Consider the following 143027-nt stretch of genomic DNA (forward strand, 5'->3'; position numbering starts at 1 on the left):
CTATAGGAGAATTGATCCAAGTGATAATATTGTACATTGGTACAGACAAGAGACCTATTTAAGGGCTTATTCTCACTTCATACAGCCTGTTCCAAGCATGATTATATGGCCAGACAGTACAAACCCAAAGATAGAGCCTCCGGAAGTCAAAAAAATGCCTGGCAGGCCAAGAAGGTGCAGAAGAAAGGAGATAGGAGAAGTTAGAAGGGCTGGAAAGTTGACAAAAAGAGGGATAACCATGACATGCTCTGGTTGCAAGTCTAGTACACATAACATAAGAAGTTGTCCTTCAAGGCCTCCAACTACATCAGCAACAACTTCTGCCCCTTCTAGGAGGAAATACTCAGTGCCACCAATTGCATCAGCAACTTCCAAGAGCAAATACTCAAGGCCACCAACTGCCGATGCAACTTCCAAGAGGAAATACTCAAGGCCACCAAAAGCAGTAGGATCAACAAGAGCAGCAAATGCAGGAGCAACTGCTCCACCAATTGCTCCAGGAACTTCCAAAAGGAAATACACAAAGCCACCAGTCCCTCCAAGGCCTAAAGCAACTACAAAGGTAACTGTAATATACATTACTTTTCTTACAATTAATTAGTCAAATATTAATTTATTATCTGTTAGGTTAATGCTTCCCAGCAGTTATCAACTGGAAGTACAAGAAAAAGTAGTGTTCATGACACTCAAGATGCATCTACAAGCATGGGAGGGGGCAGGACTAAGTACAAGAGGCCAAGGGTTGTTGGACAGGGTATATTTGTGTCTGAGTCTGGATACAAATGTGTTAATGTAAGTGTTTCTCAATCATCTAAGTCATTGTTATTATTTTTAGCCACTTTATGACACTAACCAATTTAAATTGTAGCAAGGAATTCCTAGCAGTAGGTTGGTGTCCACACTTAAGGCAATGAATTCAGCCTTGGTCACAGGTGATATTGGATACAAACCCAGCAAAGGATTGAAGTGGAAAGGAACAAAAGCAGTTACACAAAGACAACTCCAAGTGCAAAGTGCTAATCATAGAATCCAAACAAGATCAAAGGCTCTTGGAGTTCAAACAAGATCAAGAAAAGGAAAATCTCCAATGAAGTAGTCTGATATTTCTATGTTTAAGCTAGCTATTTTTTGGTGAAATTTGGATATGTAAGCAAACAATGTAGCTTGGTAGTTTTTGTTGACAGTTAGTGCTACTGTCCAGTTATTTTGCATATGATAATGACCTTGATTTCTGACCAGATTTTGATGTGAAATGGTACTGGTTACTGGTTTATATTGTCCATATTTTGCATTGAATGTTAGTTGGTGTTTTGTTTAGGTTTGCATTGAAATGGTCAATGCTTATTGTCCAGATTTGCATTGAATGGTAGTTGCTATTTTTTGTCCAGATTTTCCATTGAATGTTAGTGTTTTGTCCAGGGTTGCATTGAAATGGTCAATGTTTATTTTCCAGATTTTTCATCCCAGATTTTGATAGTGTCCATATGGTATAAATGTTGTTGGTTAGCATGTTGAATAGGCTAACCATTACTAACCAGATGGTATAACGTATTGCTTCACAAAGTCATCATAATCATATTCAATATGCTAACCAAAATTAGATTACATTGTTAATCATCTAAATAGAACTTCACTTCAACCTAATTAGTACTACAACCATTGTTAATCATCTAAGTACAACTTCACTTCAACCTAATTAGTACTACTACCAGAACCAAGATAAAACATCAAATTACATAGGACACTAATACATAGACACATCTTCAATGTTTTTGACCACTTCAACTCTTGCTCATATTTGTTTTTCTTCTTCAACAAACCCCAAATAAGAACATTAGCTTGCTCCAAAAATGGTGGTTCATACCAATCCAAAAATTTGCAAGAACTTCAACCTTTCACCTATAAAAAGTGAACGAAAATTAGTGACAAACCCGGTAAAATTAGATGTAAATCAGTGACTAAATTAAACAAACCCAGCAAAATCATACTAAAATTGAGATACTAAAAACATAAATTACATACCTTGTAATTTTGACAACCCCAAAATCTCCTTCCCGGATTGTCATCGGACCGTGAAATCCTCACCATCGCCGGAAATCCACATCTACAAACTCTAGTCATGAGTACAATTGAGAGAGAAACTTACAATTAAGAGAGAAAATTTAACAATTAGAAAAGAAGGAGAACAAAAAGCTTGAAATTCAAGTTGTGGTGTATTTTAATGGGGGAGGGGTTAAATAAGAAGAAGGGGCTGATGTTTAGCCGTTGGAAGTGAAAGAAATGTAAAGGGAAATGTGAAAATTGGATTTGTTACCGTTTTTATGCTGATGTGGAACCTCTCACGCGCCTTTTGGCGTGTGACTACACTCACTATGCCATGTGGCAGCTCGGGGATTAATTAAAACCCATTTTGCCAAGTCTAGGAGTGTTTTGAAGTGCAGCAATAGTTTGGGGACGAAAGTTGCAATTCGTGCCAAGTTCGGGGGCATTTTAGTTACTTTAGCCATTTATAAAATATGTTCTTTTGGCGTAAACAGTTAACTCGACTTTAAGGAATAAAATTATTAGAATATGCCATCGACTGATTGCCTGCTCAATTTATCATCTTTTTATCTAAATGTCGTGTTCCATCTAGAAGAGGGAGTAGTCGATTGATATCTAAGGCAAACTCAAATGAAGCTTAGTCTTTAATTGTAGCAGCTTAGGTCTCAGCAATCAGTCATACAAATACAAATAGATGTTAGTCACACCAAACATATAAACAAAACATCGGAGAATGAAAATGAGATGGCAAAGATGATATAAAAAGGTTAAAAGCCATTTTTTGACTTTCACAAGAGATAGAGATATTCTGTGATTTTCGGCTCAAGCAAGATTGGGGCGCAAACAGTGAACGATACGCAGACTCCATAAGCGGTGTCGTTGAGTTTCGAAGTGAAACTCTTCGGCTCCGGTTGTACATGCGAAACAAAGAAAATAACAGAAGATTAGAGTAACGATATGGTTCTTTTATAAAATAAGTAAACGAAGTAAAATAACACTATCGTTCAATTCACAACCCATAAATTCAAGAAAGCCATTACAAACATATACATGAACGAGGACCTTAAAGACATGAACAATTAATCAAATTTTCACACCAAAATAAACAAAGAAACATGCTCTATGTGAAGTTGCAAATGCATGAGTAACCTTAGGAATTCGTTAAACTTTCGGTGAATTTAACATTTATACATTGCTCTCATGTTTGCCAGTACCCAAACAGAATGCCCATAAAACTGAAAAGATAACATTTTTAACTGATACTCATCAGGAATTTAACTGGAGCCATGTGTTTAAGGGGCGTTATCCTAGCTTTGTCTCTAGTGGTCTAAAAACGAACATTGCTATAATCCAAGGTATATAATCCTGGGGTTTGCTAGTTCTGATTATATTTACTGCTTGCTTTGGGAAGATTGACTTCATCAGGCAACCAATAATGATTATCCCATTTGATATTCAAACCGAAGCATGGTCTCTTAACAAAGAAGCAATTAACTTTTCTTTTTCTAACGTAGAGAAAAACTTAGTCTCTGTAACCAGTGACTATTTTCTTTTTAAGAGAGGGTAGACTCAATTTAACAAATGGTGAAGGATAGACAAATACAGCTTATACAGATAGTTGAAAGAGGGGATCATGCAAAGTTCAAGTTAAGACACCCTTTCATTCTCTCTTAAACAACACTGGATTTATACTTATTCCTTTTCTCTTTTCCAAAACCAGTTTTATCTTTTGCACACAGAAACTGAAAATAGTTCAGTTCAATACTCATGCTTTACACACACATAGCATAGATCTTATTTATCATATGCACAACAACAAACATATTCCTCCAACAGTGAAATAGAGTCAAACACAGAGGTATACTTCACAAGTTTGAGTCACATATTAACATACTAGGACTGCCAGATATCCATATACATTTTACAGGACGTTTTAGACTGCTGAAACCTAAAAGAACACCTGATCACCTTGAATCAACTAGATCAAATTCTGGTTTTAAAAGCTAATATAATGCTGAAAATGCATAGGTTGAACTTTTTAGACTCAAAACTATTTTTCGCAATATGAAATCTTAAGACTAGCTGAAGTAAGGATAAGAACTTAACCAAAATAGAACTTTGAGAAGACATATATTAATATTCTGTCAAGTAACAAATACTACAACAAACCTCTCATTCAAACTAAAAGAAAAGGCCAATTACTTCTTTAGTTCCTAGGCAAAAAGAGGAAGAAAAAACTGTGAATCATGATTAAAGAGACATCACTATTGCAGATTTGAAATTAGTATGAACTTGACTAGACCTTTCATTGATCATTCACCATTTTTTACGATTAAAGTATTTCAAAGGAACGAGACTGCGAAGGGAAGGCAGGGATACTACTGAAAGCAATTAAACAAATTCCTATATCCATTCTTGCATTTCATAAAATAAGAAATGGCCAAGGTTTTGGAAACATGAGTTTTACATGAAACTTGACATGGAGCTTAATGCAAAATCATATGAAAAATTAAACAAGCGGGCAGTAATCTCACCTATATTAAACTTCAAACGGAGACTTAACAAAAAATGGAAATGAACAGGGAACATAGAAATTTAAGTTGATGTTCAAAGGAAAACAAAATTATGCTTTTCTAACAAAACATACAGAATGAAAGGAAGCAAGAAAGCAACAGGGATGAAGATGCCCACTTCAACATAATCATATGAAATTTGACAATGGCAATTAAACATGGCAGAGAGTCACTTCATGCTTGCACCAACAAAAACCAAGAAAAATCACAAACATTCAAACCCAGAAAAATCAAATAACTTGACAGAACCGGGGAATAGAAACTACTGAAAGAAAAGAGAAATTACCTTGTGCGGGTGCAGTGAAATGGGACGTCGAGGCCTCGAATCTACTCACTCGTTCTGACAGATCCGAACATTGAGCCAAATAAATTCGATTGAAAGTATTGAGGGCTTTAAGGAATTAAATTTTTCGTATTTCTTTTTGTGGTGAATCGAATGAGACACTAAAAAATAACGAGAGCAAAGATTGGTATCACCAGTGGTCTCCCCTCAGCTGAGGACTTAAAACCCTATTTTATAGTAGACGAAAACTAGGGTTTCGTCACTCGTTTTGGGCGGGATTTTGAGTGAAAGCCGTTTGAATTTGAACAAAGCTGTTCATTTGTGATCTTTTTCAGTGAACTTCTGAGAATTTTACGTTAAAGCCAAAGATTTCATAGAAACGGAGAGGCACAGTCTGAGTTGGAGAGAAAGAAGCTGGCTTTCGTTCAAAAATAGAAGGGGGGAGCAGAATGTATTGCACGAAAATGGAATGCTTTAAAACTTGCCATTGTTGAGGCAAGTGGGGCTTTGTTGAAAGAGGAAAGGAGTGAAAAGGACGAGCTGCGGCTGTTCTTTTGTTTTCTTTCATTAGGTTTAGGATGGTGGATTAAAATGAATGGGCCGGGTCGGGTGGAAGGCGGGCGTGGGCTGGATAGAGTAAGTGGGTAGTGTGGGCCGGTCTGATGAAATTTTAAAAAACGTGGGCTGCTTCGTTTGGGCCATTTATTTGGCTGAAATTCCTCTTCCATATAAATTCATTGGGTTTCTAATTTAAAAATAAAGTACTAATATTATAACGCCACCATGTATGTAGATACTAATAAAATATGGATTTATAATTAATTTAACAAGTCGAATCTTGATATGAAATAACCACAATCTATTAAAATGGTGATGAAATAATACTATTGTCGTTGATAATAAAATAGTCAAGATGACAATAAAGAGAATAATAGTATTAATAGTAGTAGCGTTAAAATAGTGATGAAAAATAAAGTATTTAGCTCGTTAATAAATTTAGAAACCCAAGGGAATAAATAGGAATAAAGGGGGGACGGAATTGGGTGTCAACACATGCATTCTACTAAATTATTATCACAAAGTAATATTCCTCTTTTTTCTGCGGATTCTCTAAATGTATTACAAGGCTCTCCATTTACAGTTAGCAAATCTTGATATGATTTAGGTCCTCTTACATTCATTAGGAGCAATGATATTTGGCACAAATATCACATTTCGTGTCATTTTTACATCCTATTCTTATGACTTTTATCGCTTAATCTATGATGAAATCATCGTATCTGGGCTTATGTTGTTATATTTCATATGTATAGGCATGATGAAGACAAGCGATGGAAAACCGGGCTAAAAGTGGTTGATTTTGGAGCATATGATGATTATACAAGGTGACTAGGCGAAGACCACAAGTGACAAACTAAAAGAAAAGAAAAACTGAACTGAAGGATGCATATGTGCCAGACCCGTAGCACGGGTCCAGCACGTGAAGTTCAAGCTGCGGGAAAGTGAAGGCCTGCGCTGCACGCGCGTCGCGGACTGGGCACATTTACAATCTAAAAATCACTGAAGGGTCCGTACTGAGCCCGCGAAGCGGAGCCAGCACGGATGGGCTCAACCTGTCCGAATTTAATTAGGATTTTGTCTATTCTTGAGTCATTAAATTCCTAGACTATAAATACGTAGTTTAAGGGTTGAGAATGGTATGGGAGATACTTGGAGACAATTGTAAGCCGTCATTAACCCTTCCTTCCCTGTTTTTACTTTTATCTTCATAAACCCTAAGCTAATCATGAATTATTTTGTCTATGATCAAATCATGAGTAGCTAATCTCTTAATTCTAGGGTTGTGGCATACGACTTGAAAGTTGGTTTGATGACAATTATTATCTATTGATTTTTCATATTTTGGGTTGCTTATTTATTCTTGATCTTAATTGTTTGATTATCTGGCCAATAGTTAGACACTATAGTGGCGTGTGAATTGAACTAGAGATAGGGAATTTGCATGCGTAATAAGAATAAATAGGGCTTGTTCGATATAATCATTTCGCTAATGAGGATAGGAATATACCCTTTAGCCTTGCTTAGTTGAATACGGAGAAGTAAATGCGTTCTTGTTACCTCTGACGACCATAGGATATAGGTGTTATAGTAGCATCTACAGGCTTGTGAGCAACTCGGAAGATACTCATAAAGTTATAATTAACCCGTCAACTATTAACCCAGGAAATAAGATAGGTGGAATTGTTTGAAAATCAACTGGATTGTCGAAAGCCATACCCTGGAACTTTCTCTCATCTGATAAACCTTACAATTTTTATCGAAATACTCAGTCACGAAAACACCCATCACAAATTGTTTACTTTTCAGTTTTAGTTTAGTACAACAAACATCTTGATTTTCACTTTCTTGAATAGTTTCATTCGAATTTGAATTAGCTTAACAGTAGAATCTAAGTCTCTATGGGATCGATATCTGAACTTAACAGTCTATATTACTTGTACGACCACGTATACTTGCGTGTGCTTTTGGGAGCAACAAGCAATCTAAGGTAATATCTTTCTCCTTCAGTTGGATGACACATCACAACGCGACCAATCGCATTTTCTTGTTGACGATGAGCCCACATTTTGTATGATGCTGACCATACAAAATATTCTGGAAACTCTTGGTATAATAAATTTAAATTGATAGCATATTTATGAAGTGGTGATGAATATAATATCCTGCAAGCCTATATCATGGTCTAGTAGTTTGGTCATAGATGGTTGGATTCTTTCTTGCTAATTGGAATCTGGAGATCAAGTCCAAGCGCATGCATTCAACTTATCAACTTTTTCCACATGTTATTTTCTTTATCCTTTTGGTTCTTTTGTTTAAATTAAAAGTTTGAAGTGAAAACTAAATGTGGCATAGTTTGTCAAAAGTTTATTGCTTATGCCTTCACTTCCCTACGACCACTTGCCGTCTCCTCTGCACTCAGATCATTGGCGTCTAATTGATTCGCAATCAAACACTCTTATATACACTCTATTTCTTTCTCCTCCCCCCTCTCTTCTCTCCTTCGAGCCATTTTCTAAGAAATTCAACTGAATGAGGCAATGGTTTGTTTTGCATATCTGACGTCAATAACTCTTTTCCAGACACTCTTTTTTTCCCTTAGACATAATACAGCTTGGATGGTTGCTTTGAGTTGATACAACTAATGTGTGAATAACATCCAGACCTCTGCTCGGGTTTTTCAGATCTCAACTCAAATCTTTTGCTTGATTTCTGAAATTTTGCCAAAACTGATTTGCAAAAGAGCAATAGCCGTATCTATTCGGTACAATACTGAACCCACCAGGGACTATTTCGTTTGACCAGCAGTATCTATTTTATCTGGCTGAAATTTTTGTTGTTGAACCAAATTGTAGATGGCAACTGAACAACTGAATGAACTGTCACACTGATTATCAAGTTCCTTTCTTATTGAACTACAACAATTTTTCTGATAATGGATTCTTTTTAATATTTCGTTCTCAACATTGTTAACTCAGGTGACCATTGCAGACCATCCACATCTTCCAGGAAAACATGCTTCCGTACATCCTTGCCAACACGGGGCTGTGATGAAGAAAATTATCGATGTTCTGATGTCGAGAGGAGATGAACCCGAAGTTGACAAGTACACCCTAATTTCTCTTCTATTATCGTTGCGTTTTTCATTAAGCAGTATGCATAATCACACACGTATAATACCCATATGATTTGGTTATGTGGGGATACTTAAACTCGTAGATATATGCATGTTATGAATAAAGCATGCATATTAGCATTTACTTCTGTTAATATGTTGCTTGCATGTTAGCATTTAATTCTATTAATATGTTGCTTGCATGCTTGAATAAAGCATGCATGTTAGCATTTAATTCTGTTGGTATGTTGCATTAAAAAGAGCTATACTATGTAGCTACGAACCAGATGGAGGGTCTGTTGATTTTGGCATCTATTTTTGCAAGAAAGTTGATGTTTTGACACTCAAATGTTTAGGCATTCACTGGTGTTTCCCCTGATAGTTGGTTAGCTACCTAGCATATTGTTCTAGAAATTCTTCTTCATATCTGTCCACCATGGAAGGTTCCTGTAGCTGCAGGAGAATATTTTAGCAATGGTTGACAAGGTAGCAGAAATCATATATATGAAATTTCATGTGATAAAAAACAGAGTACTCTCTTTTAAAAGAAATCTTTAGCCCTTTTGTCCCGAAAAAAAAATTAGTGCACTATGATGATGATTTCTAGTTTCAGTTTGACATGACTGAGACATTATTCAACCCTACCCTCCTCCATCTAGCTTTTATCAATGACCTCAAGTTTTTTATTGCAAATGGAGGAGTATACTAGTGATATCATTAGAATGCTTGGAAACAAGAATTCTTATTGATACTTTTATAGTTTTGGAAAGCAATATAGTTCTTGTTTTTTTTTAAACTGGTACTATTAGCAATATAATAGTCTCTAGGAAACAAGAACTAGAGCAGTATAGTTCTTGTTTCCATGAGACTATTAGTTATCTACATTGATTCATTGCATATAAGAGAATCTCAATCAATCTTCCAACTTGCCTCAATTTGAAACAATTGATGCAGCTATATGAATTCTCTATATCTTTTCCGTTCTATTCAAGTCAATTTCATCCCAATTCTAATTTTTTGACAAATCAGGATTTCTCTAAATCTTATAGTTTTCCAGATATGGTTAATTGATTTCATCTCAACTAGTTTGTATTGCCTACATGGGTCCTTTGTTTTAACTGTGTTACGCTTTTGTTATGTCTTTGTTGATTCTAAGAGATTTTAGGTCCTTTTAGATAACTTATTTCCATGAAACTTTTAATCTTTCTCATTGCTTTTTATGAGCTTCAATCGAACTAATCTAAGCTGATCTCTCATTTTATTCTCTATGTTTGCTACTTGCAACATCTGTCAGATGTAATTATTTCAAATCCTGTCATATTTTATATGATCATACATCCAATTTAATATTCGTATTCCTGCAACAGTCATCTTATGGACCTGTTGGCCTTAAAGGTAAGCCAAGCAGTTTTCCTGGGAGTAAAATGTGCTCTTTTAGACTGAAGAGTTGAGACATATTTGGCCCAACAACTGATATGCACGATCTTCCTAAATTTGGATCTCCTTCTAGTTTCTCTACTTGCATCAGGTTTTTGTCTCCTCTTGAATGTTAATCTCAAGCACCATCTGCAGGTACCTTTTCCTCTTCTTGAAGTTTGTGGCTTCGGTTATTCCAACAATTGAATATGATTACACCATGGACTTTGATCTTGGTAGCAGTAGCACCTGATTTGCTGTCAACTTTCTTTGGTTAGTGTGTTATGTGAATTTCTTAAGCTTACCGTTGTTAATCGCGCGTGTTCGGAACGGTAGGAAAGCAGAACCAGAAACTGGAACAAACCAGTAAGTAAAAAACGAAAACAGAAACTGTGTGGAAAAATTAAGAAATATCTGAGACCACAGAATTCACTGTGTGTCCTTAAGGAATTTAACCCGCTCACTGTACCCGAGGTTACGAATTATTTCCTCCCAGGATAAAACGGATATACCTGTCGCAGGAGTGGCGGTACCTCAAACGCCTACGACTTCGCCGAACTCAAATTTGGCAATGAAACACACTAAGACTCGATAGTTTATTTCTGGAGAAAGAATGCAGAATTTGCATTAAGGAAAATATTTTTTTCAGTAGTCGAAAATTGAGGCATTGCCTCAGTTTATATAGCCTTGAACATGTCTGTTCAAAATAGGCTTGGTGGCTGTTCGGAAAGGCCATGCCTTTTCCGAAAAAAATAAGAACGTTGGGGAATTTTTTTTTTTTAATTTTATTCCGCGAAAATTTAATTATTTACTAATTAATATTTTACGGCGGAAATAACAAAATAATTTCAGAAAATGAAGATTGAATTTAAATAAATTTGGTCCAAAAAGATTATCAGATCATTTGACCAAATCCAAATCCAAATCCGATCATTTGACCAAATCCAAATCCGAGCCGAGCGACGACGACGGCGCGAGGGGAGTCCCTCTTCTCAACCCTTTAAGAGCTAGAGGAAGTGTTTTCTAATATAAGCACATAACTTTCTCTTTCTACCACCAATGTGGTACAAAGCTCCTTTTTCAAAGGAACTTTGCTTTGAACTTCATTTTCCTTCCATTATCTTTTTCCCTCCAGTTCTCATTCACACCAACTTAGCTAGCTTCAATCATTAACTATCTTTAACAATCCCCCACATGAATGGGGAATGGCTATATGATGGAAAAACATGCATGACAAAAAACTGTGTGATTCGTAAGCAAGGATTAATCGCATCTGGATAAGTAGATTTCTCTTTGAACTTTCCGTAGTGAACATATGTCGGATATACTCGGTCAATCGGTAGATTTGATATCTTTGAACCGTCGAGCTTTGGTGTATACCTAGACAACCACATGTCACACAATTAACCCTTTAACCATCTTTGGTTCTCATTGTTTTGTTCGTTTCAGCCATGAACACTGCCTGGTTCATAAGTGCGTAGAGAATTGGCCTTACAGAATTCTCCTTGAAGCGGCTTACACTTCACACTTACATAGGTGATTTCCAAATGTGTCATCCCGTAGATACACTATTTGATATACCCCGTATCAAACTTAGAAACCATTAAAAAGCCGTAATGCTTTATCCTGGTACTGAACATTGTCTCATCACGAGAATGGACCAAAAAGTTATTGTGACAATGTTGAACCGTCATTAATGACTTTGTTTGATCTCTTTGAACCTAGATCTTGGGATCTCCAGTCTTCTAGGTAGAGTTACCGCCACGATGACTTGTCCTCGGCCAAAGTCCCATTCCCCTCGATGATCTTTCAACCACCTCTCTAGTTAGGCCTTTAGTTAGTGGATCCGACACATTATCTCTTGACTTAACATAGTCAATTGTGATAATTCCACTAGAGAGTAGTTGTCTAACAGTATTATGTCTTCGTCGTATGTGACGAGACTTTCCGTTGTACATAACGCTCCCGGCTCTTCATATTTCCGCTTGGCTATCGCAATGTATGCATATAGGAGCCAACGGTTTGGGCCAAAATGGAATATCTTCTAAGAAATTCCGGAGCCATTCAGATTCTTCACCGGCTTTGTCTAAAGCTATGAACTCAGATTCCATTGTAGAGCGGGCGATACATGTCTGTTTGGATGACTTCCAAGACACTGCTCCTCCACCTATGGTAAAAACATATCCACTTGTGGATTTAGTTTCAGTTGAACCGGTGATCCAATTTGCATCACTGGATCCTTCAATAACTGCAGGATACCTATTATAATGCAAAGCAAAGTTTTGAGTATGTTTCAAATACCCCAAAACTCGTTTCATTGCCAGCCAATGATTTTGGTCGGGATTACTAGTGTAGCGACTTAGTTTACTTATAGCACACGCAATATCAGGTCGCGTACAATTCATGATATACATCAAACTTCCCAACACTCTGGCATAATCCAATTGAGAGTGACTTTCACCTTTATTCTTTGCAAGAGCAAGGTTCATATCAATTGGCGTCTTTGCAACTTTAAAGTCCAAATACTTGAACTTTTCAAGTACCTTTTCAATATAATGAGATTGAGACAATGCTAGACCTTAAGGAGTCTTATAGATTTTAATTCCCAGAATTAAATCGGCAACTCCTAAGTCTTTCATATCAAACTTGCTAGCAAGCATGCGCTTAGTAGCATTTATGTTAGCAATGTCGTTACTCATTATCAACATATCATCCACGTACAAACAAACAATGACGACGTGGTTCGGAGTGTTCTTAATGTAGACACATTTATCACACTCATTTATCTTGAATCCATTTGACAGCATCGTATGGTCAAATTTTGCATGCCACTGTTTGGGTGCTTGTTTTAGTCCGTAAAGAGACTTAACAAGTCGACACACCTTCTTCTCTTTCCCTGGAACTACAAACCTTCAAGTTGTTCCATGTAAATTTCTTTCTCTAACTCTCCATTTAGGAAGGTTGTTTTCACATCCATTTGATGGATTTCAAGACCGTACACGGCGGCTAACGCTACTAACACCCGAATAGATGTAATCCTCGTTACCGGCGAGTATGTATCAAAGTAATCAAGACCTTCTCGTTGTCTAAAACCTTTAACAACTAGTCTTGCCTTATATTTATCAATACTACCATCAGCTCTCATTTTCCGCTTAAAAATCCATTTGGAACCTAAAGGTTTATTCCCTGGAGGAAGATCAACCAATTCCCAAGTATGGTTGTCCAATATGGATTCTATCTCACTATTGATTGCCTCTTTCCAAAATTGAGCTTCCGATGAAGACATAGCTTCATTGTAAGTTCGAGGCTCATCTTCCAACAAAAATGTTAGAAACTCTGGTCCAAAGGAAGTAGACGTCCTTTGACGTTTACTGCGTCTTGGATTTTCCTCATCAGGAATATTTTCCTTTGTTTCTTCCCGAGGTCATTTAGATTATTTGCTAGACGACTCACATTCCTTTTTATACAGATATATGGTTTCAAAGAAGTCAGCATTATCTGATTCAATTACCGTATTCACGTGAATGTCGGGATTTTCAGATTTGTGAACCAGAAACCGATATGCCTTACTATTTGTGGCATATCCTATGAAAACACAATCAACGGTTTTAGGTCCTATTTTTACCCTTTTGGGTTTAGGAACTTGCACCTTGGCCAAACACCCCCACACTTTGAAGTATTCCAAATTGGGTTTCCTTTCTTTCCACTTTTCGTATGGAATCGATTTTGTTTTGCTATGGGGCACTCGATTGAGTATTCGGCTAGCTGTTAGAATAGCTTCCCCCACAAGTTCTGGGGTAACCCAGAACTTATTAACAGGGCATTCATCATTTCTTTTAGTGTTCTATTTTTCCTTTCTGCAATTCCGTTTGATTGTGGCGAGTAAGGGGCAGTCGTTTGATGAATAATACCATATTCCAAACATATTTGTTCAAAAGGAGATTCATATTCACCGCCCCTATCACTCCTTATCATTTTAATCTTTTTGTTAAGTTGAGTCTCAACTTCAGTTTTGTACTGCCTGAACGCTTCAATTTCTTCATCTTTACTATTAAGTAAATAAACGTAGCAATACCGCGTACTATCGTCAATAAAAGTTATGAAGTACTTCTTTCCACCGCGAGATGGGATTGACTTCATGTCACAAATATCTGTATGAATTAAGTCTAAAGGACTTGAATTCCTTTCAACTGACTTATAAGGATGTTTAACATACTTAGATTCAACACAGATTTGACATTTTGATTGATTGCATTCAAACTTAGGCAATACTTCCAAACTAATCATTTTTCGCAAGGTTTTATAATTGACATGTCCTAAACGTGAATGCCATAAATCATTTGACTCAATCAAGTAAGACGAAGCAGAAACTTTATTATTATTAGCAACAACCATTACATTCAGTTTGAAAAGGCCCTCTGTGAGGTAACTTTTTCCTATGTACATCTCGTTCTTACTTATTACAACCTTGTCAGAAACATAAACACACTTAAAACCGTTCTTCACTAGAAGTCCGGTAGATACTAGATTTTTCCTAATTTCAGGAACATGACAGACATTGTTGAGAGTCACCACCTTGCCAGAGGTCATCTTCAGCAGTATCTTTCCATAACCTTCAATCTTGGCCGTTGCAGAATTTCCCATATATATGGTCTCGTCGGGCCCGGCGGGAGCATATGAAGCAAAGGCTTCTCTAATAGCACAAATGTGGCGAGTGGCGCCAGAGTCAATCCACCACTCCTTCGGATTTCCCACTAGGTTGCACTCAGACAACATAGTCGTTTGTTTCAACCATATTAGCCTGACCCTTCTTCTTTTCCTTCTTCGGAGCACGACAGTCTGTAGCTTTGTGTCCGATTTTTCCACAATTGTGGCAGTTTCCCTTGAATTTCTTCTTGTTGGGATAGTTCCTTGGTCCCGATGCCTTTTTCCTCTTTTTCAGATTAGTTGAGGCAGTTTCAACAATATGTGCTCCCCCTATGGTTGATCTCCCATTTGCCTTCTTCTCCGCTGCCTTGTTATCTTCCTCGATTCTCAACCGGACGATGAGATCTTCCAGTGTCATCTCCTTTCGCTTGTGTTTCAAGTAATTTTTAAAGTCCTTCCATGAAGGAGGCAACTTCTCTATCACTGCCGCAACTTGAAACGCCCCACTAATCACCAAACCTACACCAAACAATATGTAAGTAATAGTGTACTGAATACTTTCGACAAAGGTATTAACTAGATTTATACCTTCAGCGAGGAGATCGTGGATGATAACCTGCAACTCTTGAATTTGAGTAACAACAGACTTGCCATCTACCATTTTGTAGTCCAGAAACTTGGCAGCGATAAACTTCTTTAATCCAGCATCTTCTGTTTTATATTTCTTTTCCAACGCATCCCATAGCTCTTTTGATGTTCCCACATTGCTATAGACGTTGTAAAGATCATCCTCCAGTCCGCTAAAAATATAATTCTTGCACAAAAAATCTGAGTGCTTCCATGCCTCAGTTACAACAAAACGTTCATTCTCAGGTGTTGATTCTGGCAGAACCGGAACGTCCTCCTTAATAAACTTTTGAAGGCTTAAAGTGTCACGACCCAGCCCCGTGGGCCGCGACTGGTGCCCTACTTGGGCACCCAAACGGACATACAAACTAAATCATCATAGCAAAGCTTAACACGGATTTCATATTCATCTTTTTTAAACAGAGTTGGGAACAAATATTATCTTGCGCGATTGCGCGTACAAAACATCATATCAGAATCAAAAGAAGTGGCGGAATGTACATCGCCGAACATATGCACATATCTCAAAAAGCCGGCAAGGCTATCAAATATGTCAAAAACCGACAAGGCTGTCAATTGGCACAACGGCCCAAAACACAGATATCAATGCACGCCGACAAGGCTGCCATAACGAATAGCATCATACAAACACATCGGAACAGAAGTAGGCACACACACCCACAACTACGTCTACAGACCTCTAAACAGACAAACCGAATCATATGGCGGGACAGGACCCCGCCGTACCCCTGAACAAATATATATACATACTCGGCGAACAAATATATATACCAACATATATGCTCTGAAATGAGAAGAGCACTCCAAACAGCAGAAGGGGATGTCCTAAACTGGTGAATCACCAAACTGTGCGTCTGTACCTGCGGGCATGAAATGCAGCCCCCCGAAGAAAGGGGGGTCAGTACGAAATATGTACTGAGTATGCAAAGCAGAATATACAGAAAACAAACCTGAGACATAAACGAAACAGAAGTGCCGAACATAAGTGCAAATCCAATCATATCAAAATGTTTAGTTTCAAACATGTAAGTCATGCATAGGGTACAAAATATGGTCGCCCGCCCGTCGATGGCGCCATAACACAGCATAACACTAGAAAGTTTCAAATCTCCGTAACCCCGTCACGTATCACATCACTGCATAACGCCATACACAGCATGGCACCAAATATAAGTGGAACCCGACCCTCTTTTGCAAGTAGCTCGGTGAACCATAAACACAGCATAACTCCGGAGTATAACAAAGTGCGCACGACAACAGAACCGGCCCGGGACTCGGCGAAAGGAATAACAGAATGCACGAATAGAATCGTGAGTAGTCATATGCATAAAATCATTTTCATAAATTCAAACATAAGCAAAATGGTCATATTTGAAAATCGAAATAATGGTTATACTAATCTTTCAAAAGTTCCCGAATTACATAAAGGGAAGTCACGGGACCCACGGACGGGAATTTACCCAAGTCGGGCCCGCTTACGGAAAACATACTCATTATACATAATGCAAACTCTTATAAAAATATTGGAGCAATCCGAGCATTCATACGAAAGATATGACATTCCAAATTTACGAATTCTTTAAAGTGAAAACCCTTTGGGTGCAAAGTTCGGAGAACAATTATTTCGAATACATAAAGATTCATATTTCATCAAATCATGCATAAGAATGCCAAAGAACATATACGGATCATAACATGCTCGGATGTCGGATTTGGAATTTCCTTAAGGCTCTAATTTAGCCTATGAAAAACTAAGACATGCCAAAAAGAAAGGAAGTTGCCTTACATACCTCGTACGCACTCCAAGATGGCCAATCTAAAGTAAATATCCAATCTACGCCTCGGGCTCCCCAAGGTCTACAAATACGCCAAAGAATACCAAACATTAGCTAAGGGCACTTAAGCCATTCTTTCCAACTAATCATTAAATTCTACAGAAAATTCGACAGCACTTCCCCTGTAAATAGGCCATCCCGAGAATTTATCTCGCTTAAAATCAACAACAACAACCACAATAACCAACCTAGTAACATTGATAATCAATTCGAAAGGCAAAACAACATTAATAGCTCTCTTTTACATCTTTCAACAACCTTCCAAACATTCGATTCAACGGCTTACTTTCAAGCCACGATATCGTTCGTACATTCGATTATTAACCCGAATCCTTTCCCACAATATTAGAGGACTTCTAAACCATTCACATAATTTTTCCAATGATCCCAATTTTTTTTTTTTTTCTCCAAGCTGGCCGAAACCAGTCCTTAACCGAGCAGCCCCTTTTTTTCATTTTTCCTCATTTTCAAGTCATGTTTTGTATCAACAATTCACAATATAACGATATACTTTCTCATAAAATGTACAAATTACGTCAAACGCACAACAAGCCTCAAAACAGCCCGCATAATCACAACATCAATTTCGGGCATTAAACTCTCATTTCCAACATAAAAGTCACCACAATAACCATTACGACGCTAAGCGATATTAATTCATTCTTTGACAAACATTTGGGACCATATATACGGCCACACCCACCTTTGTACATATAGATGGTTCTAATTTATTTCTTCACTCTACAACAATCAAATACGCTACAAACAATTAATTCATCAATTCAATCACAACACCCATTTACACAATCACACCCACATTACACGGCTAACACACCCATCACACAACCCAACTCCAACATTCCATATTTCATGATTTTCACCCATATTAACATACTACAATATGCATAAAACCTTTATAACACAAAAACAAGATTAGAACTCACCTTTCTTCTTCAATCCCCCAATAGGCTAGGGTTTGCAAATGGGCAAAATAAATGGTTGGATGACCCAAACGATACTTCCACGCCACTTAGGGACCTCAATATAGTGGGTTTGAACCAAAGAATTAATTTTTAGAAGGCTTGAAGTGGAGTTGGTTTTTCTCCACCCTTGGCCGTGAGCTTCATGGTGAAGCTCTTCAACTTGGCTTTATTTCTTTCTAAGTGTTAAGTGAGGAAAGATGAATTAGAAGTCTTCTTTTAAGGCTCCACAAAATATCTCTATGTCCTTGGCCCACACAATGTGTTGGACCAATTAAAATTGGCCACACAATGTGTGGGACCTTTTTGTGGACCACACGGCTACAAGGCCATTTTTGGGCAAGATTTTTAATTCCAATTTTATAAATTGTGGTCCCAATTTTCCCTAAGTGTTCAATGCCAACAATTTCATATATAACTTATGTCTCAAAATAAAATCAAATGGTCAAAAGTCCCGACTTCAAATCCCGGAATAGTCTTGGCCTTAAATTATCATAGTTAATTCGGGTTGTCCCAATGTATAAAAATACGGGACGTAACATAAAGTAGTTAAATAGAAGAACATCTTTTGTTGCCATCGTTTGAAATCAATCCCGGTGAATTTTCCGGGCTTCTCTGCCGGAGCCGGTGTTGGTGCATTACGACTGGAGGACGCAGCATTGCTCGTAGAACCAACCACGGGGGCTGGTATGGCAGTAGCATTCAAATTTGGAGTTTGGTCTCCCATTTCTGTCGCAGGAAACAACAGAAAAATTTAATAAACAGTGAATCAGTTTAAATTCAAAAAAATAAAAAAAATCTTCGAACTGAATCTATTTTGACAGCAACAAATATAATACACAACGGTGAAGATTTTATTTCTTCAAACCGAATCAAGTTTACACAAAACAGATTTAAAAACTTCAAACAGAATGTAGAAAACTGTATGTTGTATACTTGATGAAGTTTTTATATCTTCGAATCAAGTATCCAAATGAGTAGAAAGTTCTGAAAACTTTAATCTCAACCGGAGTAGAAAATCAGAAGATTTTAGTCTCCAAACAACATACAAGTTCGTTACATGCAAACAACAAAGATACAGGTTCGTTTTATTTTGCACTGTTTTATGTTAAAGAAAACCCCTTGTTTTTTTCCTATAACGTTCTGTAATCGTTAAACAACAACAAATGAACACAGAAATAATTCATAAATTCCTTAAGCTTGTTAATCCCGCATGTTCGGAACTGTAGGAAACCAGAACCAGAAACTGGAACAAACCAGTAAGTAGAAAACGAAAACAGAAACTGTGTGGAAAAATTAAGAAATATCCGAGACCGCAGAATTCACGAGGTTACGGATTATTTCCTCCCAGGATAAAACGGATATACCTGTCGCAGGAGTGGCGGTACCTCAAACGCCTACGACTTCGCCGAACTCAAATTTGGCAACGAAACACACTAAGACTCGATAGTTTATTTCTGGAGAAAGAATGCAGAATTTGCAATGCAAGGAAAATATTTTTTTCAGTAGTCGAAAATTGAGGCATTGCCTCAGTTTATATAGCCTTGAACATGCCTGTTCAAAATAGGCTTGGTGGCTGTTCGGAAATCCGAAGCCGAAGCTGAGCCGAGCGACGACGACGGCGGCGCGAGGGGAGTCCCTCTTCACAACCCTTTAAGAGCTAGAGGAAGTGCTTTCTAATATAAGCACATAACTTTTCCTTTCTACCACCAATGTGGTACAAAGCTCCTTTTTCAAAGGAACTTTGCTTTGAACTTCATTTTCCTTCCATTATCTTTTTCCCTCCATTTCTCATTCACACCAACTTAGCTAGCTTCAATCATTAACTAGCTTTAACAACCGTATGCTCTCGCCATACACAGAAATAACCTTGTCCTCTCCGCTAGTTAATCTATGGACAACCTTTTACGGTTTTAACGAATTTAAGAATAAGAATAACTTATATGGTTTTTTTTTAAAATAGAGATCTCCAAGTTCGCAGGTGCATGAGTGATCATTTTCTCAGCTTACTCGTATGCATGTTTAGAGGCCTGGTTAGTTGGAAGGACCCCAACTCAAGTGGTCTAACGGAAATCACAGGCCTTGCCCTTATTTAGATTCCATAGAGTGAAAAGTCTGTTTAAAGTGGACTCTCCGGTTGAATTTTACAGGGAGGTTCTATCTCGTATTCTCTGGTGTTTCGTTTTCTTTCCTCGAGGGGATGCAGAAATAATGTTTTGTTTTTTCTTTTATTTAATTAACTAGCAAGATGATAATTATGGATGCTACTTCTATTTTTTTTTTTTCAGACAGATGCTGCGCATAACATGTCAAGCAGCCAAATATTCTGATGACAATGCATCTGTTCGTGTCACGAGCCTGTGACCAGCTACAGTTGTACATACTGTTAATAGACGATATTCTGGATATGTGGAGCATGCATGATGAATTGTTTATTAATGTCGTCTTCGAAAGTTAACTGAATGAAAACAACAAATAGGATCGTGCCGCCTTCTAAGTGATGGTCTGTGTCTTCTGTATTTTGTTTTTCTGTCTTCTGTATCTGTTGGTTCTATTTACTAAACAAAAACGTACCCTCTTCATGCTAGGAAATGTTAGTTTGGACTCGGACTTGCGTCAAATCTCCATAACTCTTCCTCTCATGTTTCAAAAGGAATGTGCACTGAAATGGTAATATACCTACAAAAGCTTGCTACTTTCCCACGTTTATGACAGCTGAATTACTATACTGAAGCACTCAAAAGTCTGTAGTGTCAAGTCGTTTTAAAAGGTAGTTACGCATAATTATCCATGATATGCGGAATTTTTAACTTGAATAAAGCAAATAAATTGATATGGAGTGTAAAAATATACTGATACTAGTAAATATGCCCGTGCTTTGCGTGGTCATTAGAGCAAATCAAAATGAGGCTAAATAATTATTGTTTTAATGTTCTTACCTCTACTTAACCATAACACTATAAATTCTTTTAATTATATACTCAAGCTTAACACCAAATGAAAAAAAAAAAAAAAAAAAAAAAGTTCAGCTCAACAAATTATGGTATCAAACACAATCATTAGTGAGTTAACAAAAGTTTCAATAACAAAGCCAAATACCATCGACTAAGTGCCAAATACCATCGACTAAGTGCTAGTTATTCTTACAGAGGCGGCCTTAGTAATATCTTCTCATAAAATCAATAGATTCTACCATACACTCATGAAAAAGAATCTGCATATATACTATCACAATAAAATGTTATTTACACCAGAGATCTAATAAACTAATACACGTGAACTTCTAAGACTGTACAGTAGTAGACTTCCCTTTAGAAAAACATTTAGTTTCTCCCATTCCACAAACCCCTTGCAATGCATACTCACACTCTTCCAAATGCTTTTCAGTTTCTTCAGAGACTGACATTCCTCCCAGCCGCAAAGTAGGTCTTTCGAGAGTTGAACATCCATCCAACTTGATCTAAAAGCATGTTGAATAGTTTTCACAACTGACTTGCAACTGTACAGAAGAGAAAAAACGGTATTTCCAAAAGTAAAGTTCTCACAACAGTATAACACTCATATCACATACAAAATTATCTTTTAAAGTTAATAGGGGAGCTCCACATCAATCTTCCACTCTTTACCTAATACTTCAAAAACAAACAATGAAAAAGATAGAGCAGCTTTTTATGGATATGGGTGGGAGTTCTTGAAGAGCTTTTGGCTGCTTCAAGTGAAGTGGCTTACCCTGTTTCAATTATGAAATATAACTATTGTATTTATATTGGACAGAGCTAAAATTACTCTGTTTAATGTCCTTGTATATTTAAATGAAAGTACAAGTTTAATTACGTGGATTTTGGGTGTGGGGAGTTTTGGTTTGAGTAAAGATTAAGTGGAGGTGTGCAGAAGCAAGAAAGGAACATTGTGTGAAATTAAGTGAAGAGTATTGCTTTATGAGTATGTCGTTATAGACTTATAGCTCAGAGTAAAAGACTACACAGTGTCTTACTATTTTCACTTTCACCCCGGGATATTAAAACTTAAACCTAAAAGGTTCATCCCACTTCAATCAAATAAAATAAAGTCGAAATGTAATGATCTTCTAAGTCACAATAGAAGGCGTGAAAATAGTGCAGGTTCATTCTTGAACTAATAATCACCATAAGAAAAAGAAAGTGAAAACTGGAAGCTAAAAAAGAGAGAAGCACAACATTTGAGCACAGAAAGTAGCACAAATGGTGTCAGCCAAATCTATAGTTTCAATTGTCCTCTAATAGTAGTATTTAGCAATAACATCAGAAAGCAACAGTAAAGAGTCAAACATAAAATGTTTCTTTGGACGAAACATCAAATAGCGTCCAATCAGAAGCTAGCAAGAGAGAGGAATGCTAAATTAGATGGACTAAGGAAGTGACTGTTGAGTTTTCTTTATAACACATATAGACCTCCGACATAGGGCTAGTCTAACACACATTACGCAAATTACAACCATACAGATATAACATGTACCTTAACCTATAGATATTTCCAATACTGTAAACAAAAGTAAGCAGAAAATCAGTTAGTAATTACATTTGGAATAGGCTATATTAGTCGTTGGATAGAAGTACAGTGTGTCTAATCTGGAGGTTTGTTATTACTCCGCAGGTAGAGTTTCTAAGTTAGGCAATCTAACTATATATGTTGTAAGTAAATAATTCAAAGTAACATAGTTTATAATGCAACTAATGTTAAAATACAACTACATGAATACCCGTGCTATGTATTTATAAAGCAAATTACGCAAAATGCTCTTAAGCCAAAACGTTCAATGAATTGAGCTCAATGGCCATAAAGCACCAACCAACACACGAGATGTAAGTTTCTTCATTTCTACAAGAATTTCATGTTGCGTTCCACTGTAATCTAAATAATATCACTACATAAAAAATAAAAGAGATGAGACTAATCAAAATGGATTTAAGTTTAACTTTATAGTTATTCATTATTTAAAAATCAACGTACCTGTATAATTGAACTCAACTATTTGGATTGATTGAATAAAAAAAATTCAAAGGCTCCAGTAGAGGTGAAATTTTTTCCGCATGGAATAGAAGTAATAGATTACTGAGGTCATTAAGTTTGAAAAGAAATATATAGACAAATACCAAACAGACTGCGGTTTTTTTTAAATCTCGAGCAACAGATTGATACAACTTTTTAATTCTAGTGAAAAAGAAATTCAGGGACAAATCCAAACTTTTATACATTTTTGTTTACGCTCCTGCAACAGATTGGAACAACTTTTCCTTTACCACTATTCCTTTTGGGTCTTTGCTTTTGCTAGATCAAATGGCGGTGTTGAAGGCCTGAAACTTTTGTCTCTCAGAATCAAACAGAAAAGTCCGACTGAAGTTGAAACTAAAACTAAATCCTCCAAGAGTAAGAACGAAATTTATGCATATTTCGTCGTTTAAGTTCAATTGAATAGCGCAAAGGGGCAACCAAATAGCAAAAATATGCAAATCTGATTGCTACAATTAACCTAAAGTCAAAGGAAAAACATAGACTATATAGAATGTGAAGATAAAAAGATAGAAAGAAAATTTTAAAAACACAAAGTCAAAGAAAGCCTACAAATCTGGGAAAATCAGGAAGCTGGAGAACAGATGCGTGAAAGGTAATCTTGATTTCTTAAAAATAGATATATCAAAGAAAACCTAAGAATCTAAAAAGAGAAAAAGGAGAATACCTTGGGCAACAGAAAGATAAAAGAGAAAGAAGAGAATGGAAGGAAGAAGGGGGTGAGCGAAAGCGTTGTAATGGAAGAAGAAGAGGTAGCGAAGCCATGTGTGGGAAAAATAAAGAGAAAACGACGCGGGTAAGTGACTTTTGATTTTCTATAACATAACTAAATAGGGAAAATAGGAGTTAAGCCAAAAATATGAGAAAAAAGAAAAAATGTGGATGAGAGGTGATATCCTGCTTTTATATATTTATATTGTATAGATTATAGGGTTTTTTTCTTTTTCTTTTTCTTTTTTGTTTTCAATGAGTTTAAGTTGAATCCTTCCTTAATATAACCATTTTGTTTATGCATAGTATGGGAATGTCCCAAGTCAACAATCTTTAGATATCCTACCAAAATCCAACTTTATAAGTTTTATTCAAATTTTCTCTCGTTCAATTCTTTTTGTTCCATACACCAATTCAAAAATAACGAAGAGTTATAATCCTTTTCCAATCATGTAGGTTGCGTTCAATAATGCCTGAAGAAGGTTACAAGCTAAAATCCGCTTTTATTAGGATTTATAGAACTCAAGGTGTGGAATTTGGCAAACCAAACTTACCGGAAGGATACTTTGGACGACAAAAGAGAAATATATTTGTATTTGTACTATATAGAATAGTGAGTTCCAAACTCACTTTTCGTCGTCCGTTTCCACAATTTAATAAAAAAAATTATGAGCCCCACCCATATATCTTAAACAATAATAATACTAAAAAAAAAAATTGTGGGCCCCATAATTTTAATATATATATATATCCATTCCAATTTTAAAAAAAAATTGTGGGCCCCCTAATTCTAATATATATATATATATAAAATAAAGTTTTAGATACGGAGCACAAACTATAATATTATATTAATCGTGTTTTGAACATAATATATGTATATATATTATATGCATAAAAATAGTACAAACTAATAATGTCAAAAAAAAAAAAAAACTGCACCCCATAAAGGGTGGACCTCATACTAAACAACATCAAGCAATATTAAAAAAAAAGACAAAAAAAAAGTGAAACTCATCATCTCCAAACTGCACCCCATAAAGGGTGGACCTCATACTAAACAACATCAAGCAATATTAAAAAAAAAAAAAAAAAAAGACAAAACAAAAGTGAAACCCATCATCTCCAAACTCACTGTAGAAAAAAAGTGCTCATATTAAACAACATCAAGCAATATTAAAAAAAAATACAAAAAAAAGTGGAACCCACCATCTCCAAACACACTGTAAAAAAAAAGTGAACCCCATATTAACAAAATCAAGCAATATCAAAAAAAAAAAGTGAACCCCATATTAAAAAAAAAACTAATGTAAAAAAAAAAAGTGCAGACTTTGTATTCGTAGTAAACACTAATATAATAAAATTTTAAATACGGAACACAAACTACAATGTTATACTAATCGTGTTTTGAACATAGTATCCCATATTGACAAAATCAAGCGATATATAAAAAAAAAAAAATTAGCCCAACCGGCGCTTCTTAATAGTAGAAATATAATAAAGTTTTAAATACGGAGCACAAACTACAATGTTATATTAATCGTGTTTTGAACATAGTATCCCATATTGACAACATCAAGCAATATATATATATATAAAAAAAAAAAAGGTGAATTCCATATTAAAAAAACAAACAATGTCAAAAAAAATTGCAAAAAAATTGTGGGTCCCATAATTCTAATATGAATATATATATATATATATATATATATATATATATATATATATATATATATATATATATATATATAATAAAGTTTTATATACGGAGCACAAACTACAATGTTATATTAATCGTGTTTTGAACATAGTATATGTATATAGATTATATGCATAAAAATAGTACAAACTAATAATATCAAAAAAAAACTGCACCCCATAAAGGGTGGATCTCATACTAAACAACATCAAGCAATATTAAAAAAATAAAAAAATAAAAAAAAAAAAAAAGTGGAACCCACCATCTCCAAACTCACTGTAAGACAAGTGAGGGATGGCTCAGTGGTTAAGCACCTCCACCCACGACCGGTAGGTCCTGGGTTCGAGTCACACTGGAGGGGAAGTGTGGAAACACTATAAATCCTCCTAAATGGGGTGGGGAAAAAAAAACTCACTGTAAAAAAAAAGTGGACCTCATATTAATAAAATCAAGCAATATAAAAAAAAGTGAACCTCATATTAAAAAAAAAACTAATGTAAAAAAAAAAGTGTAGACTTTGTATTCGTAGTAAACACTAATATACTAAAGTTTTAAATACGGAGTACAAACTACAAGGTTATATTAATCGTATATATATATATATATATATATATATATATATATATATATATATATATATATATATATATATATATATATATATATATATATGCATAAAAATAGTGCAAATTAATAATGTTAAAAAAAAAAGTGCGCTTCATATTAAAAAATCAAACAATATTCATGTAATTTTCAAAGTATCTCATTAAGTCAATAATGATTTATTCATTGCCACGTGCGTATCAATCCATTAGTTGGAGCAAATGAAATTACTTTCCTTCAAAAAGTTAAGTAGTCAAATATTTATATTTTAAAATAAGATAGAACTTAATTACTTTTTTTTTTTTTTAGTCTAATAAATGTGAAAAGAGATTAATGTCGTAAAAAAAATATATAAAAGGAGATCAAATAATGAATAAGGTAAATTAGTCAAATTATAATTCTAATCGACGTTTTCTTAAAAAACCATCCAAAAGACAACATGACAAGTAAAATGAGCTAAACCGAGAATATTTACCAAAAAATAAAAAATAGTATTTCTTCGTTTAAATAGAAAATCAATTTCTACTTTGTTTCGTTTTAAACATGTAAAATTAATTTAATAATTGGAATTAGACTAATCCAAATCAAAATTTGATAAAAAATAATAAGTATTTTACACCTTTAAATTAATCAAATTAAAATTGAAAGTATTAACTGATGCTTAAATATTGTTATTGTTTTATCTCAAAGAGAAAAAAATAGTTTCCTTTTAAACAAATCTTCTCCTTTAAAAAATATTAATAAATTTGCCGATTTTGTATTCGTAGCAAACATTAATATAATAAAATTTTAGATACGGAGCACAAACTACAATATTATATTAATCGTGTTTTGAACATAATATATACTATATATATATATATATATATATAATCACTATTCAAATACAATTACATATACATAGATGCATTATAATCTAAAGTGTTGGGCCCGTGCACAGCACGGGCATAGTCCGTCTAGTTGAAACATAATGAGTTTACGTTGATTATTAGACTTACATTTGCACTTGAAGGAGATGCATTATATCACATATACAAGCTATTTCAAAATTAGAGATACTTAGCAAAAGCGAAAGACCCCTAACATAATTCGAATGAAGGTTGACTGCTGAGCCCACTCTGACCTCGCGGGGTGTTTTTGACTGGTTTGCTATCCAGTTTCAGCTAAAGCAACACACTGAAGGTCAATACACAGTAACTTTCAAATGATTCTTGACCTGACGCAGTTTCCTCTTTCTGTTCTTGTTTCTGACAAGTGACAACTTTATGTTTTCTTACTTTTGGTCTTGTTAACTATTTAATTTGTGCTAGTTCGAAAACCAAAACTACACATTTGATTGTTAAAAGTTAAATATGCTAAGTCGAATAATATATGGGAAAATTAAAATTAAACAGTAAATTCATCACGAAAGAAAAACCTATTTTCTGATTTTATAATTATAATAGGCTCCCTGTAGAGTAATAATTATAGTAGAATAAGAAAAAGGAAGACCAAAACAAAGGAAATGAACATATTTTCAAAATTCCCAATAGCGATATATGTGTCTATCCATCACTTGAGCTTTTGGTCTCATCATGTACTAACCCCATTACTATATATTTTGCATGTAGTTCTTGTCTACTTATTTTCTGCCTTTCTGGAACATAGAGGAGTCGTCCTTAATTTGATTAAAGTATACAACAAAGCACATCAGAAGAATAACTTTTGTTTATCGATCAAATTGAAAGTTTTCGAGTAAGTTCAATCTAACTGTAAAAAAAATGGAATCGTAAGGTATTATGCTATTCCTTTATTTATTCTCATTCTCTTTTTTTTTTTTTTTTTTTTTTTTTTTGTTATTAGTCCAACCAAACTTTATTTCCATGTTTTTTTCCCTCATGGAAATATATATTCCTTTATTTTTGTTATTAATAAAATAGTCAATTGACCATAAGAGTTACAATTCTAAAATATTATCCATGCAGAAAGTACTTTGCCGAATGACTTCTCTGGCTCTCTAACTAGAAAATTAAATAAACATACTAAACAAGCTGAGCTACAATAAATCGACATCCTATACTAGAAAAGAAAACAGGAGTACAATACTTGAAACAAAATTCACTGCACGCGATACTTTATAGATTGGGCTCCTCTCCATTTATCTTCTCTCTATTTTCCCCAAATTCTACTTGAATTAGAGACACATAGCATGGATTATAATTAATGGTAAAGATTTAATTGACTAAAGCAAGATCCTAACTATGATTTACATAATTAATAACTTATCCATAAATATATTAAATTATTTTCTCTCTCTTAGCTTCCTATTTTACTTTTCCTACGCAGTAAAATATCTTTTCTCCTTTACCCGATTATTTTTCCCACTTAATTTTTTTCCCTACGCAGAAATAGACCCCATTATTCAGTTGGTGATATTTTCCATTTTTTTCAATTATAATGCTTACTAATTCACATAATATAGACCTCATTATTCAATTGGTAATTGCATATTTCTGAAAGAGTTGTTTATATTCCGGAAAATACCACCATTAAAGAGTTGTCGTAATTGAAAAAAAAAACGAAATATTAAAATAGGAAGAGAGAGAAAATATTTTAATATATTATGAATAAGTTATTAATTATATAAATCATGGTTAGAGAGTCTTACTTTAATCAATTAAATCTTAGCCATTAGTTGTAATCCATGCCATGTATCTCTAATCTATATAAAACTTGGAGGAAATGGAGAGAAGCCCAATCCATACTTTATCATCCCATTTCCCATGCTAACAAGACAGTTTTAAATTATTGATGTTCTAGTAGATATGGCTCAGAAGAGAGAATTAATAGTAATATCGTCCAATCTTTACACATGATAATTAACTTTAATCCATTGGTAAAAGTAGTAGAAGTAATAGTTTCAGCAGACACAGGTTTTTCTAATGAACTGAGATTGACAATCATAATAGTGTGATGCAACGGACCCTAGGATATAATTACATGCTAATATTATTTGGAAGCGCCACTGGCCCCACCTTAGTATAAGTGTAAACTGTGCATATCTAATTCGTCACCTTTTACTACCATCTTTCTCTATCGCCGTTGGATATCAACCTAATAGATACTTATTAAATAAACTAGATGGCCTATGCCCGCTGCGCATGGATCCAACACTTCGGATTATAGTGTATCTATGTATATATAGTTGTGTTTAGATAGTGATAATATATATATATATATATATATATATATATATATATATATATATATATATATACACACACACACTATGTTCCAAATACGATTAATATAACATTGTAGTTTGTGCTCCGCATCTAAAACTTTATTATATTCGTGTTTGTTACGAAAATTTATTAATACTTTTTAAAAGAGAAGACTTGTTTAAAAGAAAACTATTTTCCTCTCTTTGAGATAAAATAATAGCAATATTTAAGCATCAGTTGATACTTTCAATTTTAATTCGATTAATTTAAAGATATAAAATACTTATTATTTTTTATCAACTTTTGATTTGGATAATTTTAATTCAAATTATTAAATTAATTTTACATGTTTAAAACGAAACAAAGTAGAAATTGATTTCTATTTAAATGAAGAAATGCTATTTTTTAATTTTTGGTAAATATTCTCAGTTTAGCTCATTTTACTTGTCATGTTGTCTTTTGCATGGTTTTTTAAGGAAATGTGAATTAGAATTATTCATTTGATATTAATCTCTTTTCACATTTATTAAAGTAAGAATAAAAATAAAAAAGTAATTAAATTGTATTTTATTTTTTAAATATATATATTTTAAGTATATTTAGTTTAGTAAACATAACAAATAAATGACATGGCGGAATAGCAAATACAGCAATTAAATATTTTTAAGAAAAGTAATAATATGGGGTCCATGTTTTTTGTTGTGCAATAATTTCATTTGCTCCCACTAATGGGTTAATATGCATGTGGTAATGAATCCACTATTATTGACTTGATGGGGATACTTTGGGAATTACATGAATATGTTATATCCCGTGTTTTTGCGCATTTGAAAAAAAATTAAAATTTCGAAAATTAGTTTCGGGAATTACAAAACAAGAATTCTAACGAATTGGGCTCAACAAAAATTGAAAGGAAATTGAGGCCCAAGTTCAAGGGTGGCCGGCTATGTGCCTTAAGTCCAAGCCCACATGAATGGTCATGTGCTTAACCTAAAGTCTTCTTCTTCTTGGATTCTTAGTAAACTCAAGACGCTCTCCGACATGATATAATTGGTATAGCGAGAGAGCAACGTTGCGGCAAGATTGAAGTTAAAGGAAGAGGTAAGAATTGATTCCTTTAAGTTATGTTATGAAGACTTATTTATGTTGTAGTGTATGGAAATGGGTAGAATTTGTGGGGAAATGGAAGTTTGTTTGGTGGGTGTGTATGTATGTATATGGCCGAATATATGTGGGTGTGGGTAGTTAAGGATTCTATTCTTTTGTGTTATGGAATAAGCATATATGTTGAAACGATTGGAATTAGATGAGAATTTTAGAGTTGTGATGTGGGTGTGTGAAGCCGTGTGTGTGTGTGTGTGTGTGGTAACATGGTCGTGAGCCACGGTGTGGTGGAGGGAGGTTGGAGTGAAGTTTATTTAGTTGGTTAGTTGCGTTGTTATGGTATGTATGACGTAAATAAAAGTTTAACGATTTGAGTTAGCATGGAAATTGATTGTATGTTGTTGTGGGAAATTATGTGATTTTTATATGATCTTTATATAATTGCGAAAGTAAGATGTTAGAATGTGAGTTATTGTTATTGATATTGAATTATAAAGAAGACAATGTGACTTGGTGGTTTTATTAAAAATTGTGGAGATTTTGGATGGAATATGGAATTAGCGGGAATGCTTGAATCTATGAGCATTGCTTCGAATGTTATTGAATTATGTTTGAATGACTTTGAATTAGCAAATGAATATGGAAATGTTGATATTAGTTTGAAATTGTGGAGTTGGAATGGAAGTTGTTGAATTATGTAGAAAGGAAGAATAGTTATGTTATAATGTATTTTGTGATGATTGTTGATGTTGTTGGTATTGTGGTGTTGTTGTTGTTGATATTTTTGGCCGAGCAAATTCTCGGGATGTTGAATTTATAGGGGAGGTGCTGCCGAAATTTCGGTAGACAAATATGAATTTAAGTTGAATTCTTAGAAGCTATAACTCACAATTGGTAAATGTGACCAAATTGTAGATTTTGGCGAATTTGGGACTTGACTTTGGAGACGTATAGGAGGCGGAAAAGGTATGTAAAGCTACCCCTCATCTTCTTTTGGCATGTCTTAGTTATACTAAGTTGAGATTTGAGTCTCGGGGGTAATCCTATTCTTAGAAAACCGAGTTAGAATTTGGGTACTATTCATTCAATAGAATTGAATTACAATACTTATGTTTAGTTGGAAAAGTGATCGAACATTCGAAAGTCGCATAAACGTCACCCAATCTCTTTGAAACTTCCTTAGATGACTTCATCAAGTTGAATGTTCATGATTTACCTCCTCCACCTCAACTTGACCCGAGGCGGGCCCACTAGCCCGAGTCTTCTTTTGTTTGTTTTATTTAATCTATTTTGTATGATGTAAAGAGGGGATTTTTCGCTTATGAATTCAAGGCTTCGTTTGGTTTGCTCCATAAGTTGTTGAAAGCTCTTTAAAGTGAATGATGCTAAATTTTCAGAAAATGACTTATGAGGTATTTTTCGGAAGTTTGTGAATGTAGAAAGGCTCATATTTTTATATACTAATTCCGACAGACTCATTTCTTATCTTGAGCTTTCCGATCTCAAGGTATATATATGAGTATTTATTTGTCGAGTCTTGGAATTTAATTATGTATATGCATTTGGTTCCCGCACTACTCTGCTCGTACGTTCTGTTATATCTTTCGCCGAGTCCCGGGCCGGTTCTGTTGTCGTGCGCACTTTGATATACTCCGGTGTTATGCTGTGTTTATGGTTCACCGAGCCACTCGCCAGAGGGTCGGGTTCCACTTATATTTGGCGTTATGCTGTGTATGGCGTTATGCTGTGTTATGATGTGTGACGGGGAGACGGAGATTTGAAACCTTCTGGTGTTATGCTGTGTTATGGCGCCATTGACGGGCGGGCGACCATATTTCCTGTGCCCTATGCATGACTTATATTTTGATAGTACACATTTTGATATTTTAGGCTTGCACTTGTTTCCTGTACTTCTATTTCGTTTATGTCTCAGGTTTGTTCCTGTATCTTCTGCTTTGCATACTCAGTACATATTTCGTACTGACCCCCTTTCTTCGGGGGTTGCGTTTCATGCCCGCAGGTACAGACGCACAGTTTGGTGATCCACCAGTTTAGGATACCCTCTTCTGCTGTCGGAGTGCTCCTATCATCCCGGAGCCTGCTTTTTGGTATATATTCGTTCTTTGCATATGTATATATTTGTTCAGGGGTACGGCGGGGCCCTATCCCGCCATATGATCCGGTTGGTCTGTTTAGAGGTCTGTAGACATATATGTGGGTTGTGCCTACTTCTGTACAGGTGTGTTTGTATGATCCCACTCGCCATGGCAGCCTTGTTGGCGTGCATTTGTATATGTTTTGGGCCGTTGCGCCATTTGATAGCCTTGTAGGCTTCTGATATATATGTACATATATGGTTGTGTTTGAAATGTGTCTGAGACAGTTTGATATAATTTGAGGCAACGTGTGATATTTGTGCCCGTATGCGCTATCTGTATGTGATTCGGGTGGGGTGAGTGTGTTCGGGTGCCCAGTTCGGGCACTAGTCACGGCCTACGGGGTTGGGTCGTGACATAATATTATTTGATTTTTTAATATATGGGGTGCACGTTCCTTTTTCTTTTTTTTTATGTTGTTTTTTTTTTAATATGGGGTTCACTTTTTTTTATGACTTCGGAGAGGGTGGGGTTCACTTTTTTCATGAGTTTGGAGAGGGTGGGGTCCACCCTTCCCCTTTTTTTTTAAGAGTGACTGATGACGAAGCATGGGTAAACCGATGCTCATATATAGTAGAAAAATAGAAATATAATAAAGTATTTCTATCTACTTTTTAGAAGAGTTGGTAATATAAAGTATAAAGAGTCATTTTTTTGTCCTTAAATAAAAAAGTGGGTGGGACCACAAAGGATTGTTTTTCCCTTAAATAAAAAAGTAGGACCGAACACGGACGACGATCTTGCCTCTATAAACCGGCTCTTCTATATAGCAGTAATAGTAAAGTAATACATATAATTTTTTTTTATCAAATTTTGATTTGGATAATTCTAATTCAAATTATTATATTAATTTTACATGTTTAAAATGAAACAAAGTAGAAATTGTAAATATTTTTTGTTTAACTAATTTTACTTGTCATGTTATTTTTCACACGATTTTTTAATATTGCTTGATTTTGTTAATATGGGGTCCACTTTTTTTGTGTGGCCTTTTTTGTTTAACTCATTTTACTTGTCATGTTGTTTTTTACGCGATTTTTTAAGGAAACGTCAATTAGAATTATAATTTCACTAATTTACCTTATTAATTATTTGATCTCCATTTAATATTATTTTTTATTTTATGACATTAATCTCTTTTCACATTTATTAGAGCAAGGAAAAAATAAAAAAATAATTAAATTCTATCTTATTTTAATAAATAAGTATTTTAAATATGTTGCTGTACAATAATTTCATTTGCTCCCACTAATGGGTTGATACGCATGTGACAATGAATCCATCATTATTGATTTAATTGTTTGATTTTCTAAGCACTTTTGTATTTTAAGTATGTTGTTGTATAATAATTTCATTTGCTCTCTCTAATGGGTTAATACGCATGTGGCAATGAATCAATCATTATTCATTTAATTGTTTGATTTTCTAAGCATTTTTTTTCTTTTTAACATTGTTTGTTTTTTTAATATGGGATCCACTTTTTTTTTCCCGTGAGTTTGGATGTGGAGGATTCCACTTTTTTTTCTTCTCTTTATTTTTTTATTTTTTATTACTGGCTGTACAATAATTTCATTTGCTCCCACTAATAGGTTGATACGCATGTGGCAATAAATCCATCATTATTGATTTAATTGTTTGATTTTCTAAGCACTTTTGTATTTTAAGTATGTTGCTGTACAATAATTTCATTTGCTCCCTCTAATGGGTTGATACGCATGTGGCAATGAATCTATCATTATTGATTTAATTATTTGATTTTCTAAGCATTTTTTTTAACATTATTTGTTTTTTAATATGGGATTCACTTTTTTTTTTTAATATTACTTGATTTTGTTAATATGGGATCCACTTTTTTTTCTTCTCTTTATTTTTTTTAATTACTGGTTGGTGTTTAATATGGGGCAATAAATCTATCATTATTGATTTAATTGTTTGATTTTCTAAGCACTTTTGTATTTTAAGTGTGTTGCTGTACAATAATTTCATTTGCTCCCTCTAATGGGTTGATACGCATGTGGCAATGAATCCATCATTATTGATTTAATTGTTTGATTTTCTAAGCACTTTTTTTTAACATTGTTTGTTTTTTTAATATGAGATTTACTTTTTTTTTTTAAATATTGTTTGATTTTGTTAATATGGGATCCACTTTTTTTCTTCTCTTTTTATTTTATTTTTTATTATTGGTTGGTGTTTAATATAGGGCCCAAATTATTATTTTTTAATATTAGTTGTTGTTTAATATATATGGGGCATTTTTTTTAATTATTAGTTGTTGTTTAATAATAATATATATGGGCCCACATTTTTTTAATACGGACGACGAAAACGGACGACCAAAAATGATCCCACTCGTGCTTCTATATAGTTTAAATATTGCTTGATTTTGTTAATATGAGATCCACTTTTTTTCTTTCTCCTTTTTTATTTTTTATTACTGGTTGGTGTTTAATATGGGGTCCAATTGTTTTTTTTAATATTAGTTGTTGTTTAATATATATGGGGCATTTTTTTTAATTATTAGTTGTTGTTTAATAATAATATATATGGGCCCACAATTTTTTAATATGGACGACGAAAACGGACGACCAAAAATGATCCCACTCGTGCTTCTATATAGTTTAAATTCTTTTGTCTCAATTTATGTGATATTTTTTTTAATTTGTCCTAAAAAAATACTCTATCATTCTATAATTAGAAACAACTTAATTTTAAAATTCCTCTTTTAATCTTAATGAAATGATTTATAATTACACAAATATTTAAGGTTTGTTTTGTCAAAAATCTTTTAAAATTTGTGCCAAGTGCTACATGAATTGGGATGGAGTGTGAACGGAACATGTAATGCAGTTGATGTACTTTATTTTGTTATTTTCTTTCACGTTTTCTATTCAAACCTTTTTATCTTTTAATAAATAAATAAGCAGGGTCCCCACCCCAGGAATACTTATAATATATTTAAACCTTAGTGGGAAAATCAAAATTCGGTTTATAAAGTGGATGCATTCTCCCTCGTTGTTAACGGCATCACATCACATGGGACTGTAACGCCCACCGAGTCACTCTAAAGCATACATAAAAACAAATTCACATAGAAGCATGGATATGAAGAAGAAGGATAAGGGAGTTATAATGGCGAGTCCTTTCATCTCCAAACTAAATGATTCTTCCAAATACGACTTCGTTAAGGTCTTTGATCACTTGCTCTACTAATTCTACCAAGTTAAATTTCAAGCTTTTGTATATATCTTTTTTTTTTTGTTATATAACCGTGGTCGTGCTCTCTAGTTCAGCTTGTGCGCACCTCGATTAATTTCACTAGATACTTGACACCTCCCTCGACCTTTTTTTTTTTTTTTTTTTTTGAAGCTTTTTTATATCTTTTCTAGTAGAACTTTTGCTAATTAAGCTTTTTTCAGGTGAAGGTATGGCTAGGTGATAATGACGATCATTACTATGTTCTCTCCAGATTTTTGCTCAGCAGAATGTTAACTGTCACTAAGGTTCACTTGTAGTTCCTTTTTTTTTTTTTTAATTTCTTTTCCATGTAAATTAGTTATCTTTTGTTTTTTGAATTACTTAAATTTCTACGTTTGTTATACTCTGACAGAGTTTATTGAATCATGTTTTGCAATGATACTCCTTCTAAGGGAAGTAGTCCGCCATTCGGTTACATGTGTTCCCCCTTTTTTTTCTTTTTTTTTTTTTCAAAAAAATAAATAATAATCTTTTTTTCTATCTATGTACGACTTTTCGAGATGATAACTTGAAGTATTACGATTCGATGGTGAAAGGTTTCCACTATACTAGGATTCATCCTTTTCCTGAAGCCACACGTGTTTCGGCGGATGTTCGTTAGTGTAACTGGTTTGTCTTAGAAACATACATGCAAATATATTTCCACCACGACGTGCATTTCGTGTCATTACTCGTCGACGTGCTTCTATTCCTTCTTACAGCTGTGGTAATGGAAGAAAGAACAAGAAGAGGATATTAAAAACTACCAATTTTAATACGAGATAACCCATGTTGTTTATATCGATCTATTATGCGCCTCTACAACAACCATCAGGTAAACCTCATACAACAACTGTCCTAACTTTACCATACTTTTTTTTCATTTCTTTTACGACAATAACAAACACTTCTTTTTTAAATTATGGATCTACCTCCAAGAGTCAGTGCGTAATCTCAACACTCAATAAATATTACTGAATAATCTCAGCAAGTTCAATGCTAGCGCGACTAATTGATATTTATCTTTTTTGATGCAACAACTAGATCTTATTTGTAACAAGTGATCCATTAAACCAACAATATGTTGTGTATTATCGTCGATTTCTACATAAGCTAACAAGATGATATCTTGAGCAATTACATATCTAGGACCTTCGATACAAATAGATTACTTCGCTAAATACAATTTATTTCAAATTCGTTAAAATTTCATGTAACTAATTCTTGGATGCCCATTATAGTAGAATATTTACATGGGAGTTTCTCAAAATTTAAACACGTTTTGGGAGTTTCTCAAAATTTAAACACGTTTTACACGTGTGATACATGTTCTTTCTATTTCTTAAAGTAAAGCTCTTTGCATCACAATGCAATTTATGTTTGCTTGACATTTCATAAGTGGATACTTAATAAAGGCACTTAATCTTTTTATTTATTTTTGAATTTTCCGTTTGTATCTTTGGCGCGGGTAGAACAACTTGGTAGCTCGCAAGGCTCATAACCTAGAGGTCACGAGTTCAAATTCTGTCCCTGTCACACCCTGTTTCACCAAGCTACCTTAGAGTTTACTCTGTTAACTAGTTACTCATTCCTATTTTATAACAACTATAGCGTGCATTTTGGTTTCAATAAGATATCTCACTATTTCAAAATTCAAATTCGGGGGAACAAAAGAGGCATAAAAATCTTAGAAGGGAGACAATGAAATTATGTAATTGGATCTTCCAAAAGCAAAAGATTATCCGTTTTTTAGTTAACTTATTGAATGGAATAAAACAAATGATGAAAAACGACAAATCCCTTACTTTCACGTGAAAATTAAATTAAATAAAGAATACTGTAGTTTGTTATTCGACAAATCAATTTTTGAAACAGATATCATTAATGATGTAAATAATGAGTGTTACTATACATACATATGCATATAACGTATATATTGTTCTCCTATTGGCGGAAGTTTTCCTATTACTTTCTCTAAGTTGATTATCTACTCTGTTGGCGAATAGGTATGGCCATAGTAAGTTGATTAGATCATTTTGACTGTTAAGTACTCTGTCGCTTGTTAGTCTCCATGGTCGCTTGAATGCCTGCAATGAATGGCCTTCCCACCTAAACCTTTTTTCCTATAACTTTATATATTATGAAATTTAGATTTAATATGCACGTTTGCTTGTTTACAGATACCAACTCATGTGGCGGTTAAGATTGCCCTTGATCTTAAAAAGCTTCTTGTTGATAACAGCCTTCTTGATGTGTATGACATTGTAACTTATATTTTTCTTCTCAATTCAATGTTTTATTCAATTCATCTGTAAATTAATTGTTTACCATTTCTTGTGCAGCTCACAAGCAGATTTAGAGGCAAACTTGTTTAAGGTATCACTTGTTTTTTTTGTGTTTCCTTTGGTTCCCCTTCCTCTCGTTTTATGCTCAAATAACGTCTGTATGATATGCCTCTCATTTTGCTAGAATGTTTGATGCGGTCTTTTGCCTCTTTTATATGCCCGATAATATGGCGTTACGTTGCTATCAGTAATGATAAACAACACGATATAAAACCACTATCTTTCAACTTGATTCCCCCCCTCCTCTTCATGCTGGGTAATAAACAAATACTGCATACAAACATGTATAATATATGATTTCATTACCAGCTGAAAACACACCAGCAAAATCGTCTTCTCCATGGTTTAGAACTCCTGTGAACTTTAGCTAATAGTGACTCAAAAAGTGATTTCTTCTAATCCTATGCATTTTAAGTAACTTCTTGTTTCAGAAAAATTAATTTGTTGGCACTAACTTGAAAATGCAGTTAGAATGATTAAATCAGAAGAGAACTTCTGATGAGGATCAAGTTTAAGGTGAGGTATCTTTAATTAGGTATTTAATGGTCCTTTCAAATGATATAAAAATATCATGTTTGACACAAAAATGTCCGTGTCCCTAATAAAAAAAACTTCTGAAGTGTCATAGTTGTACATGATCTTACAATTTGACAAAGAAAATATGTTCTGCTGTCAGGGAACTACCAAGAAAATATGTTCTGCTGTCAGGGAACTACCTTTTTTGGGAGTATCAACATAGGGCTAGGAGGTCGTTTTATTCTTTCTCCCATGACAACCATTGCTATAAGAAATCATTGCGGAACTTATTGCCTCAACCGAAAAAAAAATTAACACGGACAGACATGTAAAAGAGATTTAGATCCAGTTTCTGCGTTTTCTTAATCATAATTGGATAAACATCTCATTTTAGTTCTTGTTTAATCTAACTAGGACAAATCAAATACAGAAGGTATTTCGATACAATTTCTGCATGTTCTTACTTATATATATAAACATCTCATTCTAGTTCATGTTCAAACTTCCTTGTCTTGCCTTCTGGTTTGAAGTTTTTAAAAGTTTGAGTGGAAGACCTACACTGAATTTCATTGAATCTTCTGCAGCTTATGAAGCGGAGAGGTTTCGGAGAAGAGTATATAAAACATTATAAAATGATGACAAGGTGAGTGCCTTTGGTAATTCTTGTTTATGGTACTACCTGCTTTGGAAAGTTGTTTAATCACATCCCCTTTTTGTATATTTCTTAGATTTCACTACCAGAGAGTTGCTCTTGTAATTCTTGTTTGTGGTACTGCCTGTGTTGGGAAGTCTACTATCGCTACCCAACTTGCACAACGGCTGAACTTGCCAAATGTCTTGCAGGTATCTTCCTTATAAATTTCTTGGTTTTGCTTTCATGTTTTTTGTTTGTACATTGAAGCATGTATTCTCCTGCTTGCTTATCCATTCATGTGCATTTTTGTCTGACAGACAGAAATGGTGCATGAATTGCTGCGCACATCAACAGAGTATGTACAATCTCTGCAGATTTAATTTTTCAGTTCTGATACAGTTTATCTGCAGTTATTTTACTGTCATGTCTGTTGACCTAAAGTTTTTTTTTTTTTTTTTTTTTTTTTTTTTGAGAATTCTGTGCCACTCGAATAGTTATGAACTTTGTAAATTTATGTCAGTGCACCTTTGGCGTTATCTCCAGTATGGGCACGTGATTTCAGCTCATCTGAGGAGCTGATAACTGAATTTTGCAGAGAATGCAGAATAATATGGAAAGGTAATTTGAGACCTATCAGTATAAATAGCTGCTTATCAGGGAATTTGATTTGTATCTCTCTATTTATGTAGGTTTGGCTGGCGATTTGAGAAAAGCAACGAAAGATGGTAAACCGATTATAATTGAGGTATCATAATGAGGTCCCATGCTTAATTTTTTTGAAGTGCCCTTTCTGTTTCTTTTTTGCTTTTTTTTTTTTTTTTTTTTTTTTTGAGGTAAAGATGGAACGCGACTAGCAGACAGTGAGTCCTCAAGATTAAAAGTCCAAGTTCTCAGAATTTAATCACTAAATAAGCACCTCCAGGCAGCTACATATCTGTAATTCGTATACCTTCAAACCCGAAGCTTCAGTATATCAAGAATCCAATGGAGCTACTCGGTGCCACTGCTGCAGAAATATTATAAGGCTCTAGAAAAACATGCTTGCTGACCTTGGCTGTTCAACGATGCAAACTCTTCAAGCTGCATAGACATGAATGTTTGAAACTAATATCATTAGAAGTGAAGCCTTTGTAGTTATTATTCTCTCTTTGGCAGAACGACAGTGGATAAAACCATAACGAGTCTCACACGTTGTAGAAAGGCATCACAGTGAGAGTTAGATGCAAAGTAATGACAGTTGTTGATTGCAGCTTGTATAATCAACTTATTCAACAATTAATAGCAAATATGAAGTTTCCTTTTGCCTCTACCTTCAATTTTCAAAAAATGCATACCATCAACATACTTAACAGTTAATAGTAATAAAGAAGTTTCCTTTTGCCTCTACCTTCAATTTTTTTAAAAAAGATACCATCAACTTGTTCTACAGTTGGTAGTGATAATGAAGTTTCCTTTTGCCTCTACCTCCAATTTTCAAAAACTGATTGAACATTAACGATTCATCTTTCGTGGTGTAACAATGGCAGGGAATGCATTTAGATCCAAGAATATTCCTGATGGAAGAAAAGCATAAGTTACTACCACTGCCTACTGCAGCCCGCAAAGAACCATACATTTCGAAGGTCAAAGACAACGAGGAAAGCATTCCCATTATTGGACTTGGCAGTCAGAGTGATGATATAGATCGCTATCCTGAGAATGTTAGTTCAGAAGGAGCATCTTCTAAGTTAGATAAGCTAACAGATTCTCTGAAGTCCATGGATATTGTCGAAAAAACTTCTGAAAACGCAGGTACGTCTTGCTGCAACTTTTCCACTTTCATTTTCTAAAATATCATGCACTCAAGTTCTCCTTTTTCCTTTCCCTTTTAAATTCTTGGCAGAACCGGAGCATCCTAACAAATCTTCTGACCATGCTGGTGAAGTAGTTATAGATTCAGGAGCAGACCAAAATCCTGCTCACGGAAAACAAACTTCGGGTGATAAACCAATATTTGTTCCTATAGTTCTAAGGATGGCTGACTTTGACCATAAGGTGGTCTAAATTCTATTAACTTATTTCTATTCTAGATATACATTTATGACCAAGTGAATTTATGTTTGCTTTGCAATTTTCATGGTATCCTCTTTCCCATCTGATTTCAATCATTCCCAGTGATTTTTTCCATCTATCCATATTCTCTTTCTTGTAAAGGCTACCCTTCTTGTTATTACTGCAATATGCAAGTGAATTAATTCCTTTAATATTATCTTATATTAAAATGTGTGACACAATGACGAGGACTTATCCTCTATATTCTATTTCCGCTGCTAAACTTATTGAGGACGTTTTTTCTTTCAACCAGGCATTCCTGGAGGAGTGGGTAGCTACTCGTACATTCAGGGAGAAGCATCCTACCCAGGTTTCAAATGCTCTTAAGCTCTCATAGTTATCATTGCTTACTGGTGATACATATGCATCTGCATATTTATTTCTCTTATCTAAGTACGTGACTTTCGATATAATTTGGTGTGATCTTGTCAGTCTTTGATACATCTCCTTCAAGAAGATTCAGTGGTATTATCGATCTCTGTTCAACTTTTATTGATGTTTTCTTTGTGAACGAATGAGCATATGATTTTGTAGATTGATCTTAACATGTGCTTAGGGGGCATGTCCCCTTGAGTTTCATTCAAAAGTATAGAACCCCCTTCCTGAAAGATAGAAAGACTAAGAAAACAAAAATAAAAAAGAAAGCAAAAAGAACAGCAAAGGTGGAAAATATACTTATAATGAAAATATGCACTCACACCGGACATAGTGTATTTGTATGCTTGTGAACATTTTCCCTTCGTTGTGCTTTCTTGTACTTTAGCTGTTAATTCACTTTTGGAACTTCTTTTCAGGATAAAGATAAAGTGATAACTAACTTGATGACTATTCAGGACTACCTGTGTTCCTTTACATCACAGGTATGATGCTTGTTTTCTATTTGCTTCCATTTGATGCTTTTAATAATGAAGATTGGATTGGTATTCACAAATTTCACCTTGTGGGGCTGTATTCTTTCTGAACAGGGTTTGACTGTTGTTGACGTATCAGCTGAAACATTTCCACAGACACTAGATTGGCTGCATAATTATCTTCTTCAGGTAATTTCCTGTGGTATTATTCTTTTCCAATGGTTTGTGATATCGGTTATATCACTGGTTCATTGCTGATTTGATTTGAAAAAGTTGGTATTGATTTGTATGAAAGCTTAAAAAGCTGAAAAGAGATAGATATATAATGCTAGTCAAACTCATTGCTTATTTTACGCCTGAGGCAGAGGAACTGTTTAGGATGAGAATTCATTGTTCACAAAAAATTATTTCTTCCTGCTTTCAGTGTCTTGAGCAAGGTTTCTAGGGGAAATCCAAGCAAAATGCCAGAGAGTTGATGAATAAGGTACTTATCTAACTATGGTCTCTACTGCCTTCGAGGATATACTTGTTTTTTTGTACCTCACACCAGCACTACTCTTTTAGCTTCCTTGATTAGAAGCTATCTCTTCATTGTTCTGGTCCAGTCACCAAATGCAATGGTACTATCTGTTAGTAAAACTTTAGGCATGTTAGAAGTCTAAGGTGCTATAATTTAAGGGGTATAGTAACATCATCTTGCATTTTTCTTTTAGCCAGATAGATCACGGTCACCTCCTTATTTATGTGTGGCAACTCCTTTAGAGGAATGCATAGATAATTTTCGTCCAGACAAGCCGCTGGTTATTACCAGGACGGTAATTGTCTGCTGAGAGATGGAAGATTTCAACAGATTAATGGAATTCGACGTGTTACTAGAACATCTTCATAATTTGGCATTGTGGAAAATCATCTTTACTGATCTTCGACACTAAAAGTTCTATTTTATGGCCACATGGTTATATAAAATTATAAACCATGAAGAAAACGTATGTAATAGCATAGCTAACATACTAATCCTTTAAATAAAAAACTACTTAAATTTGGAAAGACCTTGCCTTTGAATGGGATTTATCTCATTCTTGACCTTTATCATTCATGTATAGTACTTAGATAAGATGCATGGAAGAATCTAGGGCACTGATTATTGAAAATATTGGTTACACTTGTATGTCCATATAAGAAGTGTGAGCTTTAGAAATGTAGCGATTCATCCTCTTAAGTAACTGTACACGTAGTCGAGGCTAAAACAACTGTAGCCCTTGAAGTCTAGCTTTTGATAGTTCAAATGGTTCGTCGTTTGGACTTTTTTACTCAAGGTTATGACAATTTTATTGAAGGTGCTCATTGCTGAGTAATGGATGAGCTGGTGCTCGGCGTCAAAGGCCTTTTTGTCCAAGAATACCCTCGGGAAACATGTAATTTGGTGCCCGGAACCAAATGAATTGAAAGGCTTTCCAAATATGCGGTTTCGAGCATTTAAACCCTTCCGATGAGACCCAACCTCTCCCAATTCATTTCCTCACTTTCCTACGATGCCAACCAGGATTTTTTACCCAAAATTCCTTCCCATCCATCAATATGAGTTAAATATGGTTGATTTATATTAACCTTCAATCTCTTGATTTATATCTAGATTCCTAATTCCCAACCAAATCTGTCAAGAACAAGCAATTGGAATTTTAAATCCAAGGATGTATTTTTTTCCCCTTATAGCTCATGGGTATGACTTATTTAGCTGTGGGTTGCAATTTATTGATGGTGCTTCTTTTGGGAATGGAGGGATTTGAACATAGGGTTCATCCTTAGGTTGATATTGAAGGATGGGTTAGCCTAAAGGCTAAATCCAACTAATGTTTGGGGTTTGTTTGAATGTTAAGCCCCCACAGATTACCATAGTTTGTGATTATATGTGTAGATTGAAGCTACAAGTTTGACATAAACCTTTTGAGCTTAGGCTTGAGGTAAGGAATAATCCTAGCCATGAATTGGTTTTCTCAAACGAAAAGCAAGTTGCATGTGTTAGTGGTGATTTAATTCATATGACATGAATTGCATTATGTGAGCATAAAAGGGCAAGCCCTATACTATTCAAAGCATGATTTGGGAAGATATGCGAGTGAAACAATCAACCTATTGATATTAGAAGACCCAACGGATACTTCCAATGTATCATTTCTAGGTCCAATGGAATTCAGACGTATAGGAAGAAGGTCGAACCCGCCGATATGGCCCTTTCTTCTGCTGATTGATCGAGTTGTAGACTCTTTAGTTCATACCCAAGTGCAAATTGAAAAACATCTCGAAAGCCACACTTGTGGATGACGACTATTCTCGTCTCTTTGCATATGTTAGATACTCTCTCCGTTTCAAAATGTTTGTCTTACTTTCCTTTTTAGTCTGTTTAAAAAATAATGTCTCTTTTCTTTTTTGGCAACTCTTTATTTCCAACTTTTCACATGGCATGTCTAAGATCACAAGATTAAAGAGCATTTTGGTACATTCTGCACATCTTTAATTTAAGACCACGGGATTCAAAAGTCTTATTTACTTTCTTAAACTTTGTGTCAAATCAAAACCAGACAAACATTTCAAACAGAGGGTACATATGTTTTTGAGTCTTGAATACCTCTTTAATGTTAAATGTGATACAAATGGTCTCGGTGACTACATGTGCATGCGAATATATGTAATGAATAATGAGGTAAGTAACCCCTAAACGGGTTAAGTGAATGAATTGCTAAGGCATATAATGTGCCTGACATCTAAATGCTAGCCAAATAGAAGAATAAGCATACATGATGCCAATGATGATGAGGAAATAATAAGTTATAGCCCTCATGTGTGTTTTGTGGATTTATAGCAAGTGAGGTCTAACCCTTAAATTGGTTTTTTCTACAAACTAGTGAACATTACATGCTTATTTTAAATGCTTAAGTGAAATAGTTACTCGTTGTAATTAATTATGTTATGTTGGGGCATGTATATTCATGTAAGACAGTAAGAGTTAGCTTTGAAAGGTATAAAAGCAAACATGAATTACACCAAGGAAGTCATCGGGCAAGTAATGACTAAGTTAAATCTCCCTATGCTATACATAAATTGTTATGACTCGTGTGGACGTTTATAAGTGATAATTGCTAGTTATAAGCTTTAATGCGTTAAATGACTAAGTTTGGCTAAAGTGCCTTGTATGTGTCAAGGATACTTTTGTGTATGATATAATTGACTCGAAATGCATGGGATACATGCTTGGTTTCTTGTTTCCTCCCATGTGTCATTGTCATCTATAAATAAGTGATTGGGCAAGTGTAAAGTTTGCCATATCACCGATAAAAGAGTGAATGACCAGTATGTTCTATTTTCCATAGAGGCACGGCATGCTATTTGGTCATCATCACAAATAAAGGAGTGGGATGGTTTGAATATTATAATTGGTCATCATCACCAATAAAGGAGTGAGAGTGAGATGTATTGTATGCTAACTGGTCATTAGTCATCATCACGATAAAGGGGTGAGATGACACCCATTTTCGTTGATAAAGAAGTGAGATCATTCCTTTTAGTTCTATAAATTATGTATGCATGGGTACAGTGATGTATGTGCTGGAAATGTTTCCAATTACATTTTTTTTTTCCCTCCCATTTTAGGAGGATTTATAGTGTTTTCACACTTCCCCTCCAGTGTGACTCGAACCCAAGATCTATCGGTCGTGGGTGAAGGTGCTTAACCACTGAGTCATCCCTCACTTGTCTTGCCTTTATTCGGAGTAGTGATAATTTGCTAACTTATGACCTGATGCGATAGACATCAAGGTACCTTCTTGACCACCACAAGAAATATAGGAAACACGACTTAGATTATTAACGCTGGCTTGTCATGAAGTTTGACTACGATAGTGCTCACATGTTTTCACTGGTGATAGTGATGCAATATAATTCGTTGACAATTAGAATAGATTCGTAGGCCAGGTCGACTGATTCGTTTTAGATTTAAAATATTTCAATAGGATTTTTTCTTATTCCTTCTATGTCGCAGGGTTAAAATCAAAAACTAGTTGTTTTCTCGATGTTTTATATGTCTATGTGCCTGTATAGTATAAGGATATGTGTAAAGTATAGATTTCATGATTACGTTTGAGTTACCGGTTTGCTTTGCTTTGCTGACGCTTAAGTACTCTATAAAGTTATAGCTTGTCCAGACGGTCATGAAAATTGATTATTTCTTACTAAGTTGTTGAACTTATTCCTTAATTTCCTCTACCATTTTACAGGTTTTGGGAAGAGATAGAGTTCGAGGATCGAGCAACCTACCTCCGAACTGAAAGTGTCAAGCCTACATGTGTTGTCCCATGGAGGCTAGTTCTTGCTTTAATATTTAGTGTAAAGTAGTTGTAAGAGAAGTCTAAGAGTTTGCTCCGTGAACCCTGTGGGTGTTGTATGTTATGTCTCTTAAGAGACTATATATGTATATGTTGATGCTTTCAAACTATATATTTCGGATGCTTATGCTTTATGTTTAACTGTTGCGTAATGGTATGAGGTCGCCCGATATCTCGTTTGCATGTGAAAGGTGGTCTGGAGTTGCTGGGAATTCCACAATATGGTACCAAAAAAATAATGTATATGAAGGGATATGCGTTTGTGTGATAAGGGTTATATTGTGATCAGATGTTGGTCACGGTCCTAAGGATTTTGGTACTTAAGATAATTCTTATGTACCGTGAGAGACAAATTATTCCATGTTGGAAATTAATGAGCCTTAATAAAACTAAAGCAACATAAATGTTGGATTTCATATCTCGAAACAAGAACAAGGATGGTGTACCTGTTAGCAGCAGAAGCTTCGCACAAGATCACCACAAAATTGCTCCAAATCTTACTTCGTCTCACTTGGAAACGGAGTACTTTTTCACGAATTAGATGTCTTTCACTTCTTTTTTTTTTTTTTTACTGTGTGTTGTTGCTTTTTCTATCTATCTGAGAATACTGGAGTAATTCTATCATATAGAGGAGGAGGTTGTATTATACGATTGCTGAAGTGAAAAAAAAACAATATGAGCACACTCCCACAATCTTATCCCGCTATCACCTTTTTTTTACTGTATTGGGAAGTTAATTTTTATCTTATCACTTTAGAATAACAAATCGGGCCGGATCAGTCCACATGGGCGACCCACAACCCATAACAAATATCCAACATCTCCCACTTCGCACATAGTGGACTGGACTCCAACCAGCACCATGTCAATAACACACATAATTCATACTGACAAATTGTTCATGCGACCTGCGAGCTTCAAGAGCTACAACATTTCAAACCATTGAGGTTGTACAGGAGCTAGCTCAATATAGGAATTCATTCACATGCGGAAAGAATTCACTACTAAACATAAGGATCATATTACTCACAATACCCCAGACATCAATTGCTACACTAGTAGCCATTTATCCGATCTCTCATCCTCTTAAGAGGTGAACTCAAGTTCATGTTTAAGTTTATATCCACAATTACACTTGACACCCTTATGGTAAATGTAATGGCCGGCCTATGAATACAAGTTAAATTAATAATTTTAATTGTCTTCCCTTTCCACTCAAATCAATCTGTTCTAAATAAACTGCTTTCCTAGACATGCACTGCATTGCCGAATCACTAATGGCTATTAGTAACATGCTAAAGCAGCAACACTGATTGAAACTTCAAGAAACAGCCAAAGGTCAAAGGGTATTCCATTGAAAAGTTAATGTAACTTTTCGGGGTCTCACACAATAAAGAAGCGAGGATCCATTCTTCCATTAACCCATTGGTCGCTTAGCACACGTGATATGAAACACATGCTATGGTGTTCTCACCTTATAATGGCGCATGTGTCTCATTTGTTTACTCAACACCGTATAGATCTTGATCTAGACACCTCCAGATGTCTAACTTGAGCTTCTCTCTTCAATGATCCTCAAATCCATCTTCTTAGAGAAACTCATATTTGGCTTACAAAATAAGTCATAACATAGTGGTGGAACTCATCTCTTCACGTTGCTCCACGTAAGAGCCGATTGCTCGTGTGAGAGAGCCAATCTCGCGACTTGGTCGACACACTTTATCAATAAAATTACATCATCACATGCATATAAGATATGAACACAAATTCATGAGTCGAATATTGATGAAAATATTGTAACAACCAAGTCATTTTACAATAAGAAATATAATCATGTCCTACGCAAACCTAGAGCCATAACATGTTTCTTAAATAGTTCTCTAGATATCGCCTTTGTAAAAGGATCAACTATAATTTCTCGCGTAGGTATGTATTGTAAAGTTACTTCTCCACTTGCTACTGTGTCTCTTATAAAGTTATACTTGATGTCAATATGTTTGGTTTTGCTGTGATACTTGGGATCCTTTGTGTATGCAATAGCCTCTTGACTATCACAATGTAAGATCTTTGATCCATGAGAATTCTTTGCTACGTCCAAATGCTCAAAGAATCTTTTTAATAAAACAACTTCTTGTGCTGCAGATGCACAAGCCACGAACTCAGCTTCCATAGTTGAAAGAGGCATGCAAATTTGTTGGTTACTTTTCCATGAAATAGCACCACCATTAAGTAAGAAAGCTTAGCCGGATGTCGATTTTCTATAGTTCTGGTCACCACCCCAATTAGCATTTGTATACCATTTCAAGTGTAAATCATTTCCACTATAACATAGTGAATAATCAACAGTTCCTTTCAGGTATCTGAAGATCCTCTTCACAGCTTTCCAATGATCTCTTCCATGATCGGACTGATACCTGCTAACCAGACCTACGGCATAACAAATGTCCGGACGAGTTCACGTCATAACATACATCAAACTCCCGACAACACTTGAATATGGAACTCGAGACATGTCTTATTTTTATTTTTCAATCTCTGGACACATTTCAAGGCTTAAAGTCTCACCTCTTGCTATAGAAGTATCCATGGGTTTGCAACTATTCATTCAGAAGCATTCCAAATTTTCTTTTTATAAGTTTCTTGAGATAGACTCAAAATTTTCTTGGAACAATCTCTTTGGATATTAACACCTACTATATAGTCTGCTTCACCTATGTCTTTCATATCAGATGACTTTGAAAGCCATGACTTGATAGTTTTGCCATACTCCAAATTATTTCCGGCTAATAAAATATCATCCACGTAAAGGGAAAGAATTACAAACATTCCATTGGACTTCTTCACATAGATGCAATGGTCTTCATCGATCATGGTCAAATCATATGAAATCACATCTTTGTGAAATCTCAAATACCACTGCCTTGAAGACTACTTCAGGCCATAAATAGATCTTTTTAATTTGCAAATTTTCTTTTCTTGGCCTTTATTGATGAAACCTCTAGGTTGTTCCATGTATATTTCCTCGTTTAATTCTCCATTGAGAAAATCTGTCTTCGTGTCCATTTAGTGTAATTCTAGATCCAAACATGCAACAATAGCCAAAAGTAATAGAATTGAGATAAACTTCACAACTGGTGAAAAGGTTTCCTCATAATCTATTCCAGCTTGTTGGGTAAACCTTTTGCGACCAATCATGCCTTGTATATTTCTATTGACCCGTCCGCTTAGCGTTTAACTTTGAGAACCCATTTGTTCCCAATAGCTCTACACCCAGAAGGAAGGTCAATCAGATCCCAGACTTTGATGGTTCTCATGGACTTCAATTCTTCTTTCATTGCTTTCATCCATTCATCTTTTCCAGGGTTTGCCAAAGCCTCAGTGACAGAATTAGGCTCATCTAATTCTATAGGAGATACCAAGAAAATGCAATCCTCAATCTCGTATGATCGTTTAGGTATACCTTTTCTAGTACTCTTACGCAATTGAAGTTCAGATTCCTCAATAAGATTTTGGGATTCAAAACTCCCACTTGGATTAGGAACCGATCCTTGATCTATTTGACTATCAAACATGTTTGAAGACATTGTCTGATCATCTGAATTCAACATTTCGTAAAGAGTCTTTCCTTCCTTTATTTCACCCTTTTTGGGAAAATCAATATCTCGAAATGTGACATCTCGTGATTCAATTTCAGTTATACTTCCATCTTTTAATTAACCAATGAACACATACCTTTTGGAGTGTTCTGAGTGTCTTATAAAGATACATTTCTTCCCTTTTGGACTCAGTTATCCAAACTTACCAAAACGATCTTTTACATATGTAGCACAACCCCAAGGTCGTAGATCATTCAGGTTCGGTTAGAACCAGTCCATAGCTTATAGAGAGTGAAAGTAATTGATTTAGAAGACACATTATTTAGTATGTAGGCCGCAGTCAATAACGCATCTCCCCAGAAGGAGATAGGTAAATTTTCTTGCGCCATCATGGATCTTGTCATGTCCAATAATGTTTTATTTCTCCTTTCTGCTACACCATTCTGTTGAGGTGTGTAAGGAGTAGTTAATTGTCTCGTAATGCTTTTTTTACATAATTTTTCAAACTGTTTTGATAAATATTCGCGGCCTTTATTGGTTCTTAAGTCTTTATACTTTTATCTAATTGATTCTCAACTTCATTCATATATCTTCTAAAGAATTCAAGTGCTTCAGATTTGTGAGAAATCAAATAGATGTAACCGAAGCACGTAAAATCATCAATAAACGTAATGGAATACATAGCACCAGACTTTGCCCTCACATTCATTGGACCATGGATACCTGAATGGATTAATTTAATAGGGAATCTGCTCTCTTAGCCTTCCCAAATGGTTTACGTGTAATCTTTCCGGCAAGACAATTCTCACAAATTGGCATTTTGATTTTGGAGAAAGGACCTAAATGCCCTTACTTTACCAATCTATTCATCCGGTCTTGCCCTATGCGACCTAATCTTGAATTCCATGTAATAACATCAACATCACTGTTACTAGAATAACATGTCATTACACAACGGTCAACATAATAGTCATAAGTTGAAGGATTACAATCTAAAATGACAAAACTATCATAACAAAGTCCAAAACTATAAAAACATTGTCTAGAGTAATTCTAACACCATTGCGACTAAACTTTAAATCAAAATCAATATCTAGACGAACAGACACAGATACTAAGTTACACGTCAAGCAACATCAAAGATCGGCAACCACGCAAGTCCATTTTGCAAGTGTCTATCCCTTTGACTTCAAGCTTTGCGTTATTTCCTACATATATCCACCTTGATCTAGGTGAGACTCAATGAAACTCCACAAATGCTTCTTGATCACGACTCACATCGTCGGTGGCCCTTGAGTCTACAATTCACACAGTATAAGATTCGGTTAGTAAAACAGTGCTAGAAACATATGTAGCACTTAGAGATGCGTTTTGAAATGCTACCTTTTTCGGCTCGGGACACTCATGAGAAAAATCCCTTGGAACATAGCAGTTGTAGCATTTCATCTTACTCGTCTTTATTATTGAAAAACCGTTTTCCCTTCTTGGGATTTGGCTTGTTCCTTGGAGGGTCTTTCTCCGGTCTCCTTACCTTTTCCATCATTTTTCCAATTCTTATTATGTTTTGAAACCTGAAGACTTTGTGCCACTAGATTCTGCCACATAGGCATTAGATACAGTTTTAACAGCACCAAGTCGCTCGTCTTCAATCTCGGCATGATGGGCAACATCAGAAAAAGTTTTGATGTTATCATTATGGGTTAAGTTAACCTTCAAATGTTCACAACTATTGGGAAGAGACTGGATCATTGCTTGAACCTGCTGCGCATCAGAGAGAACATGACCAGCGCTATTGAGTTTAACAATCATGTTAGACATCACCCTAAGGTGTTTCTTGACATTTTGATCATGACGTTTCTTATAAGTGTCCAATTTGATAGTCAGCTATCTAAGGCGGGTCATAGTGGTACCCCCATAAGTCTCTCATAAGTGTGCCCACATAGCATGAATAATAGGGTATTCTTCACATTCGTGAATGAGATTATCAACAACAGAACTCACAATAATTCCACGTGCAGTAGAATCTTTCTTTTTCCACGCATTGTAAGTTTTCAGTTCTCTTCTGTGTTGGGAAATGTTACCCTCTTTTGGGTTAACCAAAACATGGTTAATACCTTCCAGAGCATCTTACTCTTCTAGTACATACCACATTACGACTCCAGATGTCGTAATTCTCACCGTTTAGTTTCTCACCCTTGTTTAAATCAGCAATGATGCTCTTAGATGTCATATCTGTTGATTAAGACAATTAAGAAAGTTTTTACTCATCAATATTTACCATTAAAATAAAAGCATGTGATATACAAATTCAAGCATATCAATTTTCATAAATGTTTCACATCTAGTGTAAAATCGAAAGGTCACAAAAGTTTCCAATCATCATCTATGAACTAAATGTTTAACCAAAATTAAAATCATTTCTTAGTGTGTATTTAATTATATTCGTGACTAGAATCACACAGATTCTTTTAGTTTTATCCCCTTACAACATTCTATTATACAAATCAATTAACAATAAATAAATAAATAAATATTCATATGCATATATAATGGAAGAGATAAACAAATATATGTTCATAAAAGGAATTTACACAATTACAAGTCATATACTACTCGTCTATGGTTTTCTTCTCAGTACACGGGTGACTAAGATCTAAAATACTTTTAGCCATGTATTTAGCCAATTTATCTATGGGAGAAAGTCTAAAAAGCTGAGATTTAGAAACTATCAGACTCAATCTAAGTCTAGAACAAGTCTTTAGTAGCCAAGATTTCTTAATCTTAGTTTCTATTTCCTTTTCCTCCCACTTGGATTTAAGTTCCACAGTGTATACCCAAATGAGTTCATTTGGACCAAACATGTGATAAATATCAGCCAACTGCTCCTTCCAATAATCTGGTAAAGATTGCTCCAATATTCCCAAGGCATCCCAACTTGAAGCAATTTTAAAATGTTGAAACATTAGTTCTGACAGCTTCCTCCCAAAAAGACGAAGATGACTTGGTACAGATGCAGATGGTCCATTTTGAATTTTTGAATTTCTACAAATTTTCTTTCTCCTTCCTTTCGCACAACTCTATTCTCCCTAAATATATTTTGTATCGTTCTTGGGACATTCTTGATGACTTCAGGCTCAGAGTCTAAATCATTACTGAATATATTCCTTCGACGACGCGTTATTCTACGTTGTCCTTTTGCTCGACTTTTACTACTACTCCCACTTGGAGCATTTCGAGCATGTCCCCATCTAGCCATGTCTGAAATGGGAACAAGAAAATAATAAGAATGGACATACCATTCAATATGACGACATATGCCTCAATACTCGTAGCAGAATAACGTAAAGGGATTAGGACTAAGTTTAAACTAATTAACGATTGTAGATTCAAATTAGTATTAACATATATTTCTGTTATTATAATAGAATCACGCACTAAGATTTTCAATCTTAAAAAAATGACAAAGGCAGCAACCATTCTAGTTCTTAGCAACCTCATAGAATAAAGGAAATAAAATAGGAGTTCATTGCCTTGATGTCACGTTAATGCCTGGTACTTTCTCAATTATAGAAAAACTCCTAACATTAATATGTAACTAATGAATATTGAGAATGTGATTTGCTGCATCTTTTTACACAATAAAGAAACACATCAACAAGTGGATCACAAAGTCAAAAGGCATTATTAAAGTATGTCTCCGCAACTAGTACTAGTAAAACAAAGTACTTCCCTTTTTCTTTTCTTTGTTCATGTCACACTCATTAGCCACATAGGCTTTCTTTTTAGAAAAAACGAAATTCAATAGTAACGACACATTTTAATTTATGAAATAATCATCTTTTTCATAAAGTATTGCAATTTCACACTTTATTTACAAAGTGAAGACCACAATAAATTGGAGAGCAACACTTTCTATTACACACCCAGGGAAAAAAGGGGGGGGGGGACCAATTTTAAAAACAATTTTTCTCTCTCTTTTTTGTTTGTAACAGATTAGCAAAAGAAATTACAACCGTGATTCTTTTCTTCTACAATCTGTTGTAGCATACTGTTATATCCATAAGAAATAAATAAAAACGCAGATCTTTCGAGAGAGAAGAAATAAACAACGCAAACTGGGAACAATTAAACCTGGCTCTGATACTATTGTTGGAATTTCATATCTTGAAACAAGAACAAGGTTGATGTAGCTGTTAGCAGCGGAAGTTTCGCACACGATCACCACAAAATTGCCCCAAATCTGACTTCGTCTCACTTGAAAATGGAGTACTTTTTCACGAACTACAAGTCTTTCACTTTTTTTATACTGTGTGTTGTTGCTTTTTCTTTCTATCTAAGAATACCGGAGTAATTCTCTCATATAGAAGAGGAGGTTGTATTATACGGTTGCTGAAGTGAAAAAAAACCAACATGGGCACACTCCCACAATCTTATCCCACTATCACCTTTTTTTTTTACTGTGTTGGTAACTTCTTAAGGGAAGTTAATTTTTATCTTATCACTTCAGAATAAACAACCGGGTCGGGTCAGTCCACATGGTGACCTGTGACCCATAACAAATATCCAACGATAGAGGATACATATAAGGGAATATAATTAGTGTTGTATTGAAGCATGTTTCTTTGGTGTAAATATATCTGAGTAACTGAACCCTCAGGGGTCATTTGGTTTATGGACAATTTGTGTAGGTATAAATTAAAAAAGATGAATGGATTGTAATGTATGGATTAGCAATTCATGGATTGTGATGCTAGGATGAGTAATGTAGGGATTGCGATGTAAGGACGGGAATTTAAGGATTAGAAATGGCATGATTGTATAATGCAAGGATTATTACACTTGTAAATGTTTAGTTTGATATACAACTAGTGAATTTGTCCGCGCTTCGCGTAGACGTTAAAGCAAATTAAAGTAAGGATAAATAATAATGTTTGTTTTAATTAAAAATTAAAAGAACTAATCATTTAGTAGCTCGAGGGTAAATTTGATTCTTTTATTAATACCTTCTTTGTCTTTTAAAATAACACTTTTTCTAAACCATATTTTAAGACGCTAAAAAGACACTTTTTTTTTACTGACCAGGAATATATAACATCTCATGTTGGAGTGATAACTCCATCCATATTAACCATCAGGTGTGGTGGCTAATAGCTTATTTGGTCAAGCTGCCAAAATCAACTGACTTTGAGAAGTATGTTTTAGAGATTGCATTAAGAGAATAGCATATTGTGTTTGGCTAAATTATTTGAGTAGTACTTTTCTTAGTAGTTCTTGCTTGGCTAATATTTCTAAAAAATTACTTTTAGGTGTTAAATTATAAAAAAGGATATGCATATAAGTTGTAACATATTTATAAATTGGGATGGTGGCTCATACAAATCAATTCAATTGAGCTAGTTCATCTTGTTGGACTTTATATGATGAGCCCGCTCAATTAACCAAGGTTTATGCCATGTGTCAAATGTGTGGCACGCCAAGTCAAGGACCAGTAAAATCATGTCACGTGTATAATTGATGTAGCATTTCAAGTCAATAAAAGAATTAAACAAATGTCGTCAAGTGTTCAAATGACATGGTTTAACCAATTACGTACACACTTATCACATAGCTTTTGTGACAGGTTTGATGACTTAGTAGACCAATTAAATTGAAGGAAAAAAAGTATGTATTCATCACAAACTCTCTTCCAACAACTATAAATAGGCAGGGTTCTTCTAAGACCAAAAGGCCAAAAAACAAACATGGAGAAGCTCTCCTCTTTAGTGGTGATTAGCAAGTCTTCCACATGCGAAGAAGTCTTCTTCTCCAAGTGGTTAGCCGCAAGTTTGCATGTACCTCCACGTTCGTGATCAAAGGCTGACTCCACATCTGTGGAGAAATTCCTACAACAAGTAATCCATCATTCAAGAGCAAGCAAAGCCCTTGAGTTGATGATCGTGAGGAGAAGAATCAAAGGATTACTAAAAGCCTTTGAGATTTTCTAAAAATTGTAACCCACACAAAATTGAAATCAAATATTAAATACTTATCATTATTTTTCTTGTCTTGATTATTATTTTCAGGAATGAAATTTAGTTATTACAAGCACTCTTTGAAATTTCAAGACACTTTATTATGTAATTTTGAAATTTTGAAGTGTTTATGTTCTGCTAAACTACCACACTACTTTGACCCAAATTTAGTCAGACCTATAAAAAAGACCACCATAACCTTTACTTGTAGAATTTTTGCTACCATCGATTTCCCTTCAATAATTTTCCCTCCAAAACACACTAACTTATGCTTATTCAAGTCAAAAGTTTTTGTAGATTTTTCAATTTAAAAATTTCTAGGAGAAATAAATAGAAAATTTTCAAATAACATAATGTTTAGAATGTTCTTCTTGCTTGATCCTTTTCGCCAACTTTAATTAAAAAAATCATCATTATCAAAATACGTAGCTCATTTTATAAATACTATTGTCTTCTAGAACTTAAAAAAATTGGAGGTAATATGAAAACATGAATAGGTCCAAAATTCTATATAATTGTATAAAAGAAATCAAATACTTTATAAATATTCTAGGAGCTTTTACTAGATTTTTTTGGCATACATAATGGAAGAAAAAAGAAGTATACTTTAAATTTTAAATCCCAATATTTGTTTGCAATTTTTTTTATTTCCTTTATTAATTATGACGGAAATAATTATCTTGTAAGACTAACTAATATTAAAAGAATTATATCAAAAACCGATGAAGAATGGTTAATTATATTATTAATTTTTTCCTCGTTAAAAATTACACCCAGCCCTCCCACCAAAGAAAGAAATTATCACTACACCAATATTTTCTTGGCAAAAGGCGGAACTAGAGTTTTAACTATAAATTCGAGCAGAAGTTAATATATAGTTCTGGTCAATATCACATCTCGCCAATTGAAGTTTTGCTTAAAAACTTTATTCGAGATTAAGGGTGCAAATATATCCCTCGTTACAAAAGTGGTGTATATATACCCCTGCCATTACAAAATGGTGCACATATACCTTTTCGCTGAGAGGATTTAAAAAAAAAAATCATTTGGGTATTTTTTTTAATTAAAAAAAATGTCACGTGACTTTAAAAAAAAGTCTACCTATTTTTTTGAGTAGACATATTTTTCTAAAGTCATATGATAATTTTTTTTCTAGTGTGCCGGGTCTGGTTTCTTTGAAAAAATATCTCTGTGACTTTAAAAAAATAAGTATACCCATTTTTCTAAACGAACTAGACCGACCCACAAGAAAAAAAAATTATTGTGTGGCTTTAGAAAAGTATGTTTACTAAAAAACAATGGGGTAAACTTTTTTTTAAAGTCATGTAGCATTTTTTTAATTAAAAAATAACTTAAACGATTTTTTTTTAAAAAAATCCCGTCAGCGAAAAAGGTATATTTGCACCATTTTGTAACGGCAGGGGTATATATACACCGCTTTTGTAACGAAGGATATATCTACTCTAAATCGCAAAGTTGGGGGTATATTTGCACCTTTGCCCTTTGTAAAAGAAGGATTATTTGTCGCAGCACAACAATTCTTTCATTATATTTGTATTATAAAATCTGTTGAATGCGTATAAATAATTTGTCAAAAAAAAATTAATTTAATATATTTACAAAAATACTTGAATATGTCTAGAAAAATGAATTTAAATATGTAATTCAACTGGATGGCCGAATTAGAACATTATGATTTTTTTTTCACACTTCAAAGACTCATCATTTTGTCTGAAAATTTTAATTTATTTCAAATTAAGTATTCGATCTAGATAATACATCAATTAATTAGAGTTACATTTTTTAATTTGAATACTACAGATTGGAAAAAAAAAAGTAGTAAAAGTAAGTTTCTTGTTATTCTGTTATTGCTATATATGCAAAGTTATTTATATGATAAAATATAAATCAAATCTTAGAAAATATTCTAGAAAATTTGATAAATATAATTAAAAAGATATTAAATCAAGAAAAATAAACTAAGAGTTGTTAACACAAAGACGGACTCACGTGTAACGGTGAGGGGTTACCGATGCTTTAAATTTTGAAAAAAAGTGTCTCCCCGCTAGCGACATTCAAACTTTTTTACGTTTACACATCAGGGGCCAACTTACCAGATCGAGCAGAGGCACCCAATGGAATTCATACACAGCTCGGTTGAAGTGTGAAGTGGCAAAATAGGGGGTCTCAAACCCAGCAATGACAGCAAACATATAGGCAGAGCAAAGATGCGGCTAAGATCAGCTAGGACAGGAAGATTTTGGACAAAACTTAACAGAATACAACAATAGAAGAATTACCTGATGATGTTGATGCGAGGAACTCTTCCATAACTGGCCTGGAGGTGCGAATCATCACCTTCACACCACCAGCGGCAGCGGGCCTTCATCAGAACAAATCGTGGCATAGAGAGAGAAATGGCAACGAGTATTTAGGGCCCATTTAGGAAAATAGGACAAAGTTTAGTTTGGTCTTAGATTAATTCTCCTGTTTTTTTGTTTTCCTTTGGACCTGACCCGACTTTGAGGTGGGCCTTTTGAACTTTGTTTGTTTTTTGCTTATTAATAAAAACCCCTAATGGGCATAATTGATTTAAAAAAAAAAGATTCAAACTTTTTATGTATCAGGCTTTCTACCATCTCACTCCTTCAAACTTTTATTTTTATATTTATTTTGTTTACATTTTTATTCATTTACATTATTCTTTTTATTTTTTCCTCTTTGTCACGACCCATTTGGACTAAGTCGTGCAGGCACTTACCTTTCCCACCTCAGTAAGCGAACCCTCAACCCAACGATAAGTAAAGACATGAATAAATAAATCAAGCAAGCCGAAAAGAATAAATGCGTAAGTCTAGCAATATTATATAATAGAAATAGTGCGGAATAAGAAAAATAGCCCCAGGGTCTAGTCTAAGTCATACAAGAGCATCTAAAAGAAATAAATATAAGTCTGGAATAATATAATAATACATCAATCTGTCTATGTCTTAGAGTAGAAAAGTAAGACATAATGATAAGAGGAGTCTTCAAGGGGGTGAACGACTAGTGCTCACCCTGGACACTCGATGCTAAGCTGAAGTGACTGTCAGCCGCGGGAGACGGAGGAAGACCCAATCTGGTACTCTGCATTCGTAAAAAAATGCAGCAAATGCAGATCAGTATAAAATCACAGTACTGGTAGGTATCATAGGCCGACTAAGTATAACTAACATAATTCAGACAATAAAGTAAATAGGCAGATAAACCAACACGTATAAGTCAAACATAATCGAAGCCAAGTATACGTCATCGCCTAAGTAGAGCATCTAATCCTATATGTGCCAAGTCTCAATTTTTTAAATCCGAATCAAACATCACAAGTAAACACCAAATCATCTCAAGGTAAGCCGTGACGCAATGCAATGCAATAATGTATGAATGCAATGCAATGCCATGCAAATGCTCTGTACACATGTTCTCCGAACGGAAATATCAACATCTCGATAGCACAACCCAAGGTGATTCGCGAAGTCGAAGTGCCACTCGTCTCAGATCTTTGCCCAACAGACAGATGAGACCCGGATCTTTGCTCACGAGGGTTCTTACCGGCATCACCCTGGGGGACCCGCGGAGTCCACGAACTCACTCAATCCACGATTCTGGGACTAACATCGGATATCAGACTCTTACGTTACTTTTATTTAAAAAACCGAGCCCAACTCATCACAGTGTTTCATCAAGTACCAACAATTTGTCAACAGTATATCATGAGAGTGTGTGCAATGCATGTATCAATATCAATAATCAGATCAATATCACAAGTACCAACAATGGGTACGCCAACAATATATCAGTGTCACAAGTACCAACACGGGTACGCCGACAATATCATGAAAAACTACACAAGTCATTTAGATCTCTATCCTCGTATCAACATCACCCGTAAGATACTAAAATATCACAGTAAAGAAGGAACAACAAATTCCAATATCTACTAATAGCACGTGGCATCAAGCCAACACAATAGAACAATCAAGTCATAACATAACGGGGTGGCTAGCTCCAATCACGCAACAGGGCCCAACCTAAGACAATATCCTACCCAACTTCATACCCGAAGGTTTACATGTTTTCTCCGACAATATTATCTAAATATATGCTTCGCTGTACGAAGTCTCACCAAAGGTAAGCCACAACCTACCTGGATGGCCGAACAGCAACACCGACAATCGTTCTTTTGCCTTGCCTTTCCGCTGAGCCTCAATATCAAAGAAGTCTAGGCATAATCGAAATCTAGATTAGAAATCATGAAGAACGATACCAATATTGCTATCATTCAATTTAGGTCAAATCCAACCCTAGAATTTGGGAAAAAGGGGCCCACAAGGTCAAACAGGAAATTCAGAAGTAAAATAGCAACTTAAGCACTAGGTGATCATAACCCAACAACTAATTGCTAATTAACTCAAGGATTCACCTAATTTCGTATTTCAAGTAAAACCCCCAATATTTGGGTATAAACCCTAACTCTTTGATTCAAGAATTCAACTCTACTAATGGAATATATATGATTAACAGCCTTAGATTCATCAAAATCTAGCATAAACTCCATCAATTTCATCATTGATAAGCCAGGATAGAACATTCATTAACTCCACTTTTATCTTCCATTACTAAGGGATTACTAAGGAAAGATGAATCTATGATGATTAGGAACAAGGAAATAGTAAAGAGGATTAGGAGAACATACCACCGAGAACCTTCACCAATAATCTCCAAGAACAGATCCCAAGAGCTCTATTTTCGTAATGGTATTAAATGAGAGGCTAATGGCTTTTAACACTTCATTAAATGAACTCACTGGCCGTTACCCGCTTTGGCGACGCTAAGGCCGCCCCAGCGGTGCCGCTCCAGTAGTGCTATGACCGCTATAGTGATCAATCCCAAAAGGCTAGGACCGCTCCAGCGGCAGGGTGCCCGCTCCAGCGGTACTGCTGCCACGGTGCTGGTGCTGCCAAAGAGGGCACCAGACACCAGAATCCACCCAAGTTTTCACACTTCAATCCGATTTCTTGACTAATTCTACAGACTTTCTGCTCACATACCACATACATAGACACACATAAAAACATGCTACGAACGTGCTCGTGGCCTCGAAATTCCCAACGGAGGTCTCGTTGACCGAGTCAACCCCTAATACCTTAATTTCAATTTCCCAACCCAAGTCCTAAAATGCATCCGAGTGCATTGGGAACCGAACTAGATATACACACAAGTTCTAAACGACCATCCAGACCTCTCGAAACTGACGAATTTTCAAAAAAGGTCCGTTTACCCAAAAGTCAACTTTGGGTCAACTCTTTTTCGTTTAAAGCTCATATATCACAAAAAGTCGCCCGAATCAAGTCTAGGCACCTCGAGAAGTATGCCAATGGTCCTCTCGAGTCAAAAGTGAGCTAACTAATGCTCGAAAAGGGGCGGAAATGCCAAAAAGACTATAACGACCAAAGAGGTCGTTACATCAGATACCAATTGAACTACCGCTCAACCTCGAGCGAATTAGAGAAAAAGAATGAAAAATACCTAGTGAACAACTGGGATATTGGCTACGCATGTCGGACTCGGTCTCCCAAGTAGCCTCCTCAACGGGGTGGTGCTTCCATTGCACCTTCACAGAAGCAATCTTTTTCGACCTCAACTTTCGAACCTGCCTATCCAAGTTCGCAATAATCTCCTCCTCATAAGTCAAATTCTCATCAAGTACTATAGAATCCCAACGAACAATGTAGGTACCATTGGCATGGTACTTCTTCAGCATTGAAACATGAAAAATCGGATGAACTCCCGCCAAGTCTGGCGGCAATGCCAACTCATAAGCTACATCACCTGCACGGTCAACAATCTCAAATGGACCAATATCCCTGGGGCTCAACTTGCCCCTCTTACCAAACCTCATAACACCCTTCATAGGTAAAACCTTCAATAGAACCTGGTCACCAACAGCAAACTCTAAATCTCGGTTGTTATACCTCGTATTTTTATACGTCAAATTATTCATAAGTGAATCGACTCAAGTTAAAAGACAGGATCATTCTCGGACACGGAATAGAAACCCTTAATTTTTAATTTCTAAATTAGAACCAATTGGTTGTAAATTTTATTTAGTGTAGAAATATTAATGGAGATTAGGGACTAATTAATTGTGATTAGATTATTAAGTAGACCCCACTACAATACATGGATAAATATAATTGGATCATGGAGGATGACATGTCATAGTTGGACACATGTCATCCTGGTTGGACATGTGTCAACATTAGGGATGCATATATAAGGCCATAAATGACTCATATTGCATTCATAATTCATTCACCAAAGTTGAGTTTAGTGAGAGAAGCTCTCAAACTTAAAGAGAGAGAGAGAGAGAGAGAGAGAGAGAGAGAGAGAGAGAGTCACGGATACACTGTTCACACCGCACTATTCACGGCGGCGCACTGTTCACGGCGCCACTATTCACGGTGGCGCACTGTTCACGGCCGCTACTGTTCACGGCCAGCCTTGTTAAAACAATTTTTTTATTAAATCTCCAAGGTGATTTAAATGTCCCAAAGGAAGCAGCAAGTTAGGATTTAAATTGAAGAAAGAAGAGGTGGTGCAATTGGTGCAAGCGAGTGTAGAATTTGCTCCGATTAAATTAAGGTAAGATCTTCTCACTTTATGGTATAGTTGGATTAATGGTGTGGTAATGGAAAGATTAATAATGTGGTGTGATGAGAATGAAGGAATTTAATGGTTAGAGTTGGAGTTAAATTTGTTGTGGGTTGTTGTAGGGATTATAATGATAATAATGTGGTTTACTTGCATATGGATAGATGATGTAGTTGTGGTGTAGCTGCTGTAGTATTTCATTAAATTTTCTGAAAAGATTGCATGAAATAATGTATAAGTAGTGTATGTGGGCTGCTTGGTGTATTGTAGGTGTTCGGTAGAATTTCGGGCATCTTTATGTTATAGTTGGGGGTTGTTTTGGTATGTTGTTGTTCTTGTTGAATTAAAAAGAATTGAAGATATGATTGTGCATATATATTGTTGTTGGTATTTCTGTGTCAACAGGAGAGTAATTGGATATTCGGGATAGGCGAATATATAGGGGAGGTGCTGCCCGATTTTCGTCAAGTCTTTAGATAATAGAAAGCCTTAAAACGAAAATATGTGAACTAACGGATAAGTTCTATAAGGAATGGGATATGGAATTGTGAACCATAAAATGTAGTTACTAACGACAACGTTACTTTATATAAATAGGCTAAAAGAGCGACGAGGCGAAAAGGATTCGCGAATAAGCACTAAAGGTATGTTAAGGCTATTTCTTCTTTCATTTTGGCATGATCCTTGTTGTTATTCATTCTATAAGTACTCCATATGATTCCATTCTTAGACGAGTAAGGTCTAAATGTTTCTTGTGATGGTTTATTGATATTGTACTCCTATTATGTTCCGAAGGGAACACCCATAAGGTGCCAGTTGAGTTGTGTATATGATTTTACTAATGATTTCGAGGAAATTAGTTTTATACTAAAGGAAACATAAAGTTAGATTTTCAAAACCACTCCGAAAGAGGTGCGAGATTTTACTATTTAGATTTTCAAAACGACTCCGAAGGGGGTGCGAGGTTTTACTATTTCATTTCATTTACGACTTATGTTTACATTCCATGCCATTATTATTATTGAGCCAGAAGCGGCTGCCCGAAGGGGCCATTATTATTATTGAGCCGGAAGCGGCTGCCCGAAGGGGCCACCATTATTATTAAGCCGGAAGCAGCTGCCCGAAGCGGCCACCATTATTATGCCAGAAGCGGCCGTCCGAAGGGACTATTGCGATACTAGCCGGAAGCGGCTGTCCGAAGGGACCATTTTGTTAATATGTCGGAAGCGGCATGTGTGTTAGATTGCATTATTTACTTAAAGAATGTGTGTTAGATTGCATTATTTACTTAAAGAATGTGTGTTAGATTGCATTATTTACTTAAAGATTGTTTTGGAGACTTCGTGTATATGTTTATGTTTCTTCCAGCGAAGGCTGCAGGTATTGAGTTAGATTGTGATTTCTTCTCTCCTAAATCAAATTATGATTATGATTTGTTACCACCTTACATACTCAGTACATTGTCCGTACTGACGTCCTTTTGCCTGGGGACGCTGCGTTCATGCCCGCAGCCCCAGATTGTTTGGCAGGTTAAGTATATAGCTAGGATGCTTGGACGTCAGCTGGGATTGGCAAGTTCCACCTCATTCTGGAGCTGTGCTGAGTCATGTATAGATATGTATGATTACGGGTATGTCAAGGCCCTGTCCTGACTCATAATGTTTATTTTATTTCTTAGAGACTTCTGCAGACAGTGTCCTGTGGTATGTTTGTCGAGATGTCGATAAAGTGATATCAGTTGAGTCATTTATGGATTTTAAAAGAGTATATATATTTTAGATGATTTAGATTGGTCTAAAGTACTTATTGATTGAAAGTTTTCATAACCGTTATAGACATAATGATTTCTATTTGGAAAATTTTATGTTCTTAAAAGTTTTTTTTTTGAAATGATAGGTTTTAATAGAGCGAATGTCTAAGGGTTCGCTCGACTCTGATGAGAGTCGGGTGCCCGTCATGCCCTACCATTTTTAGGGTGTGACAAAGTGGTATCAGAGCAGTTCGTTCTAGGGGTTGTCTGCAAAGTCGTGTCTAGTAGAGTCTTGTTTATCGGTGTGTTGTGCACCACATCTATAAACAGGAGGCTACGAGACATTAATAGGGTGTCATTCTTTCCTTCATATCTAAGATCGTCCGATAGATCCCAGTCGTAGGAAATGAAATTCCTTATACTAACCTTTGATTTCAGCTAAAGAATGATATCGACAGAAGAAAGTGACGGATGATATTGGAAGTTACAAAGTACGCAGGTAAGAAAAGGTACGAAAGATATATGTCGAGTAAGGTATGGAAGTACGATTGAAATGTAAAGTTGAAGATTGAAGGAGAAAGTAAACAGGAAAGTATAACAAGTGCAGTTTGAGTTGGGCATACGAGGTATGTTCATCATTTTCATATTATTGTTGATATTGGGAGCCCTGTGTGGCTATGATACGATATGATATATGTGTATATTTGTTGGCCCTGTGAGGCAATGTTGGTATTTCCTGTGTGCGGGTTTTGGGATAGTAAGAAATACAGAGGAAACTCTGCCTAAATTTTCCCAGAAATAAGAAAAAAAAAAAGAATGAAATATAGTTTCATAATATGCCTTGAAAGTTGATACCGATAGGGTAAGATCGATCAGAAAAGTTGAAGGGTTAGGTACGCCTAGTCCACAGGATGTAATTAAAACATAGTAAGAATCGCAAATAAGATTAAGAAGTTTCACGTTATAGGATGGATTACAAACAGGATGTAATGTGAATACCATAAGAATTGTTATAGAAGTGAGTGAAGCCTAGCAAGGAAGTAACTAGAGGAAATGATGTGATTAGTGTGAAACGGGAAAGCCAATGTAAAATAAGGAAGGCTTACAAAGTTCTATAGGGAAAGTTCATAATAAAAGTCAAGTGGTAACGAAAGTGAAAGCGAACACATGAAGAGAAGGAGTTAATTAAAATAAGAAGGAGTCAAGTTAAGACTAAGCGCACAAGGAGGAAAGTTAGATTTAAACGGAAGAGCTCGCAATACAATTGACAACGGACTGCGAAGTAAGAGGAGAGTGAAGGCAAAGACGTGGAATTATTACCTCGGGAAGCAACAAAAAGAGGAAATATTACAGGAATGACTATGTAAAGACCCGGAGTACGTTATAATGGATTAAAGCGAATCAACCAATGAAAGAGGCACGTGAGGAGCATAATTAAAGAAGAGAACACTTGAGTAAGTAATGGGAGTTCAGGACCAGTTTAACATTCGAGGACGAATGTTCTAAAAGGGGGAAGGATGTTATACCCCGTATTTTTATACGTCAAATTATTCATAAGTGAATCGACTCAGGTTAAAAGACAGGATCATTCTCGGACACGGAATAGAAATCCTTAATTTTTAATTTCTAAATTAGAACCAATTGGTTGTAAATTTTATTTAGTGTAGAAATATTAATGGAGATTAGGGATTATTTAATTGTGATTAGATTATTAAGTGGACCCCACTACAATACATGGATAAATATAATTGGATCATGGAGGATGACATGTCATAGTTGGACACATGTCATCTTGGTTGGACATGTGTCAACATTAGGGATGCATATATAAGGCCATAAATGACTCATATTGCATTCATAATTCATTCACCAAAGTTGAGTTTAGTGAGAGAAGCTCTCAAACTTAAAGAGAGAGAGAGAGAGTCACGGATACACTGTTCACGCGCACTGTTCACACCGCCACTGTTCACGGCGGCGCACTGTTAACGGCGCACTGTTCACGGCATGTGTGTTAGATTGCATTATTTACTTAAAGAATGTGTGTTAGATTGCATTATTTACTTAAAGATTGTTTTGGAGACTTCGTGTATATGTTTATGTTTCTTCCAGCGAAGGCTGTAGGTATTGAGTTAGATTGTGATTTCTTCTCTCCTAAATCAAATTATGATTATGATTTGTTACCACCTTACATACTCAGTACATTGTCCGTACTGACGTCCTTTTGCCTGGGGACGCTGCGTTCATGCCCGCAGCCCCAGATTGTTTGGCAGGTTAAGTATATAGCTAGGATGCTTGGACGTCAGCTGGGATTGGCAAGTTCCACCTCATTCTGGAGCTGTGCTGAGTCATGTATAGATATGTATGATTACGGGTATGTCAGGGCCCTGTCCTGACTCATAATGTTTATTTTATTTCTTAGAGACTTCTGCAGACAGTGTCCTGTGGTATGTTTGTCGAGATGTCGACAAAGTGATATCAGTTGAGTCATTTATGGATTTTAAAAGAGTATATATATTTTAGATGATTTAGATTGGTCTAAAGTACTTATTGATTGAAAGTTTTCATAACCGTTATAGACATAATGATTTCTATTTGGAAAATTTTATGTTCTTAAAAGTTTTTTTTTTTGAAATGATAGGTTTTAATAGAGCGAATGTCTAAGGATTCGCTCGACTCTGATGAGAGTCGGGTGCCCGTCATGCCCTACCATTTTTAGGGTGTGACATCGGTCCTTCCGGTCCGCATATATCTTTTGCCGACTCAGAGTTGCCAAAAGCTTGTCCTGAATAACTCTCACTCTATCAAGGGACTCTCTCAACAGATCCGTACTCTAAGGTTGAGCCTCGAACCCATCAAACCAACCAACCGGAGATCTACATCTGCTACTATATAAAGCCTCAAAAGGTGTCATGCCAATACTCGAATGATAACTGTTATTGTATGCAAACTCTACCAATGGTAAGTGTTGATCCCAATGACCACCAAAATCATTAACACATGCTCTCAACATGTCCTCGAGAACCTGGATGGTCTTCTCGAACTAGCCATCGGTCTGGGGATGAAAAGTTGTACTAAGATCCAATCGGGTACCTAACACCTCATGAAACGCCCTCCAGAATCGAGAAGTGAAGATAGTACCCCGATCAGATACAACAGAAATAGGAACCCCATGTAATCTCATAATATCCCGAATGTACAACTTGGCCAACTTCTCCGCGGTATAGGAAACCTGAACTGGAACAACGTGAGCGGACTTAGTCAATCGATAGACTATTACCCAAATGGACTCAAACTTGCCCAGGGTCTTCGAAAGACCTACAACAAAATCCATGGTAATCCTCTCCAATTTCACTCGGGAATGGGCATCCTCTGAAGCACACCACCGGGTCGCTAGTGCCCATGCTTTACCTGCTGACAATTACCACTCTTAGCCACGAAATCAACTATATCTCTCTTCATCCAACGCCACCAATAGTGCTGTCTCAAATCACGGTACATCTTAGTCTCCCCCAGATAAATGGAATAGCAAGAGCTATGAGCCTCAAACAAGATCAACTGAATCAAATCACTAACACGAGGAACACACACACGTCCCTTAATCCTCAAAATGCCCTCAGAATCAATTACGGCCTCCTTGGCCTCACCCCTCAAACTCTATCTCCAATCTTGCTCAACTAAGCATCCTCAAATTGATGGGTCCGGATCTGATCCAATAAGGATGACCTCGCCTCTATACAAGCCAAAATCCTAACTGGGGATGAAATATCAAGTTGAACGAAACTGTCGGCCATGGTCTGAACCTCCATGGCCAACAGACACTCAGAAATAATCAATCGAGCTAAACTCCCCATACTGACTGCCTTGCGACTCAAGGCATCATCCACAACATTGGCTTTCCCGGGATGATACAAAATGGAGATGTCATAGTCTTTCAGGAGCTCCATCCATCGGCGCTGCCTGGATTAAGATCTCTCTGGGTGAACACATGCTGAAGACTACGGTGATCGGTGAAAACCTCATAATGGACACCGTACAAATAATGCCTCTAAATCTTCAAAGCGAAGACCACGGTCAACAACTCCAAATTATGGGTAGGGTAATTCTTCTCATGAATCTTCAACTGACGGGAAGCATAAGCTATCACTTTACCTTCTGCATCAACACAGTAACCAAGCCCACACGAGAGGCATCATAATAGATCGTGAAATCCTTACCATCCACAGGTAATGCTAGAATTGAGGATGAAGTCAAAAGAAGCTTGAGCTTTTGAAAGCCCTCCTCACAATCATCTGACTACTGGAAGGGAACATCCTTCTGAGTCAATCTGGTTAAAGATGAAGCAATAACAACAAAACCCTTCACGAAGCGATGGTAATCGCTGGCCAAACCCACAAAACTACGAAACTCAGTAACAGTAGTGGGCCTCGCCCAACCCCTCATAGCCTCAATCTCCTGTGGGTCAACCATAATCCCATCCTTAGACACAAAATGGCCCAAGAATGCCACATACTCCAGCCAGAACTCATACTTAGAAAATTTAGCAAACAAGGTATGCTTCTTCAACAACCCAAGAACAGAACGAAGATGGCTCTCATGCTCCTCTCTACTCTTGGAATATACCAAGATATCATCAATGAACACAATCACGAAGGAATCAAGGAATGGCCTAAAGATGCCATTCATCAAAGTCATAAATGCAGTCCGGGCATTGGTAAGCCCAAAAGACATCACTAGAAACTCATAGTGTCCATATCTTATCCGAATGGTCGTCTTCGGAATATCCTTTGCCCTGATCTTCAATTGGTGGTAGCCTAATCGCAAATCAATCTTCGAAAACACTGAAGCACTCTGAAGCTGGTCAAAAAGATCATCAATACGAGGCATAGGGCACTTGTTCCGAATAGTAACCTTGTTCAGCTGGCGATAATTAATACACATCCTCATGGTTCCATCCTTCTTCTTCACAAATAACACAGGAGCACCCCAAGGGAAGACACTCGGTCTAATGAACCCTTTGCTCAATAAATCCTATAACGACTCCTTTGTCACACCCCAACGAGGAGTATGACGGGCTCCAACCTGTAGGTCGGGAACCGCCTGACTTATCTGTTACTTTGAACATTATAAACCAGAACTCGAAGAACACCTGCACGCAGAAAAGGCCCAACATAGAAATATCCGATCATTCAGTACATATGTATATATGCGGACCGACAAGGTCGCCACAACATAACGTATATCAGAAAGCTGGCAAGGCTAACAATAAAGTACCACCGACCAAAACAATGCCAACATGACCATATACCATGCTTACATACCCCATTATGTCTATGAGCCTCTAAGAGTGTACATATGAACATATATTACATAAGCAGAAAAGTGCCAGAAGATAGCAAGTCCGGAATAGTGGAACTTGCTTACACTGCTGAAGCTGGAAGTTTTACTGCGGTTGCTCCTCAATAATCCTACCAGGGCCTGTAGCACAAAATGTAGCGTCCCGCACAATGGGACATCAGTACAGATAAAAGTACTAAGTATGTAAGGTGGGAAGCAACAACAAAGTAAGATATAATGTAACATTAATAAGGATAAGCGAAACCTGAAACTCTGGAAGTAGTACGAAAGCAATGCATGATAAAATCATTTTTATGCATATATATATAGTATCATGCCCAGACATTAAGGCTCGACGTTATCATCATTAGCCCACATCCGGGGCTATATAATAACATGCCCACTACAGTGGTATGCGCATCTACACGCCATGCCCGGCCGACTATAGCGTGGCACGGTGTAGTAAAATAGTGCAAATATGTATACAAAGCATGAGGAGTCAATAAATTGACCTTGGCCTTTCGGAGTGACATAAGGTCGGTAGCCTCCGAATAAGTTATGGAATTTGTATCGAGTCCAAAGAAGTAATCAATGATGATAAGTAAAATAATATTTTAAGACTCAATCAAATAACAAGACATTAAGAGTTGAAATACAAAGCATAGGAATGGAGTGGATTTGTTATGGAACACTTGTGTTTATGTTCTAGTTGGATTCGTGCCAAAGAAATAGGGAAACGAACACCTTACATACCTTATCCGTTAAGCCACCACTCAAAGGATCCGTTACCTCGATGGTTGCCCTTCACCGGAACCTATATATCGAGAAATACATCCTTAATCATACTTTCATCATATTTCCATCAACTTATAAGCACTAATTATTGAAGACCAATTTGGATTACGAAAATTTGAGCATCATTTCCCCTATATTCTTTACCTCCTCTAAATACCAAAACAACTCCCAAACAATACCAACAACATCAACAACAATATCATCAATATCCTACAACATGTATAATTTCATCCAAAACTTTCTTCAACTTCAATCCACAAGCCAACAATACCAACACCACAATCCATAGCTCTTATTCTCGTAAATATCCTTAAATCAATATTAATAAAGAGAAATCCATACCTTATCTTTTCTAGAATAGGAAGATATTTAATATTTACTTTGATTCCAAGCCAACTTCAACGCAAAATGAAACTATAAGCGTGACTACACGTTGTCCGGACCTCGATTAATACTCCGTAACTTGAAATCTCTCAAAATCCTCACTTTTATGTTATATGTAAGCTCTCATATGTTTCTGAATTTTTTGGGGAATTATTATGACAAAAAGAAAGGGGTTTTAACCCTTATACTGTGCGCCAAAGTCGATGGCACTGTAGCAGCAATGTAGCGGAACTGTAGCAGCAGTGTAGCATGTAGCAGCGCGCCCTGCTCTGCCCGCCTAACTTGTAACATCCATAATTCTCTACTCCGATGTCGTATTGATAAACGGCTTGTTGGGTTGGAAACTAGACTCGACGAACTTTATTTTAGGCTTTTGAAACACCTTAAAACTTCTAATATACCTGGAGATATACCCCTCCAAAGTTAACCCAAAATTTTGTCCTTAATTCTGCTAACTTTTTTCAAATTTTCGACAAACTCATTTTCTTTGATTTTCTTGGTCCCAGAATCTTCCAAAACTCCCTCTACATGATATTTATCATTTATTATACTTGATAATGGTCATGTTATTATGTTTCAGGGTTGTCCTTCCTGATTACGACTTACGAGATCGTACTTCATTGTTACGTATTTCTCATGGCTTGTACCTTCCAAAACTTCATGGGACGTCTCTAATACTCCATTACTATCGTGAAGTATGTGGCATGCTCATGTTCTGAAAGTGCGGAGTGTAACATCCTTAAGCTCCCTCAACTCGATAGGTGTCATCCGATATGGCGGAATAGAAATAGGGCGAGTGCTCGGGTCCAAGTCAATACAGAAATCAATGTCCCGATCGGGTGGAAAACCCGGCAGATCTGACGGAAATACCTCCGCGAACTCACTCACAATAGGGATAGGCTCAAGGGGTGGAGATGCAACAATCACATCATGAACATGAGCCAAATAGGCTAGACACCCCTTATTAAATAACTTCTTCGCCTGAAGGAAGGAAATGATCTTTTTTGGAGCGGGACTGGGAGTACCCCTCCACTCGAGCCTAGGAATGCCCGGCATGGCTAAGGTGATTGTCTTGGCATGACAGTCCAAGATCGTGTGATAAGGAGAAAGCCAGGACATCCCCAATATAATATCAAAGTCCACCATATCGAGAATCATCAAATCTACCTAAGTTTCATACCACATAAAAGAAATCAAACAAGACCGGTAAACCCAATCAACAATCACATAATCTCCAACCAGAGTAGACATATGAACAGGTATATCTATGCTATCACAAGGCAAATCCCAACCAACGGCATGATACGTAGATGCATACGAATAAGTGGATCCAGGATCAAATAACACAGATCCTGCTCTATGACGGACAGAAATGGTACCCGAAATCACAGCATCTGAGGCTTATGCCTCGGGCCTACCCGAAAATGAGTAACAACGGGCCCCATCACGTCCAGTCTGAGACCCCTCTCTCGCACTCTGGGACCTATCTCTAGCTGCCTGAGATCTACCTCTGGAACCCTAAAACCACCGCGACCTGACTGAGCGCCGCCCTTCTGAAAAAGCACCACCTCGACCACTAGACGGTATCGAAGTCCTCTGTGGCTAATAATCCCATCTGGGTCGGGAACACCTCCTAGAAATATGACGACCCTCTTCACAAGAAAAACAAATCAGAGGGGACGAAGGCTGATAAACTGAAGCTGAAAACCCGGAGGAAACAACCTTGTCTACTGGTCTGGAAAATGAACTCTCAGGAGCTCTCTGTCTAGATGGCCCACTGAGAGAAGCCTGTAAATCTGAATGCACAGAACGGCCAGAGTATGGCTGATGCGGCCTAGAAAACTTACTGGCGCCCCTCGGACTAGAACCATCATAACTCCCAGTCTGACGCGGTCTCTTGTCACCACCACCAAATGCACGGGCCTTAACGCCCTCAACCATAGAAGCATGCTCGATGATGTACTGGACGAAAATCCCGATAGACTCTATCTGAAGACAAGGAATTTATAGCGAGCCAACTAGTCCACCAACAAAACGCCTGATCCTGTCGGCCTCGCGATCAAAGAAGTGGAATAACGAGCTAGATATAGAAAACGGGTCACATAGATCTCCAAAGACATACCCTTTCGCTCAAAATGTAGAAGCTTCTCCCTACGCGCCTCTCTTAAAGACCGGGGCACATACTTCTTAAGGAAGGCCCGATAGAACTGAGTCCAAGTCAAGAAAGGGGAACCCTCAGGTCTGCAAACCACGAAATACCTCCACCAAGTCTTCGCGTTTTTGCGAAACTGGTGGGGCACATAGTCAACCCCATAGGTCTTCACGATCCCCATCTGATGTAGTAACTCATGCATATATAGAATGAACTCATAAGCATCCTCAGAAGAAGTACCCGAAAACCTCGGCGCCTCTAACTTCCTGAACCTCCAAACAAGATCCTGATCAGACACGGTCATAACAGTGCCCTCCATGAGTCTAAGATCATCACCAGAAGCGGGTATCGCATCAATACGGGGAGCCATAGCTGCAACGGGGTGTGCTACCTGAGTAGGTCCCTGCTCAGGTGTCTGTGAACTTTCACTAGGAGTAGTAACACTAGCGGAAGCCTTCTGCGCATCTAGATGAAGCAATACTCTGGCCATCGTATCATGCATAGCCTGATCAGAAGTAACCTCGAGTTGTGTCCGTGCTGGGGCCACAACATCCTCTGCCGCCTAGCCTCGATCCGGTTGATATTCAGGCTCGGGAGACAGAGATCTCTCTCACCGCTGTCCTACCACAGGAGCCCTGCCCCTGGCTGAGGCAGCCCCGCACTCTCTAGCTCTGTCGCGCCCTCTGGCTGTCGCTCGCCCTCGGGTGCTAGCCGTAGCTGCGGGCTCCGGCACCTGACCTCGAGCCATAGTAGCTCGAGTCCTCACCATCTGTAAGAGAAGAGATAAGAGTCAGATACCAATTTGATCTTTCCAGATACTAATTAGAATAAGATAGCACGAAAAAATGAAAGAAAGGGAGAGTTCCTAAATATCCTATAGCCTTTCGCAGATAAGTACGAAGCTCATCGTACAGATCCACGAGACTCTACTAGACACACTCTTATATTATAGACCGGCTAACCTATGGCACTGATACCAACTTGTCACGATCCATTTGGACTAAGTCGTGCGGGCACTTACCTTTGCTACCTCGGTAAGCAAACCCTCAACACAAAGATAAGTAAAGACATGAATAAATAAATTGAGCAAGCGGAAAAGAATAAATATATAAGTCTCACAGTATTATATAATAAAAATAGTGCGGAATAAGGAAAATACTCCCAAGGTCTAGTCTAAGTCATACAAGAACATCTAAAAGAAATAAATACAAGCCTGGAATAATATAATAATACATAAATCTGTCTATGTCTCAGAGTAAAAAAGTAAGACATAATGATAAGAGGAGCCTTCAAGGCGGCGAACGACTTGTGCTCACCTTGGAAACTCAATGCTAATTTGAAGCGACTGTCAGCCACGGGAGATGGAGGGAGACCCAACCTAGTACTCTGCATGGGTAAAAGAATGCAACAAGTGCAGATCAGTACAAAACCACAGTACTGGTAGATATCATAGTCCGACTAAGTATAGCTAACATAATTCAGATAAGAAAGCAAATAGGCAGATAAACCAACAAGTATAAGTCAAACATTATCGAAGCCAAGTATACGTCATCGCCTAAGTAAAGCACCTAATCCCAAATGTGCCAACTCTCAATGTGTTAAATCCAAATCCAACATCACAAGTAAACACCAAATCATCTCAAGGTAAGTCGTGATGCAATGCAATGCAAAAATGTATGAATGCAATGCAATGCCATGCAAATGTTGTGTAAACATGTTCTCCGGACGGAAATATCAACATCTTGGAAGCACAACCCAAGGTGACTCGCGAAGTCTAAGTGCCACTCGTCTCGGATATTTGCCCAACAGACAGACAAGACCCAAATCTTTGCCCATGGGGGTTCTCACCGGCACCACCCTGGGGGACCTACCGAGTCCATGCACTCACTCAATCCATGATTCTGGGACTAACATCGGATATCGAACTATCACGTCACTCTAATTTAAAAAATCGAGCCCAACTCATCACAGTGTTTCATCAAGTACCAATAATGTATCAACAGTATATCATGAGAGTGCGTGCAATGCATGTATCAACATCAATAATCAAATCAATATCACAAGTACCAACAATGGGTACGCCAATAATATATCAGTGTCACAAGTACCAACACGGGTATGCCAACAATATCATGAAAAACTTCATGAGTCATATAGATTTCTATCCTCGTATCAACGTCACCCGTAAGTTAGTACAATAACACAGTCAAGAAGGAACAACAAATTCCAATATCTACTAGCAGCACGTGGCATCAACCCAACACAATAGAACAATTAAGTCACAACACAACGGGGTGAATAGCCCCAATCACGCAATAGGGCCCAACCTAAGACATTATCCAACACAACTTCATACCCGAAGGTTTATATGCTTTCTCTGACAATATCATCTAAATATATGCTTCGTTGTACGAAGTCTCACCAAAGGTAAGCCATAACCTACCTGGATGGTCGAACAGCAACACCGACAATCACTCTTTTGCCTTGCCTTTCCGCTGAGCCTCAATATCAAAGAAGTCTAGGCATAATCGAAATCTAGATTAGAAATCATAAAGAACGATACCAATATTGCTATCATTCAATTTAGGTCAAATCCAACCCTAGAATTTGGGAAAACGGGGCCCACAAGGTCAAACAGGAAATTCGGAAGTAAAATATCAACTTAAGCACTAGGTGATCATAACCCAACAACTAATTGCTAATTAACTCAAGGATTCACCTAATTTCGGATTTCAAGTAAAACCCCCAATATTTGGGTATAAACCCTAACTCTTTGATTCAAGAATTCAACTCTAATAATGAAATATATATGATTAACAGCCTTAGATTCATCAAAATCTAGCATAAACTCCATCAATTTCATCATTGATAAGCCAGGATAGAACATTCATTAACTCCACTTTTATCTTTCATTACCAAGGGATTACTAAGGAAAGATGAATCTATGATGATTAGGAACAAGGAAATAGTAAAGCGGATTAGGAGAACATACCACCGAGAACCTTCACCAATAATCTCCAAGAACAGATCCCAAGAGCTCTATTTTGGTAATGGTATTAAATGAGAGGCTAATGGCTTTTAACACTTCATTAAATGAACTCACTGGTCGTTACCCGCTTTGGCGACGCTAAGGCCGCCCCAGCGGTGCTGCTCCAGTAGTGCTATGACCGCTATAGCGATCAAGCCCAAAAGGCTAGGACCACTCCAGCGGCAGGGTGACCGCTCCAGCGGTACTGCTGCCACGGTGCTGGTGCTGCCAAAAAGGGCACCAGACACCAGAATCCACCCAAGTTTTCACACTTCAATCCGATTTCTTGACTAATTCTCGAGACTTTCTGCTCACATACCACATACATAGACACACATAAAAACACGCTACAAACGGGCTCGTGGCCTCGGAATTTCAAACGAAGGTCTCGTTGACCGAGTCAATCCTCGCTACCTTAATTCCAAGTCCCAAAATGCATCCGAGTGCATTGGGAACCGAACCAAATATACACACAAGTTCTAAACGACCATCCAGACCTCTCGGAATTGACGAATTTCTAAAAAAGTTTCGTTTACCCAAAAGTCAACTTTGGGTCAACTCTTTTTCGCTTAAAGCTCACATTTCACAAAAAATCGCGCGAATCAAGTCTAGACGCCTCGAGAAGCGTGCCAACGGTCCCCTCGGGTCAACTGAGCTAACCATTGCTCAGAAAGGGGAGAAAATACCGAAAAGACTATAAGGACCAAACGGGTCGTTACACTCTTGTTCTTCTATTCTTTAATACTACAAGTTATCTTTCACCCTTAATTTAGAATAAGAGTTGAACATTTTAATTGAACTTGTTTATAGTGCTAGCGAGTTTAATTAGTTAATGTGCAATTATTTTCTTCTGATTTGATTATGTAAAAATGTGAGAGCTATCAAAAATGCCTTTGTGTACTTTTTACTAATCTTAATATTTTTATAATATAATATTAAGAAAAGGAGATTAATGCCATAAAATATGAAAAATAACAAAGTAATCAATTAAATCTAATAAAAAACATCAAAATAAAGATATGGGTTTTTCATCAACTTGTCCAATTAATATGCACAATATCAAAAATAGAAAGAATTTATTTACCATTTATCTTCAAGATTTTATTCATTAGAAAAAACTGGGAGAGAACTTTCTAACAAATTCAACAAATTTTAATTTCTTGATTGCTTGCATATTCATAAACAAAAATTTATTATAATAATTGAATCAATCACGAACCATCTGAATATAAATGTTATTATCATTTTAGACTACTGACCCATTTACTATAAATGTAATAGTCCACCCATGACTGTCAAAATTTTGAATTCTCCTACGCGATGGCGGTGAATGAACAATAAAGTTACATCTGAAAAAATTCAACTTATAGCTTAAACTCTTGAAATTTCTCATTTTAAATTTTTTTAGAGGAACAATGACTAACATATGTCATTATTTTAAAGTTATAACTTTAAGAATTAATTTTAAGTTACATGTAACTAATAATCCATGTATGAAAAAATTCTAATAGTTTTTTTTAATACAGGAATGGATTTTTTTTTTTGTTTTTTAGTAATTAAGAAAGAAAAGTATGTGTGCATCTTTTGAGATTCTCAATGTAGTGGGAAACAATCCCAAAATTGAATTGATGAGAGAGGATTCCATGCAAATTTTGAATTAATGAACTTTGGGAGGAAAGGGTAAAAACGACATTGACTAAGCAAAAATTATTAAATTTAACGTAGATACCCATGTGAATTTATTGAACTACCCTCATTTGGGCCATTGTGGCCAAAATGTAACGACCCGTTTCGACGTTACGGTGAAATTCTAAGAAAGGCGACAACTATAGGACTTAATGATGTATCCACCTTCTCGCATCTTGGAAACCTTCAAGCCAAACCGAATTCGGCGTACGCATCGCGTAAGCAATAGAAATGTGAGCAAACAAATAGGGCCTGACCGCTATAGCGGTATCATTGTGGCGGTATACTAACCGCCGAAGCGGCAACAGTATGGGACTGCTTGACTGCCCTAGCGGCATGTCGGGGCGGTTTCGCACAGTGAATTCCACCTATTTAAGTGACATTTCGGGAATTGACTTTATTTTTGAAAACCCTACAGAGTCCAGCCACCTTTGGAGTAATTTTGGAGCCAAAAATCACACTTCCTTGGGAAAGATTATTTCCCTAACCTCTTCCATCCATTCTCCCAAACATTGATTCTTGGAATATCTTCCTATTCTCATCATCCTAACATGATTTCCAACCTAATCCTTCACCTACCCCATTAAAATACCTTTGGTCTCTATTTTTAGATCTTGGAAATGGGTTTCTTGAAATAAGCCTAAATTGGCAAAATGACCAAACTAGTAACTTGAGTAAGATCATAAATGTTCTAAATGGAGGTTGATCTATCAACTAGTGTTGTGATAGTGAGTTTTTAGGTCGGATAAAATTCCATATCTACCTTAGTAATTTCGAAATCCTTGGGAAAGACCCTATTGATGAATTCTACTCTTGGGTCTCATGGTTGTCTCTGGGATTTTTTTATGGTTTACGCAGTGGTGATTAATTGAGGCATCATTGGATGTTCGTGGCACCCGCTCGGCCATGAGGTAGGTTAGGGCTTCCTTTCGGTAGACTCCGGTTAGTTTCCGTATAGTTATACACTCAGATTCAATTGAGGTTTAGATAGGTATATAGGGAATTGAGTTTTAAACTATGGTGTTCAATGTTATTGTTATTTTATATCTTGTCCTCGGCATGCTTAATAGTCTAGTTGACATTCGATGTGCTTAGAATGCTCATCATTTATTGATTCCTCAATGGTATTAGTCCGGTCAAATAAGAATTGAGTTCATTACCTAGGCTCTCCATTTGTTGGAATTAAACTTAAATGGCATGAAGACTGTCTAGTGTAGTTTTGGGCATGGTTTCATTTATATTTGACAAAAGAAATTGCCAAATGGTATTGTATTGAGTTGACATGCCTCTATTGTGTCTGTTAATGAATCCTCTTTGTTTGTTTTCAATAAATTTGAGCCTAGTATGCAATAGGTGTTCGACCTAACTCTATAAAGGATAACATGTAAGTATGTATGTCTGTTTGATGTCTCTGTGCAACTCGTATATATATCAGTGTTGGGTTGTGCTTACTTAGATTGGTATGTATGTCCTTTAAGCTATTCTCACACGTTATAGGACTTTGTAATCATCCTCTAAGCTAAATGGTGGATCCTGTATAACATGGGGGCTAGCCCAAACCATTATATAGTTGTGTTCTTCCTTTACTGCTTAATGAAATCAGATTTTGGCTATGTGGAACCTGGTAGTTAGAGTTTTCCAAATCATGTGTAGTTAAGTGTTGGTTTAGTATGAATTGTATTTGATTTGAGCTGTGTTGCATATGCACAATTGGTGAGTATATGTCTCTGCCAAACAATCATGTGTTTAGATTAATGTTGGTTAAAAGAAAGCTATCATACGATTAAGGAGGGATATGTGGGGTACATTCAAAACAACTACTGGTTATCTTATACTCAGTCTATTTTCTTTCAACGTGATTCATTTCCTGTTCTCTTCTTACATGTTCATAAGGCTGCTTGTTAAACTGCTTCTGTAGTGAGCTGGCCTCAATCCACTTCTAAAATACTATGTTTAGGAATATATTATTGAGAGTGAAATATGACTGCTGAGTCTATGTGCCAGACTGTATTTAGCTAAGGCCCCTAAGGTAGTCAGTTTGTTGAATATTTGCCCATAAGGTAGCCCTTGTGCGTGACGTTATCAATTTCAGTTGGGTTTGTTTGAATTTTTGTGCGTTTGTTGTAAGTATATTTCAGTTGAAATATGCATATAAATGTATATTTGAAGAATGTTCCTGAAAATACATCCTTGTGAGTGTGTATATACAAGGTATACTTAAAATATACATAGAATATATACAATCTGCTGGCTTGTTTGAGTTTATATTTTATATGTTTAATATAATTCATTGACCGCATACTAATCTTTTTCTTTTGTTTTATGCATGACCATCGCATAGGAGTCCTAGGGACTCGTTCTTCTTCCGCATTTGGCATTGGGGTAAAAGCCCAACATGACTCCTCTCGTGTCCAGCCCCTGTCCGCAGCCAAATAAGAAAACAAAATCTGGGCCAAAGCTCAATAGACAGGAACAGTCCGCAGCATCAATATAAAGAAATTTACTGGGCCTAAGCCCAATAACATGAACAGTTCCAGCAGTTGGGCCTTAATAAATGGGCCAGATCCATTTAACCTTTTCCTCTCTTCCTTATTTTTTATTGTTGGGTATTTTTATTTGCTTTGTATGACTAACATCTTATCTTATTTTATTTTTCTTAACTTAGGTGAATTCTAGTAAATTAATGGGTTTAGCTTTGGCATAATGGGTAGTTTAATTCAAGAGAGAAAATCACAATTAGCCCCCTAGATCTCATTCTCTTTTTATGTTACAATTATTTATGGCATCTATAATATTTTTCTTATATTAGAATAATTGACATTCAAAATAGCATGACTAATATTTATAATTAAAGGAATCATGTTCTACTATCTTAGAAACTTCAAAAAACGTCAATATCGCAATATGAGTTTAAGTATATTTTATGAACATTTTTTTAAGAGTGACCCAATTATGCATCTTTTAACCGAGTATAGTTAAATAATAAAGGGAGAAAGAAACTCACGTCCTTTTGCATCATATTTATAAAATAAAGCTAGATTTTGTTTGCACCGCCATATTCACATGACATAATTTTGTTCAAGGTTCAAATTTACTAAAACTATTACTTATATGCAAACTATTATATTTTTCTGCAAGTCTCATTTTAAATCGCATTATTATATTTTCGTTTAAGGCTTTGGCAACATTTATAAATTTTATTTTAAATAGCATTTAAAGTCCTCTTTTATGTAAATTATTATATTTCCTTTAAATCTTATTTTAAGCAACATTCTTATACTTCTTTAAAAAACCTTAGCAACATTTCTTAGCCTTTTTTAATTTAAAGCACCTTATTTAACCGTAATTAATTAACCTAAGTTTGGCCGGATAACCGTAGTTAACGGATTCTAAAGGATGCCTAACCCCTTCCCTTTAGGATAATATAGAACTCTTACCTAGAATCACACTGATTAAGCAGACTATTAACGAATATTTAGTTAGCTTTACCTTAGTTAATAATTAGGTGCCCTAATTCACCTTAAAATCAATTAGGTGACGACTCCTTAAAATAAACAATTGAGGAATCTCCAATATGTTGTACTCCTACTTTAACCCGTTTAAAATGGGGTATAACATCGTTGATTTATGAAACTGATATTTAACAACTCTTTTGAGTGATGGTGATGAGGCCGATGTCCGATGGTTATATCCGGGTATCGTTGTGCATGGCCATTTTCGATGTTATCCCAGATTCGATTGTAGTGCATGGGCTCCGCGGGTCCCCCAGCGTGGTGCCGGTGAGACTCCCCCTGTGAGCAATTAGCCAGGGTTCCGTCTGTCTATTTGGCAAAGATCCGGGACGGGTGGCACTCAGACTTCGCGAGTCACACTGGGTTGTGCTGCCGGGACGTTGATATCTCCGTCTGGAGTACATGTGTACATCTCATTTGCATAGCATGGCATGGTATCACATTCATACCTTTATTGCATTGCATTGCATTATAACTTGAGTGAGTGTTGTGATGACTGTATTGTAATGATTGTATGTTGAGTTTATTGCGTTGATTGTGCCAAGGTTAGATATACTCAGATTTATCATATGGGGTTAGATGTTATACGTAGCTAATGATGAACAATTGGACTCGATTCTTTTGGCTTATATTGCTGACTTGTGCCTGTTAAACAAACCTAAACTAGTAGCGTATCGTGTTAAGCGAGGTCAGACATGAAGGTGTTGTAATAATGAGCTCGCTCCTAAAACACGGATGAGCGACCTGGGAATGGTAAAGATGTCGAGAATTAGTATATGTGTTTAGCCAATTTATAGTTTATGATTGATTAGTTGTGACTTAAGTTAGATTGAAGTTGTGATCTGTTGTTGCGGGATATGTGACTTGATTGTGATTATCATCATTTTTTGTGAATTCTTTACCAATATGTGTTACTAACCATTGTCGGCCTATGATACTTACTCAGTACGTGTGGTTGTACTGATATTGCACTTGCTACATCCTTTTGGGGTGTAGATTGTTTCAGGTGATTGATTGAAATATATGCGGAAGTTATGCGGTGCTTATCTGGAAGGCCTCTTCCCAGTCCATTCCGGGATTGGAGGTTAAGTCTTAGAATATGATGTCACTCTGAAATGTACTTAGTCGCTCTTGTATTAGTCTAGACCAGGTCATGGGAATTTGTATAGAGTCTGTATAAAAATGTATTGTCAAATTTGGTAACATTGGGTTGTATTTATAAATGAAATTCCGCTGTTCTCTTAATTTCCAAATGCTTTGAAAGGAAAGGTATGTGTTTGAAGCGTTGTATAAACGAGAGGGTTTGCCTACCAAGGTGGGAAGGTAGGTGCCCGCACGACCCCAAAATGGGTCGTGACACAAAATCAATGTGGCACAAATACCTTTCCGTTTCATATATGATGAATAATTTGTTTCATTAATCTTATTATGATATTTATCTCAATACTATTATAAAGCAAACAAACAAGTGTTGATACATTGAATAGGTGTAAAAATAGAATGAAAAGAATGTAAAAAAAAAATAATACAGATTGAAAAGATAAAATTACGACCCGTATGAAACACAATATGGCCGTTGAAAATAAGAGGGGTTGTTCATATGATAAGCACCCTCCACCTTCAATCCGAAAGTTGTGATTTGAGTCACCAAGAGAGGAAAAAGGGGGGAGAGGTTTAAAAAAAAAAAAAAAAATGGCTGTTGAAAACTGCCATTTAAGGCAATGTCTGACATGGTACCACATACAATTGCAGCTGTGATAAACCGCCTTAATTATTATTTTTCTCTTTCTCTAATATAAGAAGCCACAGTTAGCAGCTTGAGGACTTTGTTTCATCAACATGCTTGCCTGGCAATTTGGAGGGTAATTATGGTATTTTTGAAAAGTTGTGCTTTTAACTGTTGCATATAGTTGAATGATAATTTGTACTACTCTCGCAATTTACTCTAAACCCATCTATTTTATTTCAAATGCGTCCCTAGCAGTTACTCTGTGGGTCTCTTTTTATAGCTACATTTTGCCCTTGACCGGTGAATTTATTTCAATATTTCTCTCTTAACATTTAAGTAAATAAGGACAAGTTTGAGTGCTTTTCAAGTTCCTAGAAAAGGTCATGTGCTCAAGGTCACGTGCTAGGAAATCAATCAGTGGCCATACGTGGAGATATGGCACCCACAGTACTATACTTATTCCATTTTTTTCTGTGTTCTTCCAAGTTTAATACTTTTCCTATTCGCTCTTTAAACATTTCAAACCCATAATGCATTTACTTTATATTTTGAAAAGGCCTAATGCATATGCGGATATACCCACAAAAATTCCATTAGCAACAACTACGTGTATTAAATAAAGGCAAGAACAGATAAAAACTCACCCTAATTGAACAAATTAAAACAGCGACAACTTGGAAATCAAGTTGAGAAATTTGAAGAAAAACCCCAGATGCATGTGTATGCGGCCCTTTCCAATACACCAAGCAAGAGAAGAACATATATCAAAATTGAACTCACAGGGAGGAGCAAAGCAGCAAAGCAATGATCGAAACGCAACAAAATCAGAACAAAATGGAGAATACAAATGTGACTCACCAAAATAGAGAGATGACAACTTGAAAAAGTGAAGAAGAGACAGAAGGGCAGCAAGAAGTTAAGATACTCTGAACTTTGTGAATAGCCTGTGTGCAGTAGACGTGGTTGAGGGAGAGACACAGTAATATATGTGTTTTAAGCTGCAGTATACGCGTGGCAATGAGAATTCAACTATTGTTGTCAAATTACCAATTTATCCTTAAACAAATATGTAATCCCTATAATACCCTGTTTGTCCAGGCGTTCGTCCCCTATTGTCGTCTAATATAAGAAGCCACAGTTAGCAGCTTGAGGACTTTGTTTCATCAACATGCTTGCCTGGCAATTTGGAGGGTAATTATGGTATTTTTGAAAAGTTGTGCTTTTAACTGTTGCATATAGTTGAATGATAATTTGTACTACTCTCGCAATTTACTCTAAACCCATCTATTTTATTTCAAATGCGTCCCTAGCAGTTACTCTTTGGGTCTCTTTTTATAGCTACATTTTGCCCTTGACTGGTGAATTTATTTCAGTATTTGTCTATTAATATTTAAGTAAATAAGGACAAGTTTGAGTGCTTTTCAAGTTCCTAGAAAAGATCATGTGCTCAAGGTCACGTGCTAGGAAATCAATCAGTGGCCATATGGGGAGATACGGGACCCACAGTACTATAATTATTCCTTTTGTTTTTTCTGTGTTCTTCCAAGTTTAATACTCTTCCTATTTGCTCTTAAACATTTCAAACCCATAATGCATTTACTTTATATTTTGAAAAGGCCTAATGCATATGCGGATATACCCACAATTTGCTTCTTTTTTTTTCCATTTTTCCACTTCATCAAGTATATCTATCAAACACATCCGACTTACATAGTATTCCATCTTCAATGTAGCAACATGTTAATATATATTTTAATTTGATTATTCCATCTTTTAGCTAAGATTAGCAGCAATTGAAAGGAAAAAAAAAATAGCTCTTAATTAAGCTGGCACTGGAAGAGCAAAACCAACAGAAACCGATGCATCCATGACCTAAAGAATAGCTTACCATATGTCTAAAATATTACTCTACCTTCATTTCCGCAATTTCATTCTGCTTTTAATAAAAATCAGATTTAGAGGGTTTGATAGACACACTTGAGGACGAGTTCAGGGGTTCAATAGGAACAACACTTAGTTGAAATGCCAAAAAGAAAAAGAAAAAAAACAAGTTTAGGGGGTCGCATATGCATTTACCTTTTGAAAACTACAAAAATATAAATGTTGTTTCCGACATTTTTTTTGGAATCAAAATTTAACAAGATGATATCAAATTTGGAATTAAGGGTGCAACGTCAAAATCATAACTCAAGTTGACATTACCATAGAACAACAACAACAACAAAAACAAAAACAAAAAAGTAGAGCATCATACTATCATGTTGAGTTATAGTAGTAAATTAACTATTTTTCTATAGTTGCAGTTATTGACATCTTGTAACTCTTCAATTGTCTCAAGTGAATCACCAAGAATCGGAATTACTAATTGATTCTCTTGAAAAGCAACTTTGCTTTATTGTATCTTCATCATCAAATTACTATAAGATCAAACTTATCAAGTCTCATATTGATGATACCAGAACTAACGTAAGAACAAAAAATGCAAAAAACAATAATATTTTGTTGGGCTCATATCTAGTATATTACTACAATATAGAAGCATGGACACAAGAACGATCAAGGGCAAAGCCGTCATTTGAAGCTGTCTTACAGGGGCAAAATGGTAACTTTATCATAAGCATAAATCTAGAAGCATCCTTTCATCTCTGGCATTCCATTTTCCATTAGTTTTTGAAGAATGCGTATGAGTTTGCTTTTCTTTCAAAGTGCACAATTTATTTCGGTTCACTGACTTCCCATTTTGATGGCTAATATTCATGGTTGAATCATTATTTTTCTTTAGATTTTCAAAGACGACTCTTCATCTTCTCTTGAAAATGAAGGATCAGAATGATCAACGGAAAGAGGGCAGTTGAAAGAATAACAATTCACTTTCATTTCCTCTGATTTCTGAATTTATCATTCTAATCATCCTCGATGCCATTACAAGCTTCTCCTACAGAGCCTCTTTTTTTTTAAAGACAAATATTTGTGTCCCGATTTTTGTTTTCAATGGAATTTGCGGCTACTTCTGAGAGGGGTCGGTTCGGAGCTTTGGTATTAATTTGAACTTTGTTTCTTTTTTTTTTTTTTTTTTTTGCAAGATTTTACATGCATGTCATTATTGTTGACTCAAAATGCACTTAGAGAGCCAGAGGAAAAAAATTTGGTAGAAGCCATAACTATAGAAGAAAGCCATAACTATAGAAGAAAAAGGAAAGAATTTTGAGAAACAAATATTTGGACTTTATAGTGGCGTATGTGGATTTTGATGCCCTCTTAATATAATTTGATTTATGCTCTTGAATCAAGTCCTAATAGGACTCATAACATGAAAATTGGACTTTATAGTACTTTTTGCGGATCACAATGCCCTCTCAGTGTAATTATAATGTAGTTTGATTTAGTTGATGTATATGAAGGTTGCTTATCCTTGGGTTCATTCATAGAGGATGATTAGACAATAGCTTTTTGATACGTAGAAATTTACTATTAGCCTAATTTTGAGCAAATGCAATTCTCTAAAACCATGTTGAATTTAGAGAACACGGAGAAGGAGAACCATTTTTTTCATTATACTACTTCTTAATCTGTAGCAAATGTAGGTAAGCATCATTGCACATTTACAACCCAACCTGCAAAAGCAAAATTCCAAGAAATACTAGATAAGAGGGAAATAGAGAATTTAGTTAGCTAGATTATGGGTTAGCACATTCCGTGTCCGAGGAATATTTCTAAGCTCGACATCTTCAAAAGCACACATCAATCTCCACATATCCTCGCGAGTGGTATGTATTTCTCTGGATACTATCATCTAGCAAGAAGAAGAATTGAACAAGCGTTTGTTGAATACCTTGAAATAGGAAATCAAGAATTTTTCATCTAAAAGCACAGCGAAACCACATTCTTTGGTTTGATTAACCATGCCAAAGTGTCCGAGAGGATATTGATATTGTGGCTATGCAATACTTTTAATTGTTCATTTTTGTGTAAAAATTTGCATCCTAATCTTTTCATTCATAGCCATTAGCCTGGACATTATAAAAGAAAAAAAAAGATAAGAATTCCTTAGTTGAAGTATCACAGATTACTATGTGACTCAGCTTTTCTATTTTTCTTGTGCTTCCCCGCTTCCATTCTCATCTGTTGATTCGTTTTACACAAAACTTCTCCTGAAACATTCATCCATTTGTTTTCCTTATTGTTTTTTTTTTTTGGTTAATTCATACTTTTATATATTACTTCAAGTATATTAATCAGTTCTCTTTGTTTAACAGACTCAAATGCAGCTATATGTGCAAGAATAGACAATGATGTACAAGGTATGCAAGTCACAGACACAATCTGCAACCATCTATTACAGCTCCATTCTTTAATTTTAAATTGTCCAATCTAAGACCTCTAATATTCTTATCTTATTATGTAGTTAACAAGGATGCCACCATCGAAACAAATCATGTGCGGCATCATTTGAGGCAGGTTCTCTTTTCATTATTTTGAAAAATCTAAATCAGTATGTTTTGGCTTACCTGAATCTTCAGAAGTTGTACCTGCAATGTGTAGTTTATACTTCTTCTTTTTTAATTTTAAATGGATGCCGCTGCTGAGGGTGTGAATAACTTAGCATTTTCTTATCCAAATAAATCTTTTGTATAGCATCATGTAGAGATTGTAAGTTAATGATGGTAACATCTAAAGCACATTCCTTTCGCTAGAATCTATGATCTCCTGTCACTGTAATTCTTATAGGAAAATTCTATATGTGAAATTTCGATAGCAGTATGGGATTTAATAGGAAGAAAGTTGCTTTTGTGAAGGAAAAACCTCATTAGAAAGAAGTTTCAACACTTCTAAGGGAAGAAGAGAGTCATTTGGAGCATGTGCTTGTCTTATTTTTCATTGCTTAGGAGAAAACATAACAATACAGCCACTCTCTTTTAAGGAAAGTTTTGGGAGATCAAATTTGGAAATTACTTGAAGTAGGAATATCAACGAACTGTTTGATTCGTTTAGTGCTGATGACAAAATTTTAAAGTAATTTGATTGTGTTAATGGCTTTGACTGTACTGTTTATTGTAAAAGATTACTTATCTTTTTTTAGAGTTACTAGGCTTAATATAATTTGACCATTTGTTCATGATGATTAGCACTTATCTTAAATTGCTTATCCCTTATTGAAGGTAATTTGAAAGATTCCATATATTCATATTGTGGCATATACTGTTGGCGTATGCACCAAGTATTTATGATATTTGGTCATTGTATTACAAGTTTGATGAATAGTGATATGCTACTAGATTGCAGAGGAATATCGTGGCAAATAGACGTGTTGCTACAAATTAAAGCATGGTGAAGATGGAACAACTGAAAACATCTTTAACTTGCCTTGATTACTATGTTTTAATTATCTGTAGGAGATGTTCCAATGTGTCAAGAGTGTCGATGTTGCACATCAAACTGCCTTCTCAAGGACAACCAAGTCTGCCAAGTCTAGCCATTGGTTGAAAGACTAAAATTAGTTGGTCACTTGTTTTGTGAATTTCTCAACAAAAAGATGATAAGAAGGCCGTAAACAAGATCCCTGTGTATGGTTATGACATTGTCATCTTTAGAATTGAATGGACTGTTTCCAAATCATCATTTGTTCTTTTTCTTGCTTAAACTTGCTTTGAAAACCCGATGATTTTCCTTTTGCTTCGTGTCCATGTGTATTATTTTTCTCTGTTATTACTTTAGCTATTGAGTTTAAATATATCCACCCTGAACAATAACGCTATGTCTAGATCATTAGTAGCTGATACAATTTTCTCGAGCACGTATGCCCGTTCTTCTTGCCTTATTTTTTACTAAGAAACTAATCTAAATACGCATATTGTATCATTTCGTTGCTCTCCTTTCTCCCATGTTGAATATAATACGATAATCAAATTATAATCCATTGTATTCCAAGGTGATTGAATTATAATCCATTGTACTCCAAAGTCTGTACAAAGCAGAACTAACTTCTTTAAAAGCTCCTTTTTGAAGTGTATCAAAATTCTTCTCTTCTTTATATCTTTTTTTAAGCTTTGAACAATCGATTTCATATTTTCTAGTTGGCATATTTTATATTCTAATAAATAATGAAAAAGAAATACATATATATTGCATAGTTAAATATCATAACAAGCAAGTTTTAGATGAAATAATATTAAAAAGTGGGAATAATAGAACCTGATTCAAAAAATTGATAACTTGATTTGAGCATAGTTGTTTAGTGCTTCAATATACTTCTCGCAATATTTGATGCACGAGAAAAAATAAAACTAGCAAATTCATACAATCTAGCTCTGGTTTTTCAGAGCAGTTTTGTCAAAGACTTTTTTGAAGAAACATAAAAGCCTAAATGTATATATATCAAAATTGTAAAAAGAAATATAAAAAGTTGATTGAGTATTGTAGATAATTCAATAAGGAACCTTCTTTTTTTATCAATATACTACTATTCATACTATACGTTAATTTACCTACTGATTTAGGGGAGCACTCAAAGTACTTTATAATAAATAAATAAGCTTTTATTGACGAAAAGTGGGGTCCTTAAAAATGAGGGACCTAAAGTGCTATAGTGGCTCCACCCAAATGCCGTATTTGTGGACAGGTTGTGTTGGTATAAAAAATGAATGAATTGTAATGTTAGGACTAGTAATGAGTATTTTTTTTTTTTTTTTTTTTTTAATAAAAGTCCACTAGGCTTTTGGCCTAGGGCTAATTTTATAAATTTTATCAAAAAATCCAGAAGTTTGTACAACTCTAGCCAAAAGGCTAATGAAAATACAAAATTTAAACTAATGATCAAATTAAGACTTATAACTTGTCTTAATTTGATATTACAAATTGTTAAAAAATTACTAATAGAATGAAATTTGAAATAATTGCTCCATAAAGAACTTTTGTTTCTATATCTCACATGCTCTATATTTGGCCCTCTATATGCACCAAGGCAGTACATTTTCTAACTAATGACCAGTTCTCAGTAGGATGAGCATCCCGGGGTGCTAATACCACCAACTAAGAAACAACCACTAAATAGAAACTGTATGCCCATGTGTACTCAAGAGGTCTGTTGTGTTTCATGTGCTCAATCATTTGGAGCAGTAATTCCACTTCATGTCATTTGTCAAAAGTGTCTCCAACCAGTTGCAATTTATGCTGGTAAAACTTCTCAACATCCTGATTACACTGTGTTTCGCTGCTTGTTGGTATTCCTTCAGTGTGGTTGTTCTGTGGTACCTGTTGAATTAAAATCCTCCATTTATGTTAGTTTGTGTACCTGCAACCATTAGCAAACAGTTAGTGTAAACCAAATCCTTCACATTCTCCTCCCAAAGGATTTGAGTGTGAGGACCTCATTTTCTCCCACCTTCCCCCTATATTCAGTCTCCTTAACATGATCTAATTCTTAGACAGGGCAGCTGTAATTTGTCACTGTTCACAATTCTTTTACAGTGGCTCTCCATGTCATGAAAGAAATTGAATTGTATGTCCCCTGTGTCCAAAGCTAAATTAGCCAAGTGATCTGCTAATTTGTTTCCTTCCCTATAAATATGCTCTATCACCACCACTTTTTCCTCACTTATTCTCCAAATTTCTTCCACCATAGTAATGATTTGCCAAGGAATTTCCCATGTCCTTTGAATAGAGTTCTTCAGCAAAAGTGAATTTGTCTCTATCCTTATTTGATCCCATTGACTGTCTTTTAAATACCTGAGAGCCTGTAAAATGGCTAGGGCCCCTCGGTGTTGGTGCAGAATGTTTTTTATACAGAAATGTTTACCAAATTACTTACACAGCAGAATATATATAAAAGTGAAAATTGGTCAAGTCATAACTTTTTACATAAATAAATAAGGATGAGGATATTGATTACACGTATGAGAGATTTAACCGGCGTTTGTTTCTTGAAATTGCTTTAAAATCATGGCCACTCGTCAAAGTTGATATATATGCATATGATCAATGGATAGTGGTGCATCATGATTTTCCAAATCACATCAATGGGCTGTTTCTTTCTTAATCAGATGTCTTAGATTCGAGCACTAGGTATAGAAAATCCTTAGTAGGGAGCGCTTCCACGAACAGGTCTTATGTGGCGCGATCCAAATTTAATCGGGCTCTAATACGGACACCGAACATCGGATGAAAAACAAAAAAAAAATGATTTTCCAAATCAAGAATAAGAAAGAACGGAAATAAAAAACAATAGAATAGTGGGGTATAGAAGCTTTTCCTTTAATTCACTGCCATTCTTACTTTTACAAAAAGAAATTGAGAAGTATAGAAAGAGACAGTACAGGAAATTAAAGGAGAGGACAACCAAACTAAGGTTTTAATTACTATTAATTAATCGGAAGGCAGTAAAGCAAGCTTCAAGAATTGGAAACAGGCTAGAAATCCAAGCACTAAGCCGCCACCTCGGCTGGTGCTTCGATTATTATATCTCTGAAATAAGCCTTCTTCTTGCATGTCTTGTCTGGAATGAACATGTTCTTCCTTAAAATTCCACTCATCTTCATATGAATTAATCCACTGACTATCGTCACATGAAAAAGACACCTCTATCTCTGAATCTGAATCCATCTTAATCTTCTTGTTAATTCGCTCAATAATCAAATTAATTAAAGGCCCGACACTACCTGACCTGCATATGTATATTTATAGATGAATAGTTCTTTTCCCAAGTCTACTTGATTAAGAATTCAACATAACAGTTTAATTTGTCACCTAATCTTAATCCTAGTAATATAAGTTGGATTTACATACTCCCCCCCCCCCCCCCCCCCCAAAAAAAAAAAACAAAAACCCAACCCTCCCACCCCCTCCCCACGGTTTTATTAAAAATCTGATTCTAGACAATAAAGGATTTCACCAATCCATAATAACGGTGGTTATAGTTGTTTGGGTTATTAGCAGTTTTGGTCCCTCAGTTATTGAATCATTTTGATTTTAGTCTCTATATATTTCACTAAGCACATTAAGCCTTCAATTAGTTGATTGTGCGCTTTTAATTTGAATTCTTTGCTTGTCAATATTCACCAATTATAATATAATTATTAAGCGTTCAACCACTTAATTACTCATATAATATTTAATTACTCATATAATATATTAAATTTTTACCAGTACTTCATATTAATGGTAATATATTTATAAATATACTTAAATATAACATATTTTTTACATGAAGGGACCAAAAACACATAATTTAATTAGTTGAAAGTTAAATATATAGAGTCATATATATATCAGAAGGACCAAAAACATAATTTACTAATAACTTAGGGACCAAAAGTGATATTATCCCTGGTTGTTTCCATTGTTAAATTATAATTAGGGTAATTTATTTCATTGAGCACTATAATTATGATTCAGTTTCACATACCTTTTATATTTTAAAATCAAACAGTTATACCCGAGTCGTTTGGCAGTGTATAAGAATGTTAGAGACTACCTAAAAAGCCATAACTACTTATCTAACATTTTGTCAATAGCTAATTTGCTATCCACTCCTTAAATAGAGCCCGTTTAGATTGGCTTATAAGTTGCTTATAAGCTGTTTTCAGCTTTTTTGAGTGTTTGGCTGGCCAGCTTAAAGTTATTTTGTGCTTAAAATAAGCTCAAAAAAATAATTGGGCCCATTTGACTTAGCTTAGCTAAAGCAGCTTATAAGCTGAAAACAGCTTATAAGCAAAAAAAAAATAAGTTAGACTACCTCAACTTATTTTTTTTAGCTTATAAGCTGTTTGCAGCTTATAGGCATAAGCCCATCCAAACAGGCTCATAGACGAGACAATATTTTGAAAAGTTAAGTTGCTAAGCACTCACGTGCATAAAATAAAGATATACACTACAAGTTAGATTGACAAGATCATATCATTATACAAGATCAGTGAATGATTATGGTATCATAACAAATTTTTTGCCCACATTGTATACGGTAAAAATCGGATATACGCTAGACCGGAGACCGAGCATGAAAACTTTCTTTTGGGATCGGAGGAGTGCTTGATCCGAAGAAAGCGAAAGACATCGTTTGGTTCAGTTTCTCCATGGCCGAGTTGATCATGGCCGTTGGTCCGTTTGATCGTGGCCGTTGGTCCGTTTGATCATGGCCGTTGGTCCGGGTGATCCGTTATACAATTGCCACGCGTCAATACCGTTCTGCCACATTGTACTGCCAATCGTACGGGTGTCAGACCGTACGATCAACCTTATCCATTTTAGGATTTTTCTTTATTCAAGAAGGCTTTATGTTGTATGAAGCCCATGAGGCAAAACTATATATATAGAGGCCATTACCCAACTTTTAGGGGTTGGCTTCTCAGATCTAGAACATTTGTAATAGCAAAATATACAAAACTCTCCCACTTATTATCTGATTTTGGTCCGGATTTATTGTGTTCTTCTTAGATTTGTTTAATAAAGCAATACCATATATTATTTAATACACGCATTTATTACAAGTCATTAATCACTATTCAGATTACTCATAGCTCATCTTAAATCATTTTCTCTCAATCAAAATAGATTAAAGCTCAACTACATATCCTATACCTCATTTACAAATTCAATTGATTATCCAAATTCGGGGTAAACAGTTTGGCGCCCACCGTGGGGCTAGGATAATAGTGGTCTTTGATCTTGGTTACTAATCTCTTACCCGTCAGAATCGAAAAAATCTATTAAGTCTCTGTGAAAACGGACCAAATGGCTAACACTGGACAATCAGGTCACGTCAACAACAACGAGATCGTGGCCGAAAATAAAGACAGTGGGCCACGAGGATTACCAAATCCTGCTGACCCGAACCCCGTTAATTCGAGGGAGGGCCTTAACCGGCAAAACACCGTGAATCAGGAGAATGCTACTCCGCCAGCCACCGATCCTTTAAACACTCACAATTCAATTACTTTGTCCCGGACACAGGGCCGGAAAGAATCGGATACCCCGGATGATAATGTTGACTTACGTTTAATTTTTGAAATGTTGCAGGAATAGAGAGCAGCGATTTCCGAACAAGGAATCGCGATAGCCCAGTTGCAGAAGAAAAGTGATAAAACAGCCCCGGAGAGGGTGAAAGGTGTTGCTGAACCCCGAAGGGACGAGCCGCGGATGGTTGAGAGCAATGGGTCCGGAGCTGGCTCATCCACCGAAGTTCTGAGAATGCTCGAAACATTGGCAAAGCTTGTAGACTCGACCGAAAAGAGGGTGGAAACATACAACTCTCGGGTGGACCAAATCCCGGGGGCTCCGCCTATTCTGAAAGGGCCGGATTCGAAGAGGTACATCCAAAGGCCTTTTCCTCCGAGTGCGGCTCCAAAATTGATCCCGAAGAGGTTCAAAATAACGGATATCCAGAAATATAACAGCACAACGGACCCTCACGAACACGTGACCTCATACACCTGCGCTATAAAAGGCAATGATATGGAAGAAGATGAAATTGAATCCGTGTTGCTGAAAAATTTCGGGAAAACTCTGTCAAAAGGAGCACTGACTTGGTACGATCATCTGCCCGAGCATTCAATCACTTCTTTCGAAATGCTCGCCGATGCGTTTGTAAAAGCACACGCCGGAGCCAAAAAGGTGCAGGCTCGTAAGGCGGATATTTTCCGTATAGCCCAAAGGGATGACGAGCTATTGCGTGAATTTGTCAATCGATTCCAAAAGGAACTAATGGAGCTCCCTCCGGTTCCGGGGGAAGGGACTACACAAGCTTTTACCAAAGGGCTCAATCCTCGGAGCTCGACGGCCTCATTCAAACTAAAGGAGAACCTGCTGGAATACGATACTATGACCTGGGCGGATGTCCATAACTGATACGAGTCAAAGATTCGGGTAGAGGATGACCAACTCGAGCTTCCCCCAGGGCCCGTAAACATGAACAGAATCTCGGAGAGATCGCGAAAGAATTACGAACCGGAGGCCAGACCATCGAGGGAAAGGTACCGGCCATATTCTCATTCGGAAAAGTCGAGCTTCAGGTCGAAAAAATCAAGGGTTGAGTAATTTCTCCGGGCGAGGTGATAAACGAGCCGAGTGCCCATCCAACAGTTGAGGTCTCTCATTCAGGAGCGATGTCGGAAGCTTGGCCGGCAACAAAGACTTGCCGAGGATATCGGAGTACAACTTCAATGTCAATACTTCGGGACTCGTTTCGGCCATTGGCGGTATCGCAGATGTGAGATGGCCGAGACCACTAAGGCCAGATCCGGGCCAACAGGACCCGAACGTGATGTGTGAATATCATGGAACCCACTGGCACAGAACTGGGGATTGTCGCCAGCTAAGAGAGGAGGTGGCTCGATTACTAAAGAATGGCCATCTCCGAGAATTGTTGAGTGAACGAGCCAAAGGTCACTACAAAGAAAGGGAGACTCATAAACGGGCCAAACCAGTAGAACCTCAGCATATAATCAACATGATAATCGGGGGTACCAATACCCCACGAGGGCCGGTAATGAAACGAACCAAGGTTTTTGTTGTGCGCGAGAAGCGCAGTCGGGATTATTTATCCGAGGGTTCAATCTCTTTCAGCAACGAAGATGCAGAAGGCATCATTCAACCGCATAATGACGCATTGGTAATCTCTATACTTATTTTTAAAACTCAGGTTAAACGTATTTTGATTGACCCAGGTAGCTCGGCAACATCATCCGGTGGAGAGTGGTCGAACAGCTAAGGCTACTCGATCAGATCGTACCGGTAGCTCGAGTGCTCAGCTGGTTCAACATGGCGAGCGAAACCACGAATGGGGAGATCTCTCTGCCGGTTAACATTGATGGCACTATCCAGCAAACGCTGTTCTATGTAATCGAAGGAGATATAAAGTATAATGCATTGCTGGGTAGACCTTGAATACATAGCATGAGGGCCGTGCCGTCGACATTGCATCAGCTGCTGGAATTCCCGACCCTGGAGGGGATAAAAACCATCCGAGGTGAACAGCCCGCTGCAAGGGAGATGTTCGCGGTCGAGGAAGCGACACCTCAGCCCAAAATATCAGATCAAAAGGAAGAAGATTTAACCGAGGGAAAGGACACCAAATAGCAATTAAAGCACACGGGGTTGGACCCGGGATATGAAGAGGATGATTTCGGTGTACCCAGATCATTCGTCATGCCGGATGATTCGGATGCGACCAAGTCAACAGTTGAGGAGTTAGTGCAAATCACCTTGTCCGAATGTCTACCGAACAGAAAGGTATACCTGGGCACAGGGTTAACCTCGGAGCTCAGGAATAACTTAATTAAATTTCTTATAGCTAACGTCGATTGCTTCACATGGTTCCATATAGATATGACAGGTGTGCCACCAGAAGTGACAACTCACAAACTCAGCTTAGACGGGAGGTTTCCCCCGGTAAAGCAGAAGAGAAGGCCCATGGTCGAGGCAAAACACGCCTTCGTGAAGGATGAGGTAATGAAGCTTTTAAAAATAGGCTCTATCCGGGAGGTAAAATACCCGGACTGGCTAGCTAACGTGGTAGTGGTGCCGAAAAAAGGTAATAAATTTCGAATGTGCGTTGATTATAAGGATCTAAACAAAGCATGCCCGAAGGATTCATTTCCGTTGCCTCACATCGATAGAATGATCGATGCAACGGCCGGGCATGAGATGTTAAGTTTTCTCGATGCTTACTCCGGGTATAACCAAATCCAGATGCACCCGGAGGATCAAGAGAAAACATCCTTTATTACCCGATATGGGACTTACTGTTACAATGTCATGCCTTTTGGATTAAAAAATGCCGGTGCAACTTACCAACGCCTAGTTAATGGGATGTTCAAAGAACAGATAGGGAAAACAATAGAATTTTATATTGACGACATGGTGGTCAAGTCCTTGGAAACAGATGACCATTTAAAGCATTTGCAGGAAACCTTCAATGTACTCCGCAAGTATAACATGAAGCTCAACCCGGAAAAATGTGCCTTCGGTGTCCGGTCTGGTAAATTTTTGGGTTTCATGGTGTCAAACCGGGGGATTGAAATCAATCCGGACAAGATCAAGGCCATCGAGGATATTGAGGTGGTGAATAACGTCAAAGGGGTGCAGAGGCTGAACGGAAGAATAGCGGTACTGAGTCATTTCATATCGAGGTCCTCGGACAAGAGTCACCGCTTCTTCTCCTTACTGAGGAATAAGAACGACTTCGTTTGGACACCGAAGTGTCAAAGTGCTTTACAAGAATTAAAAAGATACTTGTCCAGCCCACCGCTGTTGCACACACCAAAAACGGACGAGCAACTTTTTCTCTACCTTGCTGTCTCCGAGGTAGCGGTAAGTGGCGTTTTGGTCCAAGAAGAATCAGGTACACAATTCCCTATATATTATATAAGTAGAACTTTGGGGGATGCGGAGACCCGTTATCCCCACTTAGAAAAATTGGCATTGGCATTGGTAAGTGCTTCTAGAAAGCTCAAGCCCTACTTTCAATGCCATCTGATATGTGTAGTGATTACTTATCCCCTAAAAAACATCATGCATAAACCGGAATTATCGGGTAGATTAACTAAATGGGCCGTAGAAATTAGCGGATATAATATCGAATACAAGCCTCGGACGGCCATCAAGTCCCAGATCTTGGCCGATTTTGTGGCAGACTTCACCTCAGCTATGGTCCCCGAGGTTGAGAAAGAACTTTTGGTAACCACGGGAAACGCTTCGGGTATTTGGTCGCTACACACGGACGGAGCTTCAAACCTCAAAGGTTCCGGGCTAGGAATCGTCCTTAGAACCCCGGCAGGGGATGCCGTTCGACAATCTATTAGAACTGTTAAATTGACTAACAATAAAGCCGAATATGAGGCTATGATTGCAGGTTTGGAGTTAGCCTGGAGTATAGGGGCCGAAATAATCGAGGCAAAGTGCAATTCTCTCTTGGTCGTAAACCAAGTGAACGGCGTCTTCGAGGTCAAGGACGAACGGATGCAGAGGTATCTGGAAAAAAATCCAAGTGATACTACACCGGTTTAAAGAATGGACCATGCACCATGTACCGAGGGAGCAGAACAGCGAAGCCGACGCATTGGCCAATTTGGGATCTTCGATCGAAGGGGAAGAAATCAACCCCGGGACAACGGTGCACTTGCTGAATACGGCGATAGAAAACGGACATGCCGAAATAAACACAATGGGTTTAACCTGGGATTGGCGCAACAAGTACATCGATTACTTGCGAGATGGAAAGCTCCCGAATGACCCAAAAGAATCACGATCATTAAGGATGAAAGCTGCGCGTTTTCGCTTGGTAGATGGCCAATTGTATCGACGATATTTCTTCGGACCCCTGGCCAAGTGTTTGGGACCCGGAGAAACGGAGTATGTTTTAAGAGAAGTGCACGAGGAGACCTGCGGCAACCATTCCGGAGCAAAAGCCTTGGTCCAAAAATTATCAGAGCTGGTTATTACTGGAACCGGATGGAGGAAGATTCAAAGAATTTCGTCCGAAAATGTGACGGGTGTCAGAGACATGCTCCGATGATTCATCAACCCAGGGAGCTGCTGCATTCGGTGGTGTCACCTTGGCCTTTCATGAAGTGGGGAGTGGACATTGTTGGTCCATTGCCATGGGCACCAGGTAAAGCTCGATTTATTTTGTTTATGACTGACTATTTCTCCAAATGGGTTGAAGCGCAGGCCTTCAAAAAATTAGAGAAAAGGAGGCCATTGACTTCATATGAGACCACATTATCTGTCGTTTCGGCATCCCGGCCGAGATAATTTGTGATAATGGACCTCAGTTCGTGGGCGGCAAAGTCAATGATTTTCTCGAAGGGTTGAAGATCAAGAAAATCGTATCAACTCCATACCACCCGTGTGCGAACGGGAAGGCGGAATCCATGAATAAAACGATAATTCAAAATCTGAGGAAAAGACTTGAAGCGTCGAAGCATCACTGGATGGAAATACTACCGGAGGTATTGTGGGCTTACAGAACCACATCGAAATCAAGCATGGGAGAAACACCTTTCTCGTTGGTCTCCGGGACCGAAGCCCTCATTCCCGTAGAAGTTGGTGAACCGAGTCTCCGGTTCAGGTATACCACCGAGGAGTCAAACGAGGAGGCCATGGCCGTAAAACTCGATCTCACAGACGAACTTCGCGAAAACGCGTTGGTCCGTATTGCAGCCCAGAAGCAGAGAATGGAAAGATACTACAATCGGAGAGCCAATTTTTGACATGTCCAAGCTGGGGACTTGGTGCTTCGGAAAGTTACCCTGAACACCAAGAACCCCAACGAAGGAAAATTGGGTCCGAACTGGGAAGGACCGTACAAGATAAACGAGGTAACGGGCAAAGGATCGTATCAGTTGGAATCCATGGACGGACAGCGGTTGCGCAATAACTGGAATGTGGCTCATTTGAAAAGATACTACTGCTAAGGTATGAACTCCTCGTGTTTTCCTATTAACCTTTTTTCTTTTTTGCAAGAAGTCAAGTACCGGATAAAGTTAGAGTCTAGGCCTAAAAACACGTGTTGCACTCTTTTCCTTAGTACGGTTTTGTCCCAAAATGGGTTTTCCGACAAGGTTTTTAATGAGGCAGCAAGTACAACGTGTTGCTCGACAAACACAAGGACAAACGCCCGGAAACTTAGGGTCACACCCTACGACCGGGGACTTAATAGCGCTTACCCGATCATGCAGCTCGGATAAGCGCTAGGGGACTATTATACCCACATCGAGGTTTACCTCGATTAGTGGAATACGGAGGAGCTCAACAAATCAAAGCCGGACCTTTTATATTAGGTTTCGATGTAAGGACCAAACGATCAGAATGAATCGTGTCCACTCAGTATTTGTTATGGCAAAACCAAGACCGGATCTTCTGCATTAGGTTTCGATGTAAGGACCAAACGATCAGAATGAATCGTGTCCATTTAGTATTTGCTACGGCAAAAGCAGAAGGAAACAAAATTCCCATATCATGTACAAATACTTGCAATACAAAAAGTATCGAAAGTTCGGATAACGATATCTTAGATGTCTTCTTGTTAAATCCCCTACCCCGATGATTATCGCAATATTTCGGCATTGCTTCATTCATATACCCTATTTCGAGCACTACGGTCGAAATTTGACAAAGTCAACAAGGTCACAGTGAACCGAGCCAAAATATTTAAACTCCCTCGAATGGGGACTGTTATATCAAATTTTGCTAAGGCTGGGGTTCAGGTGTCCGAAAAACACCGGCCCTAAAAAACAGCCGAAATACACCGGCCCTAACAATGCCTATCGTGATTCAGAGACGTCTAATTCACAAAGCATAAGATAAGTCCCACGGGCAAAAAAACCGATCAAATTCTCGGACAAAACGTACCGGACGAAGAGAAAAGCCAAAATTCAGGCACAATGCGGAATAATGACTCCGAGTCTGCTTGTCCTTAAAACGGACAGACAATTCGGGCAAAAGTCATAACTGACATTCAAACAAAAGAATAAACAAAACCAAGAAAAATGCATATTCCATTTATACAAAGGTTTTTACATTGGAAGCTCTTACAAAGGCAAAAAACAAAAGGCTAAACACAGGCCTTGGTCTATCCGGTATGGCTGGATCCGGAGTGCTCGGATACTGTCCGCTCGGAGTCGTCGGAGTCTCCCGAGAGCTTTCTTAGCTTCTTCCTCGACCCTTTTAGCTTCAAGTATCAGGGTCGGAAGATCCACAAAGCCATGACCGGCTTACTCAAGGGTGATCCTCCGAGACTTCCACTTTTCATACTCCACAGCAATAGTAGTATGAGCCTCGGCAGCCTCCACACTCTGAAGGGCTTCTGCCAAATCGGCCTCGGCCTGGGCTAACTTTGCCACTAGTACGTCCCGATCTTCTTCGAGGACCTTTTGCATTTGAGTGGCCGACTTGAGCTCGGCCTTGAGAAGGTCATTATCATCAACCGTCTCCTCGAGCTTGGTCTTTATCTTATCACATATCTGGGCCTTGTTCTCTGCCTTCTCCTCAAACACCCTCATCCGCTCTTTGTACCGGGAACTCTCAGATTCGAGCAGCCGATGCCTCTCGGCCATGCTCGTAGCATCGGACTTGACCGAATCCAGCTCCCCCCGGAGTTGAGAGATGGTGGTTTCGAGCTCACCAAGCCTTGAGGAAAAACGAGCATTGTCCTGGCTAAGGCCGACTTTATCCGCTTCTAGAAGCCGGTTCTTTTCGACCATCTTGGCCAGCTCATCCTTCAATCGAAGGTATTCGGACCTTCGTCGCATCAAGCTCGGGTTGGAGGTTGGAAAGAGTAACTGCTCGGTTCAGCTCATCCTCCTTCACCCGTAAAAGGTGCTGGAACTTCTCCGTTTCTCGACCTTGGGCATCGAGTTGGCCCTTGAGATCATCGACCTCTTACTGAGCACGAACGAAGGCTTCGTTAACAAGCACCACACTCTACAAAGAAGTTAAAACTCGGATAAGCGAGAGGCTAAAATTCTCAATGAATTACACAAATGATGGCTGATAAACTTACTCGATTGCCCGCGTGCATGCCCTCGTTGATGAGACACTGCCAGGGGACTCCATTCATCTTCCGTTTGTCCGAGTCCGAGACGAGCGACCTCAGGTAGCTGGCTACCCCCACCGGGCGAGACAAAAAGCTACAATCCTCGGGAACGGTGATTACGGCCGATCTGGTCCTCCTGGGTTCCACACTTGGGGCCGGAAAGACATGCACCAGGCTATCCCTAGCTCCAGTCTCGGTGGTCCGGCTGGCCGCCCTCGTGGCTCGAGGGATCGGGAGATGTCCGAAACCAGCAGCTTCGCCGGTAGCAGGAAGAGTGTCCGAGAACATGTCCTCAAATTCATCCGATCTTGAAGCCGGAGTTGGAGAACTCGGAGGGACCTCAGTAGCTTCGGCAAAGGCAAGGATCTCCGAAGTTGCGGCAGTTTCATAGTCGGGCAGCGAACCAACATCCGTGTGGACTTCGGTCTCGGGGACCGGCTTCGACAGCAGGTGCCTTCCCGGATCTTCTTGTCCTTTGCAGAGGGGTTTCTTCGGAAGAAGCATCTCCTGAAATATCAACGAATTCAATCGACCTTAGAGGAGTCGGGTAATGAATTTCTTCCCCACCTATGTATAATGCCGGAGCTGAAGGTCCTTCCCCGGCTGAAGGAAGTGATGAAACGGTGATAAGCTCCTCAGGAATGGAAGCCACCGAAGGGGCCACACTGATCCTCCGAACGAGGAGCTCGGGCTCTGTTTCATCCCTTAAAGTCCTAACGACGCTCCTCGCCCTTTTCTTTGGTTTCTGCCCTTTGTCCGAGGGCTTTTTTCTTTTATTGGCGGCAGCAAGGATACGGGATTACCCGCTGAGTCGAACTCGGGTGCCAATGTAGCGGGTTCAGCTACTGATTCTGATCTCGGGTCCACCGAATCCTTGGGCAAACCTAAAAGCCGAAGATGTTACATAAAGGAGAGGTAGAAAAATGTCATGAACACCAATAAAAGCAAAGTATTACCGTGGTTTTGTGTCACCCATCGACCACGAGAAAGGAGTCCCCATGTTCGATCGTCGTGGGTATGTTGGCTGAGGAGAGCAGTAACCCATTCGTTGAGGTTCCGGACAGCCGGAGGTATCCAACCCACGGCTAGTATAAATAAGAGAACAAGTAGTGAGAATGTGAAAGAACTGGAGTTTGACAAAACATTCAAAAGCAATTATTAGAAGAACTGGGGACTTACGATTGTCATTTCACCGCTCCGGAAAAGGCATGTTACTGGCTGGAATGATGTCCTCAGTCTTCACCCAGACATAACATTCCAACCAGCCCCGGTCTCTGTCTTCATCCATTTTTGAAAAAATCGGATTCCGGCTACGCTTAGCGAGTTTTATTACACCGCCCCGGAACAACCTCGGGGAGTATAGCCGTATGAAATGGGCCAGCGTGAACTCGTTTTTCGTATTATTGGCCAACAGCCAGAGGCAGGCCACGATCCTCCAAACTATCGGACCAATCTGGGCCAGGGTAACGTTGTAAGTCCGGCACATATCTAAAATGGCCGGATCGATCGGGGAGTCGAGCTTGAGGATGAAAGGATAAGTATAAACGTACAAAAATCCCTCCCGACGGTCGGTGACTGACTCATCTGGTCCGGGGGCGAAAACGTGAACCGGACGGTTATCCCATCCGCAATCGATCCGGACCAAATTGAGTTTGTCCTCAGTAATGGATGAGGGATATCGCCTTATATCAAACCCTCTATCGGATACAAGAGAAGGTTTCTCAACCTCGAAATCTTTATTGTAATTAGGCTTGGACGGAACAGTATCCAAAGCAGTGGGCTCGAAGGTGATTTTCCCCTTAGGCTGAGAAGTTGGCTCCGTTCCTTGGGATGAAACCGAAGGAACATCATGGGAAATGGTTTCGGTGTTAGCATACATTTGGAGATTACGAAAAAAGAGATTTGGAAAATTCAAAGGGAAGCTAAAAACAGAAGTGAGGTAACAGTAAGTAAGGACTCGAAGTGGTAAAGAGTAAGGAGAAGAAGCAGCAACACACTTGTAAGAACAACTAGTGGAGAAGTTGGCAGAATCGTTTCTTTTCACGTAGTATAAGCAGCGAATCAACGAGAAATGTGAGTTGAAAGATGATTATAAGTGAAGAAATGAAATGGAGAAGATGAAGTGAAGAACTGACAACATAAAAGTGAAGTGAGTTGAAGAGGTAAAAATGTTAAAATGAAGAGGTGAAGGACGTTATATAGGCATGGGATCGAGGCGGTTACAGATCCCAGCCAACCGGGAAGTGCCACGTGTCCCATAATTAATGAGAAGTGACTTGAATCGACGTGCGTTACGGCGGTTCTCAGAGCTGACCGTCCGGGATGAGACACGTGGCCGATGACAGAGGGACGTGACGCAACTGTTCCCGCCAAAATGAAAAGATAACAACGGACAAATGGAGTTACCGGTTTCTTGATTCATCCACTTCCCGTTACTCCGATAAAACTACGGTCCGGGAAGTATGGGGACTATCTGTATACGGTAAAAATCGGATATACGCTAAACCGGTGAGACCGGAGACCGAGCATGAAGACTTTCTTTTGGGACCGGAGGAGTGCTTGATCCGAAGAAAGAGAAAGACATCGTTTGGTTTGGTTTCTCCATGGCCGAGTTGATGGTGGCTGTTGGTCCGTTTGATCGTGGTCGTTGGTCCGTTTGATCGTTGGTCGTTGGTCCGGGTGATCCGTTATACAATTGTCACGCGTCAATACCGTTCTGCCACATTGTACTGCCAATCGTACGGGTGTCAGACCGTACGATCAACCTTATCCATTTTAGGGTTTTCTTTATTCAAAAAGGTTTTATGTTGTATGAAGCCCATGAGGCAAAGCTATAAATATGGGCCATTACCCAACTTTTAGGGGTTGGCTTCTCAGATCTAGAACATTTGTAATAGCAAAATATACAAAACTCTCCCACTTATTATCTGATTTTGGTCCGGATTTATTGTGTTCTTCTTAGATTTGTTCAATAAAGCAATACCATATATTATTTAATACACGCATTTATTACAAGCCATCAATCACTATTCAGATTACTCATAGCTCATCTTAAATCATTTTCTCTCAATCAAAATAGATTAAAGCTCAACCACATATCCTATACCTCATTTACAAATTCAATTGATTATCCAAATTCGGGGTAAACACACATACAAGTAAATTGAACTCTAGAATCTTTATACTTAACTCATCATCATTATTGAACTCATAATATATCTCTTATCTCATATGGCTATTCATTTGTTCAGCAAAACAATAGTATAAGAATTCACATTCAATTACAAAATTTAAAAGATTTCATAATTGACATTTGGCTCTCCAAGATGCTCGAAAAGTTATATACTCTTTCTATTATTGAAACCCAGAATTCGGTTGGTATTTGTTTAGTTTTAGAAAGATCGCTCGAAGGAAGAAAAAAAAAATGCTACCACACTTTTAGTTTTATAATCATGTTCCAAAATATGTAGGTATGCATGTTTAAAAGATGGGAGCCGAAGGGCAGTTTTGGTTTGAAGCAAGTTATGTAGGAATTAGTAAATACTGAGATTAATAAAGGAAAGAGTAGTAATACCTGGATTAATAATGTAAGAATTACTAATGCATGATTAATGGCAATGTAGAGATTAATTATTTTTGAATGTTTGCTTTGTTTATTAAAATAGTTATACAATGTATATTTCAAAAAATATTTTTATATTTTAACAAGAGAAGTATTTGCTACAATAAAAGGGGTTATTTTTGTCATTTAGTAGTTTTAATCCATCTATTGTTTATTTTCGCATTATTGTTTTACATTCTATCCCACATTAATTTTTTCATAACTTATGCGGGTATTAATTATTTTGAAAAGAAAAGTATAGAACCAAACATTATATTGAATAGCGCTACGTTTATGTGAAAATTATTAATAAAATCAAATAATGCATGTTGTATTAAAAAGATTGATTTTTATTTGGGGAAAACTAAACAGCACTTGAGTCTTTAAAATTTACGGTCAATTATCATCATACTTAAATAGGAGGGAGATAACGTGTCACGACCCAACCCCGTAGGCCGTGACTGGCGCCCTACTTGGGCACCCTGACATACCTATCCATATTTGATCACACACAAATAGCATATACGGCCATAATTACTATATGCCGTCTCAAACTATATCAAACTGTTCAAACACATCTCAACGCAACCGTATGCGGATATATATGTATAGATGTCAAAAAGCCGGCAAGGCTATCAAATATGTCAAAAGCCGACAAGGCTGTCAAATGGCACAACGGCCCAAAACGCATATACAAATGCACGCCGACAAGGCTGCCACAACATATACAAAATGCACGCCGACGAGGCTGCCATAACGAATAGAGTCATGCAAACACATCCGTACAGAAGTAGGCACACACACCCACAAATACGTCTACAGACCTCTAAACAGACAAACCGAATCATATGGCGGGACAGGGCCCCGCCGTGCCCCTGAACAAATACATATATACATAGCGAACGAATATATACCAAAATGTGTGCTCTGAAATGAGAAGAGCACTCCAAACAGCAGAAGAGGGTGTCCTAAATGGGTAGATCACCAAACTGTGCGTCTGTACCTGCGGGCATGAAACGCAGCCCCCCCGAAGAAAGGGGGTCAGTACGAAATATGTACTGAGTATGCAAAGCAGAATATACAGAAAGCAAATCTGAGACATAAATGAAATGGAAGTACCAAACATAAGTACCAATCCAACATATCAAAATGTTTACTTTCAAAATATAAGTCATGCATAAGGTACAGAAGAATATGGTCGCCCACCCGTCGATGGCGCCATAACACAGCATAACACCAGAAAGTTTCAAATCTCCGTATCCCCGTCACATATCACATCACAACATAACGCCATACACAGCATAACACCAAATATATGTGGAACCCGACCCTCGTTTGCGAGTAGCTCGGAGAACCATAAACACAGCATAACTTCGGAGTATATCAAAGCGCGCACGATAACAGAACCGGCCCGGGAACCGGTGAAAGATATAACAGAACGCACGAGCAGAGTCATGAGTAACCATATGCATAAAATCATTATCATAGACTCAAATATAAGTAAATGACCATACTTGAAATTCGAAATGATAATCATACCAAATTCTTTCAAAAGTCGTCCGAATTACATAAAGAAAAGTCGCGAGACCCACGGAAGGGGATTGACCCGAATCGGGCCCGCCTATGAAAAATATACTCATTATATGCCATATAAACTTCTACAAAAATATTGAAGCAATCCGAGTCTTTCGGTGAAAGATATGGCGTTCACAAATTACGAAATTCTTTAAAGTGAAACCTTTTTATGCAAAGTTCGGAAAGCGATTATTTCAAAGACATAATGGTTCATATTTCATCAAATCATACATAAGAGTGCCAAGGAATATTTATAAGGCTCATAACATGCTCGGATTTCGAATCTTAGAAGTTTCCTCAAGGTTTATAATCTAGCCTATTGAAAACTAAGGCATGCCAAAAGAAAGAAGGGTTGCGCTTTACATACCTCGTACGCGCTCCAAGTTTGCCCAACTAAAATTAATCCCAACCTACGCCTCGGGCTCCCCAAGGCCTATGAATACGCCAACGAATATCAAACATTAGCCATAGGTACTTAAGTCATTTATTCCAACTAATTCTAAATTCTACAGAAAATTCGGCAGCACTTCCCCTGTAAATAGGCTAACCCGAGAATTTAACTCGCTCAAAATCAGCAACAACAACCACAATAACCAACCTAGCAACATCGATAATCAATTCGAAAGGCAAAATAACATTAATAGCTCTTTTTTACACCATACGACAACTTTCCAAATATTCAATTCAACGGTTTACCTCAAAGCCAACATCAACACTTATACATTCAAATACTAACCCAAACCCATACTAACAACATCCAAGAACATTCTAAACAATTCACATAATATTTCCAACAATCCACAATTTTTCCATCTATGGCCGAAAACAGCCCCCTAGCGTAGAGCAGCCCCCTTTTCACTTCTTATACCGTATTTCATGCAATCTTTTCAGCAAATTTAATGAAATACTGCAGCAGCTACACCACAACTACATCATCTATCCATATGCAAGTAAACCACATTATTATCATTATAATCCTTATAACAACCCACAACAAATTTAACTCCAACTCTAACCATTAAATTCCTTCATTCTCATCACATAATCCATGATAACAACAACAATAATCATATGAGCATAATCATACCCTTAATCCTTTCAATTCAGCAAGGATAACAACATGTCCATAAAACAACACAACTTTAAATTTAACCATTTAATTCCTCCATAATGCTACTAAAATCAATTCATCATTCTTACTCAAAACACCCCCCCCCCCCCTTACACGGCTCAATTTATAATTCAACATCAACATACATAACCCGTTTGTATTCAACACACATCTACCAAGCTATACAAGTCTAAACTACCTCCAAAACATGTAGAAAGAATTAAATCTTACCTTAGAGACAAGCTCTAATTTTTCACCATGAAATGTCTTCAAGAAAGCCATGGCTACCATGAGCTCCATCTTTTTCCTCCTCTTAATCTTCAAATCTCTCCAATTAATTGTGTAGAAGGGGGCAAAAATGGGCTGGCCGTGAACAGTGGCGGCGTGAACAGTATCGCCGCCGTGAATAGTGCGCCGTGAACAGTAACGCCGCCCGTGAATAGTAGCCCCGCCGTGAACAGTGGCCGGAACAGTACCCGCGATCTTCTCTCTCTCTCTAGGCTTGAGAGCCCCTCTCTCTAAGACCTAATTTGCAAGACTAATTTGTGGTATAAGTGATGACTTAGTCTTCCACTTATGCCTATATATTTTATCTTTACAAAGTGGACATGTGTCAATTTTTCATGACATGTGTCCATCTTTATTCAAGTCCAACCAAATCTCGCCACGTGTCGTAGGGCCCACTTTTCGATAATTAGATTAATTAATCACTAATCCCCACTTAATAATCTAATCATGGTAAATTAATCCCAACTTTCCATTAATATTTTTACACTAAGTAAAATTCATAAGCAATTCATTTTCTAATAGAGACCGGAAATTAAAGATTTCTGTTTCGTGCCCGAAAATTATCCCGTCTTTAACTTGAGTCGATTCTCTTGCGAATAACTCGACGTATAAAATTACGGGGTATAACATCACGTTTATAATACTAAGAGAAAAGACATCATTTAACTCCTGAACTTGGCACGAAAACTCATCTTAACAACTAAACTTAAGTTGTATTTATATACCCCCCTTAACAACTTTCATTTCAATTATTTTCCACCCTAAAAAAATAATACCACTCTCACAAGGTGAGGTATATTACACTCGCGCCACGTCATTGCCACATCATTCCCACGTCGTTGTCACGTCATTGCCATGTCAAAAATTACCAACACTTCATTTTTTGTTTTTCTTTTATTATTTTTTCTCTTTCTCTTTGTTCTTCTTCTCCCTTTTCTCTTTCTTCTTCTTTCTCCTCATCCTCACCCTACTTTAGCAACCATTACGCCGCTGCCGCCGCCACCGCCAAAAAACAATTATTATTATTATCAGTCCAAATTGGACAAACTGCCCTTTAAAAAAAAATCATCACCATCATCTTTAACCCACACCCACCACCACCACCATCATCTCCCCACCAAATTTCATCCAATTTCTTCTCAAATTAGTCTCACTTACACTCAAATTCATCCAAATTGATTGTTTTGGTTGTTATTGTTGGCCATTATTAGTTTGGACGAACTGCCCTTAAAGGAAAAAAAAAATCACCAACACCATCTTTAACCCACACCCACAACCACCGCCATCATCTCCCCCAACAAATTTCATCCAACTCCTTCTCAAATTAGTCCCACTTACACTCAAATTCGTCTAAATTGATTGTTTTAGTTGTTATTGTTAGCCATTATGATTATTATTAGCAAACTCATTTCTTCCATAACCATTATTCCATAACTTTATTTTTGAAAGAAAATAAAAATCAAAATCAAGAAACCAAAAATTGATGAAAATGAAAAGAAAAGAATGATGAGAATATAGAGAGAAAGAGGGATTTGTGGGGCGGGGTTGTGGGGTGAAAAAGAAGAAGAAAGTGGTGGGGGCGGGGCTGTGGGGTGAAGAAGAAGGTGGTGGGGCGGGGCTGTGGGGCGTGGCAACGGGGGTGGGGGGCAGGGGTTATGAAGAATGGGGAAGAAGGAGAGGATGAAGAAGGAGGTTGAAATTATGAGGCCCATCTTTTTTTTTTTATTATTTTATTTTTTAATTGTATATTATTTTTATTTTATTTTTTAATTGTATAATAATATATATATATATATATATATACCAGCGGGTCCACTTTTTGTGTTTTTTACTCTCTTAATTTTTTTTATTTTTTTATTTTTACCACGTCAGCATTTGGGATGGAAAATAATTGAAATGAAAGTTGTTAAGGGGGGTATATAAATACAACTTAAGTTTAGTTGTTAAAGCGAATTTTCATGCCAAGTTCAGTGGTTAAATTATGTCTTTTCTCTAATACTAAACTTTAATAAGGATTGAAGTTTTAACGTGACGTTGGTGGATAAGATGATTATCACCCTACTCTAAATAACTTTGAATATTTTAAATTCAGTTAAATATAATTTTATTAAACTAAACTCTCTCATATTTCCTCTTTAAACATGTAATATTTTCTCCATTATCGTCATAATACAAGTAGGGTCGCAGGGGGTTTAGAGTTTGCTTAAGGTAAATTTTCTGCATAATAGTTGAGGTGCACGGAGGAGTCAAACCTTATTGGTAACGAAGCATCTTTTTTTCCTTTTTCCTATCCCCTGATGATGTAATAAAAAAATACAAGTAAAACATCACAATCAAATTCCTTTCTGGTCATTTAAACATCTCAATCAAATTTGTTTATGTGTGTACACATGTTGGACGTGCATGTATCCCGAATTAATGAGAAGACACTAACTCCGTCAACCGGTTCGGATTAACCGGTTTAAACCGGTAATCGGACCGGTAAAATCGGAACCGGTTGAACTGGTTAACCGTATATTAACTACCGGTTTCAGTTTCTATTTTTTTGGAATCGGAACCGGTAAAACCGGAACCGAACCGGTTCAACCGGTCGAATTAAAAAAAAAAAAAAATTGTAGCCGTTGGGCTGCTAAATTGGACCGTTGGGCAACGGTCCATTTGCAAAAATGGCCGTTGCCAAATGGTCCCAAACCCATTCCCCCCCCCCCCCCCCCAACCCCCCAAACTTTTTTTTTAACACTTTAACCCATCCCCCACCTCTATATAAACCCCTCTCCATTTTCATTTTAATCCACACCAATTCACTCTTCTCTTTCTCTCAAATCTCAATCTCTCAATTATAGTTACTTTGCAACAATTAGCCACTTTAAATTTCTCTCAAATTAATATTATAAAGTCTTATTATAGTTTCAATTATTAATTTTGCAATTATAATATTGTTAGTGGAGTTGATGATTTTGCAACAATCCGAAGTAGCTTTGGTGGATTTGCAATTCTAGCCGCCTTCACTTTATTGGAAATTAGTCCGGCAATTTGGTACCTTCGTTCCAACTCTATCTTTATGTTTTGCAATTTAATTTGTTGCAATTTATTTTCTTGTGATTTATTTGAGTGTGATTTATTTGAGTGTGATTTAAATTACTTCTATTTAATAATGGCGAAGAGATTTAGACGTGATGCCGGTAGTAGTGGTATTGTTAGGGGTGGGTTTAATGAGGAAACATTTGTGGAAGAAACACTTAATTTAGGTATTTATGTTGGTGGAAATAATCCACTTTTAGGTCATGAGGCAATGCAACAACATTATACCGACACTTTTAATGAAATTGATGATGATGAAACACAAGCCCCCGAAAATCCCATAGGAGATACATGTCCTGCACAATCACATACATAAGACAAACTTCCTAGAACTCATAAGCCAACGGCTAAAATTTGGAAATTTATGACTAAGGATAAGGAAAGCCAAACAGCTAAATGTACCCTATGTGGACAAGTATTTGCTTTTAGGCAAGAAACTAGTAAGGATGGTGGAACGGGTACACTAAATGGTCATATGAGAAAGAAACATATGGATGTTCGGGGAGAGCAAACGGGTTCAAATGTGGGGGGTATTCAAATGACGATAGACCCACGAACCGATAAAATTTTTAAGTATGACAAGAAAAAAGAGCGTGTAGAAATACCTAAAATGATAGCTTATGATTGTTTACCATTTTCCTTTCCTTCGGGTTTGGGGTTTGTTACTTACATTCAACGTTGTTATAATCCGTTATTTGAGGGTATTCCTAGAAGTATTGTAGAGCGGATGTTGTAGATTTGTATAAAAAAATATAGATTTTATTTGCGTCATGTATTTCATTCTTTAAATTGTAATGTTTCTCTTACCGCTGATTTGGATCTTAGTCTTAACAAGTTAGATTTTTTTGCTATTACATGTCATTGGGTTGATGACAATTGGGTTATGCAAAAAAGAATTATATCTTTTTTATATGATGAAGGAAAAGGTCGTCACGATGTAAAATTTTTAGCGGATTCAATGTCTACTATTATGAGATTTTTTAACATTTATAGAAAAACACTTTGTATTGCTTTAGATAATGCTTCTAATAATTCAAAGACGATTGGTCTTTTAAAAAGAGAATTAAACCCTCCGCTAAAAAATATTTTTCATGTGAGATGTAGTTGTCACATTTTAAACTTAATTGTTAAAGATGGTCTTGTGTGTTTTGACGATTCTATTCAAAAAGTTCGAGATGCGGTCGCGTTTCTTTTTTGTAATGCTAATAGGGAAAGACTTAGAGATTTTAATAATTTTTGTGTGGAAAATAACCTTAGACCTAGAAAAATTCAAGTAGAAATTGAGACTAGGTGGAACTACACTTACATTATGCTACAACAAGCATATGAGTATAGGATTCCCATACAACAAGTTCACAATAAATATAATATTAATAATGATGATTAGTTAAATTTTACGCATTGGGAAGATGTTAAGGAATGTGTTGAATTCTTAATTTTTTTTTTATAATGCCACTCTTGTTTTTTCTAAACAATTCTATCCCACGGTAATCGGAATTTTAGCCTACTTAGCGGAAATAACTAGAGTTTTACAAGAGTATAAATATAAACCCGGTTATCAAGCGGCTATTTTTGATATGACAACAAAATTTAAGAAGTATTTTTTTCCCATCCCAACTTTATTTATATTGGGTTCTCTTTTAAATCCTTGTTTAAAAGTGTCTTATACTAGAGCATTGGTTGGTCAAATTTTTACATTTTTAGAAATTGAAGAGGAAGTTCAACCATCTTTAGCTGAAGCCGAACTCGCTATTGATGACGAGTTTAGAAAAGTTTTTACTCATTATTCTAATTTGGAAGAACATGCTACACCCGTTGCTCCACGCCCTACTACTTCTCAAAGTAGCAAAAACGGCTTGTCGGGTTTGTCGCATTTAAAAGTTTTACATTCACAGCCAACTCATTCTTGTAGTGCAAACTTTGATGAATATAAATTTTATTTGATGCAACCAAATGTGGATATCAAGGAACTAGATGAGTTGGACGTCTTAGCATGGTGGAAGAAATACAAGGCAAGTCATCCGATACTCTCAAGAATGGCTCGAGATATCCTTACGGTTCAAGTATCAACCGTGGCTTCGAAGAGTGCATTTAGCCAAGGAAGACAACAAATTGGAGACCATAGACACTCATTATCCGGCTTTAGCTTGCAAGTACTAGTGTGCATTAGCGATTGGATTAGATTGGAGCGACGCAACCAAAACTTAGAAGCGGAGGAAGGCGAAGAGAAAGAGATTGAAGATTTGATATCAAGTGGACCGGACCAAATGGAAGACTTTGAAGATATCTCCATGGCCGAATATGATATGGGAGAAATTAACCAAATGATTGAGAATTGGTGATTTTATTATTGAGTCCGGAACCAAAATGCCCCCAAAAAAATCATTTTGAACAAAAATACCCCAACACTGATTTGGTCCTATACAATACAACACAATACGATAAATGTCAAAACAATACATAATAATCATCCAAACAAAGTGTTAACAACATAATAATTCATTACCAATCAACTTCTTTCAATTCATAAACAATATTTGGGATATTTTGTTGGGGTATTTTGGTTCAAAATGGTTTTTTTGGGGTATTTTGGTTCAAAATGATTTTTATTATTGAATCCGGAACCAAAATGCCCCCCAAAAAATTATTTTGAACCAAAATACCCCAACACTGATTTGGTCCTATACAATACAACACAATACGATAAATGTCAAAACAATACATAATAATCATCCAAACAAAGTGTTAACAACATAATAATTCATTACCAATCAACTTTTTTCAATTCATAAACAATATTTGGGATATTTTGTTGAGGTATTTTGGTTCAAAATGATTTTTTTGGTGTATTTTGGTTCAAAATGATTTTTATTATTGAGTCCGGAACCAAAATGCCCCAAAAAAATCATTTTGAACCAAAATACCGCAACACTGATTTGGTCCTATACAATACAACACAATACGATAAATGTCAAAACAATACATAATAATCATCCAAACAAAGTGTTAACAACATAATAATTCATTACCAATCAACTTCTTTCAATTCATAAACAATATTTGGGGTATTTTGTTGGGGTATTTTGGTTCAAAATAATTTTTTTGGGGGCATTTTGGTTCCGGACTCAATAATAAAATCACCAATTCTCAATCATTTGGTTAATTTCTCCCATATCATATTCGGCCATGGAGATATCTTCAAAGTCTTTCATTTGGTCCGGTCCACTTGCTATCAAATCTTCAATCTCTTCCTCTTCGCCTTCCTCCGCTTCTAAGTTTTGGTTGCGTCGCTCCGATCTAATCCAATCGAGAATGCACACTAGTACTTGCAAGCTAAAGCCGGATAATGAGTGTCTATGGTCTCCAATTTGCTGTCTTCCTTGGCTAAATGCACTCTCCGAAGCCACGGTTGATACTTGAACCGTAAGGATATCTCGAGCCATTCTTGAGAGTATCAGATGACTTGCTTTGTATTTCTTCCACCATGCTAAGACGTCCAACTCATCTAGTTCCTTGATATCCACATTTGGCTACATCAAATAAAAGTTATATTCATCAAAGTTTGCACTACAAGAAGGAGTTGGCTGTGAATGTAAAACTTTTAAATGCGACAAACCCGACAAGCCGTTTTTGCTACTTTGAGAAGTAGTAGGGCGTGGAGCAACGGGTGTAGCATGTTCTTCCAAATTAGAATAATGAGTAAAAACTTTTCTAAACTCGTCATCGATAGCGAGTTCGGCTTCAGCTAAAGATGGTTGAACTTCCTCTTCAATTTCTAAAAATATAAAAATTTGACCAACCAATGCTCTAGTATAAGACACTTTTAAACAAGGATTTAAAAGAGAACCCAATATAAATAAAGTTGGGATGGGAAAAAAATACTTCTTAAATTTTGTTGTCATATCAAAAATAGCCGCTTGATAACCGGGTTTATATTTATACTCTTGTAAAACTCTAGTTATTTCCGCTAAGTAGGCTAAAATTCTGATTACCGTGGGATAGAATTGTTTAGAAAAAGCAAGAGTTGCATTATAAAATTTTTTTAAGAGTTCAACACATTCCTTAACATCTTCCCAATGCGTAAAATTTAACTAATCATCATTATTAATATTATATTTATTGTTAACTTGTTGTATGGGAATCCTATACTCATATGCTTGTTGTAGCATAATGTAAGTGTAGTTCCACCTAGTCTCAATTTCTACTTGAATTTTTCTAGGTCTAAGGTTATTTTCCACACAAAAATTCTTAAAATCTCTAAGTCTTCCCCTATTAGCATTACAAAAAAGAAACGCGACCGCATCTCGAACTTTTTGAATAGAATCGTCAAAACACACAAGACCATCTTTAACAATTAAGTTTAAAATGTGACAACTACATTTCACATGAAAAATATTTTTTAGCGGAGGGTTTAATTCTCTTTTTAAAAGACCAATCGCCTTTGTATTATTAGAAGCATTATCTAAAGCAATACAGAGTGTTTTTCTATAAATGTTAAAAAATCTCATACTAGTAGACATTGAATCCGCTAAAAAATTTCCATCGTGACGACCTTTTCCTTCATCATATAAAAAAGATATAATTCTTTTTTGCATAACCCAATTGTCATCAACCCAATGACATGTAATAGCAAAAAAATCTAACTTGTTAAGACTAAGATCCAAATCAGCGGTAAGAGAAACATTACAATTTAAAGAATGAAATACATGGCGCAAATAAAATCTATATTTTTTATACAAATCTACAACATCCGCTCTACAAATACTTCTAGGAATACCCTCAAATAACGGATTATAACAACGTTGAATGTAAGTAACAAACCCCAAACCCGAAGGAAAGGAAAATGGTAAACAATCATAAGCTACCATTTTAGGTATTTCTACACGCTCTTTTTTCTTGTCATACTTAAAAATTTTATCGGTTCGTGGGTCTATCGTCATTTGAATACCCCCCACATTTGAACCCGTTTGCTCTCCCCAAACATCCATATGTTTCTTTCTCATATGACCATTTAGTGTACCCGTTCCACCATCCTTACTGTTTCTTGCCTAAAAGCAAATACTTGTCCACATAGGGTACATTTAGTTGTTTGGCTTTCCTTATCTTTAGTCATAAATTTTCAAATTTTAGCCGTTGGATTACGAGTTCTAGGCGGTTTATCTTGTGTATGTGATTGTGCAGGACATGTATCTCCTATGGGATTTTCGGGGGCTTGTGTTTCATCATCATCAATTTCATTAAAAGTGTCGGTATAATGTTGTTGCATTGCCTCATGACCTAAAAGTGGATTATTTCCACAAACATAAATACCTAAATTAGGTGTTTCTTCCACAAATGTTTTCTCATTAAGCCCACCCCTAACAATACCACTACTACCGGCATCACGTCTAAATCTCTTCGCCATTATTAAATAGAATTAATTTAAATCACACTCAAATAAATCACAAGAAAATAAATTGCAACAAATTAAATTGTGTAAATTAAATTGCGAAAAATAAGGATAGAGTTGGAACGAAAGTACCAAATTGCCGGACTAATTTCTAATAAAGTGAAGGCGGCTAGAATTGCAAATCCACCAAAGCTACTTCGGATTGTTGCAAAATCACCAACTCCACCAACAATATTATAATTGCAAAATTAATAATTGAAACTATAATAAGACTTTATAATATTTAGAAGAGTGAATTGGTGTGGATTAAAATGAAAATGGAGAGGGGTTTATATAGGGGTGGGGGATGGGTTAAAAAAAAAAGTTTGGGGGGTTGGGGGGGGGGGGGGGGGGAAATGGGTTTGGGACCGTTGTCCAACGGTCCAAATTAGCAGCCAACGGCTACAATTAATTTTTTTTTAATTCGATCGGTTTTACCGATTTAACCGGTTCCGGTTTCAAAAAAATAAAAACCGAAACCGATAGTTAATATACGGTTAACCAGAACCGGTTCAACCTATTCCGGTTCTGATTCTGATTTTACCGATCCGATTATCAGTTTGAACCGGTTAACCCGAACCGTTTGACGGGTTTACCCTGCCGTCTGACTTTTGAGTAAATACTTATCATCCGTATCATATATTTAAAGCAAATTAATTTAATTTAATATAATTAAGTACTTCCTGTCTTTCAAGTTGCTGGTGTTACTTTTGTTTTAGTCGGTTTAAAAAGTGTGTCTTTTCTTTTTTAACAACTTTTTCATCTTAACTTTTCACAAAGCGGCCACACGATTAACGATCATTTTGATAGACTCCACATATTCTTAATTAAAAAACACAAGATTAAAAATTTCTTTATTTTCTTAAATATTATGCCAAATTAAAACTAGATAAATAAATTGAAACGGAGAGTAATTTAATATAATTAAGTACTTCCTGTCTTTCAAGTTGCTTGTGTTACTTTTGTTTTAGTCTATTTAAAAAGTGTGTCTAACTTTTTAATTTTAACTTTTCACAAAGCATATTTAAGGTCACACTCTTAACGATCATTTTGATACACTTCACATATCATTAATTAAAGAACACAAGATTCAAAAACTTCTTTAGTTTCTTAAACATTGCCAATTTAAAACTAGATAAATAAATTGAAACGGAAGAGCAATTTAATATAATAAAAAATTAATTAATTGATAGTGTGTGCAGAAAGACATGTCCTGTGATTCCGTCAAAATAAAAAGATTCCCTATTTCTATTTTCCATTCATCAAACCAAACTTATGAAATTCCTCTCTTTGCTATTATCGTAATTTCAGAATTCAAATATTTCAATTATCAGCACCATAATATTTCTTTTATTTTTCACGATGACAACAAGTGAAGAACTTCTAATTATCGATCCTTTAGACCTCAAATTTCCATGTAAGTTTACTTTCTTCTTCTATATTACACCCTTTAATACTCCTGTCATTCATTCATTTTTTTTTTTTAGAAAAACAAAATTAAGTTCTAATTTCCTTCTCTTAGGGTTTTGATTATTCTCATTTGTTGTTGTTTTTTTTTTTTTTTTTTTTTTGAATTTGGAAGTCGAACTGAAGAAGTCAATTACGAGCTCTTTTGAACTGATCAATAAGACCAATAATCACGTGGCTTTCAAGGTATATATATTTTTACTTAACCTCTATTTATGTTTTATATTTTGCCCTTTTTTAAAGGATAATGGTGGGTTTATTGTCACAGTAAAAATAATCTAACTCTAATTTAGGATTAAGATGAAAAAAACTTATCTTATCACTTAACTATCGTTAATTAGTCCCTCTGTCTCAATTTATGTGTTACAGTTTGGATTTCGAGAGTCAAATTTCTTTATTTCGATAGTGAATATGGACATACAATCTTTTAAGCTTGTTGAAAAATAATTTACATATTTAGAAACTACATAATAAAAAGTACTATAAGTCGCAATAATCAAAATATTTAAAGGGCATACTGATAAATTGCGATCAAAGATTTTCTTGTTTGACTATTGTATCACATAAATTGGGATAGAGGAAGTATGTGTTTCCACTTTAATTTGTCATTCCTAAAGTTAAATTACTTGGTTTGCCTCAAACACTGGTTGAGGGTAAGTTTTACCTTATTGTTTCATTAGAAGAGGAGAAAAGAATCATAATTGAGTGAACATAAAAAAAATCATTTACTCCCTCCATCCCAATTTTAGTGTCTTAGTTTGAATGGACATGGAGTTTAAGAAATATTGGGAGACTTTTCAATCTTGTGGTTTTAAATTAAAGATGTGTGTAATGTACCAAAATGTTGTTTGAATTTTGTGGTTTTAAACTTGCCATGTATGGTGTTTGAATTGTCAACTTACTAAATATAGAAAGAGACACTCTTTTTAGGAAAAAGGAAAGTAAGACACTTAAATTGGGACAGACGGAGTATGTTATAGGAGGAAGATCTTCCTTAGTAAAGGAAATGTTCATTTAGATGTTAGTGTTGTATAATTATGGCTTAGCAGGATTTATTACTGTATTGAAATGGTTAGATTATATACTGTTGTTGACTTTTATTAGGTAAAGACAACGAATCCCAGGAAGTATACTGTCAGGCCGAACAGTGGTATCGTTCTCCCACGATCAAGGTCCAATGTTACAGGTGCTTTCCTAGTTCTCTGTTGATGGGTATTTTAGATTTGATGGATGTCATTTGATGTTATTTTTTGTTTACTTTTGTGGATAATTGTATTTAGTTACGATGCAACCTCAAAAGGAGTTACCTCCAGATATGCAATGCAAAGATAAGTTTCTTGTACAGAGTGTAATTACGAACCCTGGGTCTACACCGAAAGATATTAACCCAGACATGGTATTTTAGCTTATGGATTCTTTTTTTTTTTTAGCCTTTCGTGAAGTTTATGTTTTGTAGTCAACTTTGGTACGTTCCAATCTTATTCTTTTCCTTTGTCTGAAGTTCAACAAGGGAAATCATGTTGAGGAATGCAAACTAAAAGTTATTTATGTCTCACCACCAAGAAAACCATCACCAGTCCCTGAAGATTCTGAGGAAGGAACTTCACCAACAGCTTCTGAAACTGTAAAATGACAATCTAAATTAGTTTTCTGCTATCTGTTTCTGCATCTTATTTAATCGATTTGAATACCATATTAGTTGTAAATGATTTATTTGTTGCTTATACAGGATTTACAAGGACAGAGTGAGCTTCAGGACAACTCCACTAAGGTATGTTATGGTGGTCATCTAAAGCGTTGGTGTCTGGATATTTTTAATTCATTAGACAAATAAGTCTTCTGCGAGAAATGTTTGTCATCTGACCTGTAAATGTTTAGTACCTTCCGGACTCATCGGAGTTACTTGATGGCCTCAATTGGTGAAGAAGATTGTGTACACCTTAAGTGAACTCTTTGAATCTGTCACAGGCTCTTAGAGGAATTCGTTAGAAAGGTTAATGAACCTCATTGACCTATAAACCTTGGTATCAGATTTTACTTTTTCTACTCAAGAAATTTGGTTAGTTTTGTTAGATTTATCCAATATTTGGTTTCTCTATTGTCTCCATCTTCTCAACTGGTTCGTTACATTGAAGAGGCCCATATATTTTGGTGCTTTATAACCTACACGTTTAGGAAGTCGATTTGGATCCTCAACTGTCATTTTCCTTGTTGAGGGTGGGTTCATTATCCACCGAGTTCTGAACTGTGCTCCACTGGCCCTCAGGGATTTCTCAGTTTTCCAGAAGAAAAAGATGGAGGTCATTATAGTAAACATTTAATTCAAAACAGTTTGGAAAACAAACAGAAATTACAGAAAGACTTTGCAAGAATGTTCTGCAAACCCTTAATATAACATCAGAAGAAAATAAAATTAAAAAACACTGTTAGCGCAGTATCATTACCCGTAATTCATCTTCAAAATGTGACAAGTCAGGATACTATATTTCCTTCTATTTCAGCATCTTAATCCAGCCTTCTGTTTCCAACAACCAATGCTAACCGCATTTCATTTGAAATCAATGGGTCTCTTATTTGAAGTCTCTTATTCATTGTATAAAAGGTGACACCAGCCTGAAGAAAATAAATTTATGTTTGTTTCTTTTTACCGGCTTCCCTAACTTGCTTGGTTTGAGGCAAATTATTGTTGTTCTTTTCACCAACTAATTTTTGTAATTCAGAAACTGTTTAGTCATCTGAGGAATTAGCTCAAGTTTGCATACATATGTACAGGTAAAACAAGCTGAAGAAACCAACATTAGCTTGTAATTGTCAATTCTAAAATATCTCTTTAAATTTCAGTATTATCTCTCCTGAGAAGGAGGTAATTTGATAATTACTACATTTGCAAACACATAAAATCAAGAAAAAAGAAATAACATTAACAGAAGAATTGTTGAATAAGAAATTGTATGCGCTTGTTTCTTCTACCAGAAACAAATAATGCCTCAACATTGATCTTGGAATTATTGCAGGCCAGAGATCTAATATTGAGGTTGATGGAAGAGAGAGATTCCATTATTCTACAAAATTCCAAGCTCAACAGAGAACTGGTATTTGATGTTTCTTTCTTCTTTTTTTGAATAACAAACAATTTTATATATGTTATACTCTCTCCGTCCCAGTTTATGTGATATGTTTAACCAGTCATGGGGTTTAAGAAAGAAAGGAAGACTTTTGAAACTTGTAGTCTAAAATAAGCCGTAGATGTTTGTGTGGCTGTAAATCATTTTATTAAGGGTAAAAGGGAAAGTTTAAGTTAAATTATTTTGAAATATAGAAATGTATCATTTTTTTTTTTGACAAACTAAAAAAGAAAGTGTATCACATAAATTGGGACACCGGGAGTACATAGTTAGGCATCATTACAAAATACAGGGTCTAGACGACAATGGAGTCTTCTGCCATATATATATATGACAGCCAGATTGGTAGAAATAATTGGGATGGATCTTTCAAAAGGAGTTTATAATATGTCTAACCAAAAGGTGTCGTAGGCAAACATAGGAGGAACTTCCAACAAAAATATGTTATCAAAAAGTTTCTTCTTTGCTCCTTCCTTTGCTAGTAAATCCGCGACCCCGTTCTGTTACCAGTAGCAGTGAGTCAGCTCAGGTGCTCCTAGCATCACCATCAATAACCTGCTTTCATCCAAAATAGTAGAGTAAGTATCATTGTTCTTAAGGAGTGGATTAATTACCTCTAAGGATTCGATGTTGATCTGTCGCGGCATGTAGTTATTTTCCACAGTGATCCTCAATCCGTAGAGCAAGGCCCGACTGTCAGTCATGATATTAGTAGCTTTTGGAATACCTTTCATGAATCCAAGAACCCAATTTCCACTGCTATCCCTAAAAAGTAAAAACCCTTCCTCTACCTCCAACTCCCGGATTACCTAATGATGAACCGAAGGAACCGTCCATGTTAAGCTTATAGTGGTTCCTTCTAGTTTTTTCCCAACTAGCCATAATGGTCTTCCTAGGCATATAACTAGTTTGGCTGTTGGTTAACAAATGGAATTCCATAGCCCTTGTAATGACATTTTTATTATTTCTGAAAAGTATTGTCATTTCTAGTGAGCAAAATATTCCAAAAGCAAAAACGGTAACTAGTGTTAGAGATCAGAAATCTTATCTTCAGAATCTGGAACAAGTTGGTTTTAAGAAACTTTATTGTGCAATCAGCGGCAAATAGTTCGTATACTATTTAGTTTTAGAGTGATAGCAATAGGCTGGTTATTTGGCCTAAGCTGGGCACTTCATAGCAAACTCGGGCCTTTATCTGGATTTGCTAATAACAACTGTTTGAATTTAGGTGTGCAGAAAGAAAATTTCCGTATATTCTTTTGACATTTTGGCTAGGATGATTTTATCATTTGGATGCTATTTGAAACTATTTTCCAGGAGCTTCTGAGGAATGGACGTCAAGAACATCGTACTGGAGTTCCATTTTTGTACATCTTGCTGGTTGGCTTGCTTGGTATTCTTTTGGGGTACATTGTCAGAAATGTTTGATGACCTCAGCTTTGAGGATGTATTTTCTCTTTCTGGTTGCCATGGGCAGGTGCGGCTCTAGGAAAACTTTTGTACATATTTTTGACTCCGAATTGCTCAATGATTCTAAGTATTGTCCAACGGATTGATTGGATATTTTGTGCCTTAGGATGGTAGAACTATAGTTGTGGTACTAGCTTTGCTTTTATGAGGTTAATCAGAAGGAAAAGAAGAAAGAAAACCACATTGAAGTGAAACCACTGGATTGGCTGTATTGAACTATCATGTAGGTGTTTTTTGGTTTCGAAGCATGCATGGTTTTGGTTAAATAGCAAACTATTTTTGACTCTGAAAAGGTTCAAACTGCTAGACTGGTGGTGCTAATAGGATAATGTCTGTTTTATGTGGATCTAAAGAGCATAATACTAAAAAGTTGACCTACGAGATAATCCATTAGAATGGATACGGCTAGTATTTCAAGAAAATAGTTGGATTGATGTTGAAAGCTGAATCCAAGATTTTTTGTTATTGATATTGACTAATGAAGTTGATTCAAAGTTTCGTTCTCCAAAGTGATGGGTTTATTTCATTGCTACAATTTTAATGAAATGGATTTGTTTGGATTTAGTTACTGTTATGGATTTTTTTGTTCTTTTCACAAAGTTAACAGGTGACAAAATGAACTCAGTTTGGAAACATCACTGTGAAGTAATAGACACACAAAGTTTAGACTTGGCGAACAATGAATTAAATTATGCACAAAGTGTAGAGTCAAAATATTACAAAGTTGAAATAAGGAAAAAGGAGAAAAAAGTTACATGACTTAAAAATAATCACACCTAACACTAGTACCTACGCAACACATCAAATATATAAGCAATTTCTGCGTCACAGCTGCAAGCATCACAACGAAAATAGATATCTTTATCTTCATCTTCATCTTCATCGTCACTGTCGACAGGCCAGCCATTCTTGCGAATGCGTTGATGTTGAATTGTGCAACAAGTGGGTCTTTCTCCAAACACTAATGGATTTGACACCCAAATATTTCTCAAAATTTCGACTAACTTCTTTCGACACTCTCTGGTTATTTTCCTTAGTTGCCTTGTTTTTTTCATGTTGCCAATCAATATTACTCCTTTTCGCTTGAAGTCACCACCCATAAAGACCATAATTATGCCTATCACATATAATGCTCCAATGTGGCCTCCTTTTGCTGCTTTCTTCACAAGTTCCAGTGCAAGTTCTGGCCTATTGTTTCTGAATAAGTCCATCTGAAAATAGATTCACATTTAAGAATACAGTAGTATTACTAATTACACCTCGATGCGAAAATCGTCATTAAAATACAGATACTACACAATTTAAAATAGTTTTTCCAGCAAGGAGATCAATATGAATGAATTGATTCATTAAGGTTAACGAGTACCTTTATCATTTCAAATATAGTTTAGTAGGCATGCTAAATACCTAAATATAACTTTATAAGTTTTTATATAATACACACAAAAAAAGGCGCATGTCACATATTTTACATGTCTATAAATTTTCTTTAATTATTGTGTCTGTTTTGCGTTAACAATAGCCTACTTTTGTGAAAATTACATGTAATAGATAGTTATGTGCTACTTTCCAAATTGAGCCGCCAAATTAGATGTTCATTACTACATTGCATTAATTGGAATGCGTTCTCTAAGTAATTTATTTTCCATGCCCCTGGTGTGTCGACTTAATGTTCACCATTAGCCTAATTAATTGAGCATATTGATCTGCATTTGAAAACCTTTGAAGAAAAATATACTGATTCACCAATTAATCAGAAATTGAGGATTGAAAATTTAGAGAAAAGTTTAAAATTAATTCTTACCACGCCCTTCCTGTATAAGGCTTCTGTATTCCCGCATTCTCTGCACAGTTCCAAGAAAGAAGTAATTTTGTTTATCTTCTCTTGTTTTGGCTTCAGCCATAAATTTAATAGCGGAAAGTCTACCAGCGTTGCATTCTGATATACATAGCGTTCATTTGCGACTTCATGAAAAACCTTGCAACTGAAATATCAATCGTGTTAGAAAAAAGAAATTGCTCCTCGTAAATATAATTAAGAGATATGTAAAAACATATACCTTAGCTTGGCGTTGATGTAACTCTTAAAGGAGAAAGAAGCAACCCTTGCAACAATTTCAGTAAGTAACTCATTGGGAAGAGATTCAATGGAAGAATAAAAGTTGTCTTTTATGAGTTCGTTATTTTTTCTTCCTCTCCTCTTCATTATTTTTCTTGAATGACGACTGATCACCATCTTAATTTGCTTGGGAACACAATGAAAGAAATTACTACAAACAACGAATGCAATCGAGTTATGTTTATTTATAGCTAAGTTTCTGTTTCTTTCTGATTTCCTTCTTTGAGTGGGATTTGGTGCATAGTAAAAAAAGAAGTAAAACCGAAAAGGGATTATTTAGTTTACTTAGAGTTTTTTCTCTTATTTCAGGTGAAAGTAGGAAAAGTGTGTTGCGGTACTATGGAATCCTTTTCCTATGTGTACTTGGATTAGTGATTTCTTAGTGCTTACTACAGGTATTTTAGTAATGTTTGTTAAATTATTTTAGAACGTCTGTTTTTAGAAACTTGTATAAAACCATGTAATTATGGGACACTAAGTAGGCGTTTGGCCAACCCATGGTTTGAAACCATGGTTACAAACCAGCGTTTGGACATACGTTTGGAACCATGGCTTCAACTTTTTAAAATACAAAATTTAACCTATAAGTTTATATTTTGTAAAAAAAAGACCCATAAATTGGTAGATATTTTTAACAATTACCCCCATCAATCATTTACCAATCTCATTAACTTCCCCTAACCTTTATTTATGTCTACCAACCTTTAATTTATGTGGGAAGATTATATTAAAGAGTAGTTACATTACTATTCATGGTAAATTTTCATTTTTATTGAACTAAAGTTTGATTAATTGATGTTGCATTTTTTAGAAAGACCTTCTAGTAGTGTACTAATTTTGTTATAAACTATGATTTGCTCATTTGGTAAGATTATATAAGAATTGAGAATCTTTTGATAGTTTTCACAATTTGTGGGGTTTTTATATCTATAAGAAAAAATACAACTTAAAATGTTCAAACTGTATGTCCAAACATGGTTTCAAACCATGTCCAAACAGGGCCTAAATGTTGCAGTGCTGAGTAAAACAATGGATTGGGCTTACATGGGCTGTTTTATGTAAATCCACATTAAATGATGAACTTTTAGTTTCTCATGGGCTCATATGACAACCCAACTAAACTAACAAATAACGATCACAGTTTCTTTTCTTTTTCTTTTTTTCGGGAACTCCTATCAAAATATTCAAGATCCTTTTTTTTTTTTTTTGCTGCTTAATAGGCTGAAATTACTTATTTGATTCTTGGACGTGATTCAAAAACCTCTTTTTTTCAATATTATGCCACTTGGGGTGTTTTTTTTTTTTTTTTTGGTAACAACTGTCAATATATTACCAGAACACCCAACAACCAGTACAAATGAAGAGCACCTAATTCCGGAAACAGAAGTTAGGCCTTCAACAAAACCAGAAAACTAGTTACAAAGTAAGTGTTGAACTAAACTCCTACATCTTTGTGCCTTTTTGGAATTTCTAAGTAAGTCTAATCTTCTTACAATTTCTTTTTTCACTTGTAAGACTACCTCTTCTCTATGAGCCCGTTTGGATTGGCTTATAAGTTGCTTATAAGCTGTTTTCAGCTTTTTTGAGTGTTTGGCTGGCTAGCTTAAAGCCATTTTGTGCTTAAAATAAGCCAAAAAAAATAATTAGGCCCGTTTGGCTTAGCTTATCTAAAACAGCTTATAAGCTAAAAACAACTTATAAGCCAAAAAAAATAAGTTAGGCTACCCCAACTTTTTTTTTTGGGCTTATAAGCTGTTTCCGGCTTATAAGCTGCTTTTTTTAAGCCCAGCCAAACAGACTCTATGTACATTTATACCTTTGTGTAACTTCCAATTCCTTGCTCGCCATATGTGGTATAACACTGCTCCACACAGTGCAGCTATTATCTCCTTTTTAAATTGTTTCCAGTGCTTCCTTCTAATGCCCTCTAAGACTTGTTTGATGCCTCCAGCCTGCACTGTTACACCTGTCCACTGGTTCACTTCATGCCATACAAATTTAGTCCATTCACACTCAACAAACAAGTGAGCAGTTGTCTACATAACTTGAGCTGCACATAAGCAGCAGTTTACTTCATCCACCTGGATATGAAGCTTAAGCATTCTTTCCTTTGTAAGTAGTCTTCCTTGGACTGCCAACCATGCTATAAATCTGTGCTTAGGTTGAGCCATAGATGTCCAAATTAAATCAGCTGTCCTTAGCCTGACTTGTTGTTCCACAATTGCCAAATAACTTCTAGTAATTGAGTATTCACCCCCTTCTGTAAGGTGGTACTTGCCTTGGACATACCATCCTTGCATTGTGGCCTTGAGTGAATTAAGTTTCTTCCAATACCAACTACAATCTATGGGTGGTTTGTGTTCCCAAATATTAATGTTGTCCTTCATATAAATACCGTGAACCCATTTGATTCTTTACACATGATCAATTGCCATAACAACTACCCACAGAAGCGATGCTCCAGTTTCTGATACTTTTAATATTTATTCCACCTAGTTTCTTAGGATAACATATTCTTTCGCATGAAACCAGCGCAACTTTCTGCTTCTCCTCTGTTCTGCCCCACAAATAAACTCTGCATATCTTGTCTACCTCTTTGAGAATGCTCTGGGGAAGTATGAAAACAGTTCCCCAGAAACTATGAATAGAAAACAAGACTGCAGTTTTCACTTGTAGTCGACCAGCGTAAGACAAATGCTTGGAGTAAGTAACATTAATCCTCTAGGTTATCTTCTCCACCAGTAAGTGGCAATCAAGCTTAGTCCATTTCTTAGGTGATAATGGCAACCCTAGATATCTCATAGGAAATGTACCTACTGTAAACCTAGTTCTTGCCAACAGTTGATCTCTGATGCCATCATTTACTCCAGCCAAAAAAATGCTAGATTTATCCATATTAGCTACCAAACCAGTAGCTACACTTAAATGAGTCAAAGCCTCCATGACTCTACTTACTGAGCTCACATTTCCTTTACAGAATATCATCAAGTTGACAGCAAATATGAGATGAGTTAGCTTCAAGGATTTACACATTGGATGGAATCTAAAATCAGGCAGATTACTCATTGTCTTCAAACACCTTGACAAATATTCTATCACCAGAACAAATAACAAAGGAGAGATAGGATCTCCCTGCCTAAGTCCTCTCTTACCTGCAAAATAACCATGTCCTTCACCATTAATCTTAACTGAAAATTTGGTAGTTGATACACGTAGCATGATCCACTGTATGAACTTATCAGGGAAACCAAACCCATTCAATACCTCTTCTAGAAATTCCCAACTCACCATGTCATATGTCTTTCTAAGGTCAATTTTCATAAGGCATCTAGAAGATGCATTCTTCCTATTGTAATGCCTTAGAAGATCATGACAAATCAATACATTATACAACATCGACCTGCCTTGCACAAATGCAGATTGATTGTATGCTACAATATGATTAACTGCTGCCTTTAGTCTACTACAGATCAGCTTGGATATGCACTTATAAATGACATTGCAACAGGAAATAGGTTTAAATTGACTTGCAAATTCTGGTACATCTACTTTAGGAATGAGGGCTATATTTGTTGAGTTGATTTGCTTTAGTAATTTACCATTCTGAAAGAACTCAAGCACTGCATCTATAACATCTTGTCCTACTATCTGCCAAGCTGCTTTGTAAAAGCCACTGCCAAACCCATCAGGCCCAGGGATTTTATTACTATCAATGTGAAACACTGCATCCTTTACCTCTTTATCTATAAAAGGCTTTATTAAGTTCATTTGGTGCTCAGTGGACAACACTGCCCCATTCTGGAGGAAGCTCCCAAATGCTTTAAACCTATTAACTGTCTTCCTTCCCAATAACTCCTCGTAATATTCAACAAACAACCTTGCAATAGTATCAGGCTCTGTTTGCATGTTTCCGAGATTATCCTTCTATTGGGTTGTTGCTTGTTTCAATTTCCTATGCTTGATGACTGAATAAAAGTACCTTGTATTGTCATCTCCCAGCCTGATCCATGTTGCTTTACTTCTTTGTTGAAGGTAAATCTCTGCCAGATAAGAAGATTGCTTGAATTTCTGATGTGCCCGGCTTTCTTGCTGCTGGAACTCTATATTAGTGGGGCAACTCTGTAACTGCACTTGAGCTTGCTTAAGTGTTAGTCTATCTACTTTGGCCTCCTCTACAATGTTATGAAAAGCTTGAGTGTGCAGCCTATACAACTTCTTCTTCAGCAACTTCAGCTTCTTCACCACCTTAAACATCTTGTACCCTTCAATATTAGTAGCCCATCCTTCACTTACTATAGCCACTTGGGGTGTTATACATTATTGGGGTTGAGTTTTGCGCTTCAATTCTTCCTATATCTCAAATTACTTTATGATTTCGGCCATTAGTTTTTGAGTGCAACCTGTATTTTGTTTAAAATCTAATAACCATAATTTTATGGAATTGAAGCATGCATTATCACTGAGGGATGTGATGAGATGAATGAGATTCTTTCACCTTTAATCAGACGTCTCAGATTCGAGTCTTTGAAATTGAATCTCTTGGTAGGAAGCGTTTTCCCCATTAATGGATCCAACATGGCATATATCCAGATTATTGACCGGGTCAGTGTGCACCGAATACCGATTGTATAAAGAAGGAAAAAAGCATGCATTATTAGAGATTCAAATTAGGTAAACTTCCTTTAAGTCTTCCCCTTCATCAATATCCTCAAATATAAATGTTTCGGTATTAGCTCATCTCAATAATGTTCTTTTCACCCTTTGAGAAAGTGAGGCTCATGAAAATTATAAATAAAACTGGATATTTCTCAGTGATTCTCGTCTCTTGAATCACTATTTCCACATAAAATTCCCTTTCTTTTTTTCTTGTACCTTTTCAGATCTAAGAAGGCCAAAATAATTCTAGATATAGGTGCTTAATTTCCATTACTCAAAGTACAACTTCAGAAAATAAAAAGAGAAATTTTGGTACTCCCTAATTGTCCCTAACTGAACCAGTCTATTATCCCATTTTGGTCATGAAATTTCACTATTTGGAACTCCTTGTTGCAAAAGTCTGCCAATTAATTTATGTCATCTCACTTTGTGGAAAGATAAAAGAAGAGAAATAGGAGAAAACGGAGCAAGTAAATATTAATGCAAAATACCGTGAGGAGTTAGGAACATGATCAAGTGAAAAATGAAATAAAAACCTGCCACACTGAGAGGTTACAACATATGCTGGGAAGGCTTTCATTATTGCCGATCCTTAGGGAACTACATTAATAATTTAACACACACAAAAAGGCACATGTATGTACACAATTTACATAGTATAACATTCTTTCTCCATTCCTTTTTATTTGCTCAGTTTGTATTTTGTTCCTAAAGCATTACTTAAGTATTAATTTTACTAAATTATTCCTATTAATGGTACTTCAGAAATTTAAATTTGACTGCGAGTATTTCAATTAGTTTTGAAAATAATTATTTAATAATAAGATAAAATTGAAAAAACTAATTAGTACTTTCTCAATTTGCTAAAGTAAACAGGTAATAGGGAAAATCTAATTTTAGTACACCACAACAATAAAAAAGAAATAGAACAATAGTAATTTCCTCTATATAGTACGAGTTAGATGCTATGATCGCACGTACACATTATATGTTGGATCCATTTCTGTACGGTGATAATATATGAAAAGGAGACTTAGAGAGTGTTTGACTAAATTTATAAGCTGGTCAAATTGACCTATAAGCACATTGTTATTTATCTCTAATCCTTTGTTAAATTCCTAAAGCGCTTATAAGTCAAATGTTTATAAGTCAAAATAAGTCATAAGCCATAAGTTAGTCACCTCAACTTATTTTTTTCAGCTTATAAGCACTTTTAGTTTGACCAAATGTTTTACTATTTTATTCTCAATATTTTTTTAAAATTTTCAAAATAAAGCCACTAACTTCCTCTCCATTTTATATCCTTCATCCTATTTTTTGCAAAGATCCTTTGAAATTAAAAATAAAATAAAGGTATTTTAGTCATTTTAATTAAAAGAACTTATCAGCATTTTTTTTACTAAACACATCAACTGTTTATTATCAGTTTCATCACTTTTGTCCAATTCACGTAACAACTTATTTAAAAGTTTAATTTTAACTCTGATTACCTTTTTGAAGGGTACGTCTTCTTCCACACTTTTGGCTTGATCTATATATTCGAAGAAATTAGCAAAAAAAGGAATGTGGAGGAGACATGTCACAAGTGGATAATTGGAGTTCGATAATAAACTTAAGCTTGTCACATTCGACAATAAACTTAAACTTATCAGTTGTCACAATGTGGTTTGATCTTGAGTCCTGATTAGAAAAATATACTTCGAGATAGAAACAGCTTAGAGCAATGGTTTGTCCATGGGCATTTGAATACAATGTTAGATGTAAAGTCCTGCATTGATAGCTGGAAAAAAAATTAAATATAAAATGTACGAATATTTTTAATGATATGACATTTTTTAGAGAAAAATTGTGTAAACTTGACCAAAATAGAAAATATTACACCATATTGAAAGTACTTTGGAATAGTTGAACATAACATGCATATCCATAAATCCCATCTATGGAGACAAGAACTACCCCCTTTATAGGGGCCTATTTCATTGTGGTAAATTGTAGGCGAAATTTCGAACAACGATACAAACTGAAAGACGTAAGCGCAAACTTATGCAAAAGAATCCAGGCCAGGAAACTTCCAAGCTCTTTCCTAAATATAGCATTCATCATATTCTTTGTTCTTCATTTAAAACAGATTTTAAAAGACAAGTAAATTTCTAAAAATTAATTAAAATAATAACTAGAAAATAGAACTTTAAAGAGTCAACTCCTGAGCCTCTGCTCGGTTTGACTCGAACTCGATTATACTACAGTCAAACCTCTCTATAATAACATCGTTGGATCTGAAATTTTTTGACTGTTATAGAGAATTGCTATTATACATCTATAACAGCATTGACATTTGAATAATATTTCGCTGTTATACGCAAAATTGATGCATAAAATTTATTTTTTCATTTTTAATTGTCAAATTCTAAGCTTAATCACATTTGTATAACGAAAGAAAATCTTTTAATGATGAATATATATATATATATATATATATATATATATATATATATTTGTCATAAATAGTGTATTAAAGAATCAAATATTTGGTCAAAATCTCTACACTTGTTATTAGTAGTCATAGATATTTTATTTTTATAATCATTAGTAATCATAGATATTTTATTTTTTTGGCTGTTATAGAGAATTGCTATTATTCATCTATAACAGCATTGACATTTGAATAATATTTCGCTGTTATACGCAAAATTGATGCATAAAATTTATTTTTTCATTTTTAATTGTCAAATTCTAAGCTTAATCACATTTGTATAACGAAAGAAAATCTTTTAATGATGAATATATATATATATATATATATATATATATATATATTTGTCATAAATAGTGTATTAAAGAATCAAATATTTGGTCAAAATCTCTACACTTGTTATTAGTGATCATAGATATTTTATTTTTATAAAGATGGTTAATTATTATATTACCAAAAAAAAAAAAAAAGATAGTTGTTATATGATGAGGGGGGGAAGGGGGGTAATTTTACAAAGAGCGTACTGTTATAAAGTTGGTTGTTGCTGTTATAGGTGAAATCCTGTTATAGAAAAGTTGTAGAAACTATACAATCTTGACTTGTTTCATTCATTCACCAAGAGAGAATATATATAGGATACAATCTTGAACCCTAGTGAAACAAGGAAACTAAAATCCTAGTGAAACAAGGAAACTAACTAATATATGGTAATTATCTCCCTACAAATATGCTACCAAATAATATCAAATAATATAAATATATTATACCGCAATACCCCCCCTCCCCCCCCCCCCCCCCCCCTCAAGTTGGAGCATGGGAATAAAAAATGCCCAACTTGGAAAGCAAGAAGTCAAACTGAGTTTTGCCGAGAGCTTTGGTAAAAATGTCTGCCAATTGTGAAGATGTTGAAACGTGTGACGGAGAAATCAAACTTTCATTAATTGCATCACGAACAAAGTGACAATCTACCTCAATGTGCTTTGTTCGTTCATGGAAAACCGGATTTTTTGCGATATGCAAAGCGGAATGACTATCACAAAACAATTTGATCGCCTTGGGATGTTGTATACCTAAACTCAACAACAGACCTCTCAGCCACTTCAACTCACAAGTGACCGCAGCCATGGACCTATATTCAGCCTCTACAGAAGATCTAGAAACTGTGTGCTGCTTCTTCGTCTTCCAAGAGATGGGAGATTGACCTAGAAATACTAGCCAACCTGTCAACGAACGACGAGTAAGCGGACAAGCCGCCCAATCAGAATCACACCATCCCTGCAAAGTCAACTCACTGTCGGCACGTAACAAAATACCCTGTCCTGGTGTGCCTTTCAAATAACGGACCACTCGTAAGGCCTGTTTCAACCCATACAGCGATTTTCGCAAACGACACACCAACGTAGGATCTGGACTTTCAAACCCAGGAGGGAGCTTCATATACACCTCCTCATCAAGGTCACCATGTAAAAAGGCATTATGAACATCCATTTGGTGAAGTTCCCAATTTTTGGATGCTGCAATGGCTAGGAAGGCTCGAACAGTAGTCATCTTAGCGACCGGAGCAAAAGTTTCATTGTAGTCAATCCCCGCTTGTTGATGATTTCCCAACACAACCAAGTGCGATTTGAGCCGTTCCACATCTCCATTTGACAAAAACTTGGTCTTGTACACCCACTGATTACCAAGTGCTTTCTTACCCGGGGGAAGATGTTCCAAAGTCCATGTACCATTGTCTTCCAATGCACGTATCTCTTCTTTCATTGAATGTCTCCAACCTTCGTGTTTCATGGCTTCTTTGAAGGTCTTAGGATCCTTACCCGAAATAATAGCTGCAAGAAACTTACGATAATTTACAGAAAAATTGTCACAATTAATATAGTGTGCCAAAGGATAGGGAGTACCTGAGGATTGATTGGTAACAAGAGTTGTAGGGGACGGACTATTAGCAAAAACTGAGTGTGTCACATAATCACGAAGCACAACAGAGGGAAATTTCTCCCGAAAACCACGCCCCAAGCCACCTTCCACATTTGTGACTGGGGTATGGTATTGCTGCCACCCCTCGCTGCCAGCGGGCGCTGGGTTCCCAGCGGGCTGTGCATTGGCTGTTGGCAGCCGCTCAGCCTCGCTGTCAGCTGGCGCTGGGTTCCCAGCGAGCTGGACAGTGGCCGCTGGCTGCAGTTCGGTCTGGCTGCCAGCAGGAGCTTGTTGGGCAGTGGTTTGCGGCTGCTGCTCGGCAGCCTCCGAACTATCAACTTCGCCCCCTAATTCATCCCCGTACACTATAAAATCACGATCAATTTCAGCACCCTCATCAAAAAAACTAGACGAAATATTAACATCTTCCGGACAAGCAAAAGGAAACACATCCTCCACAAACTTTACATCACGAGAGACAAAAAATTCCTTCGTATCAAGATCAAACAACTGCCACCCCTTCTTACCAAATGGATATCCCACAAACAAACACTTTCTGCTCCGACTATCAAATTTGTCACCTTGAGTTTTTTGATTATGAGCAAAGCACAAACACCCAAAAGTACGAATAGCATCAAAAGAAGGACGTTTATTGAATAAAATTTCAAAAGGTGTTTTATTTTCCAATTTGGGTGTGGGGATACGATTTATGAGATGAGATGCAGCAAGAACACATTCACCCCAGAAAAAAATAGGCAAATTGGCCTGAAATCTGAGAGCCCTCACAACATTCAACACATGTTTATGCTTCCTCTCTACCCTCCCATTCTGTTGCGGAGCACCCACACAAGAGGTTTGAAACAAAATACCAGTGGCGGAAAAATAATCGATCAAACAATTAAATTCTGTACCATTATCACTTTGTACAACTTTAATTGTTTGATTAAATTGTCGATCAACCATAGCAACAAAAGCCATAAACATCGGAAACACTTCTGTTTTATCAACCAACAAGTAAATCCAAACAGCTCGGGAAAAATCATCAACAATTGTTAAAAAATAACGAGCTCCACACGACGAAACATGGCGATATGGGCCCCACAAATCACAATGTATTTTCTCAAATATTCTAGATGCATTATTATCACTTAAAGGAAATTTGTCTCTAGGATGCTTAGCACGTAAACACACTTCACAATCCTTTGCTAAACTACTCTTATCACTACTGACATGAGGAAGCAACTTAACTACTCTCTCGGAAGGATGCCCCAATCGTCGATGCCACAATTCCAATGCGGACATTGCCACGACAGTAGACACATGTTGCACCACGTCCGGTTTGCTAAAATAATATAGGCCGTCCCTCCTAACTCCCGTTCCAATCAGTTCCTTCAGTGGGTCATGAATAGCACACATATAAGAATTAAAAGAGACAATAGTATGTAAATTATCAGTAAGTTGGGGGACGGAGAGTAAGTTGCAACTTAAATAAGGCACATAAAGGACATGATGTAAGGTGATTTTATCTGACAGTCGAACAAAACCTTCCAAAGAAGCAAGCACCTTTTCACCATTAGGCAAACCAATAAGACAATCAACAGTATGGACATCAAACAACCAAGATTTCTCATCGGTAACATGATGAGTAGCACCAGTGTCAATAATCCAAGAAAATACATCAAACTTACCATTCAAGCGATTTTCGGGAATTGTAGCATTACCAAAAAATCCCGTAATAGCCTTCCATTGTTCGGAAGTAAAGTGTTGACCGACGACAGCGTTATTTGATGCGCCCTTGAAACGAGTAGGCGTGATATAGTCCCCGGGTCGGTCTTGAGGGCCGAGAAAATAGGGAGAATTAGACTCAATTTTGGGTGGTGGTGGAGGAGGTACGGCGTCACCGGCCATGGAAATTTACGATGAAGAGAAGAAAAAAAACGTGTGGCTCTGATACCATGTAGAAACTATACAATCTTGACTTGTTCCATTCATTCACCAAGAGAGAATATATATAGGATACAATCTTGAACCCTAGTGAAACAAGGAAACTAAGATCCTAGTGAAACAAAGAAACTAACTAATATATGGTAATTATCTTCCTACAAATATGCTACCAAATAATATCAAATAATATAAAGATATTATACCGCAATAGAAGTAAAATATAACATAAAAAATCTGTTCTGAAAAAACTTGGTTGTTATAGAGAGGTGTTGTTATATCATATATGCGAATACCGTTATAGAGAAGTCTGACTGTATAATAAAAGTTGATTGAAATCGAGTCGATTATATAACAAACTCGGTTGAACAAAGCTCAAACTAGACTAATAAGTTCGATATTTTAATAAGTTCAAATAGCACTGGATTTGAGTTCGAATAGTTCCGTTTGACGCCCCAATCACGCCTACATTTACACATCGCAAGAAAAATTCTTCGTCGATTTGCCTCCCACATATATAGCTTCGTAGGTCCATTTCATAGTGACAAATGATAAGGGGAATTTGGCGCATGGAGAACTACATCACGAAAGCTCAAACTTTTGCAAAAGAATCCAGGCAAGGAAACTTCTAAGCTCCTTCCTAAATATAGCAATCAATCTTTCTTCCTCATTTCAAAATAGATCTCAGGAGTAAAACATTTAAGTCAATAATTGTACCAATCCAAATTAAATTTAAATTAATACCTGCAAATATGAAGAAGTCAGCCTGAGTTCGCGCGACCCTGACACTTTTAATTTCTGCACTTATGGGATTGCATTGGGTGTATTATTGTTGTTGATGTTGTTGTTGTTACTTGGAAATATGAGGAAGTGACAAATATGAAATAAGATAAATTGGTATCAAATTACATTAGTTTGAATATTTGTAGGAAATATATTGCTATATTACAGGGTATAATGTGTACTAATGGTAATTGAAACATCCTTGACAAACCTCATTTTGGATCTATCGTGCTTTTTAAAGCTTGTTTAGACAAGTGTTACTTTGGTTGTAATGGAATAGATAGATCTCACCCTTAATCAAAGATTTTCAGTTCAAATTTTGGGAGTGAAACTTTTTTTTGATATATGGAGTACCTCCCCTCATCTTATGTGGCTCTAATTTAAATTAATTGGGGCGATGCCTTAAAAGGAGTACCAAACACTTAATAGTAATTTTCTTTTTAAAAAAAAGATAAGCCTAATTGAAATGTAAGTTATCGTCATTCTCCTTGTAAGTTTGCAACATCCACCGAGTATACCTTCTTGAAAGTTCAACATAACCTTATGAATTTAATATGTAAAGTAATATTTTCATCGACGTACTTCCGAAGTGGGTAGAATCCTCCAAAGTCCAACCTTGCGTAAGACATTAAATGAGCTACATTAAATTCTAAGATTGTTTTAAAATTTACTGATGTTGATCTCAACATATCCACTAACTTTCTGGTATATGTTTTCCAGAAAAGTGAAGGATTTACATATTTAAACAAGACAACAAGACAATATAATGAAACTCGTATAGGTAAATTCTGAATGCTCATATGAAATAACGGAAGTACAATACATTGATAATTTAAGTTAATTGGACAAACTCACACGTTACACCTTTTATAGGAGTCGAAATGGTAAATTTTTTATTTAATTTAGCTATCTTGTGTTGCTTGAATTATACTTTCTTGATAATTCTTGAGATCAAGTTTACTACTTATACCTTGATACTAGTACCTATTTATTGATAGTTTGATACTATATATACTTGAAAACTCTTCCTCACAAATACTTTGAGCTAATTTAGGTATGTATTTTCTTAGTTAGCAATAAATAGATTAAGTAATATTTTGTGGAATATATAGCTGAAAACTTTATCGATCAAAAATTCAAATGCCAATGACCTCCCACGCAAGTAAGCTACAAATGTGAGTGCCCAAGAGACGGATCTAGTGAATAAGTTTCGGGTAAGCTTATTAATTTTAACTCAAAATTTGCATATATGTTTAAAATTTATTAAATAAATACAAATAAAAGATTTTGAACCTAATAAATGGAATGAATTATGATAAAATTTCAATTACGAACCCATAAGGTTTTGGGAAGTCTTCACACGCCAACTTCATAACTCATCTAAATTCAACACAAGATGTGCTTTCCTTGATAATTAACAACATAAGCTGAATTGGAATGCAACTAAAGTGTAAAAAAAGTGTGCGATTTGTACTACAAAGGCGAAAATAACTATATTCAAAGTTAATTAAAGCGCACTTTAATTCATTCCCTTGAATATATTTGCATACTTTTGATCATAGAAATTCGTTTATTTTCTTTGTCCCCCACCCCCACCCACCCCCGGTATTTTCTTTGATCATTAACCTTTTCCTTCTCTCTCTCATCTCTCCTCCAAAAATAAAATTCTTTTGAATTTTTATCTTTTATGTGATTCTATATAAATATTCCAAATCAAATGAAATCGGGAAAAACATATATATACATTGAACGTACTTTAATCATCGATATATAGTTCCATTGACAAAATTTACTCGGGAAACACACAGACACACACAAAAAAATGGAATTCACAAAATATAAGGACGGTAATATTTTAAGAAAAATTTCCCATTGACAAAGATTAATGGAAGTTTAGAAATTAAGTTCACGCATGGAACATGCATTCTTTCAGTACTGCCAATTGAGATCTCGACATTCAATTAATTTAATTAATTATTAACCTGTCAATTACTACACGCAACTGATTTCAACTCTTTGATATTACCTTGTCGTTAGGTGGACAGCAATGGAAAATCCGATAAGAACAAAATAATTGTTTATTAGACATGTATAGCATATATTATTGCACTTCCAAATTATAATTGCCATAGATGAATTCAAGATGAGTTAACAATTCCAAAACAAATTACTTATGATTTATCATGTACTTAACTTTTAAATTTTTGAACGTTTATAAATGATTCAAATTAAAATTCGCTTTAGATTCGCCTTTATTGATTACCTGCCCTGTCATTCGCTTCTTCATTTTGCAAATTTTGTATTGATTTAAGAATGAATATGTGATTGCAAAACTTTTAAGCAATTTTAAAATTTTCTCTCAGTATTTGACATATTAGGGATTCCTATTTAGTTAATAGTTGACTTGAAAAAGAAAAAAAAAAAAAAAAAAAAAACTTGACTCATCAGTCATGTGTCATGCCTATTTGGTTAAGTCACTGGAAATGAAACATGTGGATGTGGAACATTTTTTTAATCTCTATGATAGAATTGAAAATCATTTTATCTTATAGTAAGTTTAGATTAGAGTTCGAGGCGTGAAAGCAGTCACTAATACTTGCGTATTTGTGTAGGCTATCTATATCACACCTTTTGGGTATGGTTCTTCTCCGGACCCTGCTAACACGGAGTGCTTTGTGCATCGATCTGCCTTTTTTTTATACTTAGCTTAGATTACTTGTTTATGGCTGTCCAAATATTAGGATAAGCTTACTGTTAGATTTAGTTGCTTTAATTTTATAATATTCCATTTCTTTATAAATTAGAGCTCCAACTTACCATTTCAATCTCACCATCAATTTCATGCCTCAAAGTACGTAATCTATTATCTAAAATTTGCTTGTGAAATATGACCTTAGACCATTTTAGAGTTCAACTCATCGGTCTTCATCATTCATCTGTTTTTTTACGGACCGACATATGCATATAAAAATAAAAACTTAAAGAAATAGAACTAAAAAAGGAAAAAGAAAAAAGAGCAGCCTTATTAGTGAGTGGCATATGACACATGGATTCACATACTTTTTGTAATTCTAATTACTACTATATAGAAACGTCAGTTTCTATATCATCATCGTCAGTCACTCTAAGAATTTGCCAGTCACTCTTAAAACAAAAAAAAAAAAAATAGGCCCCAATCTTCTTTAATAGTACAAAAATTGTTTAAAAAAAAAAAATTAAGGTGAGGCCCAATCTCCTATAATAATAGGAATGAAAAAAAAAAGTTTAAGGTGGGGTCCGCGGGGAGAATTAGGAGATAATTGAAAAAAAATAAAAAAAATAAAGGTGGGGTTCACGTGAAGAAGTAGGAGACAATTACAACAGAAAAAAAAATATTTAAATAATGGTAATAAGTTCAAAAAATGATAAAGGTATGCTTAGAGAAAATGTAAAGAAGAGAAGTTCGGGAAAAAAGAAATAACGATTTAAATTAAACACAAAAACTGCTAAAGAAGTCATAAAACCAAAAGATTTAAAACTTATATCTTTGGGTATAAGTTTAGATACATACGTCTCACACCAATAATGAGGAATAACATCAAGAAGACGAAATATAAACGGTCTTCTATAATAGTAAATTAAAAAAAAAATCGGGTCCACTCTTCTATAATAGTAGAAAAATTAAAAAAAAATTAAGGTGGGATCCACGTGAAGAATTAGGAGATAACTGTAAATAAAATATAATAATAAGGTGGGATTCACGTGAAGAAGGGAAAAAAAGGACATTTAAATAATGATAATAAGTTCAGAAAATGGTAAAGGTATGCTTAGAGAAAATTTAAAGAAGAGAAATTCAGGAAAAAAGAAATAATGATTTATGTTGAACACAAAAACCGCTAAAGAAGTCATAAAACCAAAAGATTTAAAACTTATACCTTTGGGTATAAGTTTAGACACATGTGTCTCACACAAATAATGAGGAATAACAGCGAGAATACGAAATATAAATGGTCAAGAAACGTATGCACATATTTTCTTAAAATGATGAAGTTGGTCTATACTTAAAAATTTAAGACTACAGCAGATGCTGACACATGAAAGCGTTTTTCAGTGTTGTTGAGTAGAAAGAGATGATGACATGAAATCCGGACTAAGTAAAATAATTTATTGATCTTTTCAATTAATTGAAATATAATACAAGATGGGGCCCAGTCTTCCATAATAGTAGAAATAAAAAAAATAAGATGGGGTCCACGTCAAGAAGGAAAAAAAAAATAAGACATTTAAATAATGATAATAAGTTCAGAAAATGGTAAAAGTACACTTAGAGACAATTTAAAAAAGAGAAATTCAGGGAAAAAAATAACGATTTAAATTGAACACAAAAGCGTTATATTATTTTTTTTAGACAGTCTAAAAAAAATGTGGTACTTTTTTTTTACCTCCAACTCATGTAAAAAAAAATGTGGATCCCATATTTTAAAAAATCAAGCAAAATCCAAAATAAAAAAAGTGGACCCCATATTAAAAAATCAAGCAATATCTGTGTCATTCTCAAAGTATCCCACATTAAGTCAATAATGGTGGATTCATTCAGTTGGATTTCTATACCACGCTCTGCATTTGCAGCAGTTTTGAATGACTGTCCAAAAAAGGTGGCCCCTTTGTTGGTAAATCAAAGTATTCACTTTCTCTTATTGCGTTGTTTTTCTAACGATTTTATTGGATATTCCAAATTTATGAATAACATGTATTACACCTTCTGATGTCAACTTAATACAAAACTCCTTCCTTCCCCAAACAAAAATTGATGGAGGTGGTTTCGTCGTCCACCTCCAACTCATGTTAAAAAAAAAAGGGTGGGTCCACCTCCTACTCATGTAAAAAATAAAAAAATAAAGTGGGGATCCACATGAGTGCGATGGGTCCTACCAAAACTTTCTCCACATATTTTAGGCTCACTGTCACTTATGCCCTTATTTTGTGTTGCTGTTTAATTTTGTAGCTCAAAAACAAAATTATGGGGTATAAATTTATATTTCTGCATCATAATATCTCACAAGTTATGTTCCCCACCATTAAAAACTTATGGCCACTAGGCCATAAGTAGGGGTAGGTAATTAGCATATCGCACTCACCCCAGTGCGGAGGTGTGAGAGGTTGGCCATAGATGGTTTCAGACGAGATAGGGGTAGGTCGAGGAAGTATTGGGGAGAGGTAATTAGACACGACATGACGCAGTTACAGCTTACCGAGGACATGACCTTAGATAGGAGGGTTTGGAAGACTCAGATTAGGGTAGAAGGCTAGTAGATAGTCTTGTTATCTTTTCTTATTAGTAGTTGCATTATCGCAGTATAATTTCTTGTGCTCTGATTTCTGCTATTATCTGCTATTTCCTGTGCTTTGATTATCCTATGTTATCTGTGTCGCTTGCGTTAGTTCATTTCCATATCGTTTTGGATCTCTTAGCCTTATTTGACCTCTTTTTATGCTTTTTATTGAGCCGAGGGTCTTTCGAAAACAGCCGCCCTACCTTGGTAGGAGTAAGGTCTGCGTACACTCTACCCTCCCAGACCTCACGTTGTGGGATTTCACTGGTTGTTGTTGTTGTTGGCCACTAGGCATAAAATTTAGGAAAAATAACAGCCTATGTCTATTTGGAAAAAAATATTTACCTGAAATGACTCATATTTTTAATATTACCCAAAATAAACCCTTTTATACATTATTATAAACTTTTATATAAGATCGACACATTATTTACAGTAAGTGTATAATGTTGTATATCGTGTGTATAAACACTATTGTAAAAAAAGTTGGCTATACGGATGTAAATTAAAAAATATAACTACGTGGATATAATATTTTATGCTGGATTGTATATTATTGAAATTATTCCTAAAATAATTGCTAAAGGCAAAAATTAAATACCAGCCCATTTGAAGGACAATTCGTGCAATTTCTTCCATTTTTTTAGTTTTTAATTTGCAATAGACAAATTCCTTTTTTTAAAACTAAACTATATAAAAGCATGAGTTGAAGAAGTGGATCGTCGACCAAGGGCAACCAAGGGCAATTTGGTCAAAGCACTTGTCATCGAATAATTTCATAGTTAAAAGTAAAATCTTATTGTAGCTTAGT

General features: G+C 36.2%; 3 protein-coding genes and 4 long non-coding RNA genes across 8 annotated transcripts; 4 read left to right on the forward strand and 3 right to left on the reverse strand.

Moving 5' to 3' along the window:
• Positions 1 to 657: 657 nt before the first annotated feature.
• LOC132605623 (uncharacterized) lies at positions 658 to 1253 on the forward strand. The gene is made up of 2 exons (XM_060318816.1): positions 658 to 792; positions 869 to 1253. Exons 1-2 carry the CDS (start codon positions 706 to 708, stop codon positions 1094 to 1096), a joined length of 315 nt encoding a protein of 104 aa, XP_060174799.1. The 5' UTR covers positions 658 to 705; the 3' UTR covers positions 1097 to 1253.
• A 14612-nt stretch (positions 1254 to 15865) lies between these two features.
• On the reverse strand, positions 15866 to 18394 carry LOC132605680 (uncharacterized). Its single transcript, XR_009569415.1, has 3 exons — positions 18063 to 18394; positions 17074 to 17140; positions 15866 to 16143 (listed from the first exon to the last, which is right to left on the reverse strand). It is a non-coding gene; the product is annotated as an uncharacterized LOC132605680 (long non-coding RNA).
• Positions 18395 to 21136: 2742 nt separating this feature from the next.
• LOC132605726 (uncharacterized) lies at positions 21137 to 23973 on the reverse strand. The gene is made up of 2 exons (XR_009569420.1): positions 23815 to 23973; positions 21137 to 21597 (listed from the first exon to the last, which is right to left on the reverse strand). It is a non-coding gene; the product is annotated as an uncharacterized LOC132605726 (long non-coding RNA).
• An 11640-nt stretch (positions 23974 to 35613) lies between these two features.
• Positions 35614 to 46854, forward strand: LOC132638710 (uncharacterized). The gene is made up of 16 exons (XM_060355504.1): positions 35614 to 35812; positions 36043 to 36126; positions 38041 to 38114; positions 38203 to 38236; positions 39306 to 39364; positions 39450 to 39564; positions 39673 to 39710; positions 39876 to 39973; positions 40045 to 40100; positions 40882 to 41146; positions 41238 to 41389; positions 41700 to 41756; positions 42241 to 42306; positions 42412 to 42486; positions 42722 to 42781; positions 46569 to 46854. The coding sequence occupies exons 1-15, from the start codon at positions 35723 to 35725 to the stop codon at positions 42740 to 42742; spliced, it is 1284 nt and encodes a 427-aa protein (XP_060211487.1). The 5' UTR covers positions 35614 to 35722; the 3' UTR covers positions 42743 to 42781; positions 46569 to 46854.
• Positions 46855 to 85985: 39131 nt separating this feature from the next.
• Positions 85986 to 89052, forward strand: LOC132638720 (uncharacterized). The gene is made up of 4 exons (XR_009581865.1): positions 85986 to 86379; positions 87600 to 87644; positions 87749 to 87801; positions 88620 to 89052. It is a non-coding gene; the product is annotated as an uncharacterized LOC132638720 (long non-coding RNA).
• A 16997-nt stretch (positions 89053 to 106049) lies between these two features.
• On the reverse strand, positions 106050 to 108990 carry LOC132638728 (uncharacterized). Its single transcript, XR_009581867.1, has 3 exons — positions 108388 to 108990; positions 107413 to 107478; positions 106050 to 106473 (listed from the first exon to the last, which is right to left on the reverse strand). It is a non-coding gene; the product is annotated as an uncharacterized LOC132638728 (long non-coding RNA).
• A 9184-nt stretch (positions 108991 to 118174) lies between these two features.
• LOC132638736 (vesicle-associated protein 1-2-like) lies at positions 118175 to 123307 on the forward strand. Of its 2 annotated transcripts, none has more exons than XM_060355515.1 (8): positions 118175 to 118370; positions 118536 to 118606; positions 119525 to 119606; positions 119701 to 119816; positions 119922 to 120044; positions 120150 to 120191; positions 121435 to 121512; positions 122821 to 123307. In XM_060355515.1, exons 1-8 carry the CDS (start codon positions 118316 to 118318, stop codon positions 122971 to 122973), a joined length of 720 nt encoding a protein of 239 aa, XP_060211498.1. In that variant the 5' UTR covers positions 118175 to 118315; the 3' UTR covers positions 122974 to 123307. The 2 variants fall into 2 exon arrangements, with proteins under 2 accessions (XP_060211498.1, XP_060211505.1); XM_060355522.1 differs by having other exon boundaries at positions 118182 to 118370; positions 122863 to 123307.
• The last annotated feature ends 19720 nt before the right edge of the window (positions 123308 to 143027 follow it).

Source organism: Lycium barbarum, chromosome 1 (genome assembly GCF_019175385.1).
Source record: "Lycium barbarum isolate Lr01 chromosome 1, ASM1917538v2, whole genome shotgun sequence".
NCBI lineage: Eukaryota > Viridiplantae > Streptophyta > Magnoliopsida > Solanales > Solanaceae > Lycium > Lycium barbarum.

Bases quoted from the DNA above. Each gene is read 5' to 3' on its own strand.
- LOC132605623 (XM_060318816.1), top strand. From the start codon at position 706: ATGGGAGGGGGCAGGACTAAGTACAAGAGGCCAAGGGTTGTTGGACAG. The intron at 793-868 runs GTAAGTGTTTCT...TTTAAATTGTAG, and splicing joins CTGGATACAAATGTGTTAAT to CAAGGAATTCCTAGCAGTAG.
- LOC132638710 (XM_060355504.1), top strand. From the start codon at position 35,723: ATGGATATGAAGAAGAAGGATAAGGGAGTTATAATGGCGAGTCCTTTC. The intron at 35,813-36,042 runs GTCTTTGATCAC...AGCTTTTTTCAG, and splicing joins CCAAATACGACTTCGTTAAG to GTGAAGGTATGGCTAGGTGA. The intron at 41,390-41,699 runs GTGGTCTAAATT...TCTTTCAACCAG, and splicing joins TGGCTGACTTTGACCATAAG to GCATTCCTGGAGGAGTGGGT.
- LOC132638736 (XM_060355515.1), top strand. From the start codon at position 118,316: ATGACAACAAGTGAAGAACTTCTAATTATCGATCCTTTAGACCTCAAA. The intron at 118,607-119,524 runs GTATATATATTT...GACTTTTATTAG, and splicing joins ATAATCACGTGGCTTTCAAG to GTAAAGACAACGAATCCCAG. The intron at 120,045-120,149 runs GTAAAATGACAA...TTGCTTATACAG, and splicing joins CACCAACAGCTTCTGAAACT to GATTTACAAGGACAGAGTGA.